This window comes from Cupressus sempervirens, chromosome 10, assembly GCF_028749045.1.
Source record: "Cupressus sempervirens isolate cs-2001-9-10 chromosome 10, ASM2874904v1, whole genome shotgun sequence".
NCBI classification, from domain to species: Eukaryota; Viridiplantae; Streptophyta; class Pinopsida; order Cupressales; family Cupressaceae; genus Cupressus; species Cupressus sempervirens.
Window position 1 is genome coordinate 722,176,616 of NC_143127.1, and position 144,179 is coordinate 722,320,794.

Consider the following 144,179-nt stretch of genomic DNA (forward strand, 5'->3'; position numbering starts at 1 on the left):
GTCATCAAATTGATAGAGGCAACACTATGTGTACACACACACACACACACATATACATGCATACATACATCTATATATTTACACACACACACACACACACACACACACACACACACACACACACACACATATGTATGTATGTATGTAAGTATGAATAAATAAATAAATATTATATATAAGATTGAGGAGAGGATAGAATAAGGAATTATATAATACCAATTATATAGGTAAAAGTGCCTAATCAAGAATTATTATTTGTAATGATCAAAATGAGACTATATGAGTAGAGGGAGTACAATTATATGGAAAGATAGAAGTATTTAATAAACATTAGATGTTATTCAAAAGGAAGATAGGAGGAAAGGAATGAATCATATATTATATTTGAACTTTGTTAAGGAAGTAAACATAATATGGTTATCCCCAGTAGGAGATATTATTCTTTGAAGAGAGGCGTCTTAAAGAAAATAAAGATATAAGAGGGAAACCAAACATACTCCTTTAGGGATGCTGAGAAAGCAATATCTAATATGGAGAATGAAACAATATGTAAATGACTATATACAAGATAAGGAACTCGTGAAATATGGAGAAAGTACAATCCAAGCACTAATTATGAATTATTCAATAAATTAAGGATAGCCCTAGTTAGAGGACATTTCACAAACACATCAAGATGGGTCCTTGATAGCCTAATTTTCTAAACCATTAACCTGTTAAAATCTTGTCTCGAGGAGCTTCCCATGCATTAGGTAGGCACAACTTAATCCGACATAAATAAATTGGAATTTTAGTCTTTTGTAAACCATTTTTCTCTACCAAGGATATATGCCCATCCTTAACATTGTAATTGCCTAATTTGGATCTATTCCAAATTATCTCATCATCGTCTTGTTCTTTGGAATCAAGTAATCTATTTTCCAAAATTCTCTTTAATTGTTCTAAATCATCTCGTGGAAGATGCAAGTCTTCTTAAGATTTCAAATGTCATTTCAACAAATTAGCTTGATCTAGTGTTACACAATCCTTGACATAATGACTCCAAGAAGACTAAAATATATCTATTACTGGATAACCTCCCCACAAATCCTTTCAAAAAAACCTTTCTCCCACAAGTGTTTCCCTTCTTTTAATCTACGTCAAAACTTTTTTCAAAATTGAAAAAATATTTTGGAAAACACTAGCTCACAATTTTGAATTCCCATTTAAAGGAAAACGTTCAAATGACACTAATAATTTCCCATTTCTCTCTTCATTGTTTGAAGTTTTGGTTTTTCAAAAACTACACACCTACAGTTTACTAAAAGGATTCAAATATGCCAAACAAGTTGTGTGCTTGGAGGGGTCAATCAAGTAAGAGTTGGGTGTTATTTTATCGTGAAAATTTAGTGACTTAATGCTAGATTAAAACTTGCAACACACAACAATGGCAAACCTTGAGGCACATATTTGTTAGATTATTCTCACACAATGTTAAACAATCTTGTGCAACATATCAACATTTTGATATTTTGATGGGGCCTCGAGAGGTAATCCTGGTATTACAAGAATAAGATGCATCATTAATAATGACTCTGTCAAGTGGATAGCTAAAAGAGCCAACTTTATTGGATCAACCACTAATAACCTTACTGAACTAGAAGCTCTGCAAGAAGGCCTCCAAATGTGTCAAAACTTAAGTATCTCTAAACTTATAATTGAAGGAGATTCACAGATCATCCTAAATGCCATTAGAAAAAGGGAAACACCAAACTAGGTTTTAAATTCTAACTCAAAGAAATCCTAAAACTCATGGACCTCTTTGAAGATATTTAGATTCTCCATATTTTTCAGGAAGGTAATAAAGTGATAGATAAGTTAGCAAATTTAGGTGCTAATGGTGAAAATATCCTAATCTATAATGATAATTAACTTAAGCATAAATTGAAGAGTCTAAGTATTAACTGAAACTGGATAATGTAACTTCCATTCGTAATAACTTAATTAGATCTAACTTTTACACACACACACACACACACACACACATCTATAGATTTACTCATGTATATATGTGTTTACAGACTTATTCATGTATATGTGTGTGTGTGTGTGTGTGTGTGTGTGTGTGTGTTTGTGTGTGTGTGTGTGCACAACTTTATTCTTATATATATGAGTATGTTTACACGCACACACACATGTCTATAGATTTACTCATGTATATATGTGTTTACAGACTTAGTCATGTATATATATATGCATGTCTACAACTTTATTCTTACAAATAAATAAATAAATAAATTAAGAAAAAAAAAAAAAAAAAAAAAAAAAATATATATATATATATATATATATATATATATATATATATATTCAATTTTATACATATGTTTTGAGAACTCTCAATTGGAATTTTTTTTGTTTCTTATTGTAGGTTTGCATGTGTCAAATGGGTGTTTTAGTAATTATCTCTAATCTATACTTTATGGTTGCAAGTCCTGTCTATATTGGCATGTGCGCCAATTTCTTTACATATTTGTCCTATTCCTTTTATTATAGTTAGATAGGTAAATGTGGTTTATTGTCCCCTTTCTTGCAATTTTCACATACGTCTCTTTCAGTGGTAAGAATTTTAATTTCTTAATGCTCTCGGTACGAAGTCTGAGGGTCCTTTTAGTCAAGAGTAATCTAATTTACACAAGGTAGACTAATTTTAAATTAAGTCACTTCTAACTTCTAGTGCTTAAATAGTTAAACATTGGATTATACTCTTAGTATTTCATAAGCTATGTCGGTGTTGTATCTTTTTTTAGTACTGTGCATTATATATTAATAGTCTTAGTTGTTGATTGGGTGGCCTTATCAAGATATGTTCTAGCAGAGGTTTGTAATGCTTTTCTGATTAATTATTCTAATTCTAATTCCTACTGTTTTAGTCTCATGTTGCTAACCTTGTTGGAAGCAAAAGATTTTTTTATTTTGGTTATGTTTGGCAATCTGGTGTTGTACAAAGCAGAGATTTTTCAATGGAACAAAGTGGAGGCTAGGATCTTCTCTCCCCTTTCTCTGCTTCTATTTGCCTCAATATTGTATTTGTGTTACTTGTGGAAATGCATACGGTAATCATTGTAAAACATTAACATATTGATGAGCCCAAGTTCACAGAGATATTCTAAGTTGTAAGCAATAAACTAGAGAATGCCTCTTAAAATTCTGTATAATAAAGGACTATGTCCCAGGCAAGACTGGAGGTTTTCTTTCCTCGTTTGAACGGAAGACTTGTAATTTCTTTTATTTATTTAATAATATAATGAAAGGTTTTGTCTGTTTACCGATTCCAAAAAAAAAAAAAAAAAAAAAAAAACAAACAAAAACAAACGAACGAACAAACAAACAAATATTTTGATATTTCAAATAAAACTAAAACATTTAGTATTAAATTTGAAGAATTTTTGAGACACCATCACCTCTAAAGCAAATATTAAACTAAAGACATCAAAATTTTGAATGTGTGATAAAACTATATAATTGAAATATGGGTAAGAGGCTGAAGTCAAAATTAATAATTGTTATATACTTCGATTAATTTTTATTATTTATTAAGTTCAAATAGACTTGAACTGAATAGTAAATACCACCCAAATAAGAAGCTCACAATTTACCATTGTATTGTACTCTTTGCCTGAATTTTAAAATATTTAAAATATTTTTTTCCCTAGATTATTTTGTTTGTTTGGACTTTATTCACACTAGGTCCTTAAACTATCACCCGTATGCTTTTTTCTTTTGTTTTTTCCCCCTAAAAAATATTTTTTAGAAAAGAAAATGTTTTTTTGTTTACTATTTTTGAATTCTTGCAAGTTGATGAGCGCTGGAGACGGCAGTTTAAAGCAGTACTCGTGGATTCAAATCGCCACAGCCTAAGATGCTTCAAGGGTAAAATCTCATCGATCCTGATGTAAGCTGCAACGGTAAAATCTCATCAATTCTGATGTAAGCTAGCAGAGTTTCACTGTAAATTTATTTTGCCTTGGCTGACAAAAATTGATGCAAGTTCATATGCTTTATGATACAGAAAATGGGTCGTGGAAACATCTAAAAATATTTTTTATTCGTAGTTAGTTTTGGTTCATCTAGGCTCGGTTCGCCCAGGTTTATCTAAGGTTATGTCTCTGAATAAATTTTTCTCATAGAGTAATCTTGGTTATATTCGTCTAGGTTTTTCTGATGTTATGTCACTCAGAACTTGCTCCCGGCTTTGTTCATCGGCGGGACATTTTACTTTAACATTTGAAACTTTCTCCATATCTCCTGAAAATTTGAAACCCGGACAGCTACACTATATAAGTCTTGATGCTATTCCTATATGACATGTTAAATTTGAGTTTCCGAAGTCCATTATTTTATTTGTAGAGATCTATATGATAGCTTTCGTCATTCACAATTCATGCGAGCCTGCATGATCCATCATCAGGATTTATAGATCGTATTATTATTGTTATTATCAGGGTTAAGGTTTAAGAAATATATTTTCTCTAGATCAGGAAGTATAGGTTGGACAGAGCAGCGCTAGAGCAACCCAATTCGGCCAAATTCTTAGGTTTTCCGTTCTTTTTCCCATTCATGGGATTCCAATGCCATATTTGTTTCTAAAAGTTTGTGGGAGCCTATTTTACTTCTCCAAGCGTTGAGTATATATTTCAATGCTATATTTGTTTCTAAAAGTTGAGTTTATGCTATTCCTCTTGCTTTGAAGTGCTAACTATGACTGCAGCTGTATTTTGATTCATTCGTATCTCAACCAAATTTCTTGTCAAAATTGTGTTCGAATTTGAACGTTAAACATATTTACCATAATCAAAATTTAACACAATTGCTTGGCAGAGCACAGTACAAATCTTATGAAATTAATCGCATGAGCAAGCTACATTTGGAAAGATGAGCAGGGTTTTAATTTTTAGATTTTGCATTTCTTAAAACTTAATTATTCGTGTCTATGGAAAATTGTTCCTGCAGTGCTGGGGTTCTTGATTTTTTTTTGGGTTTGTCCGCTTCTCGGGTAAAACGTGAAGGGGAAGGGCTTTGACGTTTGTATTGAAGCGTGAAAAGTTTAGGGCATTTTGCTTTGGAAGTATTTTAATCGCTACTGGCTGTGTCAAATTTTAGCTGGAGACAGATTCAAGGTATGGCGAGTGCTGACACGAACCCTCCTCCAGAGGATTTTTTCTTGATTTGTATAAAGAAATGGGACGTTGGATAAAAAATATTTTGAATCTCCTAGATCTTCAACAATTGTTGGTATTATTTTTAAGGTCAGCTCTGTCACCATTCTTGTTTTGCGAATCTTTTTATTTGTGCACTCATTTTTTAATTCAATCAACTGAGGGTGATTAGTGGTTGTAGTTTATAATTCCAATAGAGTCTATGTTATATTTAAGAGTTGGCCATAAAGGTAACAGAGCAATGTGTAAAACATGGAGGAAGTTCCCTGAAACATTTATGAAGTGAGGAACTGGCAAAGTAGGGTTTTAAATAAAGTGCGTATGTTAATCGCAGGATTCCAAAGCAGAGTTTCAGGAGGAAAGTGGAAGGATATGATGATGTTTTAGGTGTGTTGTTTATTCAGGGGTCATTGTAGAGGAATAGTTCAGTTCACAAGGCTTGCAGATATTGATTGGATGAGCACATATTAGATATGATTTCAAGTGGTATGGAATCTCTTCTCAAATTGGACATGCAATGGATTTGTTTCCTGCAAAATTGAATATGTTCATTTTATTTCATTGTCATGATGATCCTAATTTATTGCTCTCTAGAAGTTATTAGAGGTATATTTCACCACTATATAGTGTCTTGCTTTAGGGCATTCCTTCACTTTGTTCTCTAGTTTACACACTTCATGACTTTCAGTCACATTGAAAGATTTTTCTGGTCAGAATGTTTTCAATTCAGGATGGAATCATTCTTGGGGCTGACACTAGAGCCAATAGTGTGGAATAAGAACTGTGAAAACATATATTACACCAAACATATACTGCTGTGGAGCTGGAACTGCTGCAGATACAGAATCGGTACTTAACTTCAAAGCAGCGCCAATCATGAAATAGGTTTCACCACTATAAATACTACGAAAAATGCATAGAAAAACAGAAGAATGGTGAATGCTCAATTGGAGTTATACAATTTCATAGTTTAATTTGAAAATGCTTTGTTATGTTTATGATGACTAAAGGCTCTCTTGTATTTATCTAGATATGGTTAGCCCTCAACTTGACCTCCATCTTTATGCAACTGGGCAGGAATCACGAGTTATTACAGCCCTTACCATTCTTGAATGTCATCTGCAAGTTGCCATTCAAATCACATGTAGTGTGTGCACTATGATTCATTTGTTGTCATTAATGCTGCTTTTGAGAAGCAGTCTTAACTTGGCAGAAATAATTAATGCCTTTCGCTTATGTCTTTGAACAGTTACCAAGGCTGTGTGAGTGCATCCCTAATACTTGGTGGCATGTATATTACTGGACCACACTTGAACACTGTAAGCTACTTATGTACCATGGGAGTTTTGATATATCCTATGATCACCTCCTTTCTTTTGTGTTTCGTGGTTATTTATAGATTAGGGTTCAAGGCTGAGTAGAGAAGCACATTAAATCTCTTTGAGGAATATGCTTTTTGAGATACTAAAACTTTGGCAATCATCAGCTCTTTGCTTTCAACAGAAGTGATACATCTGTATTCATTTTTATGTTAAGAGTGAGTGAACAGGCTTGATACATCTCTTATAGAGTTATATTTTTTTAAATACAGATATATCCTTATGGATCAACAGACCCTCTACATCTTGCTATGATTGGCGCTGGATCCTTTTTCTGCCATGGCTATTTTTGAGTCAAGATACAGAGAATTCGGGACAGTGAGTTCATTTCATTCATCTTTTGCTGTATTTTAATTCTTTTATTTAACCAGTTTGGCTATATTTACTTATTCTGAATACTGCATGCCAGTTATTGTTGCTGAAGCCATTAAATCTCTTTGAAGAATATGCTTTTTGAGTTACTGAAACTTTGGTTATCATCAACTCTTTGCTTTCAACAGAGTTGATACATCTGTTAATTTTCATGTTAAGAGTGAGTTAACAGAAAAAAAGAAAAAAGAAAAAAAGTGAATGAACAGGCTTGATACATCTCTTAGAGAGTTTTTTTTTTTCTCTTTTTTCTTTTAATACGGATAAATCTTTATGGATCAACAGACCCTCTACATTTTGCTACGATTGGTTCTGGATCCCTTTGCTGCCATGGCTATTTTTGAGTAAAGATACAGAGATTTCAGGACAGTAAGTTCAAAAGTTCATTCTCATTCATCTTCTGTTGTATTGTAATTTTTTTATTTCACCAGATTTGTTATATTTACTTATTCTGAAAAACTGCATGCCGCTTTTTGATGCTGAAGCCATATTTATGCTTTGAAAATGTGAGTTTTGAAATTTTCAATTATTATTTGCAGATGAGCCATAGAAATGCTTTATAGTGAACTCATCTTTCGACACATGTTTTCTTTGCATTATCTGCTTAAGTGGGTTGTGAATAACTAAATGATTGCACATTTTTAAATATCTCTAGTGATTTCATCTGCTATGGTTTTGTTCTCAAAAGATAGATTAGGTTATAGATTATAACTTACGGGTCTATTTCATTAATAGAGTCTGTCTAACTAGAATTGGACATTTGAAGTTCAGCATCATTCGTAAAAAGCATCATGTTTAGTATCTATCCATGAGGACCGAGAGTTGAAAATTTAACGTCGACCCCTAACTTGAGCAATGATCACTTGGAGATGCTGCTGTAACTTAGACCCCTTAGGATTTGGGTGTGTAGCAAGGGTCATTGTAATGTAGTTTCCTGATGATTAGATTTTACCTTTTACTGATCCAGGGCCTGTTTATATTCATAGCCATAATAATGGGATTTTGATCATTTGGAAATTTTCATAAACTTAATAGGCATTGGCTTGTTGTGGACATGGAACTTCTAGAAATGGTATATCATCACATCTCCATCTGGTTTACTTTAGTGAAATCCAATTATGAGAGACTCCATTTGAGTACACTTTTAGTGATATACAAGAATTTTCTCTATAAAAGCATATTTTATGTAATTGATTGATCTGTTTAATCAGACTTTTAAGCTCATCTGAAAATGTTTCTTCAAATTAATGATTACCATGGTCTAAAATCACTTCACATTTCTACTAGACATGTTTATTAGGCATTTCCAAAATATGCTTGTAAGGTAGAAATCTCTCTCTCTCTCTCTGTCTCTGTCTCTGTCTCTCTCTCTGATTAAGGAAGAAGAATTGCAGAATTGCATTATGTAGATTGAGACATAAATTTTTGGCTTGATTTCGGAGGGAGTGATTTACATACCATTTCGATCTGGAATCCAAAGTTTTAGCTAACGAAAGTGCCTCTAGATCTAGGGCACCTAGCACACTTGAATGAAAATCTGTAATGACAAGTTCCTTTCTATATTTTATTTCTTGATTTGTACTCATGTTATTAGAAATCTGTAATGTCCCCCATATAATTAAAGAATTCAATTTAAGATAATTGTGTATGGCCTCAAAACCTAATAATAGTATCTCTTAGGTCCATTTTAATTTATTAGTTGTTAATGTTTTGGTTGTGTTAGCACGAAGTTTCACTGAACCCAAAACCGCTCAAGCCACGAAGGAAGCTCTAATCACACAAAAGAAGAAGCACAAGGAGGGGGAGAAGTAACCTTTCTTGGAGCAAACATGCAAGGAAATGGTCAGAGAACTAAAATGGCTAGAATAGTAGCAAAACAAAAACTCCCTAGATTCACAGGTGATGGGTTAGACAATCCAGTACACCACTGCAAGATGTATATGAGAAGCAAATGGAGAAAACGATTAAAAGCATTTCCAACCACTTTAAGGGGGATTGCTATTGATTGGTACACAAAGCTAGGGGCTGAAATGAAAGCAAAATGGAAAGACCTCTGAATGGCTTTTGAAGTCTAGATGCTTGTAAGGTAGAAATCTCTCTCTCTCTCTCTCTCTCTCTCTCTCTCTCTCTCTCTCTCTGATTAAGGAAGAAGAATTGCAGAATTGCATTATGTAGACTGAGACATACATTTTTGGCTTGATTTCGGAGGGAGTGATTTACATAGCATTTCAATTTGGAATCCGAAGTTTTAGCTAACGAAGGTGCCTCTAGATCTAGGGCACCTAGCACACTTGAATGAAAATTTGTAATGACAAGTTCCTTTCTATATCTTATTTCCAGAGTTGTACTCATGTTATTAGAAATCTGTAATGTCCCCAATATAATTAAAGAATTCAATTTAAGATAATTGTGTATGGCCTCGAAACTTAATAATAGTATCTCTTAGGTTTGTTTTAATTTATTAGTTATTAATGTTTTGGTTGCGTTAGCACGAAGTTTCACTGAACCCAAAACCGCTCAAGCCACGAAGGAAGCTCCAATCACACAAAAGAAGAAGCACAAGGAGGGGGAGAAGTAACCTTGCCTGGAGCAAACATGCAAGGAAATGGTCAGAGAACTAAAATGGTTAGAATAGTAGAAAAACAAAAACTCCCTAGATTCACAGGTGATGGGTTAGACGATCCAGTATGCCACTGCAAGATGTGTATAACTATATGGCAAGGAAATGGAGGAAACGATTAAAAGCATTTCCAGCCACTTTAAGGGGGATTGCTGTTGATTAGTATACAAAGTTAGGGGCTGAAAAGAAAGCAAAATGGAAAGAGCTCTGAATGGCTTTTGAAGAATGTAGATTGTTACAGGATGATGATGAGATAGTTATAGAAATATATAACACCAGATAGGCCACAAAATGAATCAGTACGAGCCTACAATAGGAGAATGGAAGAATTCATAGGCAAATTGAAGAACAAACTAGTAGACGGATTGAGAAAAGATGGTTTATCAAAGTACTAATTCCATCCCTACATTAGAAGATGAAAGTGGTACCACCATCCTCCTATGCCGATGCCTGCAATGAGCCATTTATATCAAATGTGAAAATAAAAGCTCAAAAGGAAGAAAGCATGGGAGTGGCAATGACAATATGTAAGGAGAGAGTGGGGAAGAATCTTAAAGAATCCAAACATTAAGAAGGGACATGATGCGAATGGTGAGAGACAGTAGAAGGAAAGGAGCTCTGGTGCACGGATTGCTAGATGGACATACATATGAAAGACAACCATCCAAAGAAATTCTGTGATATATCAGGAGTATTAGGACATTCCATTAAGGCAAGAAGCACATAAGTACTCTTCACTCAAGGTGAACAAGCCTCCAAGAAATACAAACATAGAGGCATCACTAGGAGGATACCGTAACAATCGGCGAGGAAGTAATAACAACAATACTAATACACCCGAAGTCGCATCCCATATGATACTAGGGGATGCCCTATGATCCAACACAGGAGATGTAATGAATGGGGCCATTTTGCTCATGATTGCCGAAGTGGAGGACAAGGTGGAGGGATGCTATGTAAATGGTGTGGACCTAACAATCATTAGGATGTCGACTATCCGATCTGGAATCCGAAGTTTTAGCTAATGAAAGTGCCTCTAGATCTAGGGCACTTGATAGAAATCTATAATGACAAGTTCCTTTCTATGTTTTATTTCTTGATTTGTACTTATGTTCTTGGAAATCTGTAACGTCCCCGATATAATTAAAGAATTCAATTTAAGATAATTGTGTATGGTCCCGGGGCCGCATCCCATATGATACCAGGGGATGCCAGATGTAATGAATGGGGCCATTTTGCTCGTGATTGCCAAAGTGGAGGAAAAGGTGGAGGGATGCTATGCAAATGGTGTGGACTTAACAATCATGAGGATGTCGATTGTCCGATTTGAAATCCAAAGTTTTAGCTAACGAAAGTGCCTCCAGATCTATCCAGATCTAGGTGCCCTAGATCTGGATGCTATGCAAATGGTGTGGACCTAACAATCATGAGGATGTCGATTGTCCGAACTGAAATCCAAAGTTTTAGCTAACGAAAGTGCCTCTAGATCTAGGGCACCTAGCACACTTGAATGGAAATGTGTAATGACAAGTTCCTTTCTATGTTTTATTTCCTCATTTGTACTTATGTTCTTGGAAATCTGTAATGTCCCCGATATAACTAAAGAATTCAATTTAAGATAATTGTATATGCCTCCGAAACTTAATAATGGTATCTCTCAGGCCCCTTTTTAATTGATTAGTTATTAATGTTTTAGTTGTGTTAGTGTTATCTCTAAAAGTTGCATCCTTGACTAAATTTGACAAATGATCACTTCGAGAAACATGAAAACACTTGTGGGTAATGGGTGTACTAGAATTAGGAGTGAGTCTTCGGGTTCTAGGCTGGTTCCTTATGGATATTCACCTATTTGCTCTTCAAACAAAACTTATAACTTGGAGGAAAAGAGATAGAAGGAAAACAAAAATAACTTATAAACTGGAAAGATGATATACCAAAATTGACAACATAACTGGTAACTGGTCTCAATCTTGCAAGGTTGTATCTTGCAAGTGAACACTTCTCTTCTATATAGGTTTGCATGAGTATTTCACAATCAGGTCCTGAAAATAATAGTTAAGAGAAATAGACTTTTTACTTAACAATATTGTGGACACAAACTATGACCTGCAAACAAAATACACTTATGTAAAGAGGTACTAGCTGAGACAAAGTAATGAGGAATGATAAATTCACAGATTATCTTTACCAGTCATACATTGAACACAAAGATACAGAAAACAAAGAAGGTTAAAAATCCAAAAAGACTTCCTCCAAAACATTCAGTCACTGTATAGTTAATTTCTAAACTGAGTTACAAAAAATCTGCAAAAGTATACCAAGGACAAAGATATGTCACAAAAGTTTACTTGCATAATCAAAACCTTTTACAAATGAGCTCAACCCCTTACAAATTAACTCAAAGCTCATACTTGTGCATTTTACAACCGATTGCATCATAAATGCAAAACACCCACTCCTTGGGCGAGCTCAGTAAAAAATGCACTTTTTGAGCCCCCTACAAAGACTTCAAAAGGGGAATAAGTGGCCCAAAATTCATGACCTAATAATATCATCATAAAGACCCTTTATAAATGTAATTTTATCCCTCAAAATATCCCAAAAAGTTTTCAAAATGCAATAGCTCTTCATCTAACTTTCTATCTCCTTGTCAACTTGCCAAAAATATCCATTAACTTTTAATATATAAATTTATAAAAAATTATTTATAATATTTTTGATATTTAAAATGAGAAATTTTTAATTATTATTAGTAAATGCTAATTATATTGATATTATTAAATGACCATTAAATAAACTAATAATGTCAATATAATATATATTTATTATTAATAAGTTATAATTTTATCAAAAATATTTAAATATATTATAATTAATTTATATTTTTATAATATTAAAAGTTAAAAAAAGTTATTAAGCTTTAGAGCTAAATATTAATGAAGTGATTTATAGCTTCATCACTTTAATTAATATTTTTTACATTAAAGAAGTGGGAAAAAACACCACTTTGAAAAAAATTCAAATTCACTCATGTGAGTATTGAAGGAGAATGTTAAAACATAAAGTAAGGCAAAACATGCCTTCTACTATGCACGATAGGTAAACAAAGACCTTATCTATACTCACAACACATATGAAGAATATTAGGGAAAAGAACCCTAAAAACTTCATTCATTTCATTTTATTTGGTCTTCATGTGAGCTTCAGTCAACTGGAAGAAGAGAGGGGTTTAGAGAAGAGGAAAATGAAGGCTCTTACTGTGCATTTTTTTGTTGTTGCTTTGTATCACATATTGTTGAATTTTTTTGGAGTCATGGCAGATTTTTGGGTGCTTTTTTATCTTGCTTCATTGCTGTTTTGTTTGCTGGGCCGCTATGGGAGGAAGAAAATGAGAGATTTGACAAGAAAAAATGTAGTTCGATATGCATCATTTGCTTGCATTCTTGGTTTTGACTAGTATTTCTTCTACTACAACAAATCTATTATGTGTTCTTCTTTGTCATCCCATTTTCAACATGACAAAAATGTTGTCACCATGAAGGAAAAAAAGGCTTTCTGGGCAAGATTTAGACCTCAAACTAGTAAAAATTGGGCAATTTGTGGTTGAAATATAAAGATCATTGTTTCTCTTTCTTGAGTGTTTTCTGTGCACGTTTTTGCTGTTGCTATAGCATGCCTACTTTTGCTCTCATTTGCTGAATATAATTATGGTATGACACATTTTTACATGGTTTTTTCTGCTATGAAAAACCTAATAAATTTCATGGCTTCTGTTGTTTACTCATTTTTTGCAAAACCTGAAATTTATTTAAAAAAGAAGAAAATATGCAACTTTCTCTGATAGTGTTTCCTATGCATAAAAATATGATATATTTCATCAAATCATAAAGAGAAGATCTGATTTTGTTTTGTACTTGCAAAAAATTGAAAGCTTCTTGCATCTCTATGCATTTTTTGACCTTTATGCTTCCATCTTTGATATTTGTGACTAAAAATAAAAAAGTTGGGCACATTTTTGCTGCTATATCTTACACCATTTTGGCTTCTTCCTTCTTGGATAGAATGTTGTTTTAGTTGGGAAAAATGGAGTTCGAACAACACTTTGTTCTTTCCCTTTACAGATTTTCATGAGTATGTATTAGAGCTGCAATAGTTACATTTTCTGCTCCTTTCTAAGCATTTTCAGTGAACAAATAGCATATTTTTTTTGCTCTCTTGTGGCTATAGTTTACATCACCATGGATTGAAAACTTTTAGCTTGGAGAGACACTATTTTTTATGCATTTTTGAAACAGATTTATATCATTTTTCTGCAACTATGCCCCTTGGCTGAAAACATTTCCATTAAACATTTAGATGCATATGCTTCGTCATTTTTTCACATATCTGATCTGCATGCTTGTAGATAATAATTACAGTAAGTAATGAAATTGTTATGTTGATCCTGCTTCATAAATGCTTTGAAGTAACCTTTTGACTTTCAAGAAAATGCAAAACGGAATGCAACATAATAATTTTCCCCTTGTGGGAATACAAGCATTGCACCTCCCCTTGCTCCAATTTTGCTATTGAATCTGTCAAAAAACATTTTCTAGACCTGATTTTGCTGTTCAAAAAATTGATTTGTGTTTTTAACAAGGTTACGCATCACAGAATCAGGTTCAAAAATCATATAATTGCCAAAACCAACATCCTTAACATTGCTGCTTTGATTGTCATGAGCATTTTTTGCTGCCCATTCATCCAATAGGTTATCTAGAACTTCCTTAGTTTGAGTATTTGGAAATACAGGATCAGTATATTCTTCTTGGTCAAAAACTACACAATTTGTATTAATTGGACTGGGAATATAGGGTTCAATGTGGTTTTTAGCAAGTACTTCAGACCTGATTGTTACTTTGGTTCCATACCTAGTCTGAAATAACATTTGTGACCAATTTGCAGGAAAGTAGCCTCCTATCTTAGCTGCGAATTCTCTTGATAGACAAAAGGCAAAATATAGAGGTAAATTACAAAGATATCCTGGGGAATAGAAAAGTTGGGACATGCATGGTGTCAAACTTGCATTTTTTATGAGACCCACTGTGTTAACACATGAACCATCCAACTGCACTACACCTTTCTTTAAAGGTTCATACTTTAACTCTAGTTGGTTTGCTATCTTTTTGGGCATAACAGAGTTTGTGGCTTCGCTATCTACCATGCAATTATGAACCAACTTATTCTCTATAATCAATGAAACATAAAATGGTGGAGGTTTCACATCCTTACCTTGAATCTTATTTCCTTTTTGTTGTTGTCCTGTGAAACAACTTCTTGGTTTGTGAATATAGTTTTGTGGGGTTCATCAACAACTTGATTTGGAATATTTGCTGCGAAGACCTCCTTCAACAAGTTCATTTGTCCTCTGAAACAACTTCTTGGTTTGTGAATAAAGTTTTGTGAGGTTCATCAACAACTTGATTTGGAATATTTGCTATTAAGGCCTCCTTCAACAAGTCCGTTTGTCTTGGAATAGCTAAAGAATCCCACATAGACATCGTGATGCTCATCCTTTTCATGTTTTCCACAATATTAAAGGGTAGCATGCACTTTTGATTGGACTCGAGGAACATCAAGATGTATTTGCTGTTGTGGCTGATCTTGAGTGACAATAGGAGGATTTATTTGTTGTTCTTTCTGTTCTTGAGGTACCGACAACCTCTCAGTTGATACATTCTTACTTGTCACTATTTCATTGTCTAGGGCTCTTTTTTTGCTCTAGCATAAACAACACCTAGGGCATCACCTCTATTTACAACACAATGTTCTATGGGAAGAACTTCTTGTTGTTTCTTAGCTTCAACTTCAGATGTAGGTTGTGTACTTGAAGCACCTTGAATCATTAAGGCTTGACTAATGATTCCATTAGAGCACATAGCCTGATTGTGTTGCTGATTGCAAGGGTAACACCAATCATAGTCTGCGGCTAAGTTATTTTGAGCAGAGACAATATCTCTAACAACATGTAAAGGAGGAGCAACATTTAATTGGGTGGGAGCATAAGGTCTAAAAGGTCATTGGTTGAAATTCTGCCTATCAACAAGGTTAGCTTGGTAAGGCTGCCTATTTGTTTTTATATTGACCTTGAAATTGCTGCTGGACAGGTTGATTTGCAACCTTATTTTGAGATTGGTATGGCTGCCTAGCCTGGAATTGCTGCTTTTTAATATTTACCAGCTCATTGTTGAAAGTTTGCATAAGGTTTTCTATCTTAAGCTGGCCATTTCTTATCTCTTGCAGCTCTTGTGAAGAGCCTGCAACTATAATTTTTTGGCTTGGAATAGTTGGCAATGGGTTGAAAAATGGTATAGCCAAAGGTATATTAGGCTGGATATTTGATATATGGGCATTGGAGGCTTAGGGGCAATTTTACTCACTTGAATAAGACTATTTTCAGCCCTTACAACAATATCATAATTTTGCGGCACTGAAGAAGCCCCCATAGATTGTATTATAAGAAAAATATCACTATTTAAACTTTTCAAGTAATAAAGAAAAGCATGGTCTGCTGAAGGCCTTACCGTATTTGGTATTCTGCTCCATGTTCTTTGAAATCTATAATTGAAGTCCATCATCTGCTCATGAGGAGTGCGCTTAATGGTTGTGAGCTGCTCAACAAGGGACAAAAAGTCCGATTTATACTTTGTCAAGACATCTCCCAATGCATCCCATAAACCAATTGAACCCACAACAAGGCTTCGAAACCACTGTAGAGCTTTTCCTTTGAACAAGGCTGCAAGCAGCTTCACAACATCTTCCCTGGTAACATGATGCACACTGCACAATGTTGCAACATCTCTGATATGCTCAAATGTTGTTGTTTGGCCTTCTCCAGTGAAATCTAGTAAACTTTTCAAAGCAGCTAGAGGAATATCATGGTGTTGAGCAAAAATTAGTGGACTTCTTTGATTAAAAGGAACAAATGCATATTGCCTTGCCATTGGTGCTTGGAAAATTCTCCTTGGAACAGTGATTCGTCTTACAACAACAATAGGACTTGTTGGTGGAGGAGTGGATCTGGCCTTCCTTGTATAAACTAGGGTCTCTTGGACTCTTTCAGCTGATTTACCTCTCCTAGGTGGGGACAACTCCTTGTATTCAAAACTTGCAGAACTACTCCTTGTTTGCACTCTTCTCATAAGTCATATGCACTAATCTTTCTTTCCACAACTTAGAGTTGCTAGATGTGTACACATTTCACATCTGAACAAGTGAATTTGCTGTTGTACACACCAGCAACAACAAAGAAAATATAAAGAAAAAATTGAAAACAACTTTTTTAATCCCACCGAGCGTGCCAAAATTGTTACCTAAATTTTCACCCCAGGTTAAAATTCAAGTAGAATCTATTACTTAGTTTTCCCACATGTCAAAATCTAGTTGTAGAGAATGTGCAAGTAAAGACAGAGCACATCTATTGCATTTAGCTTATATCTATTGCCAAATCAAAATTTCATTTTAGAACAAGAGTAGTCAAAATGTCCTTTATATTATTCATCGTCATAGATATGTAACTCTCACACAAGACTGTGAGAGTAGCCTCTACTGCTCTATTGTTAAGTTCCTATCTATTCTACACAAATGTAATTAAAATGGAAGAAAGAAAGGATATATATGTAAGGGTCATGGGTAACCAATCATTGTCTGTGATGAATGACTGGTTAAGCATCCTCTTGATCACTCCTTGTCAGCAGCTTCATGCCTCGCATCCAAAGCTTCAGTTGTTTTCTGCAAAAGAGAGTAGATCAAAAGATCTAAGCAATGATGGTACCTCCTCATGTACATATCTTAATGCCATTTTTCACATTCGCATAGAACAGAACAAATATCTCAGCTAGTTAAAAAAGGATCATAAATGCTTTTCTTTAAAACATCAAGTCATTGCCTGTGATGAATGACTGGTTAAGCATCCTCTTGATCGCTCCTTGTCAGCAGCTTCATGCCTCACATCCAAAGCATCAGTTGTTTTCTGCAAAAGAGAGAATGGTTTAGACAAAAGATCTAAGCAATGATGGTACCTCCTCGTGTACATATCTTATCTCAATGACATTTTTCACGTTCGCATAGAACAAAACAAATATCTCAGTTGGTTAAAAAAAGATAAAAAATGCTTTTCTTTAAAAGATCAAGTATGTCAACATCATATCAGCAAGGAAACTATACAGATATTTAAAGCAAAAAACCACAAAGATAATGATCTACAACCATTATTGTTTTTTTTGAAAGTCAAAAGGTTACTTCAAAACATTTATGAAGCAACATCAACATAACAATTTCATTATTTACTCTAATTATTATCTACAGGCATGCAGATCAGATATATGAAAAATAATAGAGCATATACATCTAAATGCTGACATAGAAGCATTAATGAAAACATTTTCAGCCAAGGGGCATAGTTGTAGAGAAATGATATAAACCTATTTTAGAGATGCATAAAAAATAGTCTCTCCAAGCTTTTATGAATTGTAGCCACAAGTGAGCAAAGAAAATCTACTATTTGATGACTGAAAATGCCCATAAAGGAGCAGAAAATGCAACTGTTGCAGCTCCAATACACCCATAAAAATCTGTGAACTCCATTAAAGGGAAAGAACAAAGTGTTGTTCAAACTCCATTTTCCCTAGCTGAAACAATATTTCTTTCTATCCAAAGAAGAGGCCAAAATGGTGTAAGATATAACAGCAAAAAACATGCCCAACTTTTTAATTTTTAGTCACAAACATAAAAAATGGAAGCATAAAGACCAGAAAATGCACAGAGACACAAGAAGCTTTTAGTTTTTTGCAACTACAAAAAAGAAGAAGATATTTTCCCTTTATGATTTGATGAAATATATCAGATTATTATGCATATGAAAGATTATCAGAGGAAAGCTACATGTTTTCTTCTTTTTAAAGTAAATCTTAGATTTTGCAAAAAAGGAGTAAACAACAGAAGTCATAAAATTTATCAGATTTTTCAGAGAAGAAAATGCCATGTAGAAATGTGTCATACCATAATTATATTGAGAAAATGAGAGCAAGAGTAGACCTACTATAACAGTAGCAAAAATGTGCACAAAAAACACTCAAAAAAGAGCAACAATGATCTTCATATTTCAGCGACAAATTGCCCAGTTTTTTACCTTTTCGTAGTCTGAATTTTGCCTAGAAAACTCTCTTTTCCTTCATGGTAACATTTTTGTCATGTTGAAAATTGGATGAGAAAGAACACATAATAGATCTGCTGTAGTAGAAGAAATAACAGTCAAAGCCAAGGATGTAAGAAAATGATGCATATCGAACTGCATTTTTTCTTGTAAAAACTCTCCTTTTCTTTCTCCCATGGCAACCCAGTAAGGAAGAAAACAAGTGGTGGCCCAACAAACAAAACAACAATGAAGCAAGATGAAAAGGTGCCCAAAAATCTGCCATGACTCCAAAACAACGCCCAACAATATGTGATACAAAGCAGTAGCAAAAAAATGCACAAGAGCCTCCATTTTCTCTTTTCTCCAAACCGTTCTCTTCTTTGAGTTAACTGAAGCTCACGTGAAGACGAAATGAAATAAAAAGAATAAGGTTTTTAGGGTTCTTTTGCGTAATATTCCTCATATGTGCCGCGAGTTATCGTGCATAGTGGAAGACATGTTTTGCCTTGCTTTATGTTTTGACATTCTCATTCAATACTCACGTGAGTGAGTTTAAGTTTTTCCAAAGTGCCAAAGTGGTGTTTTTTCCCACTTCTTCAATGTAAGAAATGTTAATTAAAGTGATAAAGCTATAAATCACTTTATTAATATTTGGCTTTAAAGCTTAACAATATTTATTAATTTTTAAGATGCAACAATCATTTTTAGTCCTAAGTGCCCTAGCCATGGTTGTCATTGCCGATGCCCTGGCTATGGCAACTGGTCGGCTCCCGCAGCCCTTGCCGTGGCCTTTGGCCCGTTTTTGCGTGCTCTTCTTTGGTCAGAGATTGAAAGCTGACGCTGGTCTCTGGTCTATTGCATGCTCTTTGCTTGTGTTCCAGTTTGCTTGGGCGCTTCGTGCTTCTCTCCATTGGTTGTAGGTAGCTACTTGTTGGTTGCAGGTTCATGGTGTGGGAGTGCTATGCCTCCTACCGCTGTTGCTAGTTCTGGGTCGACTTCTACTATGCCTTCTAGGGGTAGATCTGTCTCTTATGCCAATGTGGCTGCATTTGAGGCGAGTCTTCATGGTGCTCGAGTTGTTCAATCCGGGCCTTCCTGTCCCTGTGAAGTTTCCCCTGTATGTGTTTCAAACCCTATAAGGGTACTCTTGGACTTTGAAACAGTCGATAATATTTTAGGTACGACAGATGAGCTCTCTTCTTTTGTTGCTATCTTTTTAGATTTCGGGGTTTCTGGCCCTCTCTTTCTAGTCTTCATGCTTGGATTTCTAAGCATTGGGAGCCTATTTTAGATAGTAAAGTTTAATTTTGTTAAAGATAGGGAGACTATTTTGTGCAATAATAGTTTTTCACGAGAGGACAAATTTCCTCTTATGGCCAAACCGTGGCATATGGATTTTGATCCGCTAATCGAATCCTTTAACAAGGTTCCTATTTGGATTCGAATATCAAATCTTTTGATGCATCTCTAGTTGGATTCAGTTTCTGAAGCTATTAGGACTGCCATTGGTGATTTTTTATATGTGGACTCAGACACTTCGAATATACTTCATTCGACATATGCTCGATTTTTTGTAGAGATGGATATTTCTAAGGGCCTTCTTGAGAAGGTTTGTTTGGATTCTTTGAGAGGCTCTTGGACCCTAATAATGGATAATGAAGGTATCCCTTTTTGCTGTAGAAAATGTCATAAGACTGGTCACATTGCTGCTCGCTGTGCTGCTGTGACGACTAAATCTAGGCGACCACCTTCTTGGTGGTCAGGGGCCTCTTCTGGATTCAGCAGTTGTATCTGTGGATGTTTCCTCTGTTGATGATCTTTCGGTGCCAGTGTTAGAGGAGGTTCCTGTTCCTTCTCCTGCCCCAGTACTGGATGTTCCTTTTGGTCTTGTTGGGGGCCAGGACCATTTTCCCTCTCCTAGCACTGCCCCTGTCCTTCCTCTTAGTTCTGTGGGGGGCTAGTTGGCAATGGGCTCTTCTAGGAAGATTGTTGGTGTTTCAAATTCCCCTAGGCTTCTTTGTTTAGTTTCATCTGTGGATTGGATTGCTGAGGTAGCTAAGGTGGAGGATGGTTGGACTGCAGTCAAAAGAAAGAACACAAGACCATTTGCTCCTCTTTTAGAAATGAACCTCTAATCATGCAACGGTGGCTCTAAATCAAAGGGCAAATCATGATATATCGGGCTATGCCCTTTTGTTGGATCTTTACTTTTGGTTGGTGATAGGCTTTTTGTCACCTTGGTTACCCTATGTTTGGGGGGTGACCAGTCCTGCTTTTGTTTGTTGTATCTTTGTATCTGAACTTATTGGAAATCTTTAGTCTTGTATAGGGTTTCAGGCCCCCTTCAAAATCTGTTTATCTTAATCAAAAACAATATTTATTAATTTTTAATGTTATAAAAATATAAGTTGTTTATAATATATTTAAATATTTTTGATAAATTATAACTTATTAGTAATAACTATATATTATATTGACATTATTAATTGATTTAATGATCATTTTGTATATTTATATATTAAAATTTAATGAATGTTTTGGCAAGTTGACAAGGAGATAGAAAGTCAGATGAGGAGTTATTGCATTTAGAAGATTTTTTGAGATATTTTGAGGGATAAGATTACATTTTTTGGGATATTTTGGTCTTTATGATGATATTATTAGGCCATGACTTTTGGGCCACTTATTCCCCTTTTGAAGTCTTCGTTGGGGGTTCAAAAAGTGCCTTTTTTTATTGAGCTCGCCCAAGGAGTTGGTGTTTTGTATTTATGATGCAGTTGGCTATAAAATGCACAAGTATGAGCTTTGAGCTTATTTGTAAGGGGTTTTGATTATGCAAGTAAACTTTTATGACATATCTTTGTCCCTGGTATACTTTTGCAGATATTTAGTAACTCGGTTTGGAAATTAACTATACAGTGACTGAATCTTTTAGAATAAGTATTTTTGGAGTTTTAACCCCCTTTTTTTTTTTTTTCTGTATCTCTGTGTTCAATGTATGATTGATAAAGATAATATGTGAATTTATCATTTCTCATTACTTTGTCTGAGCTAGTACCTTTTTACAAAAGTGTATGTTGTTTGTAAGTCATAGTTGGTGTCCACAATATTGTTAAGTAAAAAGTCTACTTTTCTTAACTATTATTTTCAAGACCTAATTGTGAAAATAAGCAAACCTATATAGAAAAGAAGTATTCACCTACAAGATACAACATTGCAAGATTGAGACTAGTTACCTATTATGTTGTCATTTTCGGTGTATCATGTTGCCAGTTTATAAGTTCTTTTCGTTTTCCATCTTTTTTCTCTCTCAAGTTTTAAGGTTTGTTTGAAGAGAAATTAGGTGATTATCCGTAAGGAACTGGCTTAGAACTCGAAGATTCACTCCTATTTCTGGTACACCCACTACCTAGGAGTGTTTCCATGTTTTCTCGAAGTGATTGTTTTTCGAATTTCGTCAACGGTGCAACTTTCAGAGATAACAGTTAGCACATATGTAATCCTTTATGAAGTTTTCCTGAACCAAAATTGCTCAAGCCACAGAGGAAGCTCCAATCACACAAAAGAAGAAGCACAAAGAAGGAGAGAAGTAACCTTGCCTGGAGCAATCATGCAAGGAAATGGTCAGAGAACTAAAATGGCTAGAATAGTAGAAAAACAAAAACTCCCTAGATTCACAGGTGATGGGTTAGATGATCCAACACGCCATTGCAAGATGTGTATAATATATGGCAAGCAAATGGAGAAAATGATCAAAGATGAGTGGTTAAAAAGCATTTCTGGCCACCTTAAGGGGCATTGTTATTGATTGGTATATAGAGTTAGGGGCTGAAAAGAAAGCAAAATGGAAAGACCACTTAATGGCTTTTGAAGAATGTAGACTGTTCGAGGATGATGATGAGATAGTTATAGAAATATATAACACTAGACATGCCACAAAATGAATCAATATGAGCCTACAACAGGAGAATGAAAGAATTAATAGGCAAATTGGAGAACAAACTAGTAGACGAATAAAAAAAAGATGGTGTATCAAAGGGTTAATTCCATCCCTATGCTGGAAGATGAAAGTGGTACCGCCACCTATGTCGATGCCTGCACATGTGCCATGGACATCAAAAGTAAAAATAAAAGCTCAAAAGAAAGAAAAGCATGGGAGTGACAACGATAATACTTAAGGAGAGAGTGGGGAAGAATCTAAAACAATAAAAACATTAAGAAGGGACATGATGGGAATGATGAGGGAGAATAGAAGGAAAGGAGCTCTGGTGAACGGATTGCCAGATGGACATACATACGAAAGCCAACTGTCCAAAGAAATTCTATGATATATACTAGGTATTAGGACATTCCATTAAGGAATGCCTTTATAACTTGAAGGCAAGAAGCACATAAGTATTCTTCACTCAAGGTGAACAAGCCTCCTCAAAGAAATAGAAACATAGAGGCATCACTAGGAGGATACCGTAACAATTGGCGGGGAAGTAATAGAAACAACGCTTTGAGATGCATCCCATATGATCCAACGCGGGAGATGTAACAAATGGGGCCATTTTGTTTGTGACTGCCAAAGTGGAGGACAAGGTGGAGGGATACAAGGACTCAAAATAGAAAACTCACTTACCTGGATACAAGGACCCAAAATAGAAAACTTACTTACTCGGATGCAAGTATAGAAAAGGAGAAACAAAGGGAGGCAAGAAGCAATATCTAGGAGGCCACAACGAAAGGACAAGCTTGTACCACAAACTCCCCTCTAAAATCAATATCTGAGCTCAATATTATGCAACAAATGTTACAAGCCATGATGGAAGAAGGACAAGTTAGTACCACAAATGCCCCTCCTTTAAACTCAGTATCAAAGCCCAATATTAGGCAATAAATGTTACAAGCCATTGTATTAGTGAGGGTAGCAGATTTGTTAAAACCATAACCATAAGAGGGTCGCTATAACACGAGGGAGTGAGGAGGAGAAAAAGACACGAGTACTTTGTACATAACAGGGGTAGGGAGGACACCCGCCATTGTAGAAATGGAAATAATGGGCTGTAAACTAACAAACACTATTGTGGATCAAGGATCTGGTGTTAATGTTGTTCTTGAAGAAACCTAGAAAGCCTTGGGAAAAACAATACTCTGGTTGCCCACATTTCAGTTGGTAGGGGCCAACCAACATGGAATCAAGGCCATTGGAACATTGATGGGACAAAATGTGGTGATTGGTGCGCAACTACTTTTCCTGGACTTTGTATTCATTTCTTTATAAAAGAAAGGGTATGATGCACTTTTGCGGAGAGGCTAGCTTGTTACAGCCAAGGCTAATCATAATTGGAAGAAGAATACTCTCAACATTGAAGCAAAGGGACAAAAATATGTAATTGACTTCTAGAAGCAAATGGTGAGTCGAGAACTGGCCTCAGATTCAAAAGCGGAAGGGGAAGAATGAGACGAAGGTGAAGGAGTAGAACTTGACGAAGAGGGCATGCAACGACTAGGGAATTACTCTAAAGATGAAAGTAGTTCCCTCAATGGGTTGTTTCATTGACAAATGGTACAAGGTCTTCCAACCATAATGTATCATGCTACAAATTTAGGAAATAGAAATTGAGGAAGTGTATCTAGGACACTACGAGGAGTACAAAAAAGGTACAACCAAATTAGATGACACTCCAACCCACCAAAATGAGGATAAAGAAGTGAAATACGAAGAACCTGAATTGGGAAGAGTGAACCTAGGGAGAGAAGATGATCCATGGAGATCCTCATTAGCGATGATTGGGACCTAGTGTTAAAAGCAACAACCTTTTGAATTTTTATGGAGTACAAGGATGTGTTTGCAGGGACGTACAAGGATATGAAGGGAGTACCACCTAAATTATGCGTCCATCAAGTCAGTGAGCCCCCCCCACACTAGGATCCAAGCCCATGCGTAAGAGACCCTATTGGATGAATAGAAACTATGTAGTAAAGGTCTTGGAATTCACCAAGATGTTGGCTGTCGGTATCATTTTTTAAGTATAGACTATTGAATGGGTCTCTCCCTATAGTCATATCCTTGAAAAAGGAAGGTATTAGATTCGGATTTGCATAGATTTAAGATGTCTAATTGCAGTAACTATGAAAGATCCCTTTCCAATCAAAACATAGTAACTAGAAAAGAGCCCTTTCCAATTTCGTTCATAGATAGCATTCTGGAAGAAGTGGTCGACTATGACTATGAAATGTACTCCTTTATGGACAGGTTTTCAGGGTATAACTAGATCAACATAGCTGAAGAGGATTAGTTGAAAACCATATTTTTAGTGAAAGATGGAGTGTACATGTAGAACAACATGCCATTTGTTCTGCGTAACCTTCCAAAGTATCATACTCCATATCTTTGATGGGATGTCTGTAGGGAACTTCAAAGCTTTTTTAGATGACCAGTCAATCTATAGTTGGAAAGATCACATTTTGAAAGCCTTAGGGGAGTGCATGGAGAGAAGTTGACGGGCGAGACTGGCTCTAAATCAGAAAAAATGCAGGTTAATGGTCCCACAAGGAAGGAGTAAAACCAGACTCAAATAAGATCAAGGCTATCTTTCATATGAAGAGGCCTACAAATGTAACTGACATCAAATTGCTCCTAAGGCATGTCGGATACTACAAAAGGTTCATAAAAGGATTTGCGGAGGTGTGCTTACCATAAAAAAAGCTAACCAAGAAGGGAGAACCATTTTTCTTGGATATCTTGGTATATCCAGATTGGAGTAAAGAATTCCACGTCCATGTAGATGCTTCTAATTATGTAATAGAGGCTATATTGGCTCAGGCAAGAGAGGAGGGATTGGACCATCCAATGTACTTTGCAAGCCATTTGTAGTGATAGATGAAGTGTATGTGTACAACAGTATGTCATTTTGTCTGTGTAATGCACTGATCACCTTCCAAAGGATCATACTCCATATCTTTGACATGATGTTTGTAGGGAACCTCAAAGCTTTTTTAGATGATTAGTCAATCTATAGTTGGAAAGAACACCACTTGAAGCCTTGGTGGAGTGCATGGAGAGATGTTGATTGGTGAGACTCACTCTAAATTCGAAGAAATGTAGGTTTATGGTCCCATAGGGAGGACTACATGGCCATAATGTACAAGGAAGGACTCTAAATGAGACCTGAATAAGATCAAAACTATCTTTCATATGAAGAGGCCTATAGATGTAACCAACATCAAATAGTTCCTAGGGAATGTTAGATACTACAAGAGGTTCATAAAAGAATTTGTGGTGTGCTTACCATTGAAAAAGCTAACCAAGAAGGGAGAACCATTCGCTTGGTAGGAGTAAGACGAGGCATTCCAACAATTGAAGGAGCACCCATCTTGGTAAAGCAAGATTGGAATAAAGAATTCCTTGTCCATGTAGATGCTTCTAACTATGCAATATGGGCTATATTGGCTCAGGCAGGAGAGGAGGGATTGGACCATCCAATGTACTTTGCAAGCCGACTACTATCAAAAGTGGAGTAGGACTATAACACAACAAAGAGGAAGGCATTAGGTATGGTATATGCCATCCAAAAATTTAGACACTATTTATTAGCCACACCATTCACATTTTTTGTTGATCATCAAGCTTTAATATACCTGGGAAGCAAGCCTATTATACAAGGAAGGTAAGTAGGTGGCTAATCCTCCTCCAGTACTTTGCTTTTATGATCAGTACATCCCAAAAAGAACCATGTGATTGCAAATTAGTTGTCTTAGATATGGTCAAGGGAGCTTGTAGAGGAAGGAGTGAATGGAGACTTTCCTAACATACATTTGTTCCATATTGTAGATTACTTCACTGGTATGAAGGAATTGGCTAGTATTTTTGAACTTCAACTTTTTTGAGAGACATGCTGACTAGTAAAGGGAGGATTGTGTTGAAGAGTAAGACATTTCAACTTATCAATGAATTTTTATACACGATGGGGCCAGATGAGGTGTTATGAAGATATGTAATGGAGGAGGAGATTCCATGACTACTCAAAGAATCCCACAAGGAAATTGTAGGAGGCCATATGGGACTTGATGCTATTACACACAAGGTGTTATTAGTCGGACTATAGTGGCCTACCTTACATACAAATGCCCGGAGGAGTGCGTATTAAGTTGTGACACATACCAATGAGCAAGAAAACCCTCGAAGGGGGATTTTATGCCTCTATTTCCATCACAACTATAGGAGTTATTTGAGAGACAAGGATTGGACTTTGTAGAACCTCTAAAGGTAAGCAACATGTACAAATGTAGATACATAATAGTGGCCACAAAGTATCTTACAAAGTGTGCAAAAGCAAGGGCTTTTCCTGATAACACAACATTAAGCATGACTAGATTCCTGAACGAACAAAAAAAACCTAGTTCAGCATACCTCTTCGAAGTACCAATGATAGGGGAGTATATTTTGTAAATCAAGTGATTCAAACTATAACAATCGAGTTCATGATCTTCCAATACACTTTCTAGTCCATACTATCCTTGTGCTAACAATCATGCCGAGGCCACAAATAAAGCACTTGCATCCATCTTGTACAAGGCATGTGGGGTGGAACAGGATGATTGGGAGGGAGAGGATTCCAATGGTGCTATGGGCATACCCTACCACTTATAAAGCCACAATGGGGCAAACTCCATTCCGATTAGTGTACAGGTAGGAGGCTACAATGCTGACAGAATACACAATTCCAAGCCCTGAGGGTTGTAGTTGAATTCACATGGACTGGGAGATATGGAAATCTTGAGGGAGAGATTCAACTCGCTACTAAAGTTGGTTGAAAGGAGGACGACAACACAATGGGCTATCGAGGTAGCACAAAATAGAAGGAAATTTTGGCATGACAAACATTTGTGAAGAATGAATTTTCAACTAGGACAACTCGTACTTAAATATAATGGCTAGAATGAACTATGACCAAGAAAATTTAAGGTACGTTGGTTGGGACCTAACAAAATAAGGGAAGTTGGAGCAAATGGGGCAATAAAGTTATCCACTCTGGACAATAATCCTTTGAAAGACCCGATAAATGGATCAAAGTTGAAGATTTATAAAGACATAAAACAAATGTTTTATATTAATTCACTATAAGTAAAAGGGGGTTTAAAGGAGGACGACAACACAATGGGCTATCTAGGTAACACAAAATAGAAGGAAGTTTTGGCATGACAAATATTTGTGAAGAATGAATTTTCAACTAGGACAACTAGTACTTAAATATAATGGCTAGAATGAACTACGATTAGGAAAATTTAAGGTACGTTGGTTGGGACCTAACAAAATAAGGGAAGTTGGAGCAAATGGGGCAATAAAGTTATCCACTTTGGACAATAATCCTTTGAAAGACCCGATAAATGGATCAAAGTTGAAGATTTATAAAGACATAAAACAAATGTTTTATATTAATTCACTATAAGTAAAAGGGGGCTGAAAGGAGGACGACAACACAATGGGCTATCGAGGTAACGCAAAATAGAAGGAAGTTTTGGCATGACAAACATTTGTGAAGAATGAATTTTCAACCAGGACAACTAGTACTTAAATATAATGGCTAGAATGAACTATGACGAGGAAAATTTAAGGTACGTTGGTTGGGACCTTACAAAATAAGGGAAGTTGGAGCAAATGGGGCAATAAAGTTATCCACTTTGGACAATAATCCTTTGAAAGACCTGATAAATGGATCAAAGCTGAAGATTTATAAAGACATAAAACAAATGTTTTATATTAATTCACCATAAGTAAAAGGGGGACGAAAATGACGCTATTTGAGGGAAATAAAAGTCAAAATAGAAAAAAAAAGAGCAAGAAAAAAGAAAAATGTAATAAAAGAATTAGGATGCTACAATTAAGGAAAGCTAGTTGAAGCTTATAAACCCAACAAAGAGGATGAAGCTAAGAGAACAAAGGGCACGATACACAGAGAAGTAAAGGTAGACACATGAGAGGCGAGCAGGGTTTTCGTACGACATATGAATGTTGACAGAATACACAATTCCAAGCCTTGAGGGTTGTAGTTGAACAGACTCGAAGGTAAAAAAAGCTTGGGGAAGAGACTCAACACGCTACTAAAGTTGGATGAAAGGAGGATGCCAATACAATGGGCTACTGAGGTAGCACAAAATAGAAGGAAGTTTTGGCATGATAGGCATAGACTCGGAGGTACAAAAAGCTTGGGGAAGAGACTCAACACGCTACTAAAGCTGGATGAAAGGAGGATGCCAATACAATGGGCTACTAAGGTAGCACAAAATAGAAGGAAGTTTTGGCATGACAAGCATTTGCGGAGAATGAATTTTCAACTAGGACAACTAGTACATAAATATAATGTTTGGAATGAACTGTAACTAGAAAAATTCAAGGTTCGTTGGCTGGGACCTTACAAAAAATAAGGGAAGTTGGAGCAAATGGGGCAATAAAATTATCCACCCTAGACAATAATCCTTTAAAAGACCCGGTAAATGGATTATAGTTGAAGATTTATAAAGACATAAAACAAATGTTTTATATTAATTCACTATAAGTAAAAGGGGGGCAAAATGACATTTTTCCAAAGAGTGGGAAAGTTTCTTGATGGAAAGAAAAGGAAAAATAGAAAAAAAAAACAAGAAAAAAGAAAAAGTAATAAAAGAATCAGGGTGCAACAAACAAGGAAAGCTAGCTGAACTTATAAATCCAATGAAGGGGACAAAATCAAGAGAACAAAGGGCACCGTACACAGAGAAGGAAAGGACTATATGGGAGGCGAGCATGGATTTTGTACGACATACGAAGGCCATCATATGAGAAGAGGATGGGGTTTTTGTACAACGTATAACTGTACGACATTTGACTGACAGAATGATGAAGACATTGTCGTACAAAGACCATCATATGAGAAGAGAATGGGGTGATCGTACAATGTACAACTGAGAAAAGGAGAAGAGGGTAGTGACATTGTAAGAAAGAGGTGAAGGATACAACAATGAAAGGACATGCGCAAGACAATCTTTCACAAGTAGAGTAAATAAATGAAAAGAAAGAAGAATTATTAAACTGATCCAGTATGCTGAAAACTAGTATGGGCAATCCCAACAAAGGCACAATTACAAATTCAGGAAGAGACAAGAGGTTCTAAGTACAAAATATGGCTTCCTCCAAGAAGAAAGGGAAAGGGAAAGGTAGTGAAAAGACTACAACAGAAAATATTACATTTGAGTGCATTTTTAGAAGCGAGTGCAGAGCTTGTTGGGAAAATGCTGAAGAGACTCGTGTTGAAAGAGGCATTACATAAAGCATAAGTAGATAAAATTATTTTTATGCCCATTTTTAATTTGAAATAATTTTAGCCTATCGATTAAATCTATAATCTAGTTTTTGTTGCAAAGTATTACGATTTCTTATTCTGCAAAAGAGGTGATTAAAGTATTTGGTGCCCCTAATTGAGAACAAGACCCAACAAAAACCCCAACTAAAATGTCAATGGAAGAAAGAAAAAATGGCTTGGACTGATGTGTAGGGATGATCTTATAGATAGAAAATGGGAGAGCGTTTTGAGTAAAAGCAATAGCCAGGATTTAAAAAAATATTTCATAGTTAATGCAGTATAGAGATGTATTGTGGATTTGGTCAAGAGTAAGCTTACAGAAGAGAGTTGAACCTCTGAAATAGCCATATGGATGGTGCCCTTGGTAAATGGAGTAAACATGGGGAGGGTGTATAATAGGGCTCAACTCCCCTAAGAACGAATAAAATAATTTTTGGAAGCCCTCGACACAAAGGTAGCCCCCAGAGCATTGGAGAACATTTGTTCTTGCAAATAGAGTGGAACCCTATAGGTTTGCAATGACATACTTGCTGCACATGGACACATTCAAAGTTGGAAGTGGCGAACCACAGAAGAAAAAATAAGACAAGAAGTTCCCATCTAGATGCAGGGCACAAAGGAAGAAGAAGGCTCAGAGGATGAGGAAAGGACAATGGCTAAAGATATAGGCACAGATGGTACGGAGGACAAATCCTCAAGCTCTCAGGGGAATGAGTTCTTGCTTTGCACATCATTTTTTTTACTACTGACTACTTATGAAAGAAGAATGCACCCCAATCCACAACTACTCTGGACCAAAACCATTTTGTAGGTATCTCATATTGTTATACTTTGAAGCTCATATACTTGTATCAAAATTTTCATGCCTATCAGATGGTTCCTTCATAGTTCGAATGCTAACTATCATGTTTCAGATCCTTTGTTGTTTTTGTTCTAATTTGTTCTTTTGCTTTAACATAACAACCTCATTTTGCCTTTGAAGCTTGAAATACAAGGCTCTAACGAACCCATGCACCTGCTGCTCCATATATTAGTATACTTTTATGACTGATTTTAGATATCATGAAATTTTACTTGCGTTTTTCATTTCTTTAGGCATGCTTTATACAATCATTGAAAATTGTTTGTCTTATCTTGTAGCTCATTTTTGCTGAAGTTATATTTATATTCATTCTTTAGCTTTATTTGTTTGAAATGCTTAGTTGATTTTGAAACTAGCATTCACTTAAAAATATAACAATGTTGATATTGCACTTTATTCCTTTTGTTGATTGGTGATGAGTATACTTGATTATTTCAATTGTATCTCTGATTCTTTGTCTCTTACTAGCAAGTTGGGCTTGAACCCTTGTGGGAGCCACATTTACATCTACTTGCTAATCAAAGACACCTATCGCTGCACATGAAGCAAACTAGTGAGCAATAAACTCCTGCATTTTGGTTTTAAAGTATGTATGCATGTGTAGAGTATAGGCGTAAAGTAAGACTAGTCATTGCTTAGGTCTATTTGATCTAAACCACTCTCTTTTACACTTCTTAGAATACAAGGCAGTAAGGCCGTGAAAGCGACGAGGAAACAAGGACGTAAAGTAAGGACGTGTAGGGTATAGGCGTAAAGTAAGACTAGTCATTGTTTAGATCTATTTAATCTAAACCACTCTCTTTTACACTTTTTAGAATACAAGGCAGTAAGGACGTGAAAGCGACGAGGAAGCAAGAGCACAAGTTATGAGAGTTGTAAGTTCAATACCCAGTCATTTAGGCAATGACTAGTTTACTTTTATGCCTTTCTAAATTACACATGTGCATGCATTCTTCGAATTCAAAGTGCATAAATTTGTTTCTAGCTAGTTTCACGACTTTTGTGGAGCAAAAAAATAATTTAATGAATAAAAGTATCACATTCTAAGAAAAAGATTTGTAATATGTTATTTCTATGTTTTGATCTTTTCCTCATTAAATGTAATAACTTCTTCTGCAAATAATAGTTCAAATTATTGCACAACACATTATAAAATAAATCAAAATGTGATTTTTTATTATTAAATTTAATGAGGAAATGATCAAAACATAAAAGTAACACATTACAAATCTTTTTTGAAAATGTACTAATTTTATTCATTAAATTATTGTTTTGCTCTCCACAAGCCGTGAATCTTGCTAGAAACAAATTTATATGCTTTGATTCAAATACATGTTTAATCTAGAAAAGCATAAATGTAAAGCAGGGTCAATCATTGCCTGAATGATTGGCTCTTGTTCTAATAATTTTGATAACTTGCGCTTTGACTTCTCCACTCCTTCCATATTCTCGCTTCCTAATTATCTTGTGTGCTGCAAAGTGTAAAAGAAAGAGGGTTAATTCCAATGGATCGAAGCAATTACTAGTCTTATTTTGCTCTTATATGCCACACATGCATACTTAGTTAAAAAAATAAAATGAAAGAATTTATTTCTAACTAGTTTGCTTTGTGTACATTGATAGGTGTCTTTGATTAATAAGTGGATGTAAATGTGACTCCCACAAGGTTTCAAGCTTAGCTTGCTAGTAAGAGACAAATAATAAAACCTGCAATTGAAATAATCAAGTATATTGTAATGTCCCCTTTCTAGCATTCATAGCATGATGTTGTCGTTAGCCTAGTTCCCCACAGTCCCGTAGGCTAACTAGGACATTAAAGGGGCTTAGAGGCCATTTGGCTTAGACAGTTTCAGTTGCAGGTCTTTCTGAGGGGTTCTGAGGCAACTTTGGGCATACTTACTATTTATAGTAAGTCATCTTGGACATGGCCGGACATTCAGTCACAGTGGTATGTCGATGGTAATTGTTTAAAATCGACAGGAAGACTTATTTATCATTGATAAGATTTGTTATGCATTGATAAAGCCATTTTATAAAGTTAAATTTAAATATTTAACTTTATTAATGCATAGACTATAGTTTGTGGGAAATATTTAAATTAAAAGAGTTCCCTTTATTTTTATAACACATTGGAGACATAAGGTACATAAAGGGAGTTATTTTTTATCCCACATTGAGAAAACGAAGGATTGAGCTCTTGTGAGAACACTATAAAAGAAATGGAAGAGTTTTTTTTTTTGTATGCTTGGATGAAGATTAATGTTATGTTGCTGGATATCTGATTTCGGGCTTGGAGGACGGAATCCCTCTTTGCTAGCATTCTCTTCGCTGTTGGAAGACACAGTCAGGAGGATCAATGGTGTTTTCACTTCAGGAAACACACTGGGTTTCATTTGGAGCGTTCGCATAAAGAAATTTACAAAGGTTTGAGGTGCAGATCTGAAGTTAGTTATTGCTATAGTGCCGCATGAACAGTATTTTGCTACAGCCGGCATGAACAGTATTTTGCTACAGTACGGCGTGAATAGTGTTGGTATCAAGTTTACTTGTTTTTCCGGCTGATTAGAAGTTTGGAAGGCTGCCGACTACATCTGCAAAATACTACGGCAACTAATTCCAGGTTTTTTCTGTCAAATTTTGATACTTTGCATAATAATTGTTGAATACAAGTCTGAATAGTTGTTGCAGCCTTTAAGGCAGCTGTAAGTGCACATCTACATTTAAAAATCACCCTTTATCAGCAGATTGAAAGAGTTTCCAGATTTTTCATATATTGTTGAATGTGTGCCAAGTGTTTGTGAAAATGTTATGATGTGTATTATGCATTTTAATGTCACTTCATAGTTGTTCGTAAATCTACTCATTGGAAAGCAATTTATTGAGGAAATCAGCTTTATGACTTTGCAGACAAAGTGTTTGACAATATTCCTTAAGTTAAATTTCTACAAGTCAAAGTTCAAATCAGGGGAGGATATTACAGTGGTATCAGAGCTATAAGTCCTGCCATCCTGTGGAGGTCTTATAGGAAATTTGGAACTGGCGGATAGAGGGGAAAGTGTTTGATGAAATGTCAAAACACTAAAATCAGAGCATTTATGTTTGAGCATGCGACAGGGGCCTTATAATTTTCGCAATACCAGAGCAAGACAAAATAGGAGTTCAGACCTGCAAAGCAAACAGTCTAGTTCATCCGTACAGGGGGGTATAGAATCCAGTCATACAGACACAGCGGAGGTATTCTTTGATCAAGACAGCAATATGGGTGACCGAGATGACAGGAATACAAGATTAGGTGGAGGCGGGAATGCCGGTCCAGAGCCTGGAGAGGAAAGATTCTTACAGTTATTAGAGACCTTGGTACAGGGACAGCGAGTAGCAGAACAAAGGGCACAGGAACAGAATCAGAGATTGGATCTTATGATGGAGATGATGGCTCGTCAAATGGGGTTGAATGCTAACATGGGTGGAGGAAATAATCAGAATGGTAACAATCAGAATGGAAATGATCAGGATGGGACACATAATGGAGATGAACAAGTTGGGAACAATTTCGGTCATGCACCCCAGCGAGCTAGGACAATGAGTTCAAGGCCCATGATTCCTACATTTCCTCCTAGAGCTCCAGAGCAGCTCGTACCAGAGCCCCAAATTACTGATATACAGGACCAGTTGAGGAGAGATTGGGAAGCCGAAGGGCCAGATTTTACTGCTGCAATTACCTTTAGGGAGTATATGGATGTGCGGATGAAACATATGCCACGTGGACATGACAGGAACCAGAGCTATGAGCTACGGAAGAAAGTAGGGAGACTTGAGTTACCATATTATGATGGCTCAGGAAAGTCTACAACAAGAGCTTGGGTTCAAAAGCTTGACACATACTTTCAATTCAACCCTATGCCCGAGGAAGAAGCTATTAAGTACGCAGCAATTCATCTGGATGGGTTAGCACATGAGTGGTGGCATCATGGTATGGTCACTATGGGACATGCACACATTACCTCATATGTGGAGTTTACAGAGAGGCTGATTGAACGTTTTGATAGGAAGGATCCAGAACTCCATTTCAAGGAGTTAGCTCAGCTTAAACAGTGGGGATCATTGGAAACATACATTTCAGAGTTTCAGAAACTTGCAGTGTTAGTAACAGATGTATCTGAACGGAGGATACTAGTTCTATTTATGGATGGGTTAGCTGATCTGTTGAGAGGGTGGATTAAAGCTCTCAACCCTCCCACTTTGCAGGAAGCCATTAAGAAAGCTCGTGACATGGATTCCTCTTCATCTTCAAAAAATAAATTCCAGGCAAAGAGTTTCCCTTCAAGGAAAGATAAGGACAGGAAACCTTTTCATAAAGAGGTTCAGCCAGCTAAGGAGGAAAGTAAGAGGTTGGACAATGAGACACTTAATGATCCTAGGAAGAAGAAGCTTTGTTTTCATTGCAGGGAGCCTTGGGATTTGTCACATAAGTGTCCATTGAAAGCAAAAGCTAAGCAGATGGAGTACTTTTCAGCCGAAGAGTCAGTAGATGGAGATTCAGAGCAGTCATCCGAATCAGATGGAGATGATGATAGTTCTTCACAGGAGGAAGCACGCGGTGATAGCACGATAGCTCAGTTGTCAAGTATACAGGAGGCCGTCACTTTCAGAGTTAGGGGAACCTTGGATGGACAGAGAGTTGTGGCACTCATTGATACAGGGGCGACAGATAACTTCATTGATGAGAAGTTTGTGACACGCAGAGGGCTACATACAGAGGAGCATAGGGGATTTAAGGTGATGGTTGCCGATGGCTTCAAAATTGAATGTACCAAGAAAATCTCCAACTTGCAGCTTCGTTTGGGAGATTATGACATGACAGGAGATTTCTTTGTGGTCAACATTGGTGATCAGGATATGGTGCTTGGGATGAATTGGATGAAGTCTCTGGTAGAGTTTACATTTAACCTTGAGAAAATGGAAATGAGGTTTGAGGCAAATGGTAAGAAGATAGTGCTCAGAGGTTTGTCAGATGGGACACTTCGAGTGGTGTCACTCAAGCGGATGCAGAGTTTCTTTAGACATGATCAGGTGCAGTGGGCAGCAGAGTTTAGAGTAATGCCTGAGATGACAGAGCAGCATAAACAAGAGTATCCACCTGATGTAAAAAGAATAATAACCAAACATACTAAGGTGTTTGGTGAGATACCTCCAGGGAGACCCTCGGATAGGGGAATCAAGCATGTTATTGAATTAGAGGAAGGGGCTAAGCCAGTTATCATCACACTTACCGCCATCCAAAGAGATGTAAGGATGAAATAGAAAAGGCAATTAAGGAGTTGATTGACATGGGGCTCATACAGCCAAGCAAAAGTCCTTTCACTTCTTCAGTAGTATTGGTGAAGAAGAAGGATGGTACAATGAGGATGTGCATTGATTATAGGGAGCTAAACAAGAAGACAATCAAGAACCAATACCCTATCCCGCGCATCGATGAGCTTATTGATGAATTGCATGGTGCATGCTACTTCTCCAAGATTGATTTGAGATCCGGCTACCATCAGATACGGGTTAGAGAGATGGATGTGGAGAAGACAGCTTTTAGATTGCCACTATGGACATTTTGAGTTCTTAGTCATGCCCTTTGGGTTGACAAATGCCCCTGCCACTTTCCAGTCCTGTATGAATAGAGTGTTCAGAGATCAGTTGAGGAAGTTTGTGTTGATATTTTTTGATGATATACTGATATACAGCCGTACTTGGGAGGAACATTTGAAGCATATTGATACAGTGCTCAGTATTCTAGAGAGGGAGTCATTATATGCCAAGATGAGTAAATGTGAGTTTGGGATGACAGAGTTGCTCTATCTAGGGCATATTATTAGTGCAGGAAGTGTTCGGGTTGACCCAGACAAGATCAGGGCCATTCTGGATTGGCCACCACCGAGGAACACTTCACAACTCAAGGGATTTCTTGGGCTTTGTGGGTTCTACCGCAGATTTGTGAAGGGATTTTCACAGATAGCAGCACCACTTACAGATTTGACACGGAAAGATAGTTTCAAGTGGTCAGAGAGGGCTTAGGATTGTTTTGACAGGTTTAAGGAGCTGATGAGTACATGTCCTGTTTTAGCCATTCCAGATTTCACCAGGCCCTTTGAGCTGCAGTGTGATGCCTCGGGAGAGGGCATAGGAGCTGTTCTCATGCAAGACAAACATCCCATCGCATATGAGAGTAGAAAATTACGAGGTGTGGAGAGAACCTAGAGCATCTACGACAAAGAGATGCTAGCAATCATGCACGCGCTAGCTAAGTTCAGGCAATACTTAGTGGGAAGCCGGTTCACAGTAAAAATAGATCATAATAGCTTGAAACATTTCTTTGGACAGAAGGACCTTAATGACAGGCAACAAAAATGGGTGAGTAAATTACAGGCCTATGATTTCGACATAGCCTATGTCAAAGGGAAGAAAAATATTGTTGTAGATGCTTTATCTAGAAGGCCTCATTTGCTTGCTGTTGGGATAGTCATGGATGATTGGAGAGAGATGATCTTGGTAGAATATGCTAAGGATAGTTGGGCATCTAGCATTATTGAGGGAGCTATTCAAGATAGTCGATACACTGTCGTAAATGATCTGATCATCTACAAGGAAAGGATTTATTTAGTACCCGGGTTTGCTATGAAGCCGAAGATTTTGAGGGCATTTCATGATTCACCAATGGCGGGACATCCCGGATTCTTTAAGACATATCGGCAGGTGAGAGAGCGCTTCACTTGGAAAGGACTCAAATCAGAGGTGCTTCAATTTGTTAGGGAATGCCCTGTGTGTCAACAGAACAAACAAGAACATTCTTTTCCAGGTGGTTTACTACATCCCCTACCCATACCAGAGAAGAAGTGGGATAGCATTTACATGGATTTTATCATAGGCCTCCCCAAGGCACAGGGTCGGGATTGTATCTTTGTTGTGGTAGACAGATTGATGAAATTTGCACATTTCTTTGCAATTTTGTCTACATATTCAGCAACACAAACAGCAGAACTATTTTTTCGAGAGGTATTCAGACTACATGGGATACCACGGAGCATAGTCAGTGACAGAGACAACAGATTTATGAGCCACTTTTGGTAGGAGTTGTTCAGGTTATGTGGAACAGAGCTCACTCCGAGTACCAGCTACCACCCCCAAACTGATCGGCAGACAGAGATAGTGAACAAATGGGTTGAGGGGTACCTTCGAAACTACATTGCAGGAGAGCAGAAGGCTTGGGTGAAGTGGCTACATCTAGGGGAGTACTGCTATAATACCTCTTTCCATATGTCTATTCAAATGTCCCCTTTCATGGCACTATACGGGTATGATGCTCCTAATTTTTTGGATTTGTTATTTGGGGACAGCAGGGTGCCTAAGGCCAAGGATACTTTGCAGGAGTGCCAGGACATTATGCGATCCTTGAAGGAAAATTTGCAAAAGGCACAAAATCAGCAGAAGCAATATGCTGATCAGCACAGGGTTGAGAGGTCTTTTGAGGTGGGAGATATGGTGTACCTCATGTTACAGCCGTATAGACAGTCCTCTCTCAAGAAGAGTGGAGCAGAGAAATCGAAACCACGCTGCTATGGACTGTTCAAAGTAATCAGGAGAGTGGGCGAAGTAGCTTATGAGTTGGAGTTGCCTGCAGACAGTAAAGTGCATAATGTGTTCCATGTGTCACGCCTTAAGAAGGCATTGGGTCACAATGTGGTGCCTTCAGTAGTATTGCCACCTCTTGATGATGAGGGAAAGCTTATCTTGGTTACCGAGGCCATACTTGACTCCAGGGAGAGGGTGCTTCGCAGGAGGACTATCAGGGAGTATCTAGTGAAGTGGAGGAACCTACCTGTCGAGGATGCTACTTGGGAAAATGAGCAGATATTGCAGCATCCAGAGCTGAAATTGCTTGAGGACAAGCAATTTTGGGAAGGGCGGACTGTAATGTCCCCTTTCTAGTATTCATAGCATGATGTTGTCGTTAGCCTATTTCCCCACAATCTCGTAGGCTAACTAGGACATTAAAGGGGCTTAGAGGCCATTTGGCCTAGACAGTTTCAGTTGCAGGTCTTTCTGAGGGGTTCTGAGGCAACTTTGGGCATACTTACTATTTATAGTAAGTCATCTTGGACATGGCCGGACATTCAGTCACAGTGGTATGTCGATGGTAATTGTTTAAAATCGACAGGAAGACTTATTTATCATTGATAAGATTTGTTATGCATTGATAAAGCCATTTTATAAAGTTAAATTTAAATATTTAACTTTATTAATGCATAGACTATAGTTTGTGGGAAATATTTAAATTAAAAGAGTTCCCTTTATTTTTATAACACATTGGAGACATAAGGTACATAAAGGGAGTTATGTTTTATCCCACATTGAGAAAACGAAGGATTGAGCTCTTGTGAGAACATTATAAAAGAAATGGAAGAGTTTTTTTTTTGTATGCTTGGATTAAGATTAATGTTATGTTGCTGGATATCTGATTTCGGGATTGGAGGACGGAATCCCTCTTTGCTAGCATTCTCTTCGCTGTTGGAAGACACAGTCAGGAGGATCAATGGTGTTTTCACTTCAGGAAACACACTAGGTTTCATTTGGAGCGTTCGCATAAAGAAATTTACAAGGGTTTGAGGTGCAGATCTGAAGTTAGTTATTGCTATAGTGCCGCATGAACAGTATTTTGCTACAGCCGGCATGAACAGTATTTTGCTACAGTACGGCGTGAACAGTGTTGGTATCAAGTTTACTTGTTTTTCCGGCTGATTAGAAGTTTGGAAGGCTGCCGACTACATCTGCAAAATACTACAGCAACTAATTCTAGGTTTCTTCTGTCAAATTTTGATACTTTGCATAATAATTGTTGAATACAAGTCTGAATAGTTGTTGCAGCCTTTAAGGCAGCTGTAAGTGCACATCTACATTTAAAAATCACCCTTTATCAGCAGATTGAAAGAGTTTCCAGATTTTTCATATATTGTTGAATGTGTGCCAAGTGTTTGTGAAAATGTTATGATGTGTATTATGCATTTTAATGTCACTTCATAGTTGTTCGTAAATCTACTCATTGGAAAGCAATTTATTGAGGAAATCAGCTTTATGACTTTGCATACAAAGTGTTTGACAATATTCCTTAAGTTAAATTTCTACAAGTCAAAGTTCAAATCAGGGGAGTATATTACATATATACTCAACGAGAGGATTAAGGTGGAATATCAACATTATTATGCTTTCAAATGAACACTAATTTCAAAGTCAGCTAAGCATTCCAAGAAAATAATGCTATAGGATGATATGTAATTATTGTTATCTCTAAAAATTGCACCCGGATTGAGTCACTTTGTAATGCCTTGCCCGGAGATCCTTGGAACAAGGATAAATAAAAGCCAAGATATATTTTTGTTTAAAAACAAGTATGGATGCACATGACAATCAACATACAAGGACCAAAAAGATCGCAACAAAAGACTTGACTAACAATACCGACAACCAACGAATCTCCAAACGCCACTGCCAAACTGACAAACTCAAACTAAAAGATGAGAACCAAGACAACAACAAAACTTAAAATCTAGGATCTATCGAAGCCTAGAAAAACAAGCAATCATAAAGGGTACTTGAAACACCAAATTGTGTTCTCCAAAAAACAATAGAGATGCCTCCTATTTTCCGCGCGAGAGAGCACAACTGATAGTCTCGCGCAAGGAATTACCCCTTCACACGAGAAAGTGCACCATGCCACACGAGGATTCGCCCTCGCACAAGGAAACGCTTTGTTCAGCCAACAAATTCCCTCCACACTGATGTTGAGGTTTGTAGACATTTGTGTGAGGAAATGCAAAGTCTCGCATGGGAGAGAGTATAATCACGCACGAGCCTCTGCACTTCACGCGAGAGAATGCCTTCTAGCGTGAGAGAACATATTCTTGCACGAGAAAAAGACTTCTCCGCTGCGAGGAAGTATAACAACAAGAAGGAAAATGAAAGACAAACAAGTAGGAAATTCCTCCACACCAAGGAGTAATGGATTCACAAATTGAGGCTTGGACACTCAAACACCATAACAAGACAGAAAGAGCAGTAAGATAGAACAAGCAATAAACGATCTAAAACATAGCAGTAGAAGGAAACATACTGAAAGCAACATCGCAAGGTACAAGCACAACTACACTATTACGTCGTTCGTCCCAACCATAATAGCATCATGAGACCTCGAAGGTCCTAGCTATCACTCGTGCGTAACATCCCAAACTACCAACCAGATAGTCAAAGTTGTCTTATTAAGGCATTACTACTAAAATTTAATAACATCATAAGAACAATGAACTCTAACATGCTAATCCAATAAGCAATAGATACTCCAACTAAGTAAATCACATCATCTAATCATATGCTAAACATCATAATATAGGAATGCGTAAAATAACTAACATCATCTAAACATGATATCCAAGCATTCCAATGAAAGCATAAATCACAAGTATACTCTAGAATCTCGAATATACCAAGTGAAACATCAAACACCGGTTGCACTGGAATAATAGACCGTCTTTGTACACCGGCCCCCAGCAGCAGTATAGGTAGCTGCGCCTCCCAACCATGTGGAACCCATAGGTCCACTCCTGTTGTGTTGATGGAGATAATGATCCAACCGCAAACACACATAAAGAAAATGTCCATGGCTAATAGTCACGCCAGACAGTAAAGATGATTGAAATCAAGATCATGAGACAATGCAAGTACAACAGGTTTTGGTCAGACACTCAATGGGTAACTATGCAGGGACTGGCGTAGAGGGTAAATCGCTTGGCATCTGGTAGCCTAAGCTAGTATTGTGCAGAATCAACTTCCCAACGGAAGGCTCTCGCATTGTATCCTCGAACTTAATTGGGTGCTCACGCATTTTATTATCTTAAATTTATTACCTAGGAATTTATATAGTTATCACTTAATTAAGCTTGAGGATCTCAAATGGTCCGACGAAACATGGTGCCAACTTCGAGCCTTTCCCATAACAGATGGGGCTCTTTCTCGAACGCACTCTAAAAAACACCGTCACCAATAGAAAAGTGATGATCCAACCTATGGGTATCTGTATACTTCTTTTGCCTGTCCTGAGTAGTAACCAAATGCTCTCTAATAAAAACAACCTGCTACTCCATATCTTGAAGCATCTCTGGACCTATTAGTATTCGGTGCTCCAAATGATCCCAATTCAAAGGGGTACGACACGGTCTATTGTACAAGGCCTGAAAAGGTGACATACCAAGAGAACTATGATACTCGTTGTTATAAGCAAATTCAACAAGGTATAAATAATCCTCCCACTTCACTTGCTTGTCCATCACGTACATGTGAAACATATCTTCTAGAACTTGGTTCACCCTCTTTGTCTGACCAGTGGTCTTTGGGTGATAAGTTGAACTAAAATTGAGTTGCACGCCCAAAGTATGCTGGAGAGACATCTACAGTGCTGAAGTAAACATTGGATCTCTATCTGAAATAATTTGACGAGGGATCCCATGCAATCAAACAATATCTTCCAAGAAAACATGCGCTATAGAAGAAGCTGTGTAGGATGTCCTCATGGCTGAAAAATGTGCTACCTTAGACAACTTGTCTAGGCACCAAAATAAAATCATGTCATTGTGATGACACAGGCAACCCTGTGATGAAATCAATAGATATTGTATCCCATTTCCACTTTGGAATTGTATACGAATGCAAAAGACCCGTCGAATGCTGATGCTCTACGTTCACTCTCTGGCACTCGAGACACCGAGCAACAAAATTAACAACATCGTGCCTCATCCCTACCCAAAAGTACAACTATTTAAGATCGACATGCATCTTCTTGATGCCGGGATGTGCAGAATATGATGCACGATGTGCTTCCGATAAAACCAAGGTACGAAGATCACCAAACATTGGTACATAGATACACCCCAAGTGTCGTAGCAGTCCATCAGACTCGAGCAAATAGCCTGAAAACCTCCCCTCAAGGGTACGTCCAAACTCTATCTTCGCCCTCACCTCCTGATACCAAGTGTCACTAGGAAGGGCCTCTAAGATATAGCCTATTGCAGCAGTCCATCGGACTCGAGCAAATAGCTTGAAAACCTCCCCTCAAGGGTATGGCCAGACTGTATCTTCGTCCTCACCTCCTGATACCAAGTGTCACTAGGAAAGGCCTCTAAGATATGGCCTTACAATCCAATCCCAATGACAACACTGATATCTCATGTCGCCTCCTACTAAAGGCATTCGCGACGACATTTTCTTTCCCCTCACTATAGTGAACATCAAAGTCATACTCACCTAGGAACTCCATTTGGCGACGCTGTCATGCATTTAGGTTTGGTTGAGTAAAAATATACTGCAAGCTCCTATGATCGCTATGCAACTCAAACATGTGTCCCAAAAGGAAATGCTTCCAATGAACAAGAGCATGCACTACGACCACAAGATCCAAATCATGATTGTGGAGTTAAGCTCATGGTCCTTGAGTTTTCTAGACTCATGCAATTACTCGACCATCCTGCATCAACACCTTCCAACGAAGCATCTGTGCAAACCATAAAATCGCCTACAGGATTAGGCACTGCAAGGACTAGTGCACTGGTCAAACACTCCTTAAGAGCAATAAATATTGTCTCACATTGGTTTGACCAATCATACTTCCCTTTCCATTGAAGAGAAGTGATGGGATGAGCTACACGTGAAAAATCCTTCATGAAGCGACGGTAATAACCCACCAGTCCCATGAATCTATGAACCTCAAAAGCATTGGTGGGTACTGGCCAATCCATGACAACTCGAATTTTCTCCTAATCCACTGCAATACCATCACCGGTGATGATATGCCTCAAATACTTTACTTCTAACTGGAAGAATCTACATTTACCCAAGTTGCCATACAACTGCTGGTCTCACAAGCATTGCAACACCTGGTGTAAATGGACTTCATGTTCCTCAACGGTCTTTGAATAGATCAATATGTCATCCAAGAATACTTTGAATACCATCACCGGTGATGATATGCCTCAAATACTTTACTTCTAACTGGAAGAATCTACATTTACCCAAGTTGCCATACAACTGCTGGTCTCACAAGCATTGCAGCACCTGGTGTAAATGGACTTCATGTTCCTCAACAGTCTTTGAATAGATCAATATGTCATCCAAGAATACTATGACAAACCGATCAAGGTACTTGCGAAATACTCCATTCATCAAACTCATGAACACCAATGATGCATTAGTTTAACCCAAAGGGTACAAACATGAGCTCATAATGCCCATATCGTGTACTAAAAGTTGTTTGATGAATGTCGGGCTCATGAATACGAAACTGATGGCATCTCGACTTAAGATCAATCTTCGAGAACACTCGTGCTCCCTTCATTTGATTGAACAAGTCATCTATCCTCGGCAATGGATACTAATTCTTCACCGTCAGTTTATTCAACTGTCGGTAGTCAATGCATAAGCGCAAAGATCCATCTTTCTTCTTCACGAAGATGATTGGTGCACCCCACAGAGATACACTAGGACGAATATGGCCCTTGACCAACAATTCCTCCAATTGCAATTTGAGCTCACTCAACTCCCGAGAAGTCATGTGGTAAGGAGCTTGTGAAATCGGCTTTGCTCCTTGTATGAGATCAATTCAAAAATCAATGTCATGCTGCAGTGGCATAGCAGGTATCTCATCAGGATACACATCTGTATACTCACGGAGTGGGTGATCATCAAGTGTCATCGCAGGACTCTTGGCCTCCTCAAGATTGTTGATAGAAACTATGAACTTCTGACATCCCTTCAGCACACTCCGCTTCAGCTGATTAGTGAGATCATTTGAAGTGAGATTGGTCTCTGGACCCCTAAAAGCTCCACCTACCCACTTGTGTCATCAACACATTGTACCGAATTACGACGACAATCTATATTCACTTGATGGGTGGCTAACCAATCCATGCCTAAGACAATGTCATACGATCCCAATGGTAAGATGCAAAGATCCATTGTGGTGGTGAAGGTACCCAAGTTCAAACTAGTACCCAAGTTCAAACTACAACCGTTGGCCAAGGAGTCTACAACCACTTTGGATCATTTGGCTAACTCAACTTGCCACCTATCGACCTGATGTGCTGCCACTAGCCCACATCGTTGAACAAGATATGGTGAAATAAAAGAATCTAAAGCACTTGAGTCAAATAATACCAAAGATGAACTACCATGCAACGTACCTAATCAATCCATGCCCAAGACAATGTAATACGATCCTAACGGTAGGATGCAAAGATCCACTGTGGTGGTGAAGGTACCCAAGTTCAAACTACAACTGTTGACCAAGGAGTCTACAACCACTTTGGATTCTGTGGCTAACTCAACTTGCCACTTATTGACCTGATGTGCTGCCACTAGCCCACATCGCTGAACAAGAGATGGTGAAATAAAAGAATCTGAAGCACTTGAGGCAAATAATACCAAAGATGAAATACCATGCAATGTACCTGTAGTCTCGACTACGATACCTTGATGATCAACTTGACGGTTATCAACCGCCGCAAAGACTTGAGGACTTCTTGCAACAACCAAGAGGAAGAATGCCAGATTGGTGGGAAAGAGTAGGGTGACAATGATCAGGGTGGCCTTGGGGCACTGATGCTTTTGCTTCAAGAGATCATAACTCGGTTGGGACCTCGTGTAGAGGAAAACCAATGCAACCGTGGTTAGGAAGAGGGATCTCATCATGGAGATTCCCATAGGTTAGATCATAGGGAAGAAGAGGAACAGGACCGCAAGCATGAACGTTTTCGTACACCACCTGGCAATAGAGGGGCTATGGTTGGGATGATAACGACTTCACCTAGGTGGAGATGATGCGGGAACATCTCCAATGATAGAGTCCATAAGGCCCCTAATAAAATGTTGTGTGAGGAGAGCTTCATCATGACGGTAACTCGAATATAAAATTGTTTCTCATATTGATCCACCGATATATTCCCTTACTTGAGCTCATGAAATTCAACAGTACGGGCCTTATGGTACTGTGGAGAAAGGAATTTCTCTTTGAACCTCTCCTCAAAGATCTCCCAAGTGAGATTTGTCACATCAATACGAAGCTTCTCGCTCTCCAAATCCCACCATATAGATCCAAGGTCTCTTAACTGTGTGATAGCACAACAAGCTTTCACATTGCTTCTGTAGGGTTATAAGGAAAAGCAAAATCCCATATCCAGTTACCAGGTCTCAGTCTTGAGCCTTGTCCCTTGTCCATCAAACAGTGGTGGTTTAGACCTTTGAAGTTCCCACATCATCTCCATCTGGGTGAAGTTGTCATTATCCCGACCATGGCCTTGTAGTCACGTTCCTCTTCTTCCATATGATCTGACCTATGGGAGTCTCCATGATGGGATCCCTCTTCTTGACCACGGTCGCATTGGTTTTCCTCTACACGAGGTACCAACCGAGCTATGATCTCTTGAAGCAAAGGCATCAGTGCCCCAGTGCCACCCTCATCATTGTTACCCTGTTCTTCCCCACTAACCTGACGTTCTTCCTCTTGGTGCAACTAGATCGAAGCCTGCCGTGGGGGATGTAGGAAGAAGCGATCGAGTCAGCCATCGAGTCTTTGTGGTGGTTGATAACCGTCAAGCTAATCATCAAGGTATTGTACTCGAAAACGTTTATGCTCGTAGTCACGTTCCTCTTCTTCCCTATGATCTGACCTATGGGAATCTCCATGGTCACGTACGCGAACATGAGGTACCAATTGAGCTATGATCTCTTGAAGTAAAGGCATCGGTGCCCCAATGCCACCCTGATCATTGTTACCCTGCTCTTCCCCACCAACTTGACATTCTTCCTCTTGGTGTAGCTAGATCGGAGCCTACCGTGGGGGATGCAGGAAGAAGCCATCAAGTCTTTGCGGCGTTGATAACTGTCAAGCTGATCATCAAGGTACCGTAGTCGAAGCTATAGGTACGTTGCATGGTATTTTGTCTTCGGTGTCATTTGATTCCCTTGGTGCTTCAGATTCTTTTCTTTCACCATCTCTTGTTCAACGATGTGGGCTAGTGGCAACAAGTCAAGTTGATAGGAAAATTATTGGGTAATATAAATTTAAGATAATAAAATGTGTGCGAACCCGATTAAGTTTGAGGACACGGTGCGAGAGGCTTCCGTTGGGAAGTTGATTCAACACAATACTAGCTTGGGCTACCGGATGCTAAGTGATTTGCCCTCAAGGCAAGTCCCTACATAGTTACCCATTGAGTGTTTGACTAGGACCTGTTGTACTCGCATTGTCTCATGATCTTGGTTTCAGTCATCTTTACTGTCTAGCATGAGTGTATGGACGTTGAAAGATCTTTTTTGCTGATCTGCTGTAATTTTATATTTTTAAATTTGTTTTCCCTATTTATTAAAATTTTCTTGCAGAGCTAGACAAAAGTTACAGAAGGGTTTGATTGTTTTATATTTTTGATGATTTTTCAATAAGTAATAACATGAACCAGTTCTGAGAATGTATTCCAAATACATTTAAAGCAAAGTCACTTCAAGCAGATTTTTTTGAATATATGCCTAATATCCAATAATATCCAGATGATTACAACCAAGAATAAAGCTAACCTGAAGGTGTGAAGGTGATGTATAAGCCTAGAAGGAAGCTACGACCAGAATCTAGCTCTCAAATGCTGTACGTGGAAAAGTAGATGGGTGCCAGGCATGGCCGTACAACTGCAAAGTGCCCACACATGGGTAAAATACACAAACCCCAGCTAAAACTCTGACTTAGTATTGCGTTCCCTAGAAGAAACAATGCACAATCTCCAAGATGCTTCTGACTGTACGAATCCAGACCACTGTTTTGGTGGCTACGTCCCAAACAAGTGAAGCAAGTGGGTTTGGCGTCCCAAATGCTGAAAGCTCAATTAGAGCTCAAAAGACAAATCCAAGATGTAATATCTCAATAATGCCTTCGGACTTTGTCTTTACCTCCTTATAACCCACCAAACTTAGCTCGAACCCTAAAAGTGTCCCCATGTGGCGTTGGGTTATAAAATAATATATTTATCATTTTTAAAGTGGTCAAGTATCTAGAAAATGACCTTTTTCCCAATAGAAAGAAATCCGTTCACTGAAATTCTCTGAGTCAAAAGAGAAATATTTAGAAAAGTTCAAGACTTTTCCAACGAGCTATTACACCAAGGGATATTCACCCAGATGAGGCCAAAAGACCCCTTATTACTCCAAAATGGTTATAACTTAGCCTTATTTAAATTATTAAAATGATAACTTAGGAGAATATTTAAATATATTAAAATATTTCCCAAATAGCGAACTGATAGCCATGAAATTGAACTTGTCACCTGCTGTGATTGATGCTGAATAATAACTAACAGTCTCATCCCTCAAAATTAGGGATACTCCTAAAAAATAGGAACGTCTCCGAATCTCCCGAAATTGAAACCATAGAATTATCTTGTAGAGATTCAAGACTATAACCCATCTCCACCTCCTAAAATGTAGGAAACTCCTCCCTCCTACAATTGAAGAACTGCTCTCAACTGCCCTTTCCACTGTTCGAAACTCCAGATCTGAACACTGTATACCCTAACTGAGTCTCTAAACACCACTGCTAGCCTACGAGACTCCTTGATAGGGTAACTCTATCATCTCTGATGTCCACTCTAGAAAGGGGATGTGTGTTTGTGGTTAGATCATTATCTCCATTAGCACGACGGGAGTGGACCTATGGGTTTCACATGGTTGGGAGACGTAGCTACCTAAACCATTGCTGGGGACCGGTGTATAGAGACGGTCTGTTATTCTAGTGCGACCGGGGCTTGATGTTTCACTTGATATATTCGAGATTCTGGAGTATGCTTCCTTGTGGATTATACTTTCATTGGAATGCTTGGATATCATGTTTAGATGATAGTTATGTTACACATTGCTATATTATGATGTTTAGCATATCATTAGATGATGTGATTTACTTAGTTGAAGTATCTATTGCTTATTGGATTAACATGTTAGATTTCATTGTTCTTATGATGTTATTATGTTTTAGTAGTGACGCCCTCATAAGATAGCTTCGACTATCTAGTTGGCAGTTTGGGATGTTACATGCGGGAGATGGCTAGGACCTTCGAGGTCTCATGATGCTATTATGGTTGGGAGGAACCGCGCAATAGTGTAGTTGTGTTTGTACCGTGCGATGTTGCTTTCAGGAGTTTCCTTATACTGCTATGTTCCATCTTATTGCTCTTTCCGTCTTGCTATTATGGTGTTCGAGTGTCCAAGCCTTGATTTGTGGATCCGGTACTCCCCGGTGTGGAGAAATTGATGTTTCTTGCTTGTTCGTCTTTCATTTTCCTTCTTGTTGTTATACTTCCTCGTGGTGTCGTCTTTCATTTTCCTTCTTGTTGTTATACTTCCTCGTGGTGGAGAAGTGCTTTCTCGCGCGAGAATATGTTCTCCTGCGCGAGACTATATTCTCTCCCACGTGAACCAATAGTGGAAACTTAGGAACAGAGGCATGATGATGTTGCTGGTTCTAATTTATTTGGTGAGTTGTGTGCATATTTTGAGTAGGGTGATCAACAAATTTCATTGGCTGCGAAGAGGTTGAGTGAGAAGTAGAGGTTATGCTCATCCTTGATGAGTCACCCTCTTTTGTTGATTAAAATGAGGAGAATCTGATTCCGATCGCATCAACACAACTGAAAAATGTTCAAGATATGGAAGCTGACCAAAGTGTAGAGGGCTGTTTTGACAACATTATGAAATTTTTTTGTGAGAATCTTGCCGTTACAATGCTAGAGTGTGTATATATCGAAGAAATCTTCTTGATGGAAAGTACTCTTCTTGAGGATTTTGTCTGAATTCAAGTTAGAGGTAGTTGCAAAGAATTTTTGGTGGGTTGATACTTCAAATTCTATCAATTTTGAGCTGACTCTATGTCCAATGAATTGTTTCAAGGCTGCTGCTCTTAATATTTAACAAACAAACATATAGAAAATGTTGTCAAAAATGTTACCTATTTTTCACCTACATGCTCAAATCCGGTAGAGCCATTCTTGCAAGGAGAGAAACATTCAAAATTGATCATGTAGTATATGCCTTAAGAGGAAAATACTTATTTGACCCACATGCATAGTCATTACATTTTATGAAGGAAAAAAAAGAAAGCAACATCTATGCTGAAACTAGCTAAAAATAAAACAGAGTTTGAATTTGTATAACATAAATACATATATAAAAAGAGAAGAAAGGACATGAGATATCATAGGGGCCATTTATTGTCTGAATTACTAGCTGCGTTATTGTTCGCTTTGACCATGTATACTCTTGATGTCCTGTTGCTCCTCGTTTCTCGCATTCCAACTCATATCCTGCAATCACAAGAAAGGAATTGGATTAGATCCAATTGCTCTCAGCAATGACTAACTTATCTCATCATTACGCCCCACACATGCATCCACATTATCAAACCAAAACCCTGATTAATTTTCTAATTGAATTGCTTGATGTGTAGTAACAGGTGTCTGGACGTAAATGTGGCTCCCATAAGTATTTGAGCCTAGTATACCATCGAGAGACAAAATAAGATGATATAAGAATCTAATAGTAGCTGCTACAACAATCAATATACTATTTCAGGAGTATAATGTTTTAGATTTAACCAAGACAATAGATAACATGACAACAACTGTATCAAATGATGAAGTGATGGAGGCAGATGGAATGTACCGAAGTAGAGAGGTCAAAAGTTGCAAAACGAAATATCGTGTGTCTACCATATTGATACAGCTATAATGAGTTTAATGCTCACCGAGAAATTATGACCTGAGGTGTTGCAAGAATGTTTCACTTGTGATTTATATCAATATTGACTTTTCTCTGTCAAAGAGCATTCATTAAAATCATAACAAAGGGAGCATGAATCAGTATTACAGTAAGCAATATTTTGAACATGTAATGACAGAAAGAGTTATAAACAAAGCAGCATGTTAGTACTAAAATAATTGCAATTGATTGTTGTAGGAGCAACAAGCACTTTTTGTTATGTATTGTTTATCACAAATAGAGATACAATATATTTGGTAGGGTGTCTTTGTAGCAGCTTGAACAAAGAGCTACATTTTTAAAAAAGAGGCATCTTCTTGCAAGATAGAAAAGGTATAGTGACAGTTATAGTGAGGTGATGTGGAGAGATTCAGTTCAAGTGGTGCAAATATTTTGCAAATTTGGTAATTAATTCAATCTATTTTTCTTTATTAGGACATGTTACTAGAGGGTGGTGTGAATGCTCAACAATAAATAAGCAAAGAGACGGAGAATCTGAAAGCTTTCTCTAAAATAGATTGTGTAAGACACTTTTGACATCCACTATAATAGAGAGAAGTTAAAAAGTAAAACAGATTATGAAGTTTCACTGAGAGAATGTGGTTGTGCAGAATACAAAGGAGATTCAATACTGTCAAATTATACAAAAGTCTTCCATAGTACTAGCAAGAAACAAAGCAAGAAATAAAGCATCCCATGCTTCCATTTTCTTGCGATCAAAAAAATTCTTCATTGGATGAACACATAGCAACAACAATAGGGCATCTAAATCATAAACAAAAGTTTTAAAAGAAAGTATCTTCTAGATTCAAATGCATTGATGAAAGAAAGATGTTTACAGAGGTTGGTTGTGCAAAAGAAAGCTCTTAGAAACTATGGCCACGGTTGGGCAAGAAGGAAATTTTTTCTTTTAAAAAATCCTCCATTTTTGTTGAAAACTTCCATCTTTTTTGAAAGACCAGGACTGTAAATGGTAACCATGTTCCAGGCTGAAGAAGAAGAAAGTCAAAAATGATGTATAAAGACCATATTCGAGCCACAATAGCAAACCCTCTCAATGGTAGCGGCAAACAACAGATAAAGTGATTAAAATCTCAAGAAAAACCATCAAAACTGCATTTAGAGCTCCAAAACTATGAAATAGATCTGCTGCTATAGCCAAAATGCCCAAAAAATGTTACGTCCGAAGTACTATGTGTGCCCAACAAACTCTCATCTTCTTCATTCATGGCAGCTTTGCACAGATCTGAAGCATGAAATGCAGAAAAGCACAATAGTCCTGCGTTTTTTTCCTAGAAGAAAAACCAAAACGCACAACATGCATTTTTTTCTTCCCAAAACCCTCTTTCTCTCCTCCTTGGCCACAACAAAGGAACGAGGCAATAAAATGAAAAGAATGAAGACTTTTTTAGGGTTCAAACTCTAATGTATTCTTAATTTCTTCATATGTGGCGTGAAGGAGAGAAGGGAAAATGCCTTTAAAATTTTCTTTGTAAAATCTTTCCAAAGTATGACTCTTTTGCCTTTTGATTTTATTTCCATTTTTCTACATACTAACATATGTTTATAATTACTCCCAGATGCCAAAAGTGGTGACATTTCCCACTTTATTAATGTTAATCAAAATTAATTAAAAGATTATGATTTATAAATCATCTTTATTAATGATTGCTTTTTTATAAAACTTCGTAATATTTATCAACTTTTAAAAGTATAAAAATGTTCATTATTTATAATCTTTATCCATGTGCATCTCAAGAGGTCTTAGAATCAACTAAGTGGTGGAAGAGGATATCAGGAGTTTATATTATTAGACCAATGATCAATTGCACATAAATTTTTGACTGCTAATGATTGATAACGTGATAGTAAGAGCTCGAATTCCCATCGACTCTTCCAAGAATTAAATAATAACGCTTATACAACCAATCAACCAACTGTATTTTCTCTTTTCAGTCCTTATTCTACTTGGAACATAGTTATATTCTATGTCTATTATCATTTGTCGTTAATACACATCAATATGATTGCATACACATCATCTACAGTTATCATCATGATTATCTTCCCTTTCTTGTTTACAACTGCAAACATCCTTGTCAGTCTGTTGTGATCACTCTCTGCAACTTGGTTCATGACGCCTTTGAACCTCTCCACAGAGCCTTCCTCTTTTGTCACCCAATCGAAATATGCACGTTCAGGGATTCCTGATACTTTGATCACATTACAAGACCTTAATGGTTGTTCTAATCTTTTAGAGACCAATTTTAATTATCATATTTTGAATGTTCCACTATTACTAATGGTGAGTAGTGCCAAATTGTTTCATTGTATCTTCATATGTGTTCATGTGCTCAGCTTGCATATGGCTGGCCAATATGTTTTGTGTGAAGGGTTTAAAATGATATGAGTTCACTTTGCATTTCAATAGAGGCTTTTCAGATATATATCTATGATATAAGTGTAACAAGACAAAAATTATCATATCCCATATTTCGCAGTGGAGTCAAGTTTTGTGAAACATTCATTAAACATCAGATGTCGTGAGCACATCATTCTTGGATATGTCATCACCGTATGAAGGAGTTGACTTCATTTAAAGCCCACATAAATCAAGAAGACAACGATTCATAGTAATTCATGTCATTTCAAGAGTATAAAATATGAACTCCATTATTCTTCAAGAAAGTACTGCATAGGGCAAAGAAATTAGAGCAGGCAATGACTTATTATCTCGAAGCATTTTGATGTGCAATATATAAAGACTTTGGCAAATACACATCTTCGAATACCATTATCATGATTAATATAATAATGGGGAAACCATTGATCAATACTTTCGCATTGTAAATATCGTTTTTGACATCCATGTGAATATATTTCACATACTTAATGGACAGTGCCATTACAGATTGGATCCTTCAAAGTAACATGGACAGTACCATTACAGATGGACAATGCCTTTCAATGGCATCCTGAGAGTAAATAGTGTGTGAAACCAATTCTAGAAAAGTTTCTTTAAACGGATATAATCAGCAAGGATAAGGCCAAGCTTCAAAACGATCATCTTTGGTAGTAGAGATGCATAAATGAAGATATCTTGTGGATAGAATCACTGATGAGATGCACATGGATAAAGATTACATTATGAGACTATAGATTAAGATAAACATTTTACTCAAGGCATTTCTGATCTTCCCAGAAGTCCAAGAGGGAGTGTTAATGATTGTGGACTTAGAAAAGATGCATTCTATATAACCGTATGATTAGTCAGATTATTAGTATTGTTTATCTTAAAAAGGAGGGAATAGTGTGACATCATGTTGTGACACTAAGATCATGGATATTAGCATGGTATGCCTTCTTGACAAAAGGAGAAGCTAAATGATCTGCAATGGTGAATCTTGACATAGAGGGAGTAGACCATGCTTTATTGATTCCCGAGTAATAAAAAGAATTTGTAGCAGAAAATCATAAGTATCATCTTATACGAAGGTTATATGTTAGAGAGAGTACCTAGAAGATCGAGTTGACTCCCTAGGATCTAGGTCATACAAACTCAGACTGAGTGTACCATGTCAAGATGGTGTATACTCAAAGTACAAAAGCTTTCATCAAGGTTATGATGGAAAGATAAGTATCTATTGTACTTGAGCTCTTCTTTTACCTTATGTCTATAATATCTTTCATTTGTATTTTTTATAAGAAGAGTATATGCCTTAATTTTTTATTTTTTTTATTTTTCTTTTCTGAAGAATGTTTTTGTAGGAAAGAATTTTTGATTCAGAGGGAGTCTGACATCTCATCAAGGCAATCTTGAATAAGGAGCTTGTAAGATTTGATATCTAGTAGGAGTCTTGAAAATCTAAAGTGAGCAACCATCTGATGGGCCTACCTTTATAAACATCATGGTGTGGAAGCATTTCTCAGAAAATAGTCTTGCAGCATCACTTTATAGTAATAGAAAAGAATCTTCTAGCATGAATTTGCTGTGGCAGCAAATGATCTTATGGTGTTTTAAATCAGTAGAGGACTACTGGAAAATCTTGAATAGATTCAACATTGTGTTGTGAAAGAGACATTTTGATGTCTATGATCACAACTTGGATAAAGAGAGAATTTAATTATTCTCTAGACTTTATCCTTGAGTACTGGAAATTAGAAAGCAGGTATTCTTATCAAACCTCTCTGAGAGTGATCATCTCAAGAAAGATCCAGTTATGATTGAATTGTTTAGTATTCTTATGATAATTTACATTATTGTTAGGATATTGAGAGGTGACAATCTCTAAAATAATGAACACTTAAAGACATTATAAGAGGTGACGATCTCTGAGATAATGTTTTGACTAGTAGAGAACTTAATTATTCTCCGAATTTTATCCAGTGTACTGGTAGATCTTAATTCAGGATCATGTTGTGTGCCTACGAGTCATAACTTGGATAAAAGAAGAATTTAATTATTCTCCGAATTTTATCCTGTGTAAGGCATTCTAGTAATGGATTGCTGGTAGAATCTAGATCTTGGTTGAAATCAAGATCATGTTGTGACAGTGACATTTCTAAAACTCCAGACATCACAACTCAGGTAAAAGGAGAATTTAACTATTCTCTGGTCTTTATCCTGAGTATTGCATTCTATGCAATACTATTATCACAAGCTCAGGTAATACTTCATATCACAAGCCTTGTCAAACACCCTGTGTTACAAGCCTAGGTGATTTGATAGTTTGTATTACGAACGATGCTTAGTGATTTGATCACAAGCTCTGGTGATAACTTATATTACAAGATTTGTAATATGATGTGTTTTCAAGTATCATTTGTATAATGATACATCATGCTTGAAATTCAAAAAGGTATAGAGTGTATATCTATGCTTAGTCATCTCTATTGATTTTGCTAGATATGTCTCAATCACTTATCTTATCAAGTTAAGAGGGAGTGCTAATTCCTTGTAACTTTGACAAAACAAGTGTTCTGATTTTCAGATCAGTCTGATCTAGATGCATGAGTTGCCTTAAGTATTGGTCACTAGAACATATTGTCCCCTCTAGACAGATTGACATCTTCCTTGTGGCTTTTATAAGCTTTCTTATTTACTAATGTGGTTAGTTAGTTACTAACCATTAGTAACTCTTGGAATGGGCACCAATCTTGAGGAAACAATTATGTTGTTAAGTAGGCCAACCTAGAGAGGAACATGTCCATTCAATGAACATGCCCCTTGAGTTAGGTATAAGGGAGGGCTAGATTGCAGATTAGAAGACACACCGAAACCTATAAGTTTGCTCTTCTAACAATTTGCTCACATATAATCATCTAGAGGATTGTAAACATTTGCAGAAGATCCATGAAATTAACAACATTTAAATATTTTTTGAAGAAATTTATTTATTAATAATAAATATATGATATATTGATATTATTAATTGATCTAATGGTCATTTAAATAAAACCAATATATTTGGTAATTATTATTAATAGGTTTTGAATTTCTCAAATAAATATAAAATATATTATAAATAAATTTCTATTTTTATATTTTAAAAGTTGACATATTTTGGCAAAAATAACAAGGAGATGGGATGGAACTGAATTGCAGACATTTTTAGGGTTGGGAAGTTATTGCATTTCAATAACTTATGTGAGATATCTTGAGAGATAAAATTGTGTTAATGAGGGGTCTTATGTCGATATTGTTGAGGGATGTCTTTTGGGCCATATTTACACCTAATTGAAGACTTTTTAGGAGCTCAAAATTGGCCTTGAAAGTTGAATTTGACCAAGGGTTGTTTGCATTAATGATGCAGTTGGATGGAAAAGGCATAAGTATGAGTTGAGGACTCATTTGTACTGATTTTGGTTTTAAACAGATTTGGGGGACTTGTGATGTTTTGTAGTCATTTTCCTTATTTCTTGCCATAATTCTTGTAACTCACTTTGAGATATATAGATTTGTAACACCTTTGAGCAGTAGTACATAGTTTGTGCCTTCTCATTTTCTCTATTTGTGTACTTAGCGTTGATGCAAGTTCATGTGACATTCTTTGTCCTTGAAGTTGTATTGCATGTTTGTGCCTTTATGCAGAAAAATATAGTTCTTTGTGGGTTTTAAGTTGTGTTGGGTCCTAAGAATCAGTCTTAGTTTGTGAGAGTGTTCTCCTTCTAAGGGTTGAGCATATTCAACCTTATAAATTATTAATGAAAGGATCATGTTATTGGGTTTTGTACTAAGGTTCTTGTATTACAGATTTCTGCTGTGTATTGATTGTCTGTTAAGGCTCAAAGATGCCATTAGGTGCATCACCATAGTTTTATATTTATATTTATGTTATCCTCCTATCTCTTTTCCTCAAAAGTTTAAGTTTAGAAGCTTAAGGTGAAAGCATCTCATAGGAGCTGGCCTAGAATCCGAAGATTTACTCCAATTCTAGGTAACCCACAGACCCAAGAGTATATTTCCATGTTTCTCAAAGTGACTGGGTTTCAACACTTAGTCTGGGTGCAACTTTTAGAGATAACAATTATTATTTCAACAAAAATAATGTGTACAACAGGATAAGGTAAAGAATTTCTAATGATTGTATGTATAAAAACGTGTTTGAAGAGCTGAAAATTGTAAATACAACTTTATGATGTCTAAGATCAGTCATATAAAGTGTCCTAACATATGGAGCAACATGCGCTTGGATTCATCAGAGCAATTTTTCCCAAGCCTCGAAGGCAAAATGAGACCTTTGTTGGAGGAAAGCACATATCAGAGCTATAGTAAAAAAAGGATATGTAACATAATAACCAACATTCAAACTGTGAAGAAAAATTCTGAGAATAAAATATGACTGTATGAATTTAAAGGTACAACAATATGAGACACCTACAATAATAGTTTTGGTACGGAGTAGTTGCGGATTGGGGTACATGCTTCTTTCATAAGTAAACAACAGTAAAAAGAAAACAATGTGGAAAGCAATGCTTATGGATATTTTTGACATTGGATGCATTTTCAAAAGAAGAAATTATATTATGAAATTTTATCAACACAATTCAGAGCCATAATATCCAATCAGATTTAAACACTCATTCAGATTTGAGGAACACTTAGTTGAAAGTAAGCATAACCAAACCTCAATATCAGTGACAAAAATATTTAAGAATGAATGCTAAGTCCTTATAGATCTTGCTAATGAAATTGAGAACAAAGGGGATCTTCAAGGCATTGGCAAGAACAAAGGGGAAAAGGTATGGTCACGTGATCATCATAAGAGTGTAATCAATACATGATGTAATAGAAGCATGCAAAAGCTCATAGAGTAAATGTTCTAGATTTATAAGGTACAACCAGAGTCTCAAAAGATGCCAATGTTAACCCCATAAAGAGGAGTCACGACATGAATTAAGGATAATAATAGAGAAGAAACCTTAGGTGTCGTTTCCATACTCATAGATTATAGAAAAGACTTAAAAAAATCAGAAATCACAATGGTCAGATTCAAAATAATCACGACTTATGCATCAAACCTACGTCCTGCAAGTAATATATAACAAAAAAATGAAAGCCCTCTTTCATTTTTGCTGAGAATACATCCAGAGACACAGGTATTTTAAAATCAAAAGAAATAACTTCAAAATACCAAATGTCAATAGCAAGGCCACATCCATTGGAAACAAAATGTTAATTGTTAGGAATTTTTTCTTCCAAAATTCTGCAAATTTGACAGTGAAAGAGATCAACAAAGAATGAAAATACTTACCTTGAAGCATTTAGACAAGGAAAAGACCAAAGCGATGGATAGGTCCCACTATGAACTTTCAATTTTAAACTCTAGTAACCCCTCTCAATAGGGTATTTGCATTTGGTGGCCAGCATGAGGTGAAGACATCAAATTTGATGGGAAAAATGACAAAATATTGTAGTTTGAGTCCATAAAAAAATACCATCAAAATCTCCAACAAATCCCTCTTTCCCTTTCAGACTTTAGCAAATAAAGGAAAGGATTGAAGTCACAATTAGAATAGAGAAATGGGGTACACGCCCAGAAAATGCTGTTCAAAATTGCCAAAAAACTCCAAGAAATTCTTTATGATGACGGTTCTACAATAGAGCCACATTTTCTCCAAAGTGCAAATTAGAAATGAAATCCAGTTAATTGCTTCAGGGCTTCTTTTGTTCTAGATGCTTTCCATCGATTTTTGTGGGATTTACTTTTAATTCCCAATGACAAGTTATTTCCCTCACAGACGTGGACTTTACAAGTGATCGTCTTTCATCACTTCAAGTTTGTCAAAATTTCGAGGTTATTGTTGTATTCAGAGCTAGTTATAATTATTAAAATGATATTTATTTTTAGATCATTTTATTAATATAAGCTAGAGGTGCAAAAGGTATTTTTTTAGGTTTAAATAATTTTTATATTTTTTATCGCTTATTAATATTTTTAACTTAATCTATAGTTTATTAAGAATTTCAAAGGAATCAAACCTCATCCAAAAATAATCTATAGTTTATTATTTTAATAAATATTAATTAAATTAATAATATTTTTAAATGAGTTAATTTATCGCTTAATAAATATTGTAAATAGAAATAATAATAATTAAAATAATAAAGTATAAATTATTTTTAAAAATATTATTAATAAAAGTACCAAAGTTATAATTTATTAATCTAATTAATATTTCTGATATTGATTAGATAAATGAATCATATGATATTTGTGGTAAAAAAAAATCAGATAATTAATTTTACCTTTAAAAAGCCCAAACAAGGAGATTTGCAAAGTTAGTGCAGATGTGATGGTAATAGGATTTAAAGTTTGAAAGAATTATTGATTTTCGGTGAATTTTATAGGCTTTTCGAGGGATGAGACTACGTTTATGAAGGGTCTTTATGTTGATATTTTGAGGCCATGACTTTTGAGCCATATTTTTTGCTTTTTGAAGTCCTTTGAGGGGCTCAAGAATGACCTTAAAGATTGAATTCGACCAAGGAGTTATTCCTCTCCTAAATGTAGTTGAATGTAGAAAAGAATGAGCAGAAGGCTCATTTGTAAGGGTTTCAAGTTTTATGCAAAGACATATTTTGGAGTGATCTCTCTTGAGTCATTCATGGTATATTTGTAGATTGTATTGTAACCCAGTTGTATGAGGCTGTTATTGTGTCACCTTTTGGAGCTTGAATGCAAAATAGTTTGGAAGCCATTTCTGTACTCACTTTGTTGAATGTAAGTCTCTGATCTGATGTTGTTTTTGTAATTCATTTTGAGTCCTTAAGTGAATGCCTCAGCTTTAGCACCTACAAGTAAATATTTGATACTCAGATAGGTTATAAGTTGTGTGTTTTACTTCCTTTCAGATTGTTAATTGTGAATATTATCATTCTTGTTAGCATCTGTTTGAGGTCAATCCTTCTTATAAAGTGATTTAATGTGAGTTTCTGATATTAGTGTTGTGCCAATATTGAACTATTTTTGAAAGTCTTCAAGTCATTTTCCTTCTCATCTTAATGTTTTAGTAAAGTTTACCTTTTTGTATTTAAAGTTCATGCAAGAAATCCTTCTTATCCTTTTCCAGCTAAGTATTTTACAATCCTACATCAATTTTAGGTGAAGTATCATATAGGAAGCGACCTAGAATACAAAGATTCACTCCATTTTGTGGAAACCCACTACCTAGGAGTGTTTCCATGTTTCTCAGAGTGATTGAGTTTTAAAACTTCGTCAAGGTGCAACATTTAGAGATAACATTGATTTGTGCAGACCAAAATCAGGAGACTCTTGTGTATGGGACGATTTTGGTAATAGATCATAGGATACTCCATAGCCACCAAATCATGCAACAAATGATTGCAGGATAGAAGGGGGAAGATTTGTAGTTTTTGAATGTCAATTTGAAGTTGAAAGGGATTTTGAAAGTAAGTTATTTGCAGACCCAAGTCTGAGAACTGTAGCTAGGCAATTTTTCTAGAAATTTATGTAAATTCTTTAAGCATCCTTATCCTCCAAGGCTTGTTTCTAGATTTATCCCTTGTACAAAACACATCTATTGGGACCAGTCCAAGGTATCAAGGTGCTGAGCTAAGTTATAAGCAAAGATCTAAAGACTCTACTTGAAGATGGAGTTCACCATATGATTTTGAGTTTACTCAATGATAACAAATCTGATTAAGAACTTGTTATGGCCTTTTTGCATCATTTTGGGACTCATCTTGAGCCAGAGAAGGTCAGTAAATCTGAAGTTTGCAGACCCAAGTCTGCAGACATTTGCAGTAAGGGTGATTTCTCTTGTAAATTTCCTATAAATCTAACTTCATGTATTCATGAATTCATGAGTTTGATCTTGCCGAGTCTTTATTGGATCCTTTGACATTTGCGATAAGTATGACCTTGGTGCTTGATGAAATCATAACTTCGATTCATAGTTCACAAAATTATGCATGTGCATAATGTGTGGTAAGTTTCACAAGTTGTTTTTGAAATTAAAAGCGACCAAAACAAGGGGGTCGGCCCATACAAGCAAAGAGCTGGTAACCAGCGCATTACCAGCAGACAAAAGACTAACTAAACATCAAGAACCAGTAGTCTGCAAGAACCAACAGAGAAATAGAACAACTAAGCTAACACCAACCATAGAAAACTAGAAAACTACGAAAGTTTATCATAACCAAAATTGGCAACATCAGCCAACCCGATGTTGGCAAGTTGTTAGGACTAAATTCATAACTGATTTTAGTTACAACTTTCAGTGAATTGAATTAGTAAGTTTGGGTGTGGAATTCATTGATTAATTCGATTGTTTCAAGTCAGAAATTTATTATTATTTATTCAAATCGTTGAAATGCATAACTAATTTTGAGCTTTAAGTAGGGAAATGACAACAAGTAAAGGGATTGCAGCAAGGACAATGTTGATCAACAGGCTACCTGGAGGATTCTATGCTTGATATTCGATGGTTTCTAAATGGTGAAAGGTCACAGACACAAACACAGAGCACATAGACATGAAAAAAGAAAAGAAAAGAATGTATCGATCACCTCCCTTCAAACATAACATTGAAAACAATGAGACATTGACTCTACCATACTTGTTTTCCTTTAGCCAGCCAGTACAATGAACTCTTGGTTGAATTTACAAAGAATTATGATCTGAATACTAGGACAATTAAGGCCAATAGAAAAATGTTTGCATTCTTGAATGAGGATCACAAGTAAGGTATTTGCAAACCCAAGTTTCAGAAGTCTAGGAAATGCAAATGTAACATTTATGTTATCAAATGGTTTGTCAACATCACTAGAGTTAATGTACACTTCTTCTTTTGGCCAAGAAATGTACCAGAGCATGTGAATTTTTGAAGCTCCCTAAAAATTTATGCTATATAGTTGAGGTCAACAAGCTTTGGGGGGTTCTAGATGACATTAGAGATGCAATTCCTACTACCTTTTTTGGTAGACAAGTTGAGGTCAACAAGCTTTTTGGTAGGCAACTTATTTAGACTATTTAAAAAACATAGGGGTAACAATTGTAGGTGCAACTACATATTTCTACTCATAAAGTGGAGGAACACATCAATTACCTTATAGTTCAACAATTAAATCTTAACACATCAATTACCTTGACAAATCAGGATTTCGACATTTTGTCAATGTAATGTCCCCATTTTTGCCAGTATTGGAGTTTCAGGGATTAGCCTATTATTGTGATCCTTGTAGGCTAATTATTGTGGATAGAGGGTCTTTTGAGGTAATGACTTGACTTGGAAGGGTCTTGTCTTCTCGACATTTCAGCAAGCTATAGGTTGGTCTTTGTTTGGCTCAGATTGGACTTCGTTTGGGCTTAATTTTGGTGTACTTACAACTTGTGGTAAGTTGGGTGTTGATTGAGATGGACCCTTTTTATTTTTGGAAAGTGCATTTGGTCACATGGAGAAATAATAGGTATGACTCCTATTTCAGAGGCCATATTTAAATGACGAGTATTTTGGAAGTAATTATATTTTCAGTGGCCAAATTATTATTAATTATTAAATGACTTATTATAAAATTATAATTTAACTTTATAATTTCACTTAATTTGAAACGATTGCCACTCATATGTTAAGATATATGGACCCACTTGCAATTTCTTGCTGTCATTGAAAACAAATTGATTACATAAAAATTTGGACCTAATTAATAATTACTATAACCTGATTTTTATTTGTTACACACAATGTAGGTGTTCTCAGCTTTTCCTCCAATACATTGACCCTGAGAATGAACTGGTCTTCACAATTTCCAACCGCCGGCCATCACATTTACAACTCCCGCCCTTGCTAATTGAATGCCGACCTTGATTATTGAACGTGCACCCTCTAATAAGGAAATCACAAGTATATAGACCAGCCGCGACCAGGAAGGGAAGAACGCAGGAACAGTAATCAATATTGCAGGGCATAAAGTTGATGGTAACTTATATTAGCAAACCTGTAGACACAAAGATATTGGCTTCCAAATTCCTTACTGAAATTCTCAGCCTTTAAACTCCACATGGCCAGTGTGATCGCTGAATTCTCTGATTACACAAATCACACCTCCCAAGAGAATCTCAAAATAGAGGGTGGATATTCTCAATTGATATGTCCACCAAATTCCAAGGCAAGCACCAATATGCAACTCTTCTTAGTCACATAAATCATAGTAGAAGAGGAAGGCAAATTATATACATCAGCATAATTTGCAAATGCCAAACTCAAAATTCTCAGAATTTCTCAAAGCCTCAGCCAAATGATCAAGAAGATATAATAATCAAGATTGTTCTCCTTAGCTACAGGAATATAGTAGGATAATGTTGGCCAATTGTATACTTCAACACAATTGCGAAGAACTTCTTAGACGAGACCCTTATACTTCAACAAGGGCTCCAAGGTCAGAAATTGGGAAAAGCCACAAAGGCACAAAAAGCAAATATATTTTCCAAGCGTGTCTTTCCCATTGAAATGAGCTCTCAATTATAAGCTTTCGTTGGTCAAAGTTCCCTTAAAACTCCACTTCAAAAATTGTGGAAGTTTCCCAAAAGAACTCAACACTAGAAACTTTCCAATATGCTTTTTAGAAATATCTCTTAAAGTCATTATGATAATATAAATATTATTATAATAATGCAACTTAATGATTATTAAATAAATAAGAGACAATTATTAACGTGATTAACTGCAGGTGACGAACAATTGCCAAGCCACTCATTGCACTGCAAAAAATAACAACTACTAAAAATAGACTTAATAAAAATATTAAATCCACAACAGAGACCATCAAAATGCCCTGTCAGCTCACAAGGGTCGCTATGGTGAACTAACTTGGCCAACTGCAGGAACTTGCTAAAAATGGGGACATTACAATCCTCCCTCCCTAAGATTGCTTGTCCCCAAGCAATTCCGGAGCAAAATGAACACACAATCCACCTTGATCCCAAAGGTAGAACTGCATACCATCCATGCTGTGTACATGCAACTCTTGTAGCATCAACACCCAAATAACGAACATCAACATTAGAATACTCTGAAAACTGACCTGAGGTCCTGATGAAGGCAACAACCCATCGAAACTCAACGCAACTGAAATCCCAACTTTGTCAACACCCGAGTCCCTATTAAATTGATACTCACACTCAACCGCACTATGGAGATGGTAACAACCATAGGTACCTGAATCACTACCACCAACTCCAACCTTTGCCAAACTGTCCTTGGTGTGTAGAGATTGCAAGGGGTCAAATTTGTAGGTATCAATCCTATTTGTAAAGGATGGTGCTAACCCATCCCATTATCAATGGTATGAAATTGGAGCCAACCCACACCGAACTGCAACCAAATCCTCTACCTGTGGGCCAAAATAAAAGAGATGAGCACTCCTCAAAGTGTAATGTCAATAAAAACTCCCAATCTCTGTCAAGGGCTCATCAGTATTAGTCTGGGAATCAGAAGATGGCTCCAATCTCTGACGTTGAACTGCTAGTCGGTCAGGATCGTGTGCAATCCTCTCAGCAAACGCAACTTCAAAAACCCTATTGGGAAGCATTGTAGCCAAGATCTCTACAATCTTCCCCACCAAACGTCGTATAGCATGAGAGCCTCGAATGAGAGTACCCTTAGAAATCCTGTATGAATTCTCTCGCAAATCCGAGCTCTCAAGCAAATACTCCATGGACTTAGTACAATAGAATTTATATGTGGAAGCATCAACCTGCTCTCCCGCGACCCACAACTGATCCCTTTGAAAACGTGGCACTGCCAACTGTCCAATGCTATCAGCAATATGAGATGAAGGAATAGATTCGCTTCTAACAGAAGGAATAGATTTAGCATGAGAGCCCAACTCCACTGCTACTCTCACCTCATCTGCACCTACTGCACTCATATCCTGGATGGATGTGTTGGCCACATCATCACATCCATCATCCCCAACCATAGAAGAAAACTTACCACAAACTGCAATATACAAATGAACAGGATCTGGGGTTGGTGAGGTTCAAACATGCTCCAACTCCATGATCACCTCATCGAATTGTGACTGTGACTCTTGAAGAGCCCACATAGTACATTGAAGAGAGTCCACAGTCACCCCAAGCTCTTTGGTGAGCTCCACCACCTCCTCCTCTTTCTCTAACAATTTCTCATGACAGGTGCTACCCCATTCTAGAAGGTAATCCCAGTCAACAACTAGCTACGAGTAATTATGCTTCAAGATCCTGAGAGCCTGTCAAAGCACATGAACCTCTGCTAAAGAAAGAGTACTATCACTGCGCTCATTAGATGTAGGAGCACCCCTACCAGATGTAGCTAGCATCTGACGGACAACATCATAATGCCCAAGAGCTGAAGAAATGTAACTATCGCTCACCTTCAGCTAACTGGTCACATCATGCCTCTATAACCTCTAACTAACTACACTGTGGTAGGAAACTGAATCAAAATTGCGCACCACAAGATCACACATACATGTGCCATCATCCTCGCGCAACTCCGCTTCTGAGATACAACTACTAGGTACCTCAACCAACTCCTCATCCGAAGAAATGGAAGCCCTCGCAATATCACTCTACTCACATGTCTTAGCTTCGACCTCAATCGTAAGATCATGTAAACATCGATCTTGGAGCTCATCCAAAACCTCCTTAGAGTCATCACCCAATATTTGATAAGGGATATCGTACCCGGTGCAACTCATAGCATCATTAAGTATATCATCAAATGTGTCCATACCATCTGCATCCACATCTCCCAAATTCGTTGTAACGCCCATAACACCAACATCATAGTTGGGTGACTCTATATGTGCCTCGGTTCCACCTAAGGAAGCAACTACCTCTTGTACTGGAGCAGTACTATAGTAGCTAACATATAAGTCGCCAATAACAAATCCCTCCTCCGGTGAGTCTGAAAAGTCAGCGACAACTACATCATCAACTGCCTCTGAACTAACCATAACGACTACTTTGGGAGCCTCAACTTGCTGAAGCTCAGTGCTACTATCCATCATGGGCACCAACACATCCACATGCCCCTACGAAACGAGTCCATCAAAATAGCAGATAGGACTAGTGGGTGCCGTATTAAATATAAGTACATTTGCATCATGGACACCTGTAGGGGAAAACTCAAGCTTCCTTCCTTGCAACCTCAATGTTGGCCTTCTAAAGGAAAAAATCATATACCTCGCTGCCTTCTCAATTGTTGCTGGATTCGACAAGCTCTTTGCTAACCTCTGTTGATGAAGCTTAAGTTTCTCCATACTTTTCTCCAAAGCATTCATTTTTACGCTAACTTCCTCATTACTCCACCGACTTCTAAAACTGTCTGTCCTATGTTTGTCCATAGCTGGAGAAATCAAAGTGTTGGTCACTCGGCCAACAGATTTGAAAATGAAATAACTTTCTTGCCCCCGATAGGATGGTAGGAAACTGCTCTAATAGTAGTGTAAAAACCCCTAGCCGGTTATAGTTCAACAATTAAACCTTAACACATCAATTACCTTGACAAATCAGGAGTTTGACATTCTGTCAAACAGTTGGTTAGCAATTTAGTTATCAAAGTATGTGTTTAAATTTTATCACAACTAGAAATACTGAAATTCTCAATAATAATACTAAATTTTGACTGAATAGACAATATCGAATCTATTCTTCCATTTATTTTGAAAAAATTGCCACTCATATGTTAAGATATATGCACCCACTTGCAATTTATTGCTGCTATTGAAAACAAATTTATTACATTAAATTCTGGAACTAATTAATAATTACTAGAACCTGATTTTTATTTGTCACACACAATGTAGGTGTTCTCAGCTAGTCCTCCAATACGTTGACCCCGAGAATGAACTGGTCTTCACAATTTCCAACTACCGACCATCACCTTTACAAATCCCACCCCTGCTAATTGAATGCTGACCTTGATCAATGAACGTGCACTCTCTAATAAGGAAATCACAGGTATATAGACCAGCCACGACCAAGAAGAGAAGAACGCAGGAAAAATAATCAATATTGCAGGGTACAAAATTGATGGTAACTTCTATCGGCAAACCCGCAGGCACAAAGATATTGGCGCTCAGATTCCTTACTGAAATTCTCATTGTTTAAACTCCACGTGGCTATTGTGATTGCTGAATTCTCTGATTACACAAATCTCACCTCCTCGGACAATCTTAGAATTGAAATGGAATTTCTCAATTGATATATCCACCAAATTCCAATGCAAGCACCAATATGCAGCTCTTCTTAGTCACAAAAATCACAGTAGAAGAGGAAGGCAAATTATATACCATAGCATAATTTGCAAACAACAAACTCAAAATTCTCAGAATTTCTCAAAGCCTCAGCCAGATGATCAAGGAGATATAACAATCAAGATCGTTCTCTTTAGCTATAGGAATACAATAGGATAATGTTGGCCAATTGTATACTTTAGCACAATTGCCAAAAACTTCTCGGATGAGACCCTTATACTTCAGCAAGGGCTCCCAAGTCAGAAATCAGAAAAAGTCACAAAGGCACAAAAAGAAAATATATTTTCCAAGCATGTCTTTCCCAATGAAATGAGCTCTCATTTATAAGCTTTCATTGGCCAATGTTTTCTTAAAACTCCACTTTAGAAATTGTGGAAGTTTCCCAAAAGAACTCAACACTAGAAACTTTCCAATACGCTTTTTAGAAATATCTCTTAAAATCATTATTATAATACTATTAACATTATTATAATAATGCAACTAAATGAATAATAAATAAATAAGAGCTCATGCAATTATTGACCTGATTACTGCAGGTGATGACCAACTGCCAAGCCACACACTGCACTGCCAAAAATAGCAACTACTAAAATAGTAAATCCACAATTGGGACCCCGAAAATGCCCTGTCAGCTCACGCGGGTCGCTATGGTGAACTGACTTGGCCAACTACAGGAACTTGCTAAAAATGGGGACATCACAATGGGCAGGAGAAAATGGGACTTCGGAAATAAAAGATATTTCCCACAAAGTTCGTAGAAGCTTCAATGAAAAAGTTCTGCTGCAAAATCAAAAGCCATCTCATTATTACATTTGCAATTTGAGAAAAAAGAAAAAGTTCTACTGCTGCCGCCATGAGGGTTTGTTGGAGTATTTTTTTGATGGCGTTCTGGGTGTTTTTCTATGGCTTTAATTCTGCTCTGATCAATTTATCATTCATTTCTGTCATTTTTCCCTTGTTGGGCCGCCATGAATGGAAGAAAATGAGGGTTGTTGAGGTTTTTTTGTGTAAAAGATTATAGGCTATCTGATACCTTCCTATAATCTTTTAGTTAGTAATTTCAGTATACTGATATAGAATTATCAGTATAATATATATGCTACTGAATCTGATTTAGATTACAGTTCTATAACAATGAAGATCTTGAATATATATACTTGTGATTCCAAGAACAATATATATTATTTACTGACAAACTGAACTGTATATGTATCAACTGTGTTATACTCAGAAAATCATTTGTAACGCTGGTAGTGAATAATGTATTGCTGTGTGATTGATGATTACTCAACCACCAGCGATTGGCAATATGTATGATGGTGGGGAGTCATGTGCCCGTAGGGATGTGACTCTAGGCCACATAGAGTCATGGCCCTATGGGTCCATGAACTCATATAATAGTGCCGACGGTTTGTTAAACTGTTAAGTAATACAGTTGCTTGCAATACAATATTGCAATGTAATTTCATGACAATTGGTAAACACATAACCATGGTCAACCATATATATATATATATATGTGATGAAATCACAGATTTAAATACTTAAATATTGTGTACTTCACTTCTACTAAAGCTATACTTCAACATTTTGAAGCCATTTTGTGCATTTTTAATTTAGTTTCTCTGCATTACATATTGCTGGGTATTGCCATGGAAAAAGATGAGGGTTCGAGCTTGAAGAAAAACACAGAGCTGCTGCATCATTCTTGCTTTTTTTGCTGCTTTTCATGCTTTGATTGGCCTCCATGAATGGTAATGTCACTGTCATAGAAACAAGAGAGTTTGCTGAGGTTAACATGGAGCTTGAATTGGCATTATCTGGGCTTCAATAGCAGATCATTTTCTGTGTTTTGCTGCAGAAGATCATGGCATGTTGGCCGCCATGATTTTCCGTTTGGTCTTAGTATGAGCTTTGGCAATTTTTTGGGGCCCGAAACTTGGGGGATTTTCTACATTTTCCAACTCTTAATAGACAAATTTAAAAAAATTAGGGAGCACATCTGGTATTTCTCTGTCTTTTCTGCGCATAAATGAAAGAAAGAAATAACAAATTTCTTCTTATTTGTTTCAAAAGTCACTGCAATTTTTGGGTATTTTGGATTGTCCTTTTCATCCTTTGACCATTCTGAAAGCAAACATTTGCATTTTGGTGTTGGGGTCTTCAGAACTTCAAAATTTATAACCTTTCAAACTCTGCTATAAATTTATGTGGATACTCACCAACATATTGTAGCTTGGCTGGAGAGATGCTACTTATCATGTATTGTTCTAATTTTTTCGCTCTTTTACTCATTGTCATGATGCCATGAGTGCCACATGATTGCTCTGCTATTTCCATCAACGCAATTGCTGTAGTTTTAACTGCTATTGTGAGTAATATAGACTGTTACTTCCTCTTATACGGCAGTCAATTTTTTTCATCTTGAATGGAGATCTCTAATCCGTGATTTTCTTTGATATAGCAGCCTTACTTATCATCCATCTAGAAATATAATGTTCTAAAGATGTGCATCTGCTGCTCCATGTTTCAACACATTTTAGACTTTTATATGATAAAGATACCCTCCATTGATTGCTAAAATCTCCATGATTTTTGGATTTACTGTCTTCAGAATGATAATACCAAGTTGATACATGACATTTTTTCTTTCATGCTTTCAGAGAAGAACAAGTGGCTGAACTTATAAGAGAAGCACCACTACATACCTAGAATGTCATTTACAATTCCATCATTGTTCATGCTCAAACTGTTATGTTATATCTGCATGTACCTTGTAGCATTATCTCTGCTTATGAAAGCATTTCTCTTGAAACTGTTGCTACCATAACTGACAATTCTATGCTCTAATAAAATTGAAACAACTATGCTGCTCTAAAACTGAAAACACTATGCTCTGTAGTGTTCTATTTGGATGTTACACACTTAAATTCTGATTGAAGCAAACATCTTTGTTCGATTGAAAATAAATATCTACGTCAGGCCTTTGTTATTTACTTAGTTTAGACCAGCAGCATCAAAACTTAGCACTTTTTCAGTTTCAAACATTGAATCTTGTTTCTTGTTTCTTAGTGGCATTCAATTGTTTTAAGAGAGCACTATTCTATCTTTTATGCTTAATACTGTTATCTTTCAACATTTCATACTTGTGGCAGTGAATGATTGTACTTTTCTTTTCAAATGCATCTCTGATTCTTTGTCTCTTATTAACAAATTGAGCTCGAACCCTTGTGGGAGTCACATTTACATCCACTTGTTAATCAGAGATATCTGTTACCGCATCAAAATAAACTAGTTAGAAACAAATTAGGGCTTGAGTTTTGGTAATGTGGATGCATGTGTGGAGTGTAATGATGAGATAAGTTAGTCATTGCTTAGATCCATTGGATCTAACCCCATTCTTCTTTTCATTTTTCAGGGTTAAGTGCTGGAGAGCAGGAAAATAGGGGCAACAGGGAATTAGGAGTGTACATGGTCAAAGCAAGTAGCAACACCACTAGTTATTCAGACAATGATTGGTCCCTTTGACTCTTATGCCTTATTACTTCTTTTTCGCACATGTATTTATGTTTTCGAATTCAAGGTTTGAATGTTCTCTTTAGCTGGTTTCATGGCTTGTGTGGAGCATTTGAACATTGTTATCAACAAAATATACATTTTCAAAAAAAACTTATAAAATTCAGTTTTAAACTTTTATCTGATGCTCTTTCTTCATTAAATGTAATGATTTTGCTTTCTTGGTTTGCATGAAATCAAAGCTCCTGAACTTGACTAAAAAAAAAAATGCACCATTGATTGACATAACTATGGCTCTGCCTGAATTGAGTTGGGGTGAAAATTTAGATAACAGATACAAGATTGGAATTGGTGGGATGAAACTAGGGTAAAGCAAGGGAGGAGGGCGAAGGAGATAGTGAAGAGTGATGCAAAATACATAGTCTGTATCGTCACTCCAATTTTCTAGGTCATCAGTTATGGGGCTAGAGATGCACCTACCCTAAGAGAGGTGTATGAGTGCATTGATACTATGTTTAACCAGATGAGGACAGTTGTGTGAGAGGAACCCACTTTAGAATTCTAGAATGAGCACATTATGCCTATTATTCAGTGCAAATGGGACAACTTGAACACTCCTTTGCACATGGTTGCCTATGCATTGAATTTGAGGTTGTACATGCCTAGGCTTGGTAGAGTTTTACCAATTTAAGATGTTGAGATGAATGGAGAGTTCTTCAAGTGCATTGATAGGATTTATGATGCTGAAACTGCTAACAAGATTCACACTAAGTGGATGACATGTTCTACTTTAAGCGTTATAAGGCTATGATGAAGGTGCATAGGAGGACCTAATTTTGTGATGGAAATTTCATGGGAAGAAATCATTGATTACTACACTAGCCATCTGTTTGCTATCTTAGGTTTCTAGTTCTTCATCTTCTAAGGTAGGAATTAGTCTTACTTATAGCTTCAACCACTCTCTTACGAGTATCAAATTTACCTTTAGGAGAGTAGAGAAGCTAGTGGATGTACATAGCACCCTGCATATCATTAACTGCAAGATAGCTTTGTAAAAGGAGAGGTCAACAACACAATGGGATGTACAGCTCATATGTAGAGCTGGTTGGTGTTCCTTTGACAGATCTTGACCTTGAGGATCTAGTATGTCCAAAGATGAGGAGTTTTCCTTGAGACTGGATGATAAGAGGTCTCCCTTCACCACATATTGACATTTTGTACTTATTTTGATAATGTGCTACTAATTGTAATCATCTTTGATATAATAGAAATCTTGCATTTGCCAATTCAACAATTAAAATTTCATTTAGTATTGAATATTCTAATTACTAATTAGAAATTTGATATTCAAAATTGCAATGCTCAAGTATTTACTATTTAGTATTTAACACTTGTAATTTTTCTATTTGACATCTTAATAGTTTGATACATATTTTCAAAAATAGTACTTTTAAGTATGATATGTTTAGTATATAGTATACATAATCCTCGCGCCCTTGGCTACACCACCCCCAGTCATCCCCAAATTGAGGCTTTTTGTGTCTACGTTGCGGAAACCCTTGTGCCTTTTCTACCGTACCCCTATTTGTGATGATAGTGTCACTATAGAACAATCTAAGTACATGAAGTGCCTCACTGCTTCAAGAAGATGAAGGCCAAGAAGTTATTATTTCAAACATTTTCCATGAGAAGGTTTCCAAAAGATAGAGAAAAGTTGTGAGGATGAAGCAATTTGGGAATATGAGGCATCAAAAATCAAGGCTTGATAATGTTGAATATCAAGAGATATTTTCTCATCGGCAAAGGATTTGGTCAAGTCTATGAGATAAGCATGTTAAAGTGGTTCTCACTGATCTTCAACCAATCAAAAGGCTTTGGTACACATGTCCAAGATCTTTCAATTAGATCACACCAAGTTACACATGTAGTACACATCACATCTATACCTAACCTATTTTCTCATTGACTCTGAAAAGCATTGTAATTTTCTTATTGACTCTCAAGGTCACTGTCTTCATGTAATTGGTCAAGCATTTAATGCTTTCAGCCATTAGCGAGATTAGGGCTTTGTTGGATCTTGATATTTGATAGAGCAATATCAACTTCATAGAATAATATATATACCAATGTCTTGTATATAGATAGAGTTTTATGCAATTAAGTTGACAACTACAATGCTTTTAATATTAACTGACATGGTTTCACAATTTAATTAATATCATCGATAGAATTTTTTTTGTACAAGTATTGTATGTAGAAGTTGAAAGTATGGCCTTAACTGAATATTTGTTCGAATCTAGTATTGATTACTAATACTTTTGATACAATTGGGAAACAAGTCATAAATTATGGAGTTATAGACACAGTTTCAAAGAGATTAGGAAGATGGAGGAGAAGAATATTTGGCAGCTATCTCTTTTAGAGAATATATGGATCTTAGGCTGAAGCATTTGTCTTGCATAGCTGGTAGGGGATAACATAGTGATCTACAAAAGAAAGTGAGCAAGCTCATATTACCCTACTATGTTCAAGGAAGACTAGTGCTAGAGCACGGGTCCAGATCTATAATACTTATTTCAAGTTAAACCCAATGGAAAAGGAGGAAGCCATTAAATTTGCAATGCTACATTTTGATGGCCTAACACACGAGTGATGGCATCACGAGATGGTCATTGTGGGGCATGACTAGATTACTTCATATGTGGAATTTATGGAGAGTTTGATCGATTGTTTTGATAGAAAGGATGTGGAACTACACTTCAAGGAATTGGCCCATCTTAAGCAGTAGGGTTAGTTGATACATTTGTTTTAGTGTTTAAGAGGCTTCTGTTTCTAGTTATAGATATTTCATAAAGGTGGCTATTCCTTTTGTTTATGGATGGTTTGGTGGAGCCATTCAAGAGATGGATAAAGGGCCTTAATCCTTCAACATACCTAAATCCTAAAAAAGGCAAGGATATGGAGCCTTTAGCATTAGAGGATAAATTTCATTCAAAGTGGTTTTCTTTAAAGAAAGAGAAACATAAAAAACATGTTCAAAACCATTCTCATCAACTAAAGAAAGATTCAAACTGTTTGGACAATGGAAAGTTAAATGATCTTAGGAGAAGGATTTTATGTTTCCATTGCAAAGAGCCTTGGGATCCTTCACCAAGTGGTTTAGACAAAGAAAAAGCAACACTAATTGAGTATTTTCAATTGAGGAGTCAACATTAGAGGATTTAAAAAAACAATCTAATGGATGAGGAAAAAACAACAAGAGAGGAGTTGGTGAAAAAAATATCGCCCGTCTTTTAGGTAGTGACCAAGTGTATACGAAAAAGTAGGCAGACTTCTACAAACACTTATCCTCAAGAATACCCATGAAAGAGAGCATCTAAAGAGGTGGCTTATAGCTCTTTATTTATGATGTACAAAAGTGCAAAATAGGAGAGGATTGAGCTTGTGAAAAAAATATTGCTCGTCTTTCAAGTAGTGATCAAGCATATACCAGAAAGTTGGCACACTTTTACAAACCCTTAATAACCTCAAGAATACCCATGAAAGAGAGCATCTAAAGAGGTGTCTTATAGCTCTATATTTATGACGTGCACACATGCAAATAGGAGTATGGTGGCTCTCAAGTGAACCTAGCTACGCGCAACCCTTGCAAGGTGCACCATAGAACGAGACATTCAAAAGATAAGAGCAAGAGTGCTAGCATCCAAGAATCTCAAAATGAGAATGCAAGCTAAACTAATATGATATGCAAGATGCAAGCTATGTTAACAAAAGGAGGGTATTACAAAGCCTTCCTACTTAAGCTATGTGAGCTATTCTAAGCATAAAGAAAGCTACACTATATATGCCATGGAGCTACTATGAAAATCCAAGTACGTGGATGTAGATGCAAGAATGCTCCAAGTTCTCACAAATCACCTAAAAATCCTGCAGCTTAACATTAGTACAAAGCATGAGAGATTAGAGAATGAGAGAGCATCTTTTAAAGAAAATTGCATGGTTGAGATTAAGAGGCCATAGCATCTGGAGTGATCCATGTGCACAAGCATCTCACCTAATCAAGATCAACGGTGGGCTTTAAGAGGCAAAAGAATTGTGGAGGAGAATAAAGATTCCACCCACCTTAGAAAGTGTGCCCCTCATGTGAGGCAAGCAGTGTAAAAACCCCTAGCTGGTTATAGTTAAACAATTAAACCTTAACACATTAATTACCTTGACAGAGTAGGAGTTCGAGATTTTGTCAAATAGTTGGTTAGCAATTCAGATATCCAAGAATGTGTTTAAATTGAAAATATTGAAATTCTCAATAATAATATAGAATTTTGACTGAATAGACAATATTGAAACTCTTGCCTTTATTTTGAAACAATTGCCACTCATATGCTAAGATATATGCACCCACTTGCAATTTATTGCTGCAATTGGAAACAAGTTGATTACATAAAATTATGGAACTAATTAATAATTACTAGAACCTGATTTGCACCAGCAGCATTATTGGATCCCTTTGAATTAATTGACAATCTATTTGATCCTTTGGATCAAATATCCCTTTGAATTAATTGACAATATATTTGATCCTTTGGAACATTGGCAGTTCATTAGAAAAGTCCTTCAACCAATTGTTAGTACCTAAATTTGCAGAGGAGTCTCTTTGTGCAACAGTTTGCAGTTGATATGTTGATATCCAAGAATGTGTTTAAATTGAAAATATTGAAATTCTCAATAATAATATAGAATTTTGACTGAATAGACAATATTGAGTCTCTTGCCTTTATTTTGAAACAATTGCCACTCATATGCTAAGATATATCCACCCACTTGCAATTTATTGCTGCAATTGAAAACAAGTTGATTACATAAAATTATGGAACTAATTAATAATTACTAGAACCTGATCTGCACCAGCAGCATTATCGAATCCCTTTGAATTAATTGATAATATATTTGACCTTCCACAATGTCCTATCTCCAAGTGCAAATCGATCCTTTGAAACATTGGTAGTTCATCAGAAAAGTCCTTCAACAAATCGTTAGTACCCAAATTTGTAGAGGAGTCTCTTTGTGCAACAGTTTGTAGTTGATATGTTGAATTCATAGGCCCCTGTGATTAACTCCCTTGCCCAAAGCAAGGTTTCAAACCCTTGAATATATGATGCATCAAACTCCAGTTACACCAACAGGTGCCGTAAATGGCTCCACGTTGACTGGAAAGGGATTGCTGGTTCAGAATGAGTGCCGCCCAACCTCTCGCCTGACGAATGGGTTGATATTTGCCAAAGTCGCGCAGAACAATGCTAATGTTTCCTTTAACAATGAATTAGTTGCCTGTAATGATAAAATTGTGGCCTCCAAACCCAAAGAAAATCACCACACAAGTTTTGATCAATTCCTCACGTCTACCTTTAGTAGTTCGACCTCCTAGGCACAATAAATAAATAGGAGAATTGAGCAATTGCTTACTTCAACGCAATTGCCAATGATAACCTCAAATCACATTCACAGCTCTCTCAAAATTCATGAAACCCTCAGCCAAGTTCTCTAGAAGTCTCTTATAAAGATCAGGATCATTCTCCTTAGCCACAAGAATAGAGTAGGAGAATGTTGGCCAATTGTATACATCAACACAATTGACAAGAATTTTTCAAACAAGACCCTTATACTTCAACAAGGGTTCACAGGTCAAAAATCAGGAAAAGCCACAAGGCACAAAAAACAAATATAATTTCAAGCTTTCTTTTTCCCAATGAAATGAGCTCTCATTTATAAGCTTTTCATTGGAAAAAGTTTCCATAAAATTCCACTTCAGAAAATATGGAAGTTTCCCAAAAGAACTCAACACTAGAAACTTTCCAACTTGCTTTTTTAGAAATATTTCTTTAAGTCATTATTATAATAATGTAAACATTATTATAATAATACAACTCAATGAATAGATAAATAAGAGTTCATGTAATTATTAACCTGATCAACTGCAGGTGACGACCAATTGCCAAGCCATCCACTGGGTTGCTAAAATTAGCAACTACCCATAATAGACATACTAAAAATAGTAAGTAATCAATTGAGACCCCCAAAACACCCTATCAGCTCACGAGGGTCGCTATGATGAGCTAACTCAATCAACTGCACAGACTGGCCAAAAAGGGGACATTACAATTCTCTTTCCTTGAAATTGGTTGTCCTCAAGCAATCCGGTATGAAACAAAAACCTTCACTGGGATCTCACAAGAAGCAAGTGATGTCCCCGTCCTCACTAAACCAACTGAATGCCAATGCCATCATCAGGACCCATAACATAACCTGCAACATGGCACCGAATATTTGTGTTGATGATGTAAAATCTAGAACATTACTAACTAGCGAATTCATAGGTGATCCCAACACACTCTCCTTCATTATACCTACCCAATCATCCTACAAACAATCCAACTTAGGCTTAGGCCAACTCTGTACCCAGTGCAAATCCTGAACATGTGAGTCAAATACCAAACTATAAATACTCATCACAGTATAAACTCTATCATCTTCATCGACATCCTCATATTGTTGTGATGACTCATCCTCAATCATATCAATGCAAACACACGTACCACGATTCGCTACTCCCTTTGGCCTTAATGCACAAGTATGATCCTTAGAGAAAGGCCCCTTGCATCAAGAAAAGTTGACGCCTCCTCAAATCTTCTCTAGAAGTGTCATTAGATCTCCCCATTGACTTGCCCTTGTCCTCAACAATTGGTGGGGAATCCTCATCATCAAGCGGAAGTGCAGAAGATTTCAAAGCAACCTTAATTCGAGAAGAGGACTCCAAGTCACGTGCCTTCCTCATCACTAATTGTAGAGAAGATGGGTCCAATGACTTCACCCATCCACAGAGTGGCTCATTCAATCTCTCCATGAATAACATCACTCATCTGCGCTCCGAAATATCATAATCCATGACTGAAAGCCTCTGAAACTCACTGATGTAGCTCTCCAATCCACCAGATTGCTTCTGCTGAGCCAACTCACGGAAGTACACCTCTAGATCCTTCTTCTCAAATCTCTTGATTAGGCAATCCACGAACTCTTGGTAGAAAGTGATCTGATTGTGTCGCAAAGAAACCAACCCATGGTACCACCAGTCATGGGCAACTCCATTCCGATGCAACACTTCAAATTTGATAGCGTCTACTTTAGACATAGGACGCAAAGCCAAATATGTATCGAGCTTATGAATCCATGCTCGAGTTGTAACTCTCCTAGTTCCATCAAATTACTCCAAAGTCATCTTACTAGCAACTTGTAACTCATTCTGCCGAGGTCGCTATCTCTCAGGTCCCGGCCTCGCTCTAGAATGCTCTTGTTTTTGAGTTAGGAACCTATCAAAATTCAAATGATCTTTAATCACTTGTGTAAAGCATCCCACTTCGTAAAGTGTGCCAACACATCATCAGCAAAAGGAGTGACCTTAGGCTCAATACTAACCGCATCCATGTCAGGTCTCAGAAATGTGACCTTAGGCTCAATACTAACCGCATCCATGTCAGGTCTCAGAAATGTTGGCCTCCGCAGCTTATCATGAGCGCTAGTATGTACAAATCAGGTTCTAGTAATTATTCCTCCTATCATCGGCCATGATGGAAAAATCAAATCAAATACTAACTACACTTCAAGCCAAACACTAACCAAACTGAGCCCAATTCCTGCAGGCTGGCAGGAAACCGTGATACCAAATTAAAAACCCCTAGCCGGTTATAGCTGAACAATTAAACCTTAACACATTAATTACCTTGACAAATCAGGAGTTTGACATTTTGTTAAACAATTGGTCAGCAATTCAGATATTCAAGTATGTGTTTAAATTAAAAATACTAAAATTCTCAATGATAATATAGAATTTTGACTGAATAGACAATATCGAAACTCTTGCCTTTATTTTGAAACAATTGCCACTCATATGCTAAGATATATGCACTCACTTTCAATTTATTGCTGCAATTGAAAACAAGTTGATTACATAAATCAATGCACCCGCTTGCAATTTATTGCTGCAATTGAAAACAAGTTGATTACATAAATCAACTTGTTTTCAATTGCAGCAATAAATTGCAAGCGGGTGCATATATCTTAGCATATGAGTGGCAATTGTTTCAAAATAAAGGCAAGAGTTTCGATATTGTCTATTCAGTCAAAATTCTATATTATTATTGAGAATTTCAATATTTTTAATTTAAACACATACTTGGATATTTGAATTGTTGACCAATTATTTGACGAAATGTTGAACTCCTGATTTGTCAAGGTAATTAATGTGTTAAGGTTTAATTGTTGAACTATAACTGGCCAGGGGTTTTTACAGTGGTATCACGGTTTCTTGCCAGCCTGTAGGAATTGGGCTCAGTTTGGGCAATGTTTGGTTTGAAGTGTAGTTAGTATTTGATTTGATTTTTCTATCATGGCTGATGATAGGAGGAATAATTACTAGAACCTGATTTGTACCAGCAGCATTATTGAATATATATTTGACCTTCCACAATGTCGTATCTCCTAGTGCAAATCGATCCTTTGGACAATTGGCAGCTCATCAGAAAATTCCTCCAACCAATCGTTAGTACCCAAATTTGTAGAGGAGTTTCTTTGTGCAACAGTTCGTAGTTGATATGTTGAATTCGTAGGCCGCTGTGATTAACTTTATTGCCCAAAGCAAGGTTGTAAACCCTTGAATATATGGTGCATTAAACTCCAATTACACCAATAGCTACCGTAAATGCCTCCACGCTGACTGGAAAGGGATCGCTGGTCTAGAATGAGTGTCGCCCAACCTCTCACGTGAGGAATGGGTTGATATTTGCCAAAGTCGCCTAGAACAATGCTAATGCTGCCTTTAACAGTGAATTAGTTGCCTGTAATAATAAAATCAGTGAAATTCTCATGTCTACCTTTAGTAGTTCGATCTCCTAGGCACAGTAAATACAATAGGAGGATTGAGCAATTGCTTACTTTAGCGCAATTGCCAATGATAACCTCAAATCACGTTCATAGCAGTCTTAGAATTCATGAAACCCCCAGCCAAATTCTCGGGAAGTCTTATAAAGATCAAGATTGTTCTCCTTAGCCACAGGAATACAGTAGGAGAATGTTGGCCAATTGTATACGTCAGCATAATTGCCAAGAATTTCTTAGATGAGACCCTTATACTTCAGCAAGGGCTCAAAGGTCAGAAAATCAGGAAAAGCCACAAGGCACAAAAAAAAAAAAAATTTCAAGTGTGCTTTTTCTTGATGAAAAGAGCTCTGATTTATAAGTTTTTTGTTGGGAAAAGTTTCCATAAAATTTTACTTCGGAAAACGTGGAAGTTTACCAAAAGAACTCAATATTAGAAACTTTCCAACTTGCTTTTTTAGAAATATCTCTTTAAGTCATTATTATAATAATGCAACTCAATGAATAAATAAATAAGAACTCATCTAATTATTAACCTGATCAACCGCAGGTGAAGACCAACTGGCAAGACATCCACTGCACTGCTAAAAATAGCAACTACCCATAATAGACTTACTACAAATAGTAAGTAATCAACTGAAACCCACAAAACACCTTGTCAACTCACGAGGGTCGCTATGATGAGTTAACTCAATCAATTGCACAGATTGGCCAAAAACGGGGATATTACAAACATTCTTTTCCTCTTATTTTTTAAAATAGGAATAATGCTTTATGTGTGCACACTTAGGATAAGTGGCACTTGGGGATTTTTATTTAAATAAAAGGAAGCAAGCTTTTTCAATTAAATTAAAGACTTAGGATAAAGTGGTCAGACTACATGTTATAATTGAATAAATAGAGTTTTGAGGATTTGATCATAGATAAGCAATGAAACACATAGTCTAGATGACCATTTTTGGGTGATTACATTTTCTCCTCTTTGATTAATGTGTGATCGGTTTGGGAAAACATTACGTCAAAGAATGAAGAAGCCAAACAAGTAGCAGATAAGCAAAATTTGACTCTGAAGAACGGAGCACAGAGAGATAGAAAATCCTAAATGCATAGGCAGTTAGTAGTAGAACTGAGCACAACGAAAGAACAATAGACAATACCAATACTTGAGACGAGCATTGATATGTCGAGCAAAGAAAGCAGATAGATTGAGAGTAAATTGATAATAACCATAGTAGAAAAGCAATTTGCAGCAATGATAGAATATTCTTGCCCCCTTGGGATCGAAATTGAAATGAGATAGAGATGCAGAAATGAGCTAAATTTGATCAAATCGAGATAAAGTTATTGTCCTGCATTTCTTTGAGTTTAATTCATTATTTAATTGGTTAGTATTGATTAATCAATCGACCCCAATTGATATAATGAATCCTTTTAATGAAGGCTTTCATCGAGTCTTTTTGGTTTTTCTATTTGTTGAGTTTATGCTTGATTTTTGAAACCTTCAACGTCTTTTTCCTTGTTTTTGAGTGTGTTTTTGTTGGCTTTTGGTCCTTCGGTTTTCCTTAAGTTATTGCTTTCGGTTTTCTCTTCGATTCACTCTATCTTAGGGCTTAATTGGAGTTGGCAATCAAAAGATATGATCATTTTAGTGCCCAAAAGTAGACCTTTGAGGTGCAACTACACGCATTAAAATATCATGTTATATTTTTAAGTTGACATTCACTTTTTCACTTGAAGTAACTATAGTGCACTTTTTCATGTTATGTTTTTAAGTTGAGTTGCTTTTTAGATTTTTCTCTTAAGTGACTATATTAACCAAAGAAACGTGAATCGGAATCGGATCGGAATCGGCAAGGTCGAATCGAATCGTGAATCGGCAATGAATCGGCGATGAATCGGCAAATTTGAAAAAACCCGTTAAATTTAAAGATTTTAACAATTTAAAACTTATTTCATGCACCCTTTATTGAATATAACTTAAGCACACTATAACATCATCAAATAGAAGTTAAAACTTAACATACATAAACATGAAACATAAAATCCATCACATACGTAACTATGTTATCTAAGATTCTAAAATGTAAATTGTAGGCTAGCTGAAGTAAATAGAAATCAAATGATCATAATGATTTAAATCATAGAATGTATGTAACATGATCCATAAGACATCAAATCATAAATTTATGTAAGAATCTAAGATGAAGATCCATGAAAGTTTGAAACTTTGAAACATATGTCTATCAATGATTCAGTATCAATATCTGTAAACAAAATATAAAAACAAGGCTCCAGCTCAAGCCTCAGGCTCATAGTCATCATCATCCTCAACATCATCCTCAAGCTCGGCTACAGCCTCAGCCTCAGCCTCAGAGTATCCAGTCTGCCTAGTAGCAAGGCGTCTAATGTAGGTCCTAGAGGACTGTCGAGCCATATCTCCCGCATATAAGATGGGCTCACGAATGTCGCTAGGGCCTGTGTCTGTGCGTGCACGTGTGCGTCTACCAATGCCTGAAGAACGTGCTCTAGCTGCCTCAGCCTCTATATCCACCTGGTCAATCCACGCACGGTCTTCCTCAGTGAAGACTGGATCTACAACCTCTGTGAGCCACTCTGATTCTGGATCAATCTCCTCCAGAATGATCGGAGAGGAGTCAGTGCCCAAAATCTGTCTGATCCTAAGACGGAGGTTGTAATGAACGAAGACAAGATCATTCAACCTCTGCACTGTCAACCTGTTTCTCCTCTTCGAGTGGATGTGCTCGAACATGGACCAACTGCGCTCACATCCAGAAGCGCTGCTTGGCTGACTCAGAATACGAATGGCAATTTTTTGAAGTTTTGGGGTTGTGGCCCCAAACATTTGCCACCATCTATCTGAAATAAGGGAAAATAAAAATAATTAGTCTCATTTACAAATTACAAATAACAAGTTAACTCTAAAATTACATAATCAACTTTAAGTTTAGAATCTAGATTCATGAACATTGAATATATTATTTAATTTTTACCTGGTTGTATTGTTTCCCGAGCATCTATGGCTACCCTGCTAGAGAAAAGTGGCCCTTCTTTATTATTGAACTTATCAAGCTCAATAATTGCAGCACTGCTATCCTCATCAGTACTCAACCTCTGGATCACTGTATATAATCCGGTGAGAACCTCCTCATCCGCCTTGAAGTCAGGACGGAAACGAAATGCCGAATTCAAAAAGTAAGCTGCTGCATGGATGGGTCTGTGGAGCTGATTCTGCCATCTCCTATCAATGATGTCCCAAATAGGGGCATACTTCTCCTGCACTCCTGCATACTGAGCTTTAATGGCCTCCTTGGCCCTATCCATGCCCTCATATATGTAGCCCATAGAGGGCTTCTCCCCATCAGCAGTTCGTAGGAGAGATACAAGAGGCTTAGTGGCCTACATATAAAGTAAAACAAAAATTTGAGTCAAAACTTAAACATAGAATAATTCAATAATATAAGGTAAAACTAAATCATTAAACAATTAGAATAGTAAACTGTAAAATATTAAATGTTAAATTGCAATAAAATTACCTTAAGTATTTCTCTAGCAGGTTTTCAAAAACCATCATCATCAAATATGCAATCCACCACATCTATCCCTGCAGTGGTCGTAGAATAGGAAGATGAAATCCACTCCCGCCCAACAAACATGCTCCTCAAATCATCCCTTGATGTCAACAAGGACTGCAAGGTGATGAAATTCGAGGCAAACCTCGTGATCCCTGGACGAGCTAACTCTTTGTCTCCTGTGTACTTCCTCATTGTGCTAAGGACAAATGAATGATTATAAATAAACTTACATATGTTTTTTGCCCTTTCCACACATGACTTGACCCACTCAAGTTTGCCAATTTCCTCCAACATGAGGTCAAGGCAGTGTGCTGCACAAGGGGACCAAAATATGGTGGGGTGCCTCTCCATCAAAAGTTTGCCTACAACAATTTTAAGATAATTAGAAATTCAAATTTCAAACATGTTAGAACTTAGAACTTAGGAAACTTAGAAATTCTAAGTTAGAATTAGAAAAAGTTCAAAATTCAAATAAATTTATTTTCAAAACTTAAAAAGTTAAAAGTTTACCTGCAGCAACATAACTTGCTGCATTATCCGTCACCACTTGCACCACATGTTGTTCCCCCACCTCTGCTATAACTTCCTCAATAACCTCACATAAGTATGTGGCGTTTTTTACATGAGCAGAAGCATCAATGGATTTGAGGAACATGGTATATCCTACAAGTAACAAAACAACGAATTATAATTACTATTAGCAATCAACAAATCAAAATTTGAAATAGTCAATCACGATTCAAAATTATGTATGTAGGAAAGTAGAATGATCAATCACCTCCACAGGATACAAGAAAATTGAGGAGTGTTCTTCCCCTCCTATCTGTCCAACCATTAGTCATGATGGTGCAACCCTTTTCGATCCACTCCTTTCGGTTGTCCTCAAGCTCATGCCTCATATCCTCAACCATTTCCTCCAGGAGGTATCCACTCAACTCAGCCTCAGTTGGGGCTTTAAACCCCGGACCACAAATGGCAACTGCATCTATCATGTTCTGCCAATAAGGAGTCCTGTCACAAATAGATAATGATATTGATTAGAAATTTAGATGTCAAAAACTAAAATCATAAAACAAGTAGATATAATTAAAGTTTTACTTTTACTTTTAACTTTAACTTTGAAGATAACAAAGAAAAAAGAATCAATTACCTGGCTGCAATAAATGGAATGTTGCAAAAGTACCAGAATTTGCAAATCTCTTTTCTGGCAGCATCATGAATCTCCTTGTTCAAACCCATGCCCTCAAGCGTGGGTTGGGAGCCAGGAGTAGTGCGGGGCACAAAGTAACTATCCATTCTGCTTTTCCGCACTCTAGGCCGCAATAGGTTGGTGTTGGACTCTGTCTCAGTATGAGACCGACTACCACTAACACTCACATGAGCACTAGCACTAGGATGAAAAGGAGGCCTAGAAGAACCCTCCCCAACACAACCTACGGATGCGGAAGCTGATGCAGATGCACTTGCAGATGTAGATGCGGTTGCGGATGTGGGAGCACGGGAGCCAATACCTCTTAACCCTTCAAGTTGCATTTTCTTAGTCAACTTGTCTTGTTCAATTTTTTCTAATGCCACTAAACAAGAGCGTTTTGCCTCAGCGGTTTGTTGAGTGCAAACTGTGACATCATGGCCAGGTATGCCAGCAATGTGGTATTTCAATCTATAGATACCTCCCGAATTTATTTTTTCTTTGCAAAATATACATTTTGTTTGATATTTGGTTCTCCCAGGAAACTCTTCATTATATTTCCAGCATTCATCTTTTTTACCCATTGTGGAAATTGGAAAATGAAAGCAAAGGGCTGCTGCAATAAAAAAATTCATGTAAAAAATCAAAGTTTGCAACTAATAAACAAAAACTACAAAACAACAAACCCTAGTTTGCAATTTAGTAAAACTAAAAATAAAAAACATTCAAGATTTGCAAATGAACACTAAAAAAATTTAACAAAAAATGCATACTACACTAACATGCAAAAAAAAAACCAACACTTACCTCTTGCAAATGAGTTGAGGAGTGTTGATATTGACTCCTTAATGCTCCCAATGCAATTTATGGCCTCCCCAAATGGACTTCTGATCTCTTTGGTGCTCTTCCTTCTTGCCGGTTGGAAACCTATGGATTCTCTTTTCTCTTCTTCTCTCTCACTCTTCCTCTCTTCTACTCATACTAAGCAAATAGAAGGCTCTTTAGGGTTATAACAAAGAGGAAAGTCAACTTAGAAAGCAAATAAAACATGTGTTTTTTTTAAAAAATTGAACTTTCTATCCTTGCTGCCGCGGCCGATTTCTGGCGACACCCGATGGCGATTCTGGCGATTTTTTCCATGAATCGCCGATTTTGGCGATTCAGGCGATTCATGCGAAAAAATCGCCACCAGCGATTTCCGATTCCAAAAAAATCGGGAGCCATGAATCTTATCGCGATTTCGGCGATTTCGGCGATTTCATGGCGATTTTTGGAACTATGATATTAACTATATAGTTTAATTTAATTTTTGAGCTTTAAAACAAAACATCTTAATAAATATTACTTTTAAGATGATATTTGCACATACTATATTAACTATATAGTGTAGATATTATTTACAACCCATTTGAGTAATATTTCTTCAAAAATTAAATTGACATGTGCTTAATTCATCACTTATTTTGTGCATAACATGTCTACAAGCACATTCTCATCAAAATATGCATTTGCACCCAAATGTGTGATTTTGAATGAAAATGCAATATGAAGACACATAAAACATGTCTTAACATGTATTTTAAAATATGCTATGACCCCCAAAAGGTGAGACATGCACATTTTATGTGTTTTCAAAACGTGCAGTGAGCTCCAAAAGGTGTGATTTTGCAGTAAAGGTCATTTTTGGGCAAACTTTAAAACATGCAATAGCACCCAAAAGGTGCGATTTTGCTTGTGGCTTCCATTGCTTACATGCAATAGCACCCAAAATGTGTGATTTTGCCTATAGACTCATTTAAAAAGTTTTTAAATCATGTGTTTGCACCATTGTTACGGGACTTGCCAAGTCAGACCAGGACTTTGAGAGTCCGAGGCAGAGTCTTGATTTCTGAGGCAATGTACCTCTGGACTCGGACTCGGCCGAGTCCTGGTAGAGTCCACACGGACTCGCTGAGTCCAAGGACTCGCCAGACTCGCCGAGTCCCGATGCCAGGACTCTCGTCGGCAGCTAAGAAGGAAAAAGGCAAAAAAATAAAAAATGCTTTGTTTTATGTTGACTTTTTTGGTTCTTATAACATGTTATTGACCTAAAAGGGTCATTCCACCATTTGCTTGTGCTCACAAGAGAGAGGAAAGAGTTAGAGAAGAATATTGAGGTTTTGAGAGAGAAATCAGCAAACCGGTTGGCTCTCCCGTATTGATTGCTAATGATTTGTGCATCTTTGTAGCTTGCATTAAAGCATTGAAAGGAGCTTAAGGGAGCATTTGGAGGAGGTTTTTACAAACTTGCATTTCCATTGTTTGTGCAAATTTGAAGAGGTAAGCTACAAGTTGCATTTCTTTGTGTTGTTTAACTTGTTTTGTACTATGTTTTAAACTTTTACATTCATAGTTTTTAGTATTTTTACTTCTCATTTTGTTTAAATTTGTTTGGTCTCTACTCTCTAATACTAGTCTACTACCATATACTATTTTTTACTTCTAATTTTGTTTACATTCATATTGCAGTAGGCTAGCAATATGTCTATTACTATCTACTATTTTTTACTTCTAATTTTGTTTACACATTGAATTTTGACATTGTCTCAGGGTGAGGAAAGTGGAACTAGGCCTCTATTTAACCCTAATGTAGACCCAAGTGCAATAGCAAGGGATAGGGCTTGGAAACATGCCATCCTGGGGCACAAAAAGGGAGTTGTTACATGTTGGCATTGCGGTGTAGTGTATAATGGGGGAGGAATAAATAGATTGAAGTATCATCTAGCACATATACCTAGACGTGATGCTAAAAAATGCAAAGGTGTACCCCAAGATTTTATGCGAGACATGCAAGCTCTTCTAGAGGAAAAAATGGAGAAAAGAGAATTGAAAAAGAAGCAACATGAAGAAGTGACACAACTAGCCGGAGCCCAATAGGGATCTTCTAGTTTTGACTCTCCATTATCCCCTACTCCACCTACGGATGCCACTACTTCTATGAGTGGGACCATTGGGCCTCACATTTGTAAGTAAAGATCGACACTTGATTCCATGTTTGCTCCACGCACAGCTCCAGGTGCACAACCATCGCTTGAAGGCATGGGTTGGAAAAAGGATAAACATGATTATGCAAAATTGGTACTTGGAGACTTCTTCATCTACAACAACATTTCATTCAATGCAGCAAGGTACTTATTTATTTAAAATTGAATTTATGTCTTCTCTTGTTTTCAGAGTTTCAACTTTAAACTTTAAACTTTCAAGAGACGATAATATGCTTATTTTGTTTATTTTAATTTGTATTTTGTTTTCAAATTTATTTATAATATACTAATTTGTTTAACTTTAAATTTTATTCTATTTATTTTAGGTTCCCTTATTGGCAAATTGGAATCGATGTTGTTGTTGTTTGTGGTCCGGGGTTCAAAGCCCCAAGTGCTGAAGAGCTAGGAGGCCCTATTTTGAACCAAAGGTTGGCTGATGTAGAAGTTGAAATCAAGGAGCAGCGTGAGGTGTGGAAGAGGAAGGGTTGCACCATCATGACTGATGGTTGGACTGATAGGAGGGGTAGAACACTCTTCAACTTTCTTGTCTCCTCATCAGGTAAACCGTAATTGTACTTAGAGTCTTAGACATTATAAATTTAGAAGTAGAACTTGTACTTAAGTGATTAAGTTTATAAATTATGATTCATGATTTACGATTAATCATTAAACTAATTTGTTTCTTTTTCTTCAGGTGCCACGATTTTTTTGAAATCAATTGATGCCTCAGGAAAAACAAATAATGCTAAATATCTTTGTGGGGTAATGGATGAAGTGATAAAGGACGTGGGTGAGGAGAATATGTTGCAGATAGTTATAGATAATGCAACAAATTATGTTGCTGCAGGAAAACTTCTTATGGAGAGACACCCTCACTTATTTTGGACCCTTGCTCACTACATTGACCTTATGTTAGAGGATCTTGCTAAAATACCTTGGATAAAAATAGTTATAGAGCAAGGAAGGAGTGTATGTAAATTCATATATAATGATACATGGGTCCTCAACCTCATGAGGAAACACAATGGGCAAAAGGAGTTGTCTCGTCTAGGGGTCACTAGATTTGCAACCAATTTTCTCACATTGAAATCTTTGCTTGATTCAAAGGGAGGTTTGAGATGCATATTTGTTAGTGAGAAGTGGATTGCATCATCATATGCAAAGACCACTGCGGAGATTGCTGCAACTGGTTATGTTTTTGATGAGGCTTCTTTTTGGACACGGATTGCTGATATTGTGATGGTAATTTTCTTTTTTGTCCTCATTTCAACTTTATTTTGTTTATGAAATTATGTTATAAATTATTGTTCATTTTTTAAAAAAAAACTTAAAGCTAATTATTTCTTTTCCAACTTTCATAATTATTGCAGTTTGTCCCTACAACAACTCTTCACTAACGAACATGCGTCTTAAACCTCCCTTTGAATCAAGCAAGGATTTCAATGTGAGGAAGTTGATTGCAAATCTAGTGACCTCCCTTTGAATCAAGCAAGGATATCAATGTGAGGAAGTTGATTGCAAATCTAGTGACCCTTGGACGAGACAACTCCTTTTGCTCATTGTGTTTTCTCATGAAGATGAGGACCCATGTATGATTATATATGAATTTGCATACACTCCTTCCTCACTTTATAACTGTTTTGATTCAAGGGAGTTTACCGAGATCCTCTAACATGAGGTCAATGCAGTGAGTAGCACAAGGGGTCCAAAATAAGTGAGGGTGTCTCTCCATAAGAAGCTTTCCTACAGCAACATAATTTGCTACATTATTAGTAATTATTTGCACCACATTCTCCCCACCCACATCCTTTATCACTTCATCCATTATCCCACAAAGATGTTCAACATTCTTTGTTTTTCCTTAGGCATCAATTGAGTTAAAAAAAACCATGGCACCTCAATAAAAAGAAACAAATTAGTATAATGATTAATGATAAATCATAATTTATAAATTGATAATTTATAAACTTAATCACTTAAGTACAAGTTCTACTTCTAAATTTTAATGTCTAAGACTCTAAGTACAATTACAGTTTACCTGATGAGGAGACAAGAAAGTTGAGTAGTGTTCTACTCCTTCTATCAGTCCAACCATCAATCATGATGGTGCAACCCTTTTTCTTTCAAACCTCATGCTGCTCCATGATCTCCACTTGTACATCAGCCACCCTTTGGTTCAAAATAGGGCCTCCTAGCTCTTCAGCACTAGGGGCTTTGAACCTTGGACCACAAACAACAGCAGCATCGATTCCAATTTACCAATAAGGGGACCTAAAACAAATAGAATAAAATTTAAAGTTAGGCAAATTAGTATATTATAAATAAATTTGAAAACAAAATACAAATTAAAATAAACAAAATAAACATATTATCGAAAGTTGAAAGTTGAAACTTTGAAAGGAAGAGAAGATTTAAATTTAAATTCACATAAATAAGTACCTTGCTGCGAATGAAATGTTGTTGTAGATAAAGAAGTCCCCAAGTGTCAATTTTGGATAATCATGTTTATCCTTGTTCCAACCCATGCCCTCAAGTGATGGCTGTGCACTTGGAGCCGTGCGTGGAGCAAACATGGAATCAAGTGTCGATCTTTGCTTACGAATACGAGGCCCAATGGTCACACTCGTAGAAGCAGTGGCATCCATAGGTGGAGTAGGGGATAATGGAGAGCAAAAATTAGAAGAACCCTGTTGGGCTCCGGCTAGTTCTGCCATTTCTTCATATTGCTTCTTTTTTAATTGTTTTTTCTCCATTTTTTCCTCTAGAAGAGTTTGCATGTCTTGCATAACATCTTGGGGTACATCTTTGCATTTTTTAACATCACGTCTAGGTATATTTGCTAGGTGATACTTCAATCTATTTATTCCTCTCCCATTATATACTACACCACAATGCCAACATGTAACAACTCATTTTTGTGCCCCGAGATGGCATGTTTCCAAACCCTATCCTTTGCTACTGAACTTGGGTCTGCATTAGGGTTAAATAGAGGCCTAGTTCCACTTCCCTCACCTTGAAGTTGAGACATTATGTCGAATTTCAATGGGTTACTGTTCGCTACTAGCCTGCTGCAATATGAATGTAAACAAAATGAGAAGTAAAAAAATAGTAGACTAGTAGTAGAGTAGAGAGTCCAAACAAATTTAAACAAAATGAGAAGTAAAACTACTAAAAAATACGAATGTAAAAGTTTAAAGCATAGTACAAAACAACACAAAGAAATGCAACAGCAACTTGTAGCTTACCTTTTCAAATTTGCACAAATAATGGAAATGCAAGTTTGTAGAAACCTCCTCCAAATGTTCCCTTAAGCTCCTCTCAATGCTTTAATGCAAACTAGAAAGATGCAAAAACCATTAGCAATCAATACAGGAGAGCAAACCGGTTTGCTGATTTCTCTCTCAAAGTCAAAACCCCAATATTCTTCTCTAACTCTTTCCTCTCTCTTGTGAGCACAAGCAAATGGTGGAATGACCTTTTTAGGTCAATAACATGTTATAAAAATCGAAAAAGTCAAATCAAACAAAGCGTTTTTTTTTTTTTTTGCCCTTTTCTCACTTACCCATTGGTGAGAGTCCATGCCTCGGGACTCGGCGAGTTTGGCGAGTCCATGGACTCGGTGAGTCCGAGTCTAGAGGTAGATTGCCTCGGAAGCATGGACTCTGCCTCGGACTCGCAGAGTCCTAGTGTGACTCGACGAGTCTCGTAACATTGGTTTGCACCCAAAAGGTGCGATTTTGATAAGGAAGCCATTTTTGAAGTTTTTAAAACATGTAATGGCACCCAAAAGGTGTGATTTGTCTCCAAGAAACTTGTTTTTGAAGATTGAAGAGAAATTTTCATGCACTTGCCCTCTAAGAACACTTTTTTTCTTGGAATCTCCAAATTTCTTCATTCCATGTCAAGGAAATCTTCTACTTAGGGTTGTTTTGCATTTGAATGCATTTCCATGCATTAAATGTTGAGTCTCCATGCAATAAACATCATTTTTCATTCCATTTTAGGGTACGTTTTGACAAAAAAAGCCTAGATTTGGCCATTTTTGGATCATGTTTTTGCATATAGGAGAGGTGTTTTGTGGTATTAATGCATTCCATAGCTATTAGAAGTCACATTTTTGACATTGAATGCCAAAATCAACTCATGTAATGACCAATTGAAACCATGTTTTTAATGAAAAATGCCCCATAAGCTTGCATTTATTTAAAACGATGGAGTTGTGAGGGATTTTAGGGCATGTTTTGGGCTTCCTTATCCAAAAACGCCTCATTTGATGCTTCTTTCGAATTCATCATTGCAAGGTTGAAGAGGTCCAAGTTTGTTTGAGAATTTGTGAAAGTTGGAACTTCATTCCCTTCATTCTTGGCATATTAACCTTCAAGTAAGTGGACATTTTCCATTTTTGCTAATTAATTCATGCTTATCTTGCTGATTTGATTGTGTGTTTTACCTTGATCTTTCACATTTGTTGATATACATGCTGTGAAAAGTGTATTTTCTCTTTAAAAATGATGAAAATTCTCATTTTTTATATTTTTGGTTTTTTCCCAAATTCCAAATTTGAGTTTGCATGTTGAAGTATCTTGCTTGTTGACATGTTTGAAGGTACGTGTTTCTTTTGTATTTTTTTGTTGTTTGTTTGCTTGCTTTCATTTGGAAGAAGTTGTAAGTTTTTTCCCAAGAACTTGAGCATGTTTCATTTCATCTTTCATCATCGCATGCAAGTGTATTATTCCATTTTATGCCAAGGCACATTGCATCCATTTCCTTTCATATGCAATTACACTTCGTGAGCAAAATTACATGTAATTCCACTTCCCATGTCATAACAGATTGCATCTCATTCTCTACATGCAATTACATGTAAACTCACCTTCCATTTGCATTTACATGCAATCTCACTTTTTGTTCCCAATCGCATGTCACATATCCATGCAATGAGATTTTGAAAACCTATTTTGGACTTAAAGTGAAATTTTAAAAGTAAAAAATGTTGATTTGCATGCATTGTCATGCATATTCTCATGTTTCATCTTCTCAAGCCATATTCCAACCTTTAAATATGCATGCTGTCTCTTTTCAAAGATCATCACACTAGATCTTTGAAGTGTCTATTCCATACTCTGAAGCTTTGTTACTAATCAAGAATCAATGCTTTTATGGAAGCAATATCCTTCGAAGATGTGTAGCACAAGTACAAGAAACACCCTCTACAAAATCGAAAGGCAAAATGAAATATCAATATGATAAAAAATTGGCTCATGCAATTCCATCCCAGGTCACGTCTATTCTTGGTAGTGTGTTAGATACAAAGATTTGGCATGTGGATATGATTGATAGAAGCTCCTGCTAATCATGAAATGAAACACATCAAAATGAGTAATATTCATTTGGTATCTTCTTTTCCTATGGCTTACTTGGAACTGAAACTTGTTTTAGGATGTGCAAAACGTTTCAGTCCGAAGTCAAAAACAATCAAGGATGCTGATGGTAATGTTATTATTAGCCTTGATCCTGAGGTTATTGAACAAATTTTCAAGGTACCATAGAGTGCATAATGTGTGGATTTGACAAAGGAAGCGACTTTGGAAATATGGAACGAAAACAATGTGATGTTCCGTTCTTGCAACTACTTTCAGATAATCCTTTCTCTTGTAAAATGTCAGATAGATGGAACACGTATGACAGTACGACTAGGTGATTTTACCAAAGTACGAGCAAAATGAGAGACCGTACGATACAGGCTTGTATGGTAGTGTTAGGCCACAGGTTTGTTGTATGGTGAGGGTGGGAGAGTGATGTGTGGTGAACAACTTCAGTCATACAGTGACCAAGGAGGCCATATGGTGTGAAGGCTAGAAGGGTCGTATAATGTGTGATGTCCAACAAGTAGTCGTACTATTGGCTATATGGTGTGGAGTCAAGCAGCAGTACAGTGTGGTGACCAATACTGGCCATACGGTGATGGAATGAAGGAGTTGGGAAGTTGGCCATGGAGTAGGGCAATGTAACCACACGGAAAGATGAACTTCATGTTGGGATAAGTGAATGGTGTATGGGTAGAGAGGAAGTGCTCAAACATGCAATAACTCAGAGACCCAAACTCATCAGATAGAATCAAACAAAATGGAGATAAGAACACAAATAACCTTCAATTAGATTTGCCAAAAGATGGTACTTCGATTTGCTAGATTCGAGCAAAGTATTACATGCAATGGAATAGGGTGAGGGCTGAATCCTATCGAAACCGAACAAGCCAAGTAGGGAAGATCTTTCACTTTGAACAACAGAGAATCCCAACGGGAATTTGCAGTACCAAGAAATATAATCCAAACTGCATACCTAACAACTACCTGCATGCCGTGCTTAAATACTCGTCGAGTAAACCTTCTGAGGGTGTGCAAAGCAGTGTTACCCTGGCACGGGGGGACGTCAGGACGAGTTTCGGGTGCGGGAAAAAAAAAGCCTCAATTTGGGGACGGCAGGGGTGCGGCGGTGGGGGAGTGGAGGGGGGGTGGAGGGGTAGGGGAGGAGGGGGAGTGGAGGGAGGGGGTTGCATAGTATATATATAATATATATGACTGAAAATGCTAATTATGAAATGATACTTCAATATATTAAATGACATTAACATACCAAATATAGTTGAATACAATGAAAAGAGAAAATTGAAATTTGATTCAAAAACCATAAGTTTAAACTTGAAACTTGAAACTTCATAACCATTACTAATGACCATTTAACAAATCAACTTAGTTCAAGATGCAAGATTCAAAATTCATTCTTCAAATATGATTCTATGAATATCATATATCATAAAGATGCTCATGATGACAATGAGCCGAATAGCATGAAACAATGAAATAATAATAATGTTTTATAGCCATATCAAAGTGAGTACCCATGAAGCACCCTGCAAGCACTCAGGAAGCACCCAGGAAGCACCGCGCAAGCACCCAGGAAGCACCCTGCAAGCACTCGAGAAGCACCCAGGAAGCACCTCGCGAGCACCCAAGAAGCACCCAAGCACCCAAGCACCCTGGAAGCACCCAAGCACTACGTCCCCCTCGGGTGCTTGACCAGTGCGGCAGCAGAAAAACTCCCGGCGGGGGTACTCGGGTGCATGATGCACTCGCACCGGGTGCTTACGCGCGCCGAGTACGCGCACCCGGGTTACACTGGTACAAAGATAGTTGATAGCCACGCCTACCTACAGAAACAATTAAATTAAAAATGGGTACGAGATATATTAAATTAATCGGCCCATTAACAAGGTTTAATTAAATACATTTATTTTATGACAGGGACATTAAAAACAAGGGAAATTATTAGAAATATGTTAATTTGTATTGGTTGGGTCCCAAGAGAAACAATTTCTCAAGATGGCCTAAAACCATTCACAGATCCAATTTTAAGCCAGAATACAAAGACTTGATTATCCTTCTCATCAGAATATGTGGTCTCAAGAATTCCAGTGATTTTGAGCCATGGATGTACAAGTATATTTTTTAAATCATTTGTAATAAGGAACACATCTTTTGGGGAGAACTTATCAGCACTGCACTTTGTGAGCAGCTACTCAATGTAGGAACATCGACATCATTCTACATGAATTCTTATCTTATCTATCTTGTCTTTTTTGGAACTTTCAACCAGAGGCATCCATCTTCAAGTTTCAGTTTGGGAGTATTATGACCATATTACTTTGACAAAAGTAAGTATCACTATAGGAGAGTTCAAAATGCATTCTTTGGACATTTCCGGTGCTTGTTTGAGAAGCAGTTGTCTGTCAAAAGAGTGTTAAATGAGGCTTGGGATAAGGTTAATCAATATGGATGCCTCTTTATTTAGTCTCCAACTTTTACCTATTTGAGAGTTGAGTATTTCAAAGGAGAATCATATACCTTACCTAGGTATGCTACCGACTGGATCATTCTGATGGAATTGGCCAGACAACTCATGGAAGTTCAATCTGATCAACATACTCTACATAGACCAGGTTTCGGTATTTCTTCTGCCAAACCCTTTGTGATCGGTTATTATATGATCAATTTTGTACACAAAGCAAAAGCCATGGAAGCATTACTTCAGTTGATTACATTGAAGAAGTTCAAAGCTGGATATGATTTTGATTACAGAGAGATGATATTTGGATCAACATGTAGATGAAGTTGGATATAATGAAAATGGACTAATGTAGGTTGACTTTGCAACAGATTATTGATCTTAATATGCTCGAGATTCCATCTGATTTTCAAATTTAAGATGATGGTAATATTCTTGATCCAAAATATCATCAGGTTGGTTTAGATAAACAATGCCCTTTTCCCTATTCAATGGCAGCAAAAGGAAGGTACTTCTATTCTTGATTGATTTCAGTCTATTCTGTCAAATACCAACAAGTGTTTGAAAATCAAAGGTCTTAAAAGGGTCAATCCAAAGTTGGGTTTGGATTGTATAAGTTTTGGTTTGCTTGGAAGGAAGTCACAATTAGAAATTGCAGAGGAAGATGGAGCATCTTCTTCTGATATAAATAAATTCCCCAAATTCAAATTGAAAGGTGGAAAGGGATTTAAAATATTTTAGATACTTGAACAATTTCAAGAGTTAGGATGAGAATCAAATGAAGGACTTGATGAAGAAGATGAGAAGGAAGGAGAAGTCATGATCATATCTCCTCCAAGGCCTGCACAAGCTCAAGAACCATCTATGTAAGTTGCGCTTTTTTTGGGTGCGATAGATGATGATGTGGATTCATTCTCCGCTGTTTTCTTACCTTCTATCCCGACCTTAGATGTAAATACATGGGCTCTTCCTATATCTTCTGCCACTCCTCCCATTTTAACAGTTGAACAATGTGAACATTTGGGGAATGTGTTCGAGGATTTTCCAGCCCTTACAAAAGGTCAAGTTTCTCAACTTGATACATCCCTAATTGGTTTTGTTTTTCATGATAGAATCTCCTATTATGCACCTATGAATTCAGCTGTACAAACCGAATCATGCTCGGTCACAACAGAGATACAATTAGGATCAATGCCAATGGTCTCCACTCTACTTTTTCCACAAATGAAAATTTCAATTTGCCTGCATGGTTGAGCAAGATTACAACAAAGAGAAGAAAAGTTGTCATATCCCAAATGACCTTCCTATTAAGAAAACTAAGTCCAAATCTTTGAAAGCTAAGATTGTTTCAAGGATCTTAGTTGATTATGAAAAGACCAGTTTTTAGAAATTGTTGAGCCATTGGTGGGCAAGCTAGTTGAAGAAATTACTTGTTTTGACTACAAATTCACCAAGGTATAAATTGGAAAGCAGTCACAACTAGGTTGCTTACAAGATGCTCAAGATGCACTTGCCAATGTGTTAAAGAGCAATCATGTATTATGGGAAAGGAAAAACCAGCTCAAGCAAGAGGTTGCTTGTTTAAATGAGGTTATTCGACAACAATCCTCACAACATGCAATTGTTGTATCTCAGACACTTAAAGAGAGAAGGGTAGTAGAAGTTGCAAAATCTTGGATGGGAGAAGTCATTTCTGAAGGAGTACAAGCCATTATAGATATGATCAAAGTTCTTGGACACATCAGAAGTGTTGAAGAAATGATACATGATTTGATTGCATCTTTGGTTCAGGAGACTAATACTTTCAAAGAAATTTTGAATGATTGGGATGAGATTGCTAGATCTGATCTAGATGCCATGGTCACGTGTGTCGTTCTTCCATCTTGTGAAATCTTCTATAGATGCCATGGACTCATGGGTTACAAGGAAGAGACACTAAGCTCGTAATAAAGTTGCAGGCTAATTTAGAAGATTGCCAGACAATAGAAGTTGGGATCATGTGTGACTTGGAATAAATGGGATGCCAAGTTCTTGATGAACATAGTAATTTGGTCGCAATTGAAGGGATAACTTCAGAATATACAATCAAGATCAATCTTGATTTAGATTTTGAAGATTTTGGTTCTCATATAATGAACAAGTTTGTTTTGTACAAATCTTTAGGAAAGCACTTACAAGATTCTCCGTCGACAAATTCCAAGATTGTGAAATCAACATAAGTTGATGTAGTAAGAATATAAGCCATATCAAAAACAATGGAGATTTCTGATCTTCCTATAGTGCGTGATGTCATTTTTAATTTTGTTATTATGTTTGTAGATTAAAGATGATGTATTGCATGAAATTGTGTAATTACATGTAATAGGAATTGCATGTATAATGACATGTAATTTAATTATTTTCTCTTTCAGTTAGACTAGGTCAAAGTTGTTTGAGTTGCTCCCACTTTTTCCTCCATCTATTTCTCAACTCCTTTGCCTATATAAGGAGTGTTCTCTTATTGTAAAATGTATCTTTTATTGTATGCAAGAGAGCTTTGGAGAAATTGTGCAAACATAACTTTGATTGAAAGAAAAGTGAATACAAAGAATCGAGATTGAACTTTGATTGAGTGAAATTGTCACTTGTGCAAGTTACAAGCTTTGATTGTGATTTGCATTTGTTATCTTTGATTCAGTGGTTTTTACATTTTTGATAATTGAGTATATAAAGAATTAGGAAGCAATAAGAGCCGAAGCTTTGATTGGGAGTGGTTGTAGAGATATATATAGTAGAAGCTTTGTTTGAAGCTTATATCTCTTTCTTGATTCACAAAATAGTTAGGATATCTTTATTTCTGGAAGTCTTTATGCCCCAATAGTAAAGATTATTCTTATAGAATAGATAAGATTGGACTTAGAGCCAAATCGGTACACTTTCAGCTAGCCTTTGAGTTAGTGTTGGTTTATCGGTATCACCCTTTACAACTTTAGATAGAACTATAGTTTGAGGTTTCATCTTGCCCATTACTCGCTTTGTGGGTAAGTGGATTCTTTCATGAAAGCTAAGAGGAAAGAATATTGGTAACACTCATTACAAAATCTCTCAACTTCTTGCCTACGTTGAGTTGATCCAAGGAATGGTGAGAAGGGAGAGCCTTCCCTTTAAGGTAGGAGAGACTTAGTCTCACACTTTGTGGCAGGTCATCCTATTTTGCAATTGGATTTTACCCAAAATTGCCGGTTGCAAAATATCCACCCAACAGAAGAAAAGTCCTTGATGATAGATAAGCCAGTAAAACCAAAGAGTAATCCCCAAGTGATGAAGATATGCCCCAGTTTGGCTAAGTTTACCCAGAAAGATAAAGCATAAAAATTAGGTCAAAACAAGAAGAATAGGTGAAATGAAATGGAATGGAATGAACAAGAGGAGTGGAAGAGAGCATAAATGATGAAGAAATGAAGAGATGATGATTGTCCTAGCAAGATCAAGAGATTAAGCCTCGAAAGGTAAGCCAATAGCACAAAAGAAGGAAGAATATTAAAACCCAATTTTGACCAGCAAGATGAACCCAAATTTAAATTTTGATCTTGATCCCAAAAATAGGTCTAGGACATTAAAGTTAGGTAGGGGTGCAATTTTCGCGCATATCTGAGAGGTTCAAAAATTAAGTTAAAATAGGATCAAAAGGTTATATAAGGGGCTCAAAAGGGTAGATAGATGTGATAATAAGATTAACCCTTTTGATGTTAGGAAAAGAAAAGATAATGAGAAGTTAAGTCAAAAGAGAAAAAGACATTATTGAGAAGAAGTGAGAGAAGGTGAACACAGTTAGTCAACATGTCCATGAAAGATAAAGAGGACTCTCTCAACATTCAAAATGCAAAGCTAAGCTAGAATGAACCCTAGAATGCAAAATAGTACACAAAGTACTATTGCAAAGGTTATATAAGTAGATCTTAGTTTTTATCATCACTAGTATAACATGAGGATATGAGTATGATCTATATTGGATAGTTATGTGGGAACCCAACCTATGCATCAAAAACATAAAGGTCAAGATGACCATAACCACGCACTTGCAAAAAATAGACGAGGATGATACGCTGAAAATCCTAAGTATCAAGTGGGACAAGCAAGACGCTCAAGACACTTAAGATTGACAAGGTATACCGCAAATACAGAAAGCACAAGAAAACATGCCCCATGATGACGCACTTGCAAAAAATAGACAAGGATGATACGCTGAAAATCCTAAGTATCAAGTGGGACAAGCAAGACGCTTAAGACACTTAATATTGACAAGGTATACGCACAAGACACTTAAGATTGACAAGGTATACCCCACATACAGAAAGCACAGGAAAACATGCCCCATGATGCTTAAGACACTTAAGATCAATAAGGTATACCCACATGTAGAAAGCACAGGAAAACATGCCCCATGATGCTTAAGACACTTAAGATCAATAAGGTATACCCACATGTAGAAAGCACAGGACACTATTAGAGAGGGAACACTCAGCAAAGAAATCGTTGTAGACAACACAAAGAAAATTAAGTCAAGGAAGTCTCAACCAATTTTTAATTTAAGTGCGTGTGTGAGAGTCACATAACTATCTCTTTAGGATTCAAGTCTACCAAGGAGAAATATCGCAACTTCCTAGACTGTAGCTAAAGTATCCAATAAGTGTTAAGAAACACTCGATGCAAAGGGGAAGTTTTGAAAAACATTGTTGAGCGAGTTGCCAAAGAAACACCAATGCAACAAGGAGATCGCGATGAGCTATGTAGTTTGTCTCCCCTTGACCTAGACAAGAGTTAGTTCCAAGGTAGGCAAGGCAAAGCATGAGGAAATAAATAGTTCATGAGTGCAAGCAAGATATTGATAGACATAGGTGCATGGGTCTCAAGTAGTGCCTGTTTTCAAGATTTCACCACTTGGTAGGGTTTTTGTTTTCAAGACTTTTTATGATAATTATTTTGATTTTTTTCATGATGCATCAAAGCGCATATTGCTAGGTTTTCACTAAGATGATCATTTTTTCAGGACATTTTATGTTTTTTATGATGTTTTCAGCATCATATATGATTTTTTTAGGATCATAAGATATGTACAAACGCTGAGTAGCAAGAGCATTAACCATAGAAATTCTTGAGGTGAAGTATATTAATTGGCTTAGGGAGCTGTTCTCCCTCATGTTTAGAAAGTTGATATGCATCGGATCCAAATGCAATAGTGACTATGTAAGGACCCAACCAATTAGGTGTGAACTTTCCCTTTTGTTCTCTATTTTGTTGATTCTTAGGATTCTCTCTAAGGTAAGGATCACCAACTTGAAATTCTCTGGGATGGACCTTCTTGTTGTAGCTAGTAGACATTCTTTTTTTGTAAGCTGTCATATGATCAAAAGTAGCCTTATGGCGTTCATCTAGGACCTCAAGTTCATGTATCCTTATAGCTCTATAATCTTCATTAGTGATTAGCCCTTGTAAAGAGCCTCCCAAGAAAAGAATCTCAACCTCGAGTGGAAGAACAACCTCAGAATCAAAGACTAGATAGAAAGGTGCAGCCCCAACAAGTGTGCGTACGCTAGCCCTATATGCCCATAGAGCAGGATTAATTTGCAGATGCCAACTAATCCTGCAAATTAATCCTATGGCATTTGCATATGACATGCAAATTTTCAGATGCCAATTAATCCTATGGCCAAACACAAGTGAAAGTTGTCTTTTATTGATCTTCAGGAGCTATTTTTATTTGACTGTATCCCAAGAATCCATCAAGGAGTACATTTCATAAACCGTAGTCATGTCCACTAATCATGTCAACGTTTGGAAGTGGAAAGTCATTTTTAGGGCAAGCCTTGTTCAAATCTCAGAAATTTGTGCAAACTCTAATGGACTTGTCATGCTTTGAAGCATGTACAATGTTGGATATCCATTCAGCGTAATCTATAGCTTTGATAAATTTTGCACTTAGGAGCTTTTTGAGTTCAACTTTCACTAATAAAGCTACATGTAGATTCATTTTTCTCAAATTTTGCTTGACAGGTTTGACACCAGGAGTGATGGAAAGATGATGCATGATCAAGTCAGTGTCAAGGTCAGGCATGTCTGCATATGTCTAAGCGAAGTTTATTTTCTTTCGTCGAAAGAATTGGGTGAATTGTTCTTTCTTTTTAGTTGATAGTGACTGAGCTAAATGTATAATCTTAGGACTTCTCTATACTAAGGTTGATAGGCTGTGTAGGTTCAAAACTTAGATCTTAGAAATTAATTGGAAGACTATGAAGTACCTCATTTTCAGGCACCTCAAAGAGGTTTTCACCCTCAAATTTGTCTTTATTTTTACTATTTTTTGGCTCTAACACAACCATAAACTGGTTTTCACCATCAGAGCTTCTTTTTTCATTTTTCTTTTTAATTTTTCACTAAGGTACTTGGTATTTGACTCAGTCATGTTGACAACTAGTTTGTTGGTGGAAGAAACTATAGGCTCAGTAACATTTAGATTATAAGCGATCTCATAGTCATTTGGAAAAGATGGTAGCTCAGGCCTTTGGTTTTGTATGGACCAATCAATAAGATCAGGGTGTATGAGGGATAGCGAAGTGGAAGGTTTCAAATTATTGATATGAAAAGAACTGTCTTTGGCAACAAAAGAGTTAGGACCTATAAGGAAATCTTCAAAGGTACCCAAATTCGAATGAGACATAGGAGAATCAATGTGGTCCACTAAAGCAAGTTGAGAGTTCAACACGTCAAACCCTATGAAAGACTCGTCAACTACATTGGTTTGATTAGTGTAGTTGTGTACAATGTCCACTCCCACTTCATGAGATGTGATGGAGAGAGAATCCCCTTCATATTCATTTGAGTCAGAACTTTGATTATGAGTTAGAAGACGAGCAATATTCCCTCTGATATATTCAAGCTATCTACAAGTGGAAGCCTCAATAGTGTTAGGTAGCTCGTCTTCTCCCCAAAGGATGAAAGTAGAAGGCATGAAATCATCTTTTGGAAAAACAATAGCTATAGGTTGAATTTCATCACTTGAACCACTAGCTGTAGGACGTTCTTCATCACAAATAGGAAGACTGTCATCAACCCCATAGACCAAGCCAATAGTGTTCTTACTTCTGCAACCCTTAGTATGACTCATAGGTCACTAAGAGTGTGTTTATTATCATTCAAAGGTCCATGTCCCGAGTAACCCATCTTTTTGAGAAACTGATAGCCTTTTCGATACTTCTTGGGAGAAATAGGTGTAGTAAGTATAACCTCATCAATGGGGTCTTCTTCTCTGTATATCCAATCCCTAATAGGTTGCTCTTCCTTTTCATCTTCTAATGTGATCGAGGATTGAACAAATGTGCCATAGATGGTCATAGCTAAGGATGAGGGCTTCATGCGTTCAGATGATTTCCCATAAGAGTGTGGAGAGACTGGTAATGCAGCAACAAAATCTATGGTATACTCTCCTACACCAATGCTTATCATTTTTAGCCTTTGCTCTCAACTGGCAAGTGAGGATCTAGCTTCATTAGCAACTCTGTTATTTGGCACTAGGGATTGCACTAGGGTAGCAGTGACCGTGTTTATCGACATAGAATTATCCCTACGAATCAAGACTTTTGTACCATTGAACGGAAACTTAATGCATTGATGAAAATTTGATGGGACAACTCGCATGTCGTGTATCCAAGGTCTCCCTAACAAAATGTTGTACGCATGTGGAATAACAAGAACTTGGAACACCACATCTTTTTCCGTGGGACCAACTTGAATAGGAAGCACAATGAGGCTTTTGAAGCAGCGTTCAACTTCATCATAAGATTTAATTGTAATCTTGCGTCTAGGGTCAATAGCAAATTTCGAGAGACCTAATTGTTGAACAACATTAAAAGAGACAATATTCAACCCTGCATCATTTTCTATCAACATTGGTCTGACTTGGGTACGATAGGTTTGGACTTCAATGTGCAATGCAATGTTGTGAGGGTGACTAAGAGCCTTATCCTCTTCTTTTGTAAATGTTAGATAATATGGGGTAGAAATGTGATTAATCATAGCTTGGAACTTATCAACATCAATCTTTGTGGGGACACTAGTTGCACGTAAAGCCCCTTTCCTAGGATCTCCTTGTGCAAAGGAGATAACTCTAACAACTTGAAAATATAAATTAGAGTAGGAGTGCATTGTAATTGGTTTACAAGATCATAGGTGGATGTAGCACTTGAGGAAGACCCCACTTGTTTAGCATTAACTTGCTTGGGATTATCTGCGACCTTAAGGACAACTTTGGATTGACCCTTAGTAACACCATTCAGTCTTTCACCACAAGAAGAAGAGGAGCCCGTGATCCTAAGTGAAACCATAGGTCCTATTGTCATCAAAGTGTTGGTAAGATTCAAGGGTTCTTAAAATCGCTTTAGGCCTTTCGTCATCATTATCATAGTTAGGTTCCTCATCAAATTTAGGCCCCATCATGTAGACGGTTGACTTACCAACGGGTTCAAGCATATGTATAACATTGTCAGCATTTGTGTATGTGTAGTTTATCTTTGTGTCATTGTTTTTCTTGTTTGTGTTGGACGTCTTGTCTTGTTAATACTTAGGAAGAGGTTGTTTGAAAGCTTTATGATCTGAATTTTTAATGTTCTCCACCTTTGTAAGTATGTAACAAAAGTTTCCCCTTGTTTTTGCTTGATGTTGCATAAGTCTAGCATAATGGGGTGTTGTATGTTGTATGAGTAATGTTGAATAAATCTTTGTGCAAGCTCGTCAAATGTCTTTAGAGGATGGAAGAGTTTAGTGAACCACTCCATGACTTGTCCATTCAAGCTTCTAGGAAAGAACCTCATGAGATATGTGTCTTCATGTATAAAATCCATGCTAAGCACATAAAAATGTCTAACTTGATCATGTGGATCACCATTACCATCATATTTTTCATATTTAGAAACCTCTATATTATCCCTTGGAAATGGCATCATTTAAAGACTTATGTCAAAAAGAAGAGCACATATGACAAATGAGGTTTTAGGTTTTTCTTTCTCCATTTGCATACTAAGATATGGACAACTCTTTTTTGTATAAATATGATCCAAATCGAGTTTTTTCTAGGTGGATTGCATATGGGCAAAATGTGATTGTTTTTGGCTTGAATGACAAAGAATGCAAGTAGATGGGGCTTGGGAGATGGAATGAATATGGAGGCTGGAAATGTGAATGGATACTTGCATTCTACGAGAGAAATTTTATCAATTTCTTTAGAAACAAATAAAAAACAAACAACGACAAGCACACAAAACATACCTCTTGCTTTGACACAAAATGAAGAACAAAAATCTTGGGTTGCAAATGAACAAATGAAAAGTAAAGAGCAAAAGAATGCATCAAATATGCAACAAGATCTAGAAATGCAAACAAAAATAAAGTTTTACACTTTTTTGGAGAGCAAAGAGCAAACCATGGAGTAAAGAAGAAGTTGGAATGATCTCTTCAAAATTGGGTTTTTCAAATGCATTAACACATTGGATAAGATGACTCTCAAAAAGTTTCCATTTGGCCTTAAAATCACACATTTCTAGTGCTATTACACATTTAAATGATGTAAAAATGAGTCCCTTAAGTGCAGATCGCACTTTTCATTCCCCATTACACATTGCATTTCTCATGCAAATCGGACTTTTTCAGGCTATTTACATGTTGAGAAAAACTGATTCAAATGCAAAGCGTAGTTTATAATAGATCTACACGTTGTGTATTCCTTTTACTAAGTGCAGATTGCACTTTTCAAAGTGATTTGCATATTTAAAAAAATAAGTGAAAGATCTAAGTGCAAATTGAACTTAACCTGACCTTTTACGCATTGGAATGAAGAGTTTTGGTACAAATAGCACATTTGAATTGCATATTCATGTTGGAATGAAGTGGTTGAATGCAGATCAGGCTTTTTGGGATGACTTGCCTATTGCACTTGGTGAGTATATGTAAAGTCCAAGTGCAGATCACACTTTTCCAAATCTTCTACATATTTAAAAATGTGGGTAAATAGCATGTAAAGAGCTGATCGGACTCTTCAAGCTGCATTACACATTGCATAAAACATCCAAGTGCATAATCACACTCTTTGCATGCATTTACGCATTGCCTCTTTGCATAAAAAAACACAAGTATGATGCCAATTGGACTTTTTGGAGTGAAATGCATATTGCATATTGGCAAAAACATGAGCATCCATAAAAAAATCACACTTTTAAAAGTGTAATGCATATGCATAAGATGGAATTGCTTTTTAAACTCATTTATACATTGCTTTGTTACATAAAAACCCAAGCATAGAGTTGGTCACACTTTTCCAGGTGGATTCCATATTGCATTTACATGTAAATAAGCAAATCAGATTGTTCACAACGAAATGCATAATTTTAAATACATGTAAAACCACCCAGCCAAGTTGTTTTGATTGAAAATAAGTAATTTTACAAGCCAATTTGTGGTTTTAAAGGCAAATAAACATTTCATATTCAAAAATATGTTATATGCAATGTGCAGTTGACTTCAAAAATAGCGACTTGCCTCTTGGAGTGACGAAATACAAGAAGATTCAGATGTTTTCGGTGCAACTACATGTGTAAATGACTTGCACAACTTATTGTTTCTATTTCACATATGTTCAATTGATTCACTTAAGCGAATCTCACTTTTTTGGGGTCCATTAGATATTATACATAACATTTTTGTGTGTCGTGTAAATGGGTTGAAAGAGTGAGATTTTCACTTAAGTGATTGAACTTATAACAATAAAGTGCAACCTAACATTAAATTAGATTAGAAAGTGCACTTTATAACTTATATGACTTAATTTATAGTTTAAAAGATCAAAAAGTGCAACTATATAACATCGAAACATATTATAACTGATTTTAAGTCATATATTTCAAAAAGTACATTATTACATCAAAATATAAGGTCTAATTTTTAAGATATGCTATTGAGGTTCTAAAACCCAATTACACATGTACTTAAAACCTTAATAACTTTGACTGAAAACTCCTTTTAAGTCCCAAGATAGGTCAAAGTGAGGGCGTGACTGAAAGCAAGAGATTGAAGGAAATAAAAAGATAAAATCAATCCAAACAAACATGCTAAAATGCTAAAAAACGGCTTTAAAGGCCTAAAAAATCAAGTAAATGACTTGATGAGAACCTTTAGTAAAAAAAATCACAATATGAATTGAGAAGGATTAAACAACCAATTTTCACCAATCATATAGTGAGTTAACTTAGGGAAATATGAAACTTTAGTGGCAAAGTTTCATAGTGTTGCCTTTATTTTGTGATGACAAAATGAAGAACAACAATTGGCTTTGTTTGGGGAATGTAACTCATTTGTGCTTGGAAACAATGAGTAACATAGAATCCATCTTTTTAATTGCCTTTATCCATTCCCATTGCGCTGTAGAGTAACTAATTTCTTTAGTAGAGTAAAAGTAAAAAGAATCTAACGCGACTAATGCAAAACAAACCTAGTTCAAATAAAAAAACTTTGTGCAAGTGTACTTATTAACAACAAAGAAAAAAAACTTACCTAACTAAAACTAGCAAATAATGCAACTTTTACATGAAACCATTTATGGGCTCAACAAAATAGCTACCCTTTTTAGCAGCTTGCAGTACCTTGCATGTTCACAGGCAACTAATCATGTGAATTGAAAGTGCTCTTGTTGAACTGAACATGCTTCTTTGGCTTCTTCTTCAATAGTATTTTCATGTTCAGGTACATGTGAAATTGTGATGTGAATATCAGGATTTAACTGTGTGATTTTTGAGTCAAACTCGATGACCCATGTTTCATGAGTAGTGATTCAACATGAATCCATCTCTCATGAGAATAAATGGAACACTTAGCACTCATTGGATCTAAGTGATGCTCACAGGGGTGAAGCACCGGGACTTCCCGGGAGGTCACCCATCCCAGTACTACTCCAGCCTGAGCGCGCTTAACTACGGAGTTTCCTCCACAGTTAAACCCAAAGCTTGCAACCCCATTTGCAAAACCTTCACCAAGTGTTATGCCTTATGAACCATTCATTAGAAAGCCCATTAAGCTCATCAATTGATAAGTAGGAGATGATTTCCACAGCTAGTCAAATTGTGATGTGAATATCAGGATTTAACTGTGTGATTTTTGAGTCAAACTCGACGACCCATGTTTCATGAGTAGTGATTCAACATGAATCCATCTCTCATGAGAATAAATGGAACACTTAGCACTCATTGGATCTAGGTGATGCTCATAGGGGTGAAGCACCGGGACTTCCCGGGAGGTCACCCATCCCAGTACTACTCCAGCCTGAGTGCGCTTAACTACGGAGTTTCCTCCACAGTTAAACCCAAAGCTTGCAACAGCATTTGCAAAACCTTCACCAAGTGTTATGCCTTATGAACCATTCATTAGAAAGCCCCTTAAGCTCATCAATTGATAAGTAGGAGATGATTTCCACAGCTAGTCAAATTGTGATGTGAATATCAGGATTTAACTGTGTGATTTTTGAGTCAAACTCGATGACCCATGTTTCATGAGTAGTGATTCAACATGAATCCATCTCTCATGAGAATAAATGGAACACTTAGCACTCATTGGATCTAGGTGATGCTCACAGGGGTGAAGCACCGGGACTTCCCGGGAGGTCACCCATCCCAGTACTACTCCAGCCTGAGCGCGCTTAACTACGAAGTTTCCTCTACAGTTAAACCCAAAGCTTGCAACCCCATTTGCAAAACCTTCACCAAGTGTTATGCCTTATGAACCATTCATTAGAAAGCCCCTTAAGCTCATCAATTGATAAGTAGGAGATGATTTCCACAGCTAGTCAAATTGTGATGTGAATATCAGGATTTAATTGTGTGATTTTTGAGTCAAACTCGATGACCCATGTTTCATGAGTAGTGATTCAACATGAATCCATCTCTCATGAGAATAAATGGAACACTTAGCACTCATTGGATCTAGGTGATGCTCACAGGGGTGAAGCACCGGGACTTCTCGGGAGGTCACCCATCCCAGTACTACTCCAGCCTGAGCGCGCTTAACTACGAAGTTTCCTCCACAGTAAAACCCAAAGCTTGCAACCCCATTTGCAAAACCTTCACCAAGTGTTATGCCTTATGAACCATTCATTAGAAAGCCCCTTAAGCTCATCAATTGATAAGTAGGAGATGATTTCCACAGCTAGTCAAATTGTGATGTGAATATCAGGATTTAATTGTGTGATTTTTGAGTCAAACTCGATGACCCATGTTTCATGAGTAGTGATTCAACATGAATCCATCTCTCATGAGAATAAATGGAACACTTAGCACTCATTGGATCTAGGTGATGCTCACAGGGGTGAAGCACCGGGACTTCCCGGGAGGTCACCCATCCCAGTACTACTCCAGCCTGAGCGCGCTTAAGTACTTCCAACCAACTTAGGTGTTGGATTGGACATCGCCTTGATGGAACAAATTTTGGACTTTTCTTTCCAACCACAACTTGCTTGACTGGATCATTAGCTACTGACACCTCAAGAAGATCAAGAAAACCTTTCTCATGTGTTTTTGGTAATGACCTGACTGCATTGCATACCTCAACATGTTGTGCACAAACTCCAAACTTGCGAAAGTGCTGATTATTTATGAGAAGTTCTTTCTCACGCTTAGGGGCAAAACATTTATGGAATGTACACCCAAGTTCATGACCTTGAGTCACAAATACATCATTTTCAACTTGATTAAAACTTGCTTACATGTGATTATTTTGAACCTTTGAAGAGCTTTCCTTCCTCATCTTTTCGTCATTGGCCTTTTGAGACTTTGTGAACCATTAATTAGAGTTGCCAGCTACGTCTTCTTCCTTTTCTTGGAAGAGAACAACAAGTGATCTTCAGATACATGATGCGTTATGGATCCTCAATAGCAAGCTTCTTTGATGGTGAGACCAACTTTTTTTGATTCCCAGGAATAGAACTACAAGCAATAGTTGGAAGTGGCCTCCTTCGTACATCTTTATGAGGAACGAAGAACATGCCTTGAGCTATTTGCTTTTTGAGGGCAAGTAACTCATTTGCTAACTTGCACTATAGGATTGTTGTGATGGAAGAAAATGAATTAGAAGGATAACTTTCTTCAAACCCACTTGCTTCGATTCTTATCCTCCTAGGAAGAATAAGATCATCTTCAATTTCAATCACCAATGTTTGTGCAACTGCAAGAGTAGCCGGGGATGCTCTTCTTAATTAAAAAACTAACTTCAAAAATTTGAATATTAACAAATAAACACTTAAAAATTTGCAGTTGTAGGTTGAGCAACAATTGGAATTCTTCGTTTCAATTAGCAAAAAAATCACAAATAGGCATGTGAGATTGGCTTCTTTAACTGAGTAAGTTGGGCCAACAATGCTTGTGAATCTTCAGGAGGCTTGAACCTTTCCTCAAAGTTGGCTATGAGAGTGGCCTAGCATGTGGAGATTAATGGTAAAACCAATCAGCAACCACGCCTTGCAGAGTTTTCACAAACAACCTTATAGACATGTCCTCATGTCCAACACGATGAACACTACATGCAATGTAAGATTAAGCAATCTTTTCGTTAGAATGTTGTCCATCATAGAAGAATTTGAGAAAATTCTTTTGCGAGCCATTGTAGTTTAGAATGGATTTACATATTGTGTATTCCTTTTACTAAGTACAATTGCATGAAGAGTTTTGGTGCAAATCACACATTTGGAATGCATGTGTTGTGAGGTTATCACATCATCACCCCAAAATTTTGGGAACCCCCTTTTTTTCGGTCGCCTTAGTGAGCTTTTCGGAGTTGTCCAAAAGTTTTCGATTTGAAAATTTTACACCTTGGACGCCTTAGGGTCAGGATTTGATGTGATTGGTTTTTTTACCTGGTGTTGGAATACTAATTCAACCCCCCCCTATTTCTAACAATGCCTTTGGTCAAGGTATCTCATTTTGCTCATAGAGCTTTGACAATAAGATGCATAATGGAGGTTATTTATTAAGTTGACTTAAATAATTTTATGAGTTTAGTGTTTTGATTGAATGGTGTGTCCAGAAAGCCTCTTTAGTGAAAAGCGTGCACAAGAAGACTAGCCAATGAGTTGTAAAGGAGTTAATATATTTAGAAATTAAATATGCTTCCAAATGTTTAATTATATCTGAAGTGAAAAGTGTGATGAGGAAGTTTCTTAAGTGAAGGGTTTGAGCAATAAGCCTTAGTTGATTGGTGTGATGAAGAATCTTTGAATTAAAGTTATAAATACCTCTTGCAAAGTTCAACCCGTTCTATGAGCTTTGCATTTTGTTACTGTGAGTGAAGAAATATGAGGGTTTGATCGATTTGGCGCTAAAGGAATTGTAAATTTTTGTTAGTTTTATGCGCTTTGAATTGGTTTTGGGTACCAATGAATTGTGCCACTGGTGCTACTAAGTGGTATTTGAATTTGCTGAAATGATCATTGCTAGAAGTGTAATGTGAATGCTTGGATGGGATGGCTGAGGTTTCTGATTAATTGAGAGGTATTGACGTTGATTTTGGCATTATTTCTGCACATAATCATTGAGATACAAGGCTTTGTTCATCCCCAGGAGAGTAGTGCTTCATCTAGAGGGCTGCGATCAGATTTTCTGCAATGAAATTGGAGGGTTCAAGGCTACAAATTGCTGATTGGAATTTGTGCAGCATATAAGGAATGATTTAGGGTTTGCAATTGAAGTTTAAGCCTAATTTATTATTCCTTCATCAAAAAATAAAGATCCAACATTGAACATTCTCATTGTCACGTTCTTTCATTTAATAAGTTTATACATATTGCTTTGACATTTGTAAATTCGTTTGATTTTCGTTATAGCAAATAAAGTTGATATGCAATTTTGAGATTTTTTTTTTCAATTTGATGTGAATTGTTATCTTACAATCTGAAAATTACAAAAAATAACATATGTTGCAATAACTCAGTTTAAGAAAAAAAAATTTCCAAAACAAAAAAAGACAATTTCTAAAATATAAATTTGGGGTGTGCCAGTGGGACTCATCACACAACACTGATTAATCTCTCACAATTTAAGGGATTCTTCTGTTTGTGCAAATTCTACAGAAGATTTATATAGGGATTTTCATGGACAGTAGCTTTGTTGAAGATCTCACTAAAAAAGGAGCATTTGAGTGGTCAGATTTAGCTCAACAATGTTTCGAGCACTTCAAATAGGTGATATCATCTTGTCTAGTGATTATTCTTTTAGATTTCACCAAACCATTTGAGGTGTAGTGTGACGCTTGAGGGGATGGGATAGGGTCTTTTGAGAGCATGAAATTGAGAGGGCTTAAAAAAGCTATTCTATATATGGTTGAGAGATGTTCGCCATTATCCATGCATTGGCTAGGTTCAAATCTTATTTGGTTGGGGGCAGATTTGTGATTAAGACAGATCAATAATATCATAAACTACTTCTTGAACCAATGAGATCTTAATTATAGGTAGTAGAAACCGATTAGTAAATTACAGGTCTATGACTTTGACATTGAATATGTCAAAGGGAAGAAGAATGTAGTGGTTGATGCACTCTTATCAAGACCATATTGTGTTCATTCGTATAGATATCAGCTGATTGGAGACAAAAAATCATTTGAACAGAGTATGCAAAAGGTTAGTGGATGACAAGACTAAGTATGAGCACAATTAAGGATGACGGTACACAGTTAATGACGATCTCATATTTTATAAAAGACAATCATTTGGCTTCTTCCTATTAAGGGATTAATTTTGAGGACATTCTATAATCCTCCTTTTGCTGGTCATTGAGGTTTTTTCAAAACCTATAGGAATGTCTAGGAGAGATTCAACTAGAAGGGACTTGAGAATTAAGTCTTGAAGTATGTCAGAGGTTGCTTAATATGCTAGTAGATTAAGAATGGGCATACTTTTCTAGCTGGATTACTTCAGTCCCTTGCCCATTCCAAATCAAATGTGGGAGATTATTCCATGGACTCCATTGCAAGATTTCCTAGGGTTCAGGGTAAGGATTACATTTATGTGGTTATTAACAGATTGATTAAAGCCACTCACTTCGCTATTGCAACCACCTACACAACAATCCAAATGTCTAACTTGTTTTTTAGAGAGGCATTTAGGTTACATGGGTGTCCTAGGAATATAATAAGTGATAGAGATAGTAAGTTCCTGAGTCTATTTTGGTAGGAACTTTTTAGATTGAGTGCCACATAGCTTACCCCCAACACTGGCTACCATCAGCAAACTAATGGCCAAACAGAGATAGTAAACAAGTGGGTTGAATTATATTTGTGGAATTATGTGTGAAGAAATCAGAAGGCATGGGTTTGATGGTTGCATTTGGTTGAGTATTTCTACACTAACACCTATAACATGACTCCATTCATGGCACTGTACAGATACGAAGCCCCAAACATCAAAGATTTAGTCCAGAATAACATTGTGCCTTAGACTAAGGATTTGCTAGTTCAAAGTCATGAAATCTCAAGGGCACTTAAGGAGAACACCCAACAGGCACAAAATTGATTTAAGTTATATGTAGGTCAACACAAGGACATGGTTGACCGTGGTTTTCAGATTGGTGATATGGTTTACTTAAGACTCTAGGTTTAGAAAGTCTTCTCTTAGAAGAATGGTGCTGAGAATCTTAAGCCATGATTTTATGAACCATTTGGAGTCACTCAAGACATTGCAGAAGTGGCCTACGAGCCAGAGTTTCTAGCCAGTAGCAAGGTACACTATATTTTATGTTTCCAGACTCAAGGAAGCTTTGGGCCATAATGTAGTACCATTAGCAAAGTTGTCAGCCTTGGAGGTGGAGGGGATATTGATTCTAGTTCTTGAGACGATTATTGATATCATGGAGAGGTCATTGAAGGGAAGAATAATTAAGGAATACTTGGTTAAATGGAAGAATTTGCTAGTTGAGGATGTGGTGTGCGAGCATGATTATATCTTGTAGCATCCAAAGTTGAAATTGCTTGAGGACTCGTATTTTTGGGAAGGGCGGTCTATAATGTCCCCTTTCTAACATTTGCAACACAATGTTGTTGTTAGTCTATTCCCCCTTGGTCTCGTAGGATAACCAAGACTTAGAAAGAACTTTTAGGCCATTTGACTTAGTTTCAAATTTGGTTACAATTTATTTTGAGGTCTTGAGGTAGTTTTGGATGCACTTACTATTTATAGTAAGTCATTATGGGCATGTTGGACTTCTAGTTTCAGTGACGCGTCGATGGTAAATTGCTATTATTGACAAGATCATCTATTTCTCATTGATATAATATATTATGCATGAATAAATTTACTTTATAAAAGATAAATTTAATTATTTAACTTTATTAATTGGTCCATATTTTGTGGGAATTTTTTAATTAAATGACCACTTTTATTCTATAAACATTGTGTTGGTTCCCAAATCCATAGATTGGAAATCCAAGAGCTTTGCCAATTCTCCAATAGGAATCCTCAATCTATTCTAGCCAATGAACGAGAGTTACGCAAATTCCACTAGACTTTAGGCTTCACTACACCACCTAGTCCAAAGCTTTTGTACAGTGAATTTAACTAAGTGAGTTATTTGGTTGGCAAGGTCCTTGAAGTCGATCAATATAAAGTTATGTGATTGCTTGAAATGGTTGAATGTTTACGTAAGGTTATCAATAACTGATTACATGCTTGCAAGAAGGAAATATATAGATTACAGACTGCAATTATAAATCCAATGACTATATTTTGTCAAAAGAAATTTTGGGTGTTTATAGAGAAAATCAATGGTCTTATATATATTAGACATATGTTAGATGTATTTAATGTATATATCAGAAATGACTGATTTTATTCAATATTCAAATCAGAATATGATGAATGATGATAACTTGTATCAGGTGACTATTGGTAATCGATATGCCCTTAATATTGATATTTATTATTTCAGTAGTCATCGATATCATGAAGCATTTATATAATATGGAGAGTCAATGTCCACGGAGGGACATGACTCTCCCATGGCATATGCCACAGAGAGTCATAGCCCTCCGTGGTCTTGACTTCGGTCATTCATATAATTACCGATTAACAACTATCAATTAGACTTGAATTAGTCTAAGTTAAATATCGATGCTTTCAATAAAGATTCGATTCCATTAGCAATTTATTAATATGTAATAAATTTAATTTAATCCATATGTATATGTATGTTTGTGAATATCATTATATGAATATATATATATAACTATTAATATATATAGTATATTTATGTTGTTTCATACATATATAAATTTCATAGTAATAGTCTAAAAGCTTCAATCCAAATGAAGCTATAATCTTAACACTCCCTCTTAGAAGGAGGATTGAAAGCGTGCAACTCAGAAATGCACTAGTATCAATTTTAGATGATGGAGATAACGAAGTCTACAATCCATCACAATTATGATACAACCGTTATCACAATCTCAGACTAGTTCAGAACTAGATCCAGTGATAACACATGTATCAAGATATCCAACACAAACCGAGACTTCAACTCAATGGAGTCAATCTTGATACATCCATCATCAAGTGTTTCAACCAATTTAGAGACACATGATAACAGGTCAAGCTATTGATAAGATCATCACCTTACAATAGTGACCTTATCCGCATAAAAAAATGTCATCTTTCATGCCACAATACATCCACAATATTGCAATATTTATTTTATTGAATATTCATGAATAAGTTATATAATAAGAGATTTTAATCTCGAGTTACAGTTTAGTCATACCAAGTTTGTTCTTGAATTACTTAATTTTCAACTTTGCAAAAGGTTTGGTGAAAATATTTGCATTTTGTTCTTTAGTGCTAATGTAAATCAACTTGATACCATCTTTGTCCACCATGTCCCTTATATAATGGTAAGGAATCTCTATGTGCTTGGACCTATTATGGAAAATTGGGTTAATTGATAGTTTAATACAACTTTGATTGTCACAGTGGATTATAGTGGGCTTCAGTGGTTTTTCAAATAGTCCATATAAAAGTTTCCTTAGCCATACTACTTCACGTGCTCCCATAGAGGCAACCATATATTCAGCTTCAGTGGAGCTTTGAGCAACTGCTAATTGTTTTCTACTAAACCAAGATGTCATAGCTGATCCAAGACTAAAACAACGTCCTATAGTACTCTTACGATCAATAGAATTGCTTGACTAGTCTGACTCAAAATACCCTTGAAGTTGTAACTCTGTATTCGTATACTTCAGTCCAAGTCCAATTGTTACTCGTAGATGTCGTAAGATGTGCTTGGTAGCCATTAGATGAATCTTCTTGGGTTCACACATGAAGTGACTTAACACATTTGTAGCATAGTAGATATCTGGTTGTGTATTTACTAGGTACATAAGGGATCCAACAATTTGACGATAGTGAGTAGGGTCTACAGGTTTTGAATCTGATGCTTCACTTTTGAGCTTATGAAGGTTAGCTTCCATTGGAGTCGAAAGAGACTTACAGTCCATCATCCCAAATCTGGTGAATATATCAATAGTGTATTTTCCTTGATTTAGGAAAATATAGTTCTCTTTCTGCCATACTTCTAGACTCAAAATATAATGTAGAAGTCCAAGATCCTTCATGTCAAATTCAGCTATGAGGTCTTGTTTGCATTTGGCTATAAGGTAGTCTGCACCTGTTATCAATAAGTCATCAACATAAAGAACAAGAATTAACTTGTCGTTGTTAGATATTTTGAAATATATGTTAGGATCAGCTTCATTTTTTGAGTATCCTAACTTGGATAGATAGTTGTCTATCCTCTCATACCAAGCCCTGAAAGCTTGGTTAATACCATAGAGAGCTTTCTTTAGTTTGCATACATAAAGCTTCTTGTCATGTGCGGTGAACCCTTCAAGTTGTTCTATATATACTTCCTCTTAAATGATGTCGTTCAAGAAGGTTGTCTTTACACCCATTTGATGTATTTTCCATCCTTTGGATGCAACAATGATAATTATCGTTCTTATCATTCATAATCAATTCTAACCTTTTGAGAAAAACCCCTTGCAACAAATCTGGCTTTGTGTTTTTCAATGCTTTTGTTTGGTGCATACTTGATCTTAAACATCCATTTTGAAGATCCAAATAATTTGTCTGTAGGTCTAGGAACAATATCCCAGACATCATTTTCTAGAATGGATTGATATTCCTCTACCATTGCATCTTTCCATGCTTGACATTATAAAGCCTCCTCAACATTAGTTGGTTTAGTTTTTGTGATTTCTGTCATTAAGGAAACACAATATTTTTTATTTCTTATTTTCTTATTTTCTCTAGAAAGCTCATCTGGTTCTACATTGTTCTCTTCAATCATTTTCCTTGCCCATAGTGGTCTTTTCTTGTGATTTAAAACTTCATCATTCTTAGCATTAGATGCAGGGGTACCTCTGTCTTCGAAAGAACTCTCCCTCAAATTTTCAATTGAATTATCTTCTATACTGTTCTCCCTTTGATTCTTAGTATTATAATCATCTTCTATGATGAGCTCCCTTTGATTCTCAATTTCCTCGTCTTCTTTGTCAAGGATGTTTTTTAAAGCGATATCTTCGTCAAGCTTAACATCCCTACTTATTTCTACAGACTTTTGTCTTGGAATATATACTATGTATCCCTTAGCTGTTTCACTGTAGCCAACGAATATGCCTTTTTTCCAAAAGGTTCTAATTTAGACCTTTTCTCTTTCGGAATGTGAATGTAGATTGGACAATCGAAAATTCTCAGATGACTAACATTTGGTTTGTTCCCTGTGAAGGCTTCTTTGGGAGTTATATTTTCTAATGTTACATAAGGGCTTTTGTTTTGAATGTATACTGTTATACTTGCTGCTTCGACCCAAAAGGACATAGGGAGATTTTGGTCATGAATCATGGCTTTTTCTGCTTCTATAATAGTTTTATTTTTTCTTTTTGCAACCCCATTTTGTTGAGGATTATAAGGTACTGTAGTCTCCCTCCTAGTCCCAACAAATATACATAATTCTTTGAAGATGTCAGATGTGTATTCACCTCCATTATCCGATCTTAATGTTTTTATTTTCTTTCGAGTGCGATTTTCCATTAGGGCTTTAAATTCTTTGAATTTTTGTAAAACTTCATTAGATTCTTAAAGTTTTAGAAAGTATATCCATTTTTTTCAAGAGTAATCATCAATGAAAGTCACATAGTACAACAATCCCCCTAGTGAGGGTGTTGACATGGGTCCACACACATCAGTGTGAACAAGTTCTAGTACAATTTTTGACTTGTGTTAACTTAAAGGAGAATATCCTTGCTTATTTTTTCCTAGGGCCACACCCTTCACAAATACTAATGTCATCAGATTTGAGATTAGGTATGCCTGTAGTAATTTTCCCTATGGTAGGAAGAGCACTAAAGCCAAGGTCCCCTAATCTTCTATGCCAAAGTTCATTTGAGTTATGGACTTCATGATTTAGTGCTTGTTGTTTTGCTTTAATACTTAATTTGTACAGGCTTCCATCTCTTGATCCTATACTAATGACGTTCTTTATATTGGAGTTTTTAGGCCATAGTAACACTTTATCCTCATTGAAGGTGACCCGGTATCCTTGGTAGGCTTGACCCAGTATCCTTGGTAGGCTAGACCCGAAATGGAAATTAGGTTTCTTTTTATCCCTGGTACAAATAACACATCTTTTAATTGAAGAATTTCTCTTGTTTTTATTTGAAAGGAGCAGGTCCCAATTCCTTTCACTGGATAAGTAGAATTATCTCCAATTGTGACTTCTTCTGTGCAATACTCTATGAATGTTTCAAATTGATTTCTGAATCCAATTGTATGTCTTGAAGCTCCGCTATCTATTATCCAAGTATTATTACTTGTATTTAATTCACTTTACAAGGCTAAATAGAATAGAGGATTTTCAACTTCATGAGATTCAGATATGGTAGCTTGAATTTTCTTTCTTTCAGGACAAAATTTTCAGATGTGATCAAATTTATCACATTGATAGTATTGAACTTTGGATAGATCCCTTTCTTTGTGATATTGATAATTATTTCCTCTCTTTGATGTGAACTCCCTCTTCTTCCCTTTGTTTCTATTGTTGGTATGTAGGGCTTGAATCTCCCCTTCTTGATTATTCCTCTTTAATGCACTCATTCTTGAGTTGATCAAATTTTGGAAGTGAAGGATGACTTACACATTGAATAAAAGGTTCCCATGATATAGGTAAGCCTCTTAGACCAATTAGTGTAAGTTCCTCATCATCTGCATTGTTTCCAGTGGTGGTAAGTTGATCTCTTATTTCAAAGATTCTTAAGAAGTAAGTTGCCATTGTCTCTCCTTTGTTTATTTTTATATTTAGGAGCTGATGTTTTAATGTCAGCATTCTACTTGCATTGTTTATTTCAAATGTATCTTTTATAATTTTAAATACTTCATAGGCTGTTTTCAATCTTGCTATGGAAGGAAGTATGTGATCCCTCATGACATCGATTATAATCTTCTTAGCTTTACTATTACGTATTTTCCAAGTTTTTTTAAAAATTCTTCTTTAGGCATCTTAATATCTTTTTCTATGAAGGAATCTAGTTTGAGTTCTTCAAGTGAGGCTAGAATTCAAATTTTCCATGAATAGAAGTTTACAACCCCTTACAATCTGTCTTCTGCTTTGATTTTGTTTGCCATTTTGTTTGAGGTTGAAATAGCCTTCTATAATGAGAGAAATAATTTAGTTTGAATCTGCTTTAAGATTTTGTCTAGTGAAGCTTTGATACCATGTTAAAAGAATTTTTGGATCTTTATGGAGAAAATCAATGCTCTTATATATATCAGACTTGGATAACTGTTATAATTTTATATATTATAGTTATCCTGTAATTTTCAATACATACGTTAAATGTATTTAATGTATATATCAGAAGTGACTGAATTTATTCAATATTCAAATCAGAATACAATGAATGGTGATAACTTGTATCAGGTAACTGCTGGTAGTCACTATGCCCTTGATATTGATATTTATTATTTCAACAGTCATTGATATGATCAAGCATTTATTTAATATGGAAAGTCAATGTCCATGGAGGGACATGACTCTCTTGTGGCATATGCCATGGAGAGTCATGCCCTGTATGGGCTTGACTTTGGTCATTCACATAATCACCGATTAACAACTATCAGTTAGATTTTAGTTGGTCTAAGTTAAATATCGATGCTTTCAATAAAGATTCGATTCCATCAGCATTTTATTAATATTTAATATATTTAATTTAATCCATATGTATATGTATGTTTGTGAATATGTATAAATATATCAATTTCATAGTAATAGTTTGAAAGCTTCAATTCGAATGAAGCTATAATCTTAACATATTTCAATGATTTTAAAAGGCCAGTGCCTCAGCTTATTCGGGAAACAGAGTCAACTACAATGAAGATTATTACGTACAACTTTATAAGACAATATTTATTTAAAATATGTAAGTACCCTTTTTTGGCAAGTCTATGCAGTTGATGGAGTTGGCTCATCATAGCAACCCTCGTGAGCTGACAAGGTGATTTGGGGGTCCCATTTGTGGACTTACTATTTAGTAAGTCTATTTTTGGCAATCGCCATTTTTAGCAATGCATTGGGTGGCTCTAGTAGTTGGTTATCACCTACAGTGGATGTGGCAATTAATTGTACGGGCTCTTATTTATTGATTAATTATTGAAGTTGCATTATTATAATAATATTTTATTATAAAAATGATATTAAGAGATATTACCAAAAGAGTTGAGTTGGAAAGTTTCAAGAAATTCTTATGAGAAACTTTCACAATTTCCAAAGTTGAATTCTTTTGGAAACTTTTGTCAACAAGGCATTATAAATATGAGCTCATTTCATCATTTCATTGGAAAAAACACGCTTGAATATTTAATTGCTTTTGTTGCCTTTATGGCTTTTCCAAGTTTTCTGAATTGTGTGCCCTTGCTGAAGTATAAGGGTTATTCTGACTCTGAGAATTACAATTGCAAATTGTTGCTGTTGTATACAATTTGCCAAGTTTCTCCTTATTGTTTCCTATTGTGTCTAAAGAGATGATTATTCCTGAGATTAATTGATTGAATTGGTGAATTTCTGAGAGCTGCGATTTATATTGGAATACTGAATTGTGTTTCATCTTGGGCAGCAGCTGATCATAGGAAAGCTGCATTTCATTTGGACGAGCCTGTAAACCTTCTTAGAGGCCTGCATGGGTAATTTCCAAATTCTGTGCCTGCATTTCAAGTAGCTATGAATTGTTGGCAAGGCTGCATTTGGAGTTGGAAGGCTGTCGTGACCCTATTTATGACTTGCAATCTCATCAGAGATCCACACCATTAATTCCAGGCCTGTGTTTCATCTTCCTAGCTGGTCTCTTTGTTATTTGACAATCATATTGTTTATAGGTGGTGTTTCTACATTGCTAGGGCTGCGATTTTGTATTAAGGAGCCCAAGTTTGGTGTGCATGCATCGACAAATATCAAAGGAAGATATATTGCATTTACCAGGTTCTTTATCTGATGTTAATAAATTCAATTATACTGAATTAGTTATACTTTTAACTGTTAGTAAGAGCCCTTCCATTTATGGTTGATTGTTGCTTCCATATTTTACTTTCAGTCATATTTCTTTAAGTATTTGTTATTTATGAAAAAATCCCCAAAAAGCATATATTGCAAAAAGCACAAAAAACAAGAAAAACATCAAACACAAAAACATTTATTATTTCCATCAGCATTTCAAGTAGTGTCAAGCTAGGGTTATTAGAAAATATCATCAATTATCACTATACTCCAAATGCAGAAGATAATTCTTATATGCAATTCAACGATAGCCTAAAAGGAATTTTAATTTCTCTGGCAGAAAGCCCAATTAGACAAAGATGAAGCGACACCTATATATTTTAGGCCTATCCTTGATATTTGATCAAAGAATGTGGGAAAAATTCAATGCATAAGTTCCCTCGGAATAATTCAATAATCTTCTTACTGATCATAAAGGAAGAATCTTAATGATAATTTTAATCTCTTACAAAACGCTTCTCTAATAATGTATTCTTGTTTCTTATCAAATGTGTCTCCTTGCTTCAATATTTCTCTCATTATTTATATCTTTATATTTTAAAAGTATGACTTTTCATATGAAAAGTTATAAATAAAATTTACATCCTCTGGAATTAATCACGCCTCTTCATTCAAGGTAATATAATTATCTTTAATATTTCTTGACTTAAGATTTTAGTGATAACTCAAGCCAAGGTAAAAAAGGATATGAATGAACTTGATAAATTTTATCATTTGCTCATTTCATTTGCATCCGACTCCTAGATCCATCAGGCTTCCAAGGAGGAAGGGAGCTCACACAACACGAATAAGAAGGATATTTCTATTTAAAATATACCCGTGTTGTCACTCGCATGGGTAACCAAATAAAAATTTGGACTCAGTCTTCGTAGAAAAAGTTACCAGGACCCTCTCTTCGATTTGGCTCAAGCACAAATAAGATTGAAAGCTTCAGTGAAGATATTATTTCTACTGAAGACAAATTCTCCTTTGTTTTGCCGTAGGAAGGGTTACTTGTAATTCCACATTGTTATTTTGAACAATTCTGAGTATGGGAAGAAGGGGTATTTGGAACATTGATTCCCAATCCTTTACTAAGATCTTCCAAGGTTTATCAATGATTATAATCTGTATATTATTCTCAATGTCATTGCTCCCATCGATATGTTGCTTTGTCTTGCAACAGGTAGCCATGGTTTAACATATCCTCATCTCAGTTCATTGTTTTGTAGATACATCATGTATTTGGTATTGGAATTTTAATGCTTATGTTTTCCTCTATTTCTAAGTATACACTCTATTTTTTGAGATTTCATGTAAATGAGTGGTCACTCTGTCCATTGCCACTTCAAAAGATTTGCCATCAATATCCAATTTTCCATTCATGATGCAAATTTCCTTTAATGCCATTTTAGATTGCTTGAGTTGATCAAATATGGCATTTGCATCATATACATCGCAGCAGTGATAACACAAGCTTTTGGAATGCATTCCTGCTACTTTGACATGGAAGAAGAAGCTTGGTCTTCGTGAATTCTTTTCCTAAATCGTCAGTCCTCTTTTTCTTCCATAAAAAAACATCCGAAAGAACAACTCCTTTGATTTTGCAAACCAGAGGCTTTGTAATATTCTTAATCGTTTGTTCTACAACATTTTCACTATGAGATTGTTGCCTCTTGTATTTTTTTTCAATCCAGTAAAGATATTCCATTTTCCACTGGCTCTTTCACAAGCATGGAGTCGTTACATACTAACACATCAAACTCCTTTGGGTTCACATTGAGTGTTCTAGTATCCAAATTAACAATTCCTTTAGTTTTACTAAGAAATTGGTGGCTTTTGTATTTCTTGTGTTTTCCACCTGGAGAAAACCTTCCAATCTTCACTGAATCTTTTGCAGTCTTAGAGAATTTGTGAACTAAAACAATATATTTCTCTAAATGCGCATTAGGATCCCCCTTGTGGTGCTTAATATTATAGCGCTTGTAGCAAGTCAACTTGCACTAAGACGAATCCAAAATTATTGTGCACTTATGATGGAAACAACCTTCTTACAAGAATCTGAATATTTTCTTTGTTCTTTATATTCCTCTTATTGCTTTCCCCTTTGCTACATTGAGGTATCAATATTCTAGTATCCAAATTAACAATTCCTTTAGTTTTACTAAGAAATTGGTGGCTTTTGTATTTCTTGTGTTTTCCACCTGGAGAAAACCTTCCAATCTTCACTGAATCTTTTGCAGTCTTAGAGAATTTGTGAACTAAAACAATATATTTCTCTAAATGCGCATTAGGATCCCCCTTGTGGTGCTTAATATTATAGCGCTTGTAGCAAGTCAACTTGCACTAAGACGAATCCAAAATTATTGTGCACTTATGATGGAAACAACCTTCTTACAAGAATCTGAATATTTTCTTTGTTCTTTATATTCCTCTTATTGCTTTCCCCTTTGCTACATTGAGGTATCAATATTCTAGTATCCAAATTAACAATTCCTTTAGTTTTACTAAGAAATTGGTGGCTTTTGTATTTCTTGTGTTTTCCACCTGGAGAAAACCTTCCAATCTTCACTGAATCTTTTGCAGTCTTAGAGAATTTGTGAACTAAAACAATATAGTTCTCTAAATGCGCATTAGGATCCCCCTTGTGGTGCTTAATATTATAGCGCTTGTAGCAAGTCAACTTGCACTAAGACGAATCCAAAATTATTGTGCACTTATGATGGAAACAACCTTCTTACAAGAATTTGAATATTTTCTTTGTTCTTTATATTCCTCTTATTGCTTTCCCCTTTGCTACATTGAGGTATCAATATTCTAATAGTTACAGGGACTATTTTCTCTAGTTCTCAATTCCACTGGGATTCTTTTCTCCCTTGTTATAAATGTACAAGGAGCACGATGTCAATTTTTCTCATCCAAGTCCACTAATTCTCAGTCTTTGAAATCAGGCTGCCTTTTTCTCGTCCATCAATGAAAGGACTTATTTAAGACATTATCGAAGTATTTGTTCCAGCTTCCAGCAAACCTTGTTCTTATCATAGATTAAAAACTTTGCGATAAATCGCAAAAGTCGCGATATATCGCGGGAGTCATTGGTAAATGAAATAAACGCAACAAAACACGGCTACATGTTTTTGAAAAAATCGCAACGTGTTTTTTCTATTTATATCGCCATAAAACGTTAAATCCGATAGTTAAAATCAGCTATAATGTCAAACACAGACTGCCAAAAAAAATTTCGTTCCATGTCATCACCTTATGAGGGACGGATTTTAGGTTATATTGTTTTGTCGTTGACACAAACTGCCAAAAAACTTTTATGCCTCTCCCGCACCCATTTCCTACCTCTCGCACACATTTCCAGTTGTTGTGCTCATTAGACTTGGTGTGTCTGCGTTTTAGGGTTTTACTGAATATTAAATCAACAAAAGCAGTAGACATTTCCTCATATATCAATACACAATAAATTAATTATCATTAGTATTACTATATTTGATTCATCAAATAAATTTAAATTTTATGTAGATGACAAATGTATTTACTAATTATATGTATATAAAATACAAATAAAAAACAAATTGATTGATTTAAGATAAAATAAAATACTAATAATGAATTTAACTCAAAACCTTGATTAACATATGATGAAAATCTTAATTAGTATATGTTCTACAAATTTGGTGTTATATTTTTGTGGTTTCTAAGAATATTTTTAGAAATTATATATTTTTCAAATGTTCGATAAAAGTGCCGATTTGTTGCCGAATTTTTGCCGATTCCGAGTTTTCCAAAAATTTTGGGCTGACTGAGATATTGCCGATATCGAGTTTTTAAACTATGGTTCTTATATTGAACATTGTCCATGTTTTGTGTTTTTAGGTAGCTGAAAATGCATTCTTTTTCCAATACATTCCGCGCCTAAAAGATCATCTCTTTCTAAAACATCAACTCTTAGTATTCTTGCTTGTTATTCTTCATTGATAGTCTAGATTCTTCGTTTGGCATGGTATTTTGGGATTCTAAAATTTTCGAAACTTAGAGTTCCATTAGTGGCTCTTGTTGGTAAATTAGCACATATTAAATTTGCAAAGTGAAATTGGGTGGCCCCAAGCCCCCCAAAAGTGAACACTAATCATTTCCTTTATCAAACACCCAATTTTGATCACGCAACACTTTGAACCTTGCTGAATTAGATGCATCATTCTTATTGACATCATTGCTTACTTTATCAACACAGTCTATCTTTTGTTTAGCCTTTGAGAGATCATCATGTGCACTAGAGATTTCGCTAAATGGAAGCTATGGTTATGCATATGACCAGTCATGCAAGCATCAGAATAAGTCTTCTTTGCTTGATTGTCCTTTTGCACACAATCTGCCCCATCATCATACTGTAGATATTGTTTCTCCTTACAATAAGGATTTGAAAATAACTCATCAAAAACTTCCTTATCAAGAATCTGATCAGATAGGCTACTTGAATAATTTTCAGAATCATAATCATATAATTTCGCCTCATCTTTACATATTTGATGTGTTTCTTTCTAATAGGATGAATTGAAAAATGCCTCACCTTCTAAATACACATCATGAGTTTTATCAACTTCAAAATCAGCATTAGGCATGAGTGTATCTTCTTCTGCTTCCTCTTCAAACAATGGATTGAGGAACATAGAGAAATCCGGCATAGCTTCATGAGAGCTTTCATCCGGCTCCACAGGTGTTCTACCATACAAGTTATCAGAAAATTGTATACTTAACTCATCCTTATGAAAATCATCATCTGCTTGATCAACAAATGGGTATCTTCATCATCATTTTCCCCTAAAACTTCTCCCTGTTCATATACAGTATGCAGTTCTATATCATCTCGACTATTTGGTTCTTTGGAATTATCATCTCCTTCATCAAGTGCCCCTGGAATATGTGCTGATCCATTAACTTGTTTATTATTGTGGATTGAGAAAAAATTTGGTCCATTTTTCTTGGCATGTCTATGATATTCTATGTCTAATAAGGCTGAAATCTCTTCCATGCTGAGAGAATCCTCTTCCTTATTTTCACATTCATTGATATTTGATGTCATACGAGTATTATCATGGATAGATCTTTCCTTAGACTGTCCGAAAAAGTTATTATCCATTGAAATTTGAAACCTCACTTGATTCATATATTACTTCAGTCCAGCATTCATTCTCCACCTTAATCAGTTCACCATCTATATGTTTGAGAAAAATAAGGAATTGATGATCATATAAGAGATTCAATTCATGCATTCTGATGAAAAGATCAAAGGATGGAGGTCTGCATTCTGAAGGTATTTCTTGATAGGCTTTAAACATCCCCATGAAGAATTGTACTGCATATTCGTCTTCTTGCTTTTCTAAGTTAAAAAATGCATCTAAAGGAGATATATGCTTGCACTTTCATCATTTTCTTCTAATATTTGAAAGAGAAGCTTCAAATCAGGGTCATCTGGCGAGATTCCCAACTCACAGAATTTTCTTATGAATTCCTTGCATGGAGGCATGATGTTTGAAGGCACTTCTCGAAAAATATTCACCATCCTTATAAACAAATGTGCTACGGATTCACCTTCACATCTTTCCAAATTGAAAGATGCATCTAAGGGGTATATGTGTGCTTCCTCTATGGTGTGACATAGATCCTCTTCTTGCTCATAATATATATTCTTCTTGTTAGCTAATCAGATCATTTCCTTCTGATTCTTATCCCTGAGTAGAGCTACCAATTGAAATCTTTATTGAATAGAGTCGCCGCCTCTTTCGAGGAATGTGTTGATCTTCCGGGCTCTTGCTTCCAAACAAATTGATACAACTATTTTCTGATTTTGATTTGCAAAATTGAAATTCTGGGTAACTTCACAATATCTATTGTGAGCAACTCTCCCCAATATATTTGCCAATCTGTTGGTGAACTCCAATGGGGTGAGGAAAAGTTCTCAAAATCTCATCTAAATCAAACTAGGTAAACTTCTAAAATATCTGATGGATAGTTATCTAGTTTACCTAGGTGGGTAAATCTTCACTCCAAACCTGATCACCAGATCCGAAGCTTTTCAATAGCAAATTTAACTTGGTGAGTTATTCGGTTGGCAAAGTCCTTGAACTTGATCAATATAAAGTTATGTGATTGCTTGAAATGGTTGAATGTTTATTCAAGGTTATCAATAATTGATTACATGCTTGCAAAAAGGAAATATACAGATTACTGACTTCAATTATAAATCCAATAACTATATTTCAATGATTTCAAAAGACCAGTCCCTCTGCTTATTTGGGCAACGGAGTCAACTACAATGAAGATTATTACGTACAACTTTAAGAAACAATTTATTTAAAATATTATCAATTATGCCTAAACTCCAAATGTAGAAGATAATTCTTGTGTGCAATTCAACATTTGTCTAAAAGGAATTTTAATTTCTCTGGCGGAAAGTCCAATTAGATAGAGATGAGGACACACCTATATATTTCACGCCTATCCCAGATAATCAAACAAAGAATGCGGGAAAAATCTGATGCATAAGTTCTGTCAGAATGTTCCAATAATCTTCTTACTGATCATAAAGGATGAATCTTAATCATCATCCAATAATCTTCTTACTGATCATAAAGGATGAATCTTAATCATCATTTTAAATCTCTTTGCATTGAATAAACATGAACGGAAGGGGTTTTTATTCATTATAATATTTAAATTAATATTAAAGTCATACTTCAATATTTTACATTCCTCCTTATAGATTAATATATCTCTTACAAAATGCTCCTCTGCTAATGTCTTCCTGTTTCTTATCGAATGTGTCTCCTTGCTTCAATGTTTCTCTCATTAAGTGTATCTTTATATTTTAAAAGTATGATTTTTCATATGAAAAGTTATAAATAAAATTTACATCCTCTAGAATTAAACACCCCTCTTCGTTCAAGATAATATCATCACATCTTTAATATTTCTTGACTTAAGATTTTAGGGATAACTAAAGGCAAGTTTAAAAAAGAAAAGAATGAACTTGATCAATTTTATTTGCTCATTTCATTTGCATCCGACTCCTAGATCCATCCGACTGCCAATGAGGTAGGGAGCTCACACAACATGAATAAGGATATTTTTTTATTTAAAACACATGTGTTGTCACTCGCGTGGGGGCAACCAAATCAAAATATGGACACATACTCTTTGTAGAAAAAGTTAATGGGACCACCTCTTCAATACGGATAAAGCACAAATAAGATTGAAAGTTTCATAGAAGATATTATCTCCACCGCAGACAAATTTTCCCTTATTTTGCCGTGGAAAGGGTTATTTCTTGCAATTCTGTGTTGTTATTTTGAACAACTTTGAGTATGGGAAGAGGTAATTGGAACATTGATCCCACTCCTTTACTGAGATCTTCCAAGGTTTATTTGTTTTACTATAATCTGTAAATTATTCTCAACTTTGTTGCTTCTATTCGGATGTGCTTTGTCTTGCAACCAGTAGCCATGCTTCAACATATCCTCATCTCAGTTCATTGTTTTGCAGATACATCCCGTATTTGGTAACGGATTTTTAATGCCATCGTTATCCTCTATTCGTAAGTATACACTCAATTTTTTGAGATTTCATGCAAATGAGACGTCACTCTGTCCACTGCCACTTCAAAAGTTTCACCATCAACATCTAATTTTGCATTCATGATGCAAATTTCCTTTAATGGCATTTCAGATTGCTCCATTCGATCAAATATGGCATTTGCATCAGATGCCTCGCAGCAGTGATTACACAAAGGCTTTGGGATGCATCCATGCTACTCTGACATGGAAGAAGAAGCCTGGTCTGCCTGAATTCTTTTCCTCTTTGTCTTCCAGAAAAGACCATCCAGACGAACAACTCCTTTGACTTAGTGAACCAGAGGTTTTGTAATATTCTTAATCTTCTGTTTTGCAACATTTTCACTGTGAGATTGACACCTCTTGTATTTCTTTTGTTTTTTATCCGGTAAAGATATTCCATTTTCCACTGGTTCTTTCACAAGCATGGAGCCCTTACGACTTGACACATCAAACTCCTCCGAGTTCACATTGAGTGTTCTTGTATCCAAATTAACAATTCCTTCAGTTTTACTGAGAGACTGGTGGCTTTTGTATTTCTTCTGTTTTCCACCTGGAGAAAACCTTCCAATCTTCATTGAATCTTTTGCAATCTTAGAGCATTTGTCAACTGAAACAGCATTCTTCTCTAAATGCACATTAGGATCCCCACTCCGACGAATCCAAGATTGGTATTGTGCACTTATGACGAAAACAACCTTCTTAAAAGAATCTGAATATTTTCTTCGTCCTTTTTCTATATTGAGTTATCAACATTTCAATAGCTATAGGGATGATTTTTACCAGTTCTTCAATTCCACTGAAACTCTTTTCTCCCCTGCTGCAACCGTACAAGGAGCACGATCTCAATTTTCCCATACAGCATCTCATCCAAATCCACTTATTCTCAGTCTTTGAAATCAGTCTTCCTTTTTCTCCTCCATCAATGAAAGAACTTGTTTCAGACAGTATCGAAATCTTTGTTCCGGCTTACAGTAAAGCTTGTGCTGGGTAATTGAAAATGCATTCTTTTTCCAGTACTTTCTGTGCCTAAAACATCATCTCTTTCTAAAACATCAACTCTTAGTATTCTTGCTTGTTATTCTTTATTGATAGACTGGATTTTCCATTTGGCATGGTATTTTGGGATTCTAGGGGAGAAAAAGCAGCTGCAAGAATATAGGGGCAAAAAAACAAAAAAAATCCTGGAATTATGAGAAAAAGGAAAAAAACAAGTGATTTTGTTTATCCTATATTGTCAAGGTGAGTCGTTGAGCTCTTAGAAAGTATTATAAAGGAGATTGAAGAGCTCTTTTTTGGCATGCTTGGATATTATATGAAACTTGGAGAAATTGTGGAGATTATTCTGTGAGCTGGGAGGACGAAATCCCTCACTACTATGGATCTTGATGGCGTTGAAAGACACGGTCTTGAGATCATTCTTGAGCGTCCAAGTAAAATCTGAAGATTATGTGTGTTTGCTATTTCTATTCCTATTTCTTGTTACTAAGCAATTTGATTAGGAGAAGCCATTATTAATGAGTAGAGGTTCAGCTTGCTTGGTTCAACTTTCTATGCTATTGTGAAGATACTTCATGGAGATCGATTGGTGTTGAATTATTGTGACTGTTTGCATTCAGCTGTTGCACAAATACCCCGCCATCCATAATAAATCAGACATCGACAGATTTATGCAGTCATCCCACTTATGTAGACATCATAGGAGATTGGAAGGGCATATATCTTGCTGTACAATGTTGGGGAAGCTGCAAACAAGACCAGGGACTAATACCAAACACACCTAACTGTCTATTTTTGACAGATAAGAGTGCTGCGCAGAATTTGGAATGTGAAGACTTTTGGGGTTTTCTGTAGCAATTTTCAGATCATATTATCAACTGGACTAGACATTGGTACACCCAAAACATTGTCATACTGTTAAGAATGAATAAATACATTTGCCACTCATTGCTCAGTATTTGTGCACATCGTTAAGAGTGGCAAAATGTATTTATTCATTCTTAATAGTATGACAGTGTGCACAAAGGCCCTCTATTTATTCATTCTTAACATCAAAGACTGAGCAATAAAAATGGCAGATGTATTCATTCATTCTTAACAGTATGAAAAATACACAGTAAGTATTGGTTGACATCAACCCACTCTTTCTTTTGTTTTTTCTTTTTAAGTCTATTTTTTCCAATTTTGGTTTTTGAAGTCAAATTTTGTTTGTTATGGTGTCTTGTATTGGCTCTTGCCTTTGTGTTGTCTAAGTTGGGGATTTCCAATGGCAATGAAGAAGGATCTTGAATCCCATTTCACCAATTACTCTTTTCCTTGCAAGATTTGAATGTTACTGGCAGTTGTAGAAATTATTAGTTGATTGGAGATTCCTGGCCAAGTTGAGAACTTTGATTAAGGGAATAGGGGAATCGGTTAGGAAGTTCCATGCCTGGCAAGAACCAAATGAAAAATTAACCCAATGTGGCTGTCATTGGTGGTGAGTTTGCAACAGGAAATAAAAACCATGGAAAGGGAGAGAGAGTTATTGATTGGTTTTGTTTGGAGCAGAGTGTAATTTAAGACAAAAGGGAGATCGACTGCTTGTGACAGGAAGAGAATTCGGCAGGGCGTCGAAGAAGTTTGAACTGGTTTTATAATCTCTTGTTATGACTAACATTTTGGTCTGTTAGCTTCTCTATGTTGTTGTATAAGAAGGCTAAGCATTAAATGGATGGATTGTTTGGAGTGACTGATCGTCATCTTTTGTAATTCCTGTCACATTTCTGAACATGATGTTACTAAATTTTTCTGCATTTGTATTTTAACCTCCTGTAGCCTGTGAATCGGTAAGGCTGCCATCACAAGTAAATTAGAGAGCCAAATTTTTAAAAAAAATACTTGAGCAATTTTTGGACCTAAATGCTATAGTTGTTGATTCAAGGTTTGTTGTTTGCAATCTAGGTGTCCTCAAAATATTCCAGAGTTAAAAACAAGTATATGTTAGTAATGTACAATGCCAATAAAATCGACTTTAATCTATCATCTACAACTCTTAATAATTAGCAGTACAGAAAGGAACGTCTAGACAATTAAAAAATTATATAATTAGTTATGTAATATGAATATATATTAAAATTTTACCTGTCTATTGGCAGATCCCTTGAACCTCATGTGGGTGCAAGTGTCAGTTTATTTGATGTGGTTAAATACTAAATAGGAATCTGTCATGTTTGACATGGTAATGAAGCAACAACGCAATTCAATCTACTAGCACCTTTCTGGCTTACTAACAGCTTCACTGCTGCAACAACGCTCCTCAAACAACTTTGGACACTATGGTAACTATGCAATACAGAACAATAGACTTGTCAAAATATGAACAACAAAACAATACAGTACAAAATGAAATAAATATTTCTCACATTCCTAGCCTACCATCAATAAAAAGTTGGTGGATGCTCCTTTCTATACCGGGAAATTCTCATAATTTCAAGCTTGTGCAGAATAATTTAATACTCCATAGAATGGCCAATTGATGCTCTATCTGTCAATCTATTGATGGTATCTGCAGTATAGAAGCACTTTCAATCAGATTTGATTGCTTGAATCTTGTCGGATTAAGTGCAAAATATTTTGTTTGTAGAATAGCTCTAACTAACTAAACATGTAAATTTAATGACTTTTTAAGGGATAAAAAGATGGAAGAAATCTGTAAATTCTTAATTGAATTTAAATGTGACTGTGGTAGGTTATTTATTTAATATTTTTGTCTAATGTAGATGTTTCTGTTGTGGTTTGAAGGAATCAATGACTTGGCATTGTGTTTTGCATTAGTTATGCTGCTATGAGGTGGTTGTTCTAGTTCTTTCTCCATCTTTTGGTTTGATGCATTGGATTATGTCTCTTAGGGTGCAGTTCCATAGAGGTGGGGGGGGGGCTTTCTAAAAAATTTCAGCGGGTATTCTAGAAATTTTTTAGGATTATTTTAAAATGGGAGGTCCCATGAATTTTGTGGAGTTAATCTTAAAAATTTTAAGCCCCATAATTTATGGAAGCATGTGGTCTCATGATTTTTATTTTTATTTTAACATATTCAATTCACTTACTAAATAAATAGATATGCTTAAAAAATTTAGAAATTGGTATATGATTGACAGGTGGCACAAGAAAAGCCTAAGCTGGTTGGGCAATTTCTAGCCCCCCCACCTTTTCCACCTGCTTAAATTTGCACCCAAAAAGGTAGGGGCTTCTATTTTTGAGGAGAAGGTTCCAATTAATCCCATGGCAAACTATTTTTTTGATTCATGGGACTACCCACTCCACAGAAATAGATCCTGCAACCCCCTTATGGGACCAGACCCTTACTATATACACACAAATACCATTTATGCTGAAAACTTGTCTATTAGAATCACCCTATGGGCTACAATTTAGCAGTAATTTATCTATTACGTCATAGTCACTAGCAAAGGAATAGAAGAATATGAAAGGAAAAAACCAAGTTCCCAATTAGAGTTCCACCATAGTTTACTTTATAACAACACTAGACATTGATCCCATTCTATAGAAATGTATCAATATCTTCTTACTAGTTTGAACTTTGAATTGTAAAGGGAAAAATTTAATAAATTTGTATAATGGTGGTGCATGAATTTTCCTTATTAACAATTATTGAATAAATAAAAAGAAAAAAGAAAAAAAATTTAACAGAAAATGTTTTTTTGTTAAAAGTTATTATACTAAAATTTTTCATTATTGCAAAAACCCAATCATTCTTGAATCCAATAATGATACTCTTAAATATATGTAGATAAGATAGAAATTGAAAGCGGTTTTACCCAAACATGTAAAATATAAGTAAAAATAAAATCCCAAAATCTAAAAAAAATTACTTTTTCATCATGACCACCATCAAAACTCTAAAAATTAAAATATTATAAACAACAATCCATGTTAGTTGAGCTCTACATATATTTATTTGAAAATCCTACCAAACATCCTCCTAGAATCAATTCTTTAAGTTTCACTTGATTGGGGAAATAATATACAACTTTTAAATTTTATGCACTAAGAAATTATAAGATCTTTTAAAGTTTAGATATTAGTAGCAGCCAAATCCCAAACTTAATAGTGGACTCTAGCTATGAAGTTTTTAGTGACAATCGTTCATTTAGAGTTATCTTTAACATATGAAAATATATCATATTCTAAGAAGCATATAATAGAACAGATCTATTATTGGTTTGTGCCTAGGCAACTCCAGGTCATGGTACAGTTTTGACTAGAGTTAGGCAATTGGTCTAATCCTCTATGGGTCTGGCTAGGGTAATGCTCATAGCCAACAAATTTGAATGTTATTCAATCTATTTTTTGGACTTCTATAATTTGTGGGGCTTAACCATTTTATTTGATGTTCTGCGTACTAGGCATATGATGCATATTGTCATGTTAGATAATATTGGTTATATGTCAATGTAGTTGTAATATTGATAATATTATGATGATATATGTATGATAATATTGATACATTAAGTTTGTTTTCACTTGGGTAGTTGTGTTCTTGGCAACTAGCAGATCTTTTATATATGTTATATACTACCAATGAAGGTAGGATGGTTTAATCAATTGAATTGTAATCCTTGATTGATTATATCCGGTCTGCTTTGTAATTCATGAGAAAATAAAGATACATTTTACTTCTATATCTAGGACATAGCAATGAACATTTGGTGTTGTTAAAAGAAATCTGACCAACATTGTGAAAAGAGGGAAAAAGTTGGTCAAGACCAAGCGATTGGGCGACCTTTAAGGATTGTAGATCAAAGAGAATGAAGGATAATATTATGACACACAAGAACATAGCGGCCAAAATAGTCCACTCGGGTCTGACACAAGCAAACAAGTAGACAAGAAAGATGGTGACTCTAACAAGTTCAAAATATGGATGGTATAAACTATCAAAGTTTATGGAGAATGGGTCTGAAGATCCCACAAGGCACTAGAAGATGTATGCGACTTTATGGGTAGCAAGTGGTCAAGTTGATAAGGACTATTGGCTTAGAGCATTTCTTATAATGCTAGGGGTTACAACCATTGTTATTTTCACAGAACTAGGTGCTTCATCCACAACCTCTTGGGATGCACTTAGGAGGGCATTCAAGGCCATGTTTAAACTTCTATGAAATGAAAATGAGATTGTGGGAGGATTAATGAACCAACGGGTTGAAGATGTGGTTCATTGGGTGGTTGGTTCCTACATTGTGCAAAAAAAGATGAAAGTAGTGCCTCCATCCTCATACATAAATGCCTACAATCGGGTAATGGACATCAAGAATCAAAACATGACATCCTTCTAAGGAAAGGGAAAGGCAAATGATGACAAAAACACCAAGGATAGACGTGATGAATCGAGAACAATCCTGGCCCTACTACAAGGTATTATAAAAAATGATTAAATAATTGAAGGCCAACAAATGAACCAATAAGAAAGTAATGAACAATGGTGTCTTGAGTGCAAAATTAAGGAGCACACAAAAGGTAATTGTCCTAAAATGATGTTTGGTGAGATTTTTTATGTGATGGATCATTTAATAAAGGTAAGATCATATAATTTAAAGACTAAAAGTACATAAGTACTCCACACGCAAGGAGAGTCCACTTCATCAAAACAAGACAATGTATCACTAAAAGGATACAAAAATCAATAAAGGGGGTAGAATTGTGAAATATAGTAATCACAACTTTAATATTTTCACTCAGCACTAACTAGTGTTGAGTGCCGGTTTTGCTCAGCACCTTAAGGAGCCGAGTGGCAGGAAGGTGCCAAGTGAGCTCGGCACAAAAGAAGTCGAGTGAACTTGGCACATGAAGGGAAACTCGACACCAATGGATGCTGAGTGAGCTCGTTCACCATTGCAGGGTGGAGCTCAGTAGAAGTGGATGCTGAGCTTGCTCGGCAATAACAACTTCTAAGAAAGACAATACCGAGTGGCCAGTCTTATAACGTGAATGTTACCACCATTAAAACCAGAGAGCCAAAGCTTGGAGCTTTCAACAATGAACTTTTTAAATGCAATAAATAGAGGAAGAGCAATTGATTCAAGTATGCTTGCTTGCTTTCTATTCAACTTTGATTAAAAAAATTACAAAATCTGGGAGTATTCGGCTACAACTAGAAAACCCTAAAATAACCTTAAAACTTCAAACTAGTAAAACTTCAAACTTGCAGCTCTAATGGTTGCATACATGAATGCCTGGAGCAATCACTGCTTCAATAGGACGAATCAAACAATAACAAACTTACAAAATAACCAGCAATGAACCACGTGCAACTGGAGGCAGGAAATAAACAAACTTCCTCTTGTCTCTCCAACGAGTGGATCTGCTGATAGCTTACTTTCTTCTTCCTTCTCTACTCTTCTCTGCAACTTCTTAATCTGCTCAACTGGCTAGTCAAATGAATACATATCATTCCTTTTGTCTTACTAGCAAAACGTTTTCCCTCTCATTTTCAGATTTGAAAACTCACCGACCACATTCAATTTTCTATCTGTTGTGCAGGTCGTCAAAGGTGGTAGGTGGACGTTTGGCTCTAGGGGCAAATGACTATATGCCTTTAATATTTCAACACTCCCCCTTTGTCCCGAGCCAAACAAACAAGGATCACTGTTGATCCAAATCAACTACATCAAGCCACTCTCTTAGGTGTGCAAAAGTTCCAATCTCTAATGGCTTGATAAAAATGTCTGCTAGTTGTTGCTTAGACTTACAAAATTCCATCTTGATATCCCCATTCTCCACCAGCTCTCTGATAAAGTGATATTTGATCTCTATGTGTTTGCTTCTACCATGGAAGATTGGATTCTTGGACAATGCAATTGAAGAGATGTCACAATAAATTGTGGTTCCATTCTCTTGTCTTTCATTCAAATCTGTCAAGATCCTCCTTAACCAAATAGCCTGACATGCTGCTGCATTTGTTGCTATGTATTCAGCCTCTACTATAGATTGAGCAACAATAGGTTGCTTCTTGGATGCCTATGAAATTGCACCTGATCCCATATGAAACATGTATCTGGAAGTGCTCTTCCTATCATCTAAACTTCCAGCCCAATCACTATCTGTGTAACCTACCAACTTGAAATCATTTTCTGCAGTATACAAAATTCCAAATCCCTGGGTACCATTCACATACCTTGAGATCATGTTTCCCGCTTGCCAATGGAAATCCTTTGGTGTTTCCATAAATCTGGAAATCAAACTTACTGCATGCATTATGTCTGCTCGAGTTGTAGTCAAATACATCAAATTTCCAACCATGCTCTTGTATAGTGTGGGATTCACACTTTTGCTGCAATCTTCCTTGCTCAACTTCAGACTTACTGCTGTTGGTGTTGGGGCTGCCTTACTGTTCTGCATTTTAAATCTCTCCAAGATCTGTCTTGCATATTTTTCTTGAGAGATGAAAATACCATCATGCATTTGTTTTACTTCTATGCCTAGAAAGTACTTCAAGAGACCTAGGTCTATCATTTCAAACTCATTTTTTATAGCCTCCTTGAACTCACCAATTAGGAAATTATCATTTCTAGTGAAAACTAGATAATCTACATACAAGACAACAATCAACACATTACCATTTGCTACCTTGATGTAAAGTGTGGGCTCACCATCGCTTTTGCTAAAGCTATTGCTCATCAAATATGAGTCAATCCTGCTGTACCATGCCTATGGAGCTTGCTTGAGCCCATAAAGAGCTCTCTTCAATCTATACAGCTTGTGTTCTTCACCTGCAATTTCATAACCAGGTGGCTGCTCCACATAAACTTCTTCCTTCAATACACCATTTAGGAAGGCAGACTTCACATCCATTTGATATACCTTCCATTTGTGCTGGGTTGCAATTGCTATGACAACACACACGGTTTCCATTCTTGCAACTAGGGCATATGTCTCATCATAGTCTCTGCCATATTTCTGCTTGTACCCCTTGACCACTAAACGTTCCTTATGCCTACTATTTTTCCTTCAGCATTACACTTGGTCTTATAAACTCATTTCACTCCAATTATTTGTTTCTTGAGAGGCAATGTAGTTAACTCCTATGTCTCATTTCTTTTAATAGCATCTATTTCCTCATCCATGGCATTACACCATTTCTCTTCATTCACAGCTTCCTCAAAATATATTGGATCACTATGAGAAAATAATGCAAAATTTACACTCTCATCATAATCTTCATCATACCTTTCTTCTTGGTATATCTCCCTTAGACTTTGTCTTTCTTGGCAATAGGGAGGTGAGAGTGGGATCTGAATTTTTAGTATTGCTACTGCTATTGTTTTGGATATTAACTCAGGGCTGTCTTGAAGTGCTTGGAGCTGTTGCTCGACATGTTAAGGGTTGCTTCCCTTTTTGCCTTTGTCTGCAATCTATGTTTGCTGCTCCATCTTCTCGCTGATCACCATTGTCATCTTCTTCCTCTTCAATGGTAGGCACTTTACTTGAAGTGCTTGAGAATTCATCTACTGAGCCATCCCATGACTGATTTTCAAGAAATTCCACATCTCTTGAAATGACCATCTTGTTGTCAATTGGATCATATAGCCTATAGGCCTTTGATTTTGAGTTGTACCCTATGAAGATGCATATACCCTTTGATCATATACCCTATGATCATATAGCCTATAGGCCTTTGATTCTGAGTTGTACCCTATGAAGATGTACTTCACACCTTTATCATCCAACTTTTGCCTTTGTTCCTTAGGCACATTTGCATATGCTACACATCCAAACACTCTCAAGTGTTCAACTGTCCATCTACCCCTTGACCAAGCCTCAAGAGGAATCTTTTCACGAACAAACTTTGTAGGACACCTGTTGATCAAATATTCTACTGTTGCTATAGCCTCTCCCCAATATTCAGTTGGGAGCCCTTTTCCTTTCATTATGCTCCTTGTCATTTGAACAATGGTCTTGTTTTTCCTCTTAGCCACTCCATTTTGTTGTAGAGTATAATTGGCTGTCAACTCTTTTCTTATGCCATTTTTCCTGCAAAAATTTACAAACATATTGGAGGTATACTCCCCTCCTCTATCTGATCTAAGGACCTTAATATAATGACCACATTCCTTTTCAGCTAGGGCTTTGAATTCAACAAATTTGTTAAAAGCTTCAGATTTATTTTTCAAAAAATACACCCATGTCCTACGAATGAAATCATCTATGAATGTCATAAAATAAGTACTCCCCCCGATAGAAGTAGTTTGCATAGGGCCTATCAAATCAGAATGCATTGATTCTAATGGTGCTGTAGCCCTTCTAGAATTTCCAGAATTAAAGGGAAGCCTATGGTGCTTACCCAATATGCAAGCCTCACACTTGTCATATGAATGTACAATGTTTGGCAAACCTTCTACTATTCTTTTCTTGGACAACAAATTTAAACCAGCAAGGCCAAGATGTCCATACCTAAGATGCCAAAGCTTGGAGGGGTCTTCAATCACGCTCCTAAGAGCTAATTGTTGGTGTACTGCTATACATGCATGCTTGGGAGGTGCAACACTAACATGAGAAGAGAAACATGTCTCTATTCTCAACGAGAACATCGGGTTCTTTGTCATTTGGACTGCTACAAGTAATCTATTACTCCCATCCTTTTCATGAATGACACATTTGTCATTTTCCATTAGCACCTTTTATCCATTTTGAATGAAATCTCTAACACTCATCAAGTTGTGCTTCATACCAAGGGCAAAATATACATTTTGTATTTTCTTCTTCTCACCTTGCTTGGTGCAGACCATAATAGATCCTTTGCCCACTATGAGAATAGTTCCATTATTTCCCATTTTAATTTCAAACTTAAAAGTCTTATCAATGAAAGAGAATAAACTTTCATTACCACTTATGTGGTTGCTACATCCGTTGTCCAGGTACCATACCTCAGGGCTTCCTTCTTCACCAATATTACACATGATGAAGGCAATGGGATTATTTGCATTTCCCATGTTCACATAAGCCACGTTAGCATTCTTCTTTGACTGATCACCCTGTTTCTTCCAACATTCACTTGCATAATACCCATATTTATGACAATAGTAGCATTCAACATTACTCTTATTGGAGTTGTAATTCTTCTTACCTCCTCTAGAGTTGTTTTGAGAGGTGCTTGCTCCTTCTTGATTGCTTGCTCTTCTTGAGCTTTCTACACCAGCATTCCTTTGACCATTCCTTCCACGACCTCTATTTCTTGAGCCTCTATCGGAGCCATTTCTACCTCTCCCCCTGCCTCTTGAATTTTCTTGAATCTTGAAGGATTGGTCTTGGGAAGTAGTAGCTGACCTATTTATTCGGTGCTCATGGGTTTGAAGAGTTCCCATCAACTCATCCATGGTCAATGTGGTGAGGTGCTTAGCCTCCTCTATGGTCATGACAAGGTTGTCATATTTCTGAGGTAAACTCCTCATTATCTTCTCTACTATTCTCTACTCATCATATTCTTCTCCATTTGACTTTAGCTGGTTTATCAAAGTGGAGATTCGTGAGCTGAACTTTGCAATAGGTTCATTGTCCCTCATATGAAGGTTCACAAACTCTCTTTTGATCATCTGTAGCTTCACTACTCTGATCTTATTAGTCCCCTTGAAGTTTGTCTCAAGGATATCCCATGCTTCCTTTGCATAATTTGCTGCTGCAATTTTCGAAAAAACTGTCTTTGTCATCGTTGCCTCAATCAAACTTAATGCCTTAACATCTTTTCTCCTTGACTCTTTCAGTTGAGTCTTTTGTGGATTTGTGAGAGCAGCATACTGAGTTGGGTTTGTCACATCATTGAACCCATTAATCACAAAATCCCATAAATCATTTGCAACCATAATGGTTTTCATTTTCTTTGCCCATGTATCATAATTTTGTCCATTAAAGGACAATGGTTGTTGCCATATCTTTCCTGCATCTCCTGCTTTGTCAAATGTCTCAGAAAAAATGCCCTAACTCACTGTGGATGTGGGGCCTCAAAGCTCTGATACCGTGTGAAATATATTAATCACAACTTCAATATTTTCGCTCGGCACTAACTATTGTCAAGTGCCAGTTTTGCTCAGCACCTTAAGGAGTCGAGTGGCAGGAAGGTGCCGAGTGAACTCGGCACGTGAAGGGCAACTCGGCACCAATGGATGCTGAGTGAGCTCAGTCACCACTGCAGGGTGGAGCTCGGTAGAAGTGGATGCTAAGCTCGCTCGACAATAACAACTTCTACCAAAGACAATACCAAGTGGCTAGTCTTATAACGTGAATGTTACCACCATTAAAACCAAAGAGCCAAAGCTTGGAGCTTTCAACAATGAACTTTTTAAATGCAATAAATAGAGGAAGAGCAATGGATTCAAGTATGCTTGCTTGCTTTCTATTCAACTCTGATTAAAAACATTACAAAATTTGGGAGTATTAGGTTACAACCAGAAAGCCCTAAAATAACCTTAAAACTTCAAACTGGTAAAACTTCGAACTTTAAACTTAAAGCTCTAATGACTGCATACATGAATGCCTAGAGCAATCACTGCTTCAATAGGATGAATCAAACATGAATCAAACAATAACAAACTTACAAAATAACCAGCAAGCATGTGCAACTGTACTCACGAAATAAACAAACTTCCTTCTGTCTCTCCAACGATTGGATCTGCTGATCGCTTACTTTCTTCTTCCTTCTCTGCTGTTCTCTGCAACTTCTTAATCTGCTCAACTGGCTGGTCAAATGAATATAGATAATTCCTTTTGTCTTACTGGCAAAATGTTTTCCCTCTCATTTTCAGTTTTGAAAACTCACCTACTGCATTCAATTTTCTATCTGTTGTGCAAGTCGTCAGAGGTGGTAGGTGGACGTTTGGCTCCAGGGGCAAATGACTATATGCCTTTAATATTTCAACAAGAATCAAAATACATTACAAATCCAGAGTACATCTTGTTAGTAAATAGATTTGTCCTCTCGAAAACACCTTAAAAAATGACTCTTGAATGCCCAAATGAGAAGACAAATGTAACTAATAGTTAAGTTATTGGCAATTGTGCATGCAAGCGCTCTTCGAGTTTTGTTACGAAGGCTCAGCTCCCTTCTTCAGATTTACAATGAATGAAAGAACTTGGAATGTCTTTAACCAGAAGACACAAAGGCATACTAATATTTATCCATTAACAAGGAATGGATGCAATTATCAGGTTTATGATGAGATAATGAGAGAAGGATCAATAGATGACCATAGGGCCACTTATTGAGTCTTTCACGTTACAAAGGGAATAGAAAGAGTCAAAACATATTGTTTCGTAAAAGACATTGACATGGGACTGCATTCAAAATAGGATAGAAAAGACCATAAGATCTTTGCTCAATCAGGAAAATAAGTATTCAGAGCTTAGGATTTGGCATATAAATATTCCTTTCCATTTTCAAAAACATAACAAAATAACCATAATTTTACTTTGTCCCTTCCATTACAATCAAATGCAGAAATAAAAGAAAACAACCCTCTACATTCTCATGTTACAATCAGAATGTATTCCCCCTCCTGGTAGCCTCAAGAGTTGCAGAAAAGAAGAACCTTTATTCCATCTTTTTCTGACATTTTTAACTCTCTTGCCTTTGATGATTCTTTTTCAGTTTTAATAACCAGTTCTTGAGAACTGCCTCCTTCTCTTCATTTCTTTGCTCAATTAATTATCCTGACCTCTTTGGAAAATAAATTTAATTTATTATAGATCAGGTCCCAAATGTAATTTTGTGGAATTATTGGTTCCCTTAAGCATGTGATATATGATTATCAGTTGACCTAGTAACAGTTAATTATGGAATAAATACCAATAGATTATTTATACCCAAATTATCTGGCCACCTATCATTTATGAGATGAGTCACCCTATTAAAGGGCTATGTGCATGATCGGTGTTTCCCTTTATCTTACTCTTGAGCTACCTGATGCATCTGGAGGTGATTCCATAGTGGTAATATCATCCCTGCATACCATATTGGATGTGATGATTGTAGCGGCTAACAATGTCATAAATGACTTTATGTTGTCTTCATGTCGTGGCCGCACCATACTCTGATTGAGCCTCCAAATCGATGAATATGATATTGCTGTCTTCGTTCGGGAGATCCAAGTCTTCACCACAAGTAGGGGAAATCTTCCTTGTGCCCAAGATCCACATAAATGCAACCATCACACTTAGATCTTTGATTCGATCACTGACTTGTAACATTAAGGAATTATCACCTCCACATCCTTGTGGAAACTTTTCATCATTATGTCCTTGATCATTTCAGTGACAACTAGTAGCTTTCCCTCCGACACTAATCTCGTCCAAGCCTGATAGATTTGACACCATCTTCACACACAATTTGTTACCACTGCTTGATTGTTCCTGCCAGGGTTGTAGCCTCAACATCCCAATAGTGTTAAAGCTTTTAGTAATATGCAAAGAGTTGGACTCTCTTACCTTCCCATTATAGGGATGCCTCGGTTCTCAAGCATCATTGAGGCGAAGTCACAACAGCATGTATGTCTCTTTCCTTGGTCGATTTCAAGTAGACACTCATTGACCAACCCAATTCCAAGGAACATGAATCGAGTCAAACCTTAAGCTGACCCTTACTAGGCTTCGACTTCCACTTACACAATGATGATCTAATTTGGCTTATGATGTGAATACAAAGGGGCACCCATTAATTCTAGTGGAGTCAGAGTATGAGCATTTTGTCAAGCAATTATCATGCACTATTGTGCTTCTAAGTACTCGAATGTGGGTTTTGTGTATTGTGGACCATGGACGTGGCACTTAATTTGACGAGTTTGACGAGAATTCATCTAGTCATATCAAGGCTTACCTGGGCTCTCTGGTAACTCGATGACATGTTCGGGTTTTATCATAACAAGATGCGGTTGCTCATTTGGTTTATCGGGCACAAATTCTCTATTAATTGAGGTCACTCGATAGCTATTAGAGTGTGATCTCTGTCAGGAATTCTAGCTGCCTTTTATTTGAATGCTGTGGGCTTCGACTTCCGCAACTTGGTCATGCCATGCAAAACATCTTCCTTATAGAAACCAAGTCCATCTATTGACCGTCATTGTCATGTAGTTGAAGAGGGTTTCATGTTGGAGATGGTTAGTAGGGAACACTGTAGAGTTGCATTGACTAGGTCATACATTGCTTTAAACATCATTGGTGATCAACATCCAAAATCGATCATTAAACAATTTTCCCAATGTCTATATTGCATGGGTGG

The 144,179-nt window shown here is 36.4% G+C and overlaps 3 protein-coding genes and 1 long non-coding RNA gene across 10 annotated transcripts; 2 read left to right on the plus strand and 2 right to left on the minus strand.

Annotated features, from left to right (window-relative positions):
- Window positions 1-3,769: 3,769 nt before the first annotated feature.
- LOC149535866 (uncharacterized) lies at window positions 3,770-71,266 on the plus strand. Of its 5 annotated transcripts, XM_089806601.1 has the most exons (7): window positions 3,770-3,969; window positions 5,143-5,288; window positions 5,533-5,684; window positions 5,913-6,047; window positions 6,790-6,895; window positions 7,232-7,315; window positions 70,989-71,266. In XM_089806601.1, the coding sequence occupies exons 3-7, from the start codon at window positions 5,672-5,674 to the stop codon at window positions 71,014-71,016; spliced, it is 366 nt and encodes a 121-aa protein (XP_089662727.1). In that variant the 5' UTR covers window positions 3,770-3,969; window positions 5,143-5,288; window positions 5,533-5,671; the 3' UTR covers window positions 71,017-71,266. The 5 variants fall into 5 exon arrangements, 3 of the variants coding, with proteins under 3 accessions (XP_089662727.1, XP_089662729.1, XP_089662728.1); XM_089806603.1 differs by lacking the exon at window positions 5,913-6,047 and having other exon boundaries at window positions 3,773-3,969; window positions 5,603-5,684; XM_089806602.1 differs by lacking the exon at window positions 5,913-6,047 and having other exon boundaries at window positions 3,776-3,969.
- Window positions 71,267-82,171: 10,905 nt separating this feature from the next.
- LOC149535867 (uncharacterized) lies at window positions 82,172-83,427 on the minus strand. Its single transcript, XM_089806103.1, has 2 exons — window positions 83,026-83,427; window positions 82,172-82,891 (listed from the first exon to the last, which is right to left on the minus strand). Exons 1-2 carry the CDS (start codon window positions 83,375-83,377, stop codon window positions 82,311-82,313), a joined length of 933 nt encoding a protein of 310 aa, XP_089662229.1. The 5' UTR covers window positions 83,378-83,427; the 3' UTR covers window positions 82,172-82,310.
- Window positions 83,428-83,589: 162 nt separating this feature from the next.
- LOC149535868 (uncharacterized) lies at window positions 83,590-86,049 on the minus strand. Of its 2 annotated transcripts, XM_089806102.1 has the most exons (5): window positions 85,604-86,049; window positions 84,758-85,412; window positions 84,386-84,618; window positions 84,118-84,270; window positions 83,590-83,969 (listed from the first exon to the last, which is right to left on the minus strand). In XM_089806102.1, the coding sequence occupies exons 2-5, from the start codon at window positions 85,378-85,380 to the stop codon at window positions 83,593-83,595; spliced, it is 1,386 nt and encodes a 461-aa protein (XP_089662228.1). In that variant the 5' UTR covers window positions 85,381-85,412; window positions 85,604-86,049; the 3' UTR covers window positions 83,590-83,592. The 2 variants fall into 2 exon arrangements, with proteins under 2 accessions (XP_089662228.1, XP_089662227.1); XM_089806101.1 differs by having other exon boundaries at window positions 84,758-86,049.
- A 42,286-nt stretch (window positions 86,050-128,335) lies between these two features.
- On the plus strand, window positions 128,336-131,802 carry LOC149535869 (uncharacterized). 2 transcript variants are annotated; one of them, XR_016357855.1, is made up of 3 exons: window positions 128,336-128,678; window positions 128,847-128,898; window positions 129,030-131,802. It is a non-coding gene; the product is annotated as an uncharacterized LOC149535869 (long non-coding RNA). The 2 variants fall into 2 exon arrangements; XR_016357854.1 differs by having other exon boundaries at window positions 128,847-131,802.
- The last annotated feature ends 12,377 nt before the right edge of the window (window positions 131,803-144,179 follow it).

Coding starts and splice junctions, on each gene's coding strand:
- LOC149535867 (XM_089806103.1), bottom strand. CDS start 83,377: ATGGGCTACATATATGAGGGCATGGATAGGGCCAAGGAGGCCATTAAA. Junction 82,892..83,025: donor TCGGGAAACAATACAACCAG/GTAAAAATTAAA, acceptor CCCTTATTTCAG/ATAGATGGTGGCAAATGTTT.
- LOC149535868 (XM_089806101.1), bottom strand. CDS start 85,431: ATGAATTTTTTTATTGCAGCAGCCCTTTGCTTTCATTTTCCAATTTCC. Junction 84,271..84,385: donor TTTTCTTGTATCCTGTGGAG/GTGATTGATCAT, acceptor TGTTACTTGTAG/GATATACCATGTTCCTCAAA. Junction 83,970..84,117: donor AGCAAGTTATGTTGCTGCAG/GTAAACTTTTAA, acceptor AAATTGTTGTAG/GCAAACTTTTGATGGAGAGG.
- LOC149535866 (XM_089806601.1), top strand. Junction 6,048..6,789: donor CTGCTGCAGATACAGAATCG/GTACTTAACTTC, acceptor TTTTAAATACAG/ATATATCCTTATGGATCAAC. Junction 6,896..7,231: donor GATACAGAGAATTCGGGACA/GTGAGTTCATTT, acceptor ATGGATCAACAG/ACCCTCTACATTTTGCTACG.